The 144179-nt window shown below is 45.2% G+C and overlaps 1 protein-coding gene across 1 annotated transcript; it reads left to right on the top strand.

Moving 5' to 3' along the window:
* Positions 1-76742: 76742 nt before the first annotated feature.
* TAF1B (TATA-box binding protein associated factor, RNA polymerase I subunit B) lies at positions 76743-136792 on the top strand. Its single transcript, XM_079721313.1, has 15 exons — positions 76743-76804; positions 78165-78263; positions 81866-81953; positions 84108-84205; positions 85912-86007; positions 88818-88971; positions 94772-94928; positions 105011-105110; positions 117850-117997; positions 122621-122798; positions 123370-123416; positions 125941-126031; positions 129777-129847; positions 130402-130624; positions 135451-136792. Exons 1-15 carry the CDS (start codon positions 76787-76789, stop codon positions 135653-135655), a joined length of 1773 nt encoding a protein of 590 aa, XP_079577439.1. The 5' UTR covers positions 76743-76786; the 3' UTR covers positions 135656-136792.
* The last annotated feature ends 7387 nt before the right edge of the window (positions 136793-144179 follow it).

Below are 144179 nucleotides of genomic sequence, written 5' to 3'. Positions count from 1 at the left end.
TGTCCAGCTAGAGGGACCGGGAGCCAGGGCGGGAGGTCATGCCGGGCATCCCCTGCTCAAAGAAAGACGGTGTGGGCATGGAGACCAGAGCAGACTCCTGCAGGGAGAGAAGCAGCCTTCTGAGCCAGAAGAGATGCTTTAGCCAGGAGAACCTGTCAGAGATGCCATCCAGGCTGACGGGGTCACGGCAGCCGCAGCTCTGGGCCACGCTGCTCTGCCAGGAGGACTGCGGGAGCTCAGGGCGGGCGGGAGGGGCTCCTGCAGGAGTGCCGGGCGGGGAAGAAGGAAAGCTGAGTATGGATGGTCACACAGGAGCCTGAAAAGGCCCCAGAGAAAGGCCTTTGACCCACAATTTAGAAACAACAGCGAGGAAGCAGCTGTGAGTCAGAGTGGTAGCTGAGGCCAGCCCAAGGCCATGAGCACACAGAGTGGCACTGTCTCGGGAGAGAGGCATTCCCGCTCCCCTCCTGATCCCCTGCCCTTACCCCTGCACAGGACAAAGGCTTCACAGCCTCTTTTTGTGAAGCGCTGGTCTTAAACGAATCCGGGTGGAGAATAAGGCTGTGTAGGTAGCACAGCGTGGAGGGCCGCCTGCAGGGTCCCATCCGTGTGGTTTCATATTTAGGCTCTGCCCGCTCCTAGCACGGTGAATTTGGGCACAGTACTTAACCTTCCTGGCCTCTGGGAGACTGGCTGTTGTTTTCATTTGTTCTGAATTATCTATAATATCTAGCACGGTCTGTGAGCCTAATGGATTCATTTTTTTATTCATCTGTTCCTTCACTCATTCAAACAAACACTCTGATCACCTGTCAGATCAGACCAGCTCACTCCCAGGCCTACGGTCACCCATTAAACCCCAACAGCTGGACCTGCTTGGACTCCTCTCCCCACGCTCCCCGCCCTGTGCTCTATCATGTCACCACCTGCAGTTTCCGGAATGCACTAGGCTCCCTGGTGCTTCAGAGCGTCTGCAGGCGCAGCCCTGACTCCCAGCCAGCCCATCCCTGACCCAGGTAGAGCTAGCTTGGCCCTCTGGGCTCTCATAGCCCCTTACATTTGGGCCTCTAGTTTGGGGTTATCACCCGTGCCACCATCATGACCGGTCTGCCTCCCCCTGCAAACTGGGGGCTCCTGAAGGACAGCACTTTGGTTCTTCGCTTCTCTCTGTATATCCCCAGCATCTAGCACAGGACCTGGCACAGAATGGGAGCTGAGAAAATGTTGGAGGCTCGAAGGAAAAAAGAGACCGTGCTACATGATATATGTCATGGGTTGAACTGCGTCCCTCCCAAAAGATACATTAAAGCCTGATATGAGCTGAATTGTGCCCCAAAATTCATGCTGAAGCTCTAATCCTGGTACCCCAGAATGTGACTGTATGTGGAGACAGGGCCTTTAAAGAGGTGATTCAGTTAAAATGAGGCTGTTTCTGTGGGTCCTTATCCAATCCAGTGTCCTTATAAGAAGAGGAGATTAGGACACACAGAGGCACCAGGAATGCAAAGACAGAAGAAAGTCCACTTGAGGACACAGAGAGAAGACGGCTGTCTGCAAGCCAAAGAGAGAGGCCTCTGGAGAAACCGGACCTGCCGACACCCTGATCTTAGATTTCCAGCCTCAGGTACTGTGAGAAAATAAATGTCTGTTGTTTCAGTTGTGGTATTTTGTTATGGCAGCTCTGGAAAACGAATACAAGTCCTAACCCCTAGCTCCTCAGAATGTGACCTTATTTGGAGACAGGGTCATTACAGCTGTAATTAGTTAAGATGAGGTCAGTAGGATGGGCCCTATTCCAATATGACTGGTGTCCTTATGAGAAGGGGAAATGAGATGATAAATTTCTGTTGTTCTAAGCCATCCAGTTTGTGGTACTTTGTTACCGCAGTGTTAGAAAACTAATACAGGATGGGAGACAAAAAAAATATTACTTTATGACAAGTTCATCAAAGCGAGAGGTTTTCTGCCCACGGCAGCACAAGGCTATGGTGTCGACGCCAGACAACTGGAGATGAGCTTCCAGGGCCCTCTTCTCTTCCATTCCTGGTTCTTGTCCGCTACCGCCCCTCAAGCACAGACAGCTGAGTTACATTTCTCAGGGCTGCCCCTGAGCCCCATCCACCCCCAGAACTGCCCGCCATGGTATCAGTCCAGGATCACACCTGCTCCCTGAAATTCCATCTTCAGGAAATCTAGACCCAGGCCGCGCCCAGCCCTCAGCAGGTCCCCGTGCAGACCCCGGACACCACGTTTTCTAACCTTCCTCGTTTTTCCCAACTTGCCCACACACAGCTGGCTTTTATTTTTTACCTTTGCTGTTACCTGTGCCACTACACACCTGTCCACACCCCAGCTCCCAACAAGGAGAGAGTGAGGGAAGGAAGGCAGAGGAGGGGAACAGGACCCCACGCAGCCGCTCAGACCCCTCTGAACCCGGCCTGCCTGGCCCTGAATGCTGCGAGGAACCCGCCCTTGTTTAGGGCGAGTCTGGGCACAGAGCCCTCCCCACAGACAGTGGCAGCAGCGCTGAAGGGCAGGTGGAGGCCAGGGCAACCCTCCTGTGGAAATTTGGGAGCTGCCACCATTCACAGATACGAGATATCTCAGGCAGCCGTGCGAGTGAAACCCAGATGCGGAACCGGAACCGACAGTGGATCTGCTGTGTCTGCATCGCTCAAGCCCTTCCCACTCTGGCCCACCGCTTCCCTGCTCAGCTCCCCTGTGACTCCCGTTACTGGGCTTATTCACTGCCCCGCACAGGCCTTTCTCGTGCATTTGTCCGCTTCTCCCTGTACCTCATTTATCCCTGACCACTGAAATCCTACACAGCCTTCAAGGCCTGTCCCACATGCCTCTTTCTCTAGCAAGCTTTCCCTGATAACCTCAACCAGAAGAGGTTTCCGCTCCTGTCTTTGCCAAGTGCGGCATCCGGGCATGGGGAGTCAGGAGGTGTGTTCTCCCCAGGCTCCGGGGGCAGTGCGGTGCTAAGAGTATAAGTGGACAAATCCCAGGTCTGCTCCTTACTGGGTAGGCGACCTTGAGCAGGTTCCTCTTCTGTCTGGGCTTTAGTCCCCCATCACCGTCCCCTGTGAAATGGAGATTTTACTTTTTAAAATTAATTTTTATTGGAGTATGGTTGATTTACAATGTTGTATACATTTCTGCTGTACAGCAAAGTGCTTCAGTTATACGTACACAGATATCCACTCTTTTTTTAGATTCTTTTCCCATATAGGTCATTACAGAGTATTGAGCAGAGTCCCCTGTGCTATACAGTAGGTCCTTATTAGTTATCTCTTTTCTATAGAGTGGTGTGTATTTGTCAGTCCCAATCTCCCAATTTATCCCTTCCCCCGCTTCCCCCTTGGTATGGAGATTTCAACAGGGTCTCAGGTTTAATGACATAATACATGTTAAGTCCTCAGCAGTCAGGGAGGAAAGGGCGGCCCTTCCACCAGGCCATTCCCAGGGACTTGGCCTCATCAAAGACAGCCGTTCCTGTCTCTGTCCCCACTCCCTCGGGCCTTCACTCAGCTGTCGCTTCCTAACTCAGCCTTCCCTCACAGCTCTACTGAAGAGTTCACCCCCGCCCATATTCCCTGGCCAGCCCGCCCTATTTATTTTCTTGGTACAGTAGCGTTAAGTCAGTATCTGGTCCTGAATGAATGCGTGAAAGGGAGGCTGGGAGGCCTGGGGAGGGGTGTGCAGGAAGTGGGTCCACACCGGGCTGGCTGGAGGGGCTGCATCAGCGTCCCTGGGTTTGGCAGTGGGTTCGATAGCTCTTCCGGCCGTCCTCCTGAAGACATGAGGCTGCCTCTGAGGTCAGCCAGCTCCTCTGCGTTTCAAGCACTGGCTCCTTCTCATACTTTTTCTCTCGCTGGGACATAATTGAAAGAACTCTTCCTAAGCCAGGTTAATTTGTTCTCGGTCACAAGAAAATAAAGAAACCATAGCGACCCATTAGCAGCATCTCCTAAATCAGTCCAATGAGAAATAGATTTGGAGCATCCACCTGGGAGGGCAGCTGAAATCTCCAAGGCTATGAGCACAGATTCGTTTCAACGGGCTGTGAGAAGCAGAGCTGTGATTAAAGCGCCCACCTCAGCCGTGGCTGTCCTTCCAGTGCCCTCCCCCGCCCTCATCTCTCAGGGACCAGACAGAAAGACTGGACCTTTGACGTGGTCCCGCAGAGAGGCCGGCCTCCACGCCATTCTCTTGTTCCCTGTCGAGGTAGCCCCAGGAAGTAGGCGGTATTAGTCTCTCCTACCACAGGTGAGGAAAGGGAGGCCCAGTCCCAAGGGCTTGCTCATGGCCATGGAGCTGGTCCGTGACGGAGGGATGGAGCTGGGGCTCACGCTCAGGTTGGCCTGGTCCGCACGACTGTGCCTTGTCCATCGTGACCACATTTGAGGTTCTCCAGCCAGACACAGACGGAGACCTGAAGCACTTCCCTCGGTGGCCCGCCTTTGACGTCCCGTGTCCCTTCAGCAGCCTCTGTGACACCAGCTGGGCCACTGGGCGCCTATCCCTCTTGACCTCTAGATACTAGTTTGGTTAAATAATCCTCAATTTACCTCTCACGGACATTGTGTCACTGCGACCTGATCAGAATTATTATTATTATTATTATTATTTTTTGTGGTACGCAGGCTTCTCACTGTTGTGGCCTCTCCCGTTGTGGAGCACAGGCTCCGGACGCGCAGGCTCAGCGGCCATGGCTCATGGGCCCAGCCACTCCACGGCATGTGGGATCCTCCCGGACCGGGGCACGAACCCGCGTCCCCTGCATCGGCAGGCGGACTCCCAACCACTGCGCCACCAGGGAAGCCCCTGATCAGAATTCTTTGAGGTCAGGCCCACCGGCTGCAGAGGTGGGGTGTAGCTGCACGTGGCAGAACCTGGGGTTGGGTGACTTAGCCAGCAGGTTAGGGCAACGGGTGTTCCTGGCCGTGAGCAATTCCTAAGGTTAAACATGGGTAATTACGCAAAAGAGGTGTGCTTACTTATTTGCTTTAGGATTGCATTTCATGAATGACATTTGTTTAGTGCCCATGGTTTACAAACTGCTCCCACATACGTGGTAACCTCGTGTCAGGGACTGTGAGTATAAAGGGACTGTGTGGCTCCTATTCTAGGGGTTTCTTTACATCAACAGGGCTTTGAAACCAGGGAGCAAGGCTTCTGAAGTATTTACATTGGATTTGATTTTTAATAACTCTATTTACTTATCATAAATATGACTTGTAGTAATATGAGATCCAAGACACAAATATTACTAGAGTATTATTGGGTTGGCCAAAAAGTTCATTCGGGTTTTTCCAGCCTGATACTTCTACTTCCTTCTGTTATGTTAAGTTCACATCCTGGTTAAGAGCTTGTCAGGGTTCAACTATAGCATTCCTGTTAGAGGCAGAGGGGGCCAGGAGACTCACTCTCCCAATCTCCAGAACTTCAGTAAAGTTTCAAAGATAGATAGATAAATACATAAATAAACAAAAATTTCCCCCTTTCCTTAGAATTTTCTCAGTGTTCCTGCTAATCAGATACTGTTAGCTTTATTTTGCATTCATTCATTCACTGAATGTGTTTCAGGCCCTGTGCTAGGAGCACGGTTAAAAGACTGTCCTGTTCTGGGGCACTCCCAGTCCAATGGTGGTTCAGGGGCCCTGGCACATACATAACACGTAACAGACCTCTCCAATGTGATAGGGAAAGTGTAAGGACAATAGAAGGCAGAAGGAGGTCTGGAAGCACAGAGTAAGGACGACTAATCCATGCTGGGAGCATCAGGGAAGTCTTCCTGGAGGAGGTGACATCTGAGTTGGACAAGAGAAGTGGAGGAAAGAAATCCAGGCAGCAGAGAGAGGCTCAGGCACGAGAGCGTTGTGTACTCAGAGAAGGGGCTGTTTGGTGAGACGGCCCTTAAGTAGCACATAAGAATGGGAACAGCTGAGCTTTAACCCTCAGCCAGGAGTCTTGTATGTGAGCTGCGGGGAGATTTTAAGCAGGGAAAACATTCTCATATTACCCCTTACTTCTTCCAGGTATGAACCACAGGTTTTTTTTTTTTAACATCTTTATTGGAGTATAATTGCTTTACAATGGTGTGTTAGTTTCTGCTTTATAACAACACAGTTGTTATTAAACAACTACTGGGAATTCCCTGGCTGTCCAGTGGTTAGGACATGGTGCTTTCACTGCCATGGCCCAGGTTCGATCCCTGGTCCAGGAACTAAGATCCTGCAAGCTGCACAGCACAGCAAAAATAAACAAAAACAAAAACAAAAAACCTACTGATATAGTTTGATACTTAGCATTTCCTCCGAGCAAATATTAACATAATCTCTAAGAAAGCAGAGACTAAGATGTCTTTTTGCTCCACCCTATAATTCTCTAGACCTAGAAGAGGTCCTGATCATAGTGGATGGTTAGAAAATGGGGGGAAGGGAGGGAGGGAGAGAAAGGCAGTGACAAGATCTGTTGTGCACTGGAGAAAAATCATTCTGGCAGCAAATAGAGGAGAGACGGCAGAGAGGTGTGACTTGGGGTTGGGAGGGACTGATTAGAATGCTATTGTCATAATCCAGGTGAAAAGTGCAAACTGTCTACAGGAACGGCAGAGGTGGGAGGGAGGGGACGCAGAGAGGAGAAAAGCCCAGGAGGTAAGGTCTACATGACCTGGTGCCCGGGTGGGCGAGTAAAGAGAAGTAGAGAGTCACCTGGAGGGGTTTGGACGCCTGGGCCCGGCAATCAGTCTCAGTGAATTGGTCTGGGTGGTGTAGGAGACGCGGGTAATTCCTGAAAGGACCCAGGTGACCCTCCCGTGCAGACAGGATGGATAAGCAGTGACCGAGTGAGTGAGGGTTTTATGAGGGCTCCGAGGGTCCCGGCTTTGGAAGAGAGAACACAGGAGGGACAGCGAGTTTGGGAGAGTCGGGAGAGAGAAGCAGTTCAGAAGGTACTGAGTTGACTGAGTTTGAGGCATATGAATTAAGAAAGGAAGAAGTCAGGTGGTTCTTGTTTGTTGCTTAAAGAGTGAAGGTGAGAATAAACAATTGGACATTTTGGTTGGGAGTTGCTTCTTAATTCGGATGGTTTTGTGCAATGGGGGTCAGAGAGGGCTCTTTGCAAACTGAGGAAGTCTGTGTTCTGGCTGAGCACCAGGTGGTGAGAGACGTGAACATGAGCTTGCAGAAAATCACAGAGCGAGCCGTGTAACTGGGTTCCCACCCTTGTTTTTACCTTCTCTGCTTCCAAGTTTCTTCTCTGCACAGCTGAACAATGCACCAACTCTGTTTCATAGCAAATTTCTTATGGTCTCTGGCAGCGCTGATGCAGCCTTCATATTCCATTTGTTCCTTGGATAATGAACTTAGCCTCAGAGCCAAAGGAAAAAGCCCCAGTGCTTGTTAAATCTACTGGCATGGGCTGTCTGCTCCCCACAACCTCCATCAGACGTTGCACTAAAATCATCCAGCTCGGTAAGGCCATTTGTATCTAGGCAGATGGCCCTTGGTGACGAATAGAAATCCAACTTTATATTGATGAGGAAGGGCTTTGATAAGCAGCATTAATTCTGTCTGCACAGTGGAATGGAGCTCATCTCTACTTCCTTTTGGGGAGCCTGGTTTATGCTTCCCCCAGATAGCACTTCCCCGGGGCTCCCAGACATTGGATTCACCAGGTGTAATTAATCTCAGAGGCTCCCTGGTCCAGCTTTTGCACACGGCACACAATCTGCCTTATTTTTTTCCCAGCTTCCCAGCTCAGAGAGAACTGTGATGATGGGGCAACCTGAATTCTAATAACGCTTCAAGTAGTCATTTGGGCTTGATGCATTTGGCCTGATGCAGACAGAACCTTAACAGCTGGGAGGATTCTGTCTGGCTTTTCCTCCCCCCAGGAGTCTGGAAATTAAGGCTGTTATTTTCCATTTGGAGTCCTGGGAATTGGGTTGTCATTGCCAAAGACAAAGGAATGGGTTTCTAGAATTATCACTTAGAAGAAGAGTGCACCAGAGAGAAACTCTAGATGCTTCCAGAAAGGTGGGCAGTGGGTATCTCGGCAGGGTAATCTAAATGTGAAACGTCTGTGCCAACTACTTGGGAACATCTTACGGTGGGTGGAAGACTCCTGGACACATCTCTACCTCGCATTCAGTCCATCTGGAAAGGCAGAAGGACCACTTTGCCTTCAGGATTTTACTGCACCCTTTGGGAAAAGATCCCATAACCTTCCGGGGCTTCCAAGACACCCATTCAGTGAGGATGTGTGGTCTCAAGCTTCCAGAATAAATTCAGTTCGATTCAAACAAAATTGTTGAGGACCTGCTGGTGCCAGGAGGGAAGTGGGGGGTGAAGACGAGAAAGGATGCCCTTGGTCATGCAGCCACCGACTCGCCAACAGTCCTTGATCAAGCACTGGCTTCGTACCAGGCTTTCTGTTGCCATGAGGGTTGCAAAAATGAAGGAGGGGGTCCCTGCCTGCCGGGTGCACTTCTATTTGGGCAGATGGACGTGGGCTACCATTAGCACCATAGAGTGATGGACACTGTCCTGGGAGCTTTGATAGAGACACTAGAAAAAATGTAAAACAAACCCAGAAGACACTGGAATTGATTCTGAGTGTGGAAACCAGAGAAGGCTGGAGAGAGGCGGAATCAGGATTTCAACAAGGCATTTGACCAATTTCTCCACTTGGTCTGGTCACCAGAGCAAGAGCTAACATGCCCACAGCATTGACCATGTTCCTGGAGTGGTTTCAAGAGCTTTACGTATATTCACTTTGTCCCCACAACAAGCCTTTGAAGTAGGTACTATTATTATCCCCATTTTATGGATGAGGAAACTGAGGCACCGAGAGGTTAAATGACTTCTCCAAGATGACCGCTAATAAGTGGCAGAGTAGGATTTGGTCCCAGGCAGTCTGGCTCTAGACAACTCTGGTGCAGTTAGGTAGATCTCTTCTGGTTAAACAACCCTACCCCAAAAGGGTATTTCTTTATGTTTTGTTTGGTTTAGTCAAAATAATTCATGTTGTAAAAGCTCTGTGGTATTATAGAAAGTTTGGAGAAAAGAATAAAGGTCTCCCTTTGTGGCTGGCATGACGTTGGCATGAGGTGCAGGGTAACCCTTCTGAATGGTGGGGATGTTTACTGGTGTTACAACAGGCAGTCACAGCCTTGCACAACAGAATAATGCCATTTCGGCGTAGACCACCCATAAGAATCATTGGTCCAGCCCGAAGCAATTTTAAACATCTGTCTTAGGGAGATAATACCGTCAACAAAGAAAATGTGGACACGGGGCCCTCACCCCAAAGAGCAGCCCAGGGAGCTGCAGCAATAGGCAGCCTTTCCCTGAGTTAAAGCCTAAAGCCAGCAGATGCAGGGTGCAGAGAATAACAAGGGGAGACCTAGGCCCAGAAGAAATCACCCGAAGAAAGAACCTGGGCTAAAGGGCTGAGCTTGATGCCCAGATAAAGCATTTTCTACAGATGAAGAATGTTCTACAGTGTCCGTTTCCTGAACAGCTTGTGTGGTCCGTGTGCAGAGACGGCACATACAGTTGTGCAGGTGGTCCACTGCACAAGGGCGCCCACCTGAGGGACAAGTGGGGCTTGAATCCAGTCTGCCTTCCACTCACCACACTATGTGCCCATGGGGCTGTATCTGTCCAGAGGGGACACCCTTCCCTAACTCACACAAAAGGCCCCTGTGGGCTAGCTGGGGCCCAAGACTTATGGAGAATGAAACACCCCCAGGACAGGACCAACAAAATGTGGGACATCAGAATAGGGCTGCATGTAGAAGAGAAAACACCTGTTTCACCACACTGGCTACAGTTGCCTTCAATTCTTCTGAAGGGAAAAAGCAGGAATTGCTAACAAACTTCACTCTGTTGTACTCTTTTTTTAAATAATTAATTAATTAATTAATTAAAGCTGCATTGAGTCTTTGCTGCTGCACGCAGGCTTTCTCTAGTTGTCGTGAGCGGGGGCTACTCTTGCTTGCGGTGCTCGGGCTTCTTACTGCAGTGGCTTCTCTTGTTGTGGAGCACAGGCTCTAGGTGCACAGGCTTCAGTAGTTATGGCACGCGAGCCCAGTAATTGTGGCTCATGGGCTCTAGAGCGCAGTCTCAGTAGTTGTGGTGCACGGGCTCAGTTGCTCCGTGGCATGTGGGATCTTCCCGGACCAGGGCTCAAACCCATGTCCCCTGCATTGGCAGGCGGATTCTTAACCACTGCGCCACCAGGGAAGGCCCACTCTGTTATACTCTTGATGTGTGTACATATTCATACCCACATGCACAAACTCTTATGTTTCCTTCTGGAGTTTGGTTCGGTCATTCCCTACGAATCCCCCGAATGTGTTGTTACAGATAGTCCTCTGCACAGGGGCGTTCTTCTCGAGAGCTGGAGTCAAGGTTACGGTGTCCAGACTGGCTGAAACCAGCAGGCAGGCCTCTTTCAGAATTCTGCCTGCTGTGCTCCCAAATATACTCAATATAGTAAATATAGGACTTCCCTGGTGGCACAGTGGTTGAGAGTCCGCCTGCTGATGCAGGGGACACGGGTTCGTGCCCCGGTCCAGGAAGATCCCACATGCCGCGGAGCGGCTGGGCCCGTGAGCCATGGCTGCTGAGCCTGCACATCCGGAGCCTGTCCTCCACAACGGGAGAGGCCACAACAGTGAGAGGCCCGCGTACCACAAAAAAAGAAAAAAATATATATATATATATAGTCAATATAGTCAGCTGGGCCGGGCTGAGGAGTGGAAGTGGTGAGCGGCCACAGCAGAACCCAAGCACCGCAGCGCCAACTACCAGGCCACCTCCGGTTAGATCTGCCTCGGAAACGTCCATCCTTCCTGCTCCTTCTCTCCTTCCATCCCTCCCATCCACCATTTCCAGACTCCGTTTCCTCTCTCACCCACACCCCTCCTGAGACAGCCCCACGCGGCTCCCCCAGGCCCGGCCGCCACCTCCAGCTCAGGTCCCAGCAGCGCCCAGAGGAAGTCTTTCCAGTGAGACTTCGGTCACGTCCCTCCCCACTTAACACTTAACAGCGACCCACTCTCCACAGCAGAAAAGCACACATTCTCCAGCCCGGCCTTGTAGAGTAATACACACTCACCAAGCACCATCGACGGGCTTTGACACAGACTAACACAGATTAACTTCTGAACCCTCACCACCGCCTCCCTGAAGCAGGTACTATTATGATCCCCACGTTATAGGTGAGGAAACGGAGGCCTGCTGAGTTGGGAACTCACATGCCCACTCATACAACTAATTAGGGCCAGATCCAAGTTCAAACCTGGCTCGTGTGACCTCTCAGCCCACACTCAGGCACTCAGAAGGCGGTCCCAGACTGCCTGGGTAGCAGCAGCAGCATTACCTGGGACCTCGTTAGAAATGCAGAAACTCAGACCCCACCCCAGACGGGCTGGACCAGGAAGCACATTTAAACAAGTGTCCGGTGACTGCTTTGCCCTACTGCCCTGCACAGAGCCCGGGGCCTTCTTCCACCACCTGACCCAGTGCCCGCCAGCCCTTCCCGCCTGCCGGCTCCACCTCTGAGGCTCATCCCCACACGGCCCTGGAGCCCAGCCCTGCCTGTTGATCTCAGAACTCGATGCGTCATTACTCACCAGCGCAGGGCAGCCTGATGGCTTTGTCTTTTTCCTTTGCCTTCCCACACTCCCCTCTTTGATATCTGGCCCTGTCCACAGTGAGGGTAAGGTGGAGTCTCCCAGCAGGGCCGGTGGGTGCCCTTTGTCAGTGGCAGCCCCCTGCCCTGGTGCCCGTGAGGGGCTGCCTGTGCTGTGGCAGGTGGCACAGAGGGCCCATCCTGGCCCTGGAACCTGCGGGCAGAGCACGGGGGGCAGTGGGTGAGAGAAAGCGCAAAGTCTCTGGTCAGGGTGATGCGGCTGGGCCCCCATCCCACCAGCATCCTCTGCGCTTAGTTTCCTCCTTATCGTCCAGGGTTAATAACAGGCGACCCACAAGGGCTGTCGTGAAGATGAGAGGAAGACGTATTGGGACAGTTGCCATCTGATGGAATTCTGGATGGTCCAGATAGAAAGTCCACAAGAATTCATTAACAGACAGGGAAACTGAGGCCCAGAGGCACGGTGTCCTGTGCAAGGTCACGGGGCCAGCTGTCCACAGAACCAAGACTCCGTGCCCCTTCTCCCAATGTCCTGCCTGGTCCCCTCTCTACAGCTTCTGTGTTTTGCATAGGAAAATGGAATCAGGTGGTGCCTCAAGAGAAGATTATGTGGATTCCAAGGGCCAAAGTCCAGTGTAACTGTTGGCCCCAGGGGAGAGCCCAGCAAAGATGGTAAGTGGGTCGCCCCCATCAGCCACTGCTGGGTCCTGAACGTCCTAGGAGAACGGGCCAGAGGAGAGGGTGTCCTTCTCCAGCGGTTGGAGAAATGTAGTGAAAGGAGCTGTTGTCCAGAATCTCTGACACATTCCCTTGCCCTCCCTGGCCGAGACACAAACATAGACAGACAGACAGACACGCAAACCTGATGAGGTGCAGGCACACAGACAGAGACTACCCCCCCAGAGGACCCACGACACACAGTTAGGTGTTGCCGGCGGCCCCCGAGTCCCACAGCCGAGTCGGATGAGCTGTCAGTGTTTTCCACACCTGCGCCTATACGTGTGCACACGTTTGCCTGTGCACACCCCTGCCGGGTCGGACTGCACACCCACGCACACCGTCACTCTGGCCTGTGGGGGGAGGCAGGAACACGAGTGAGCTCCGAGTCTTGGCCTGAGCGGCGGTGTGGGTGTCTCCCGACCCAAATGGGTGGCCAGTGGCAGGGGACAGGCCACGGGTTAGCTGAGCACAGTGGTCCCACGCGGGGGTGGCGAGTGTCACCATGGTGATGAGAGCTGGACAAGCCAGGCTGGGAGGCCGGCTCCATGTGGGTGGCGGGACACCGTAGGCCCAAGCACAGATCCATCGACTACAGGAGGGAGGGAGGGCGGGTGTCTGAGGGTCCGGGCTGGGAGGCAGACTCCTGGGGTCCGGTGGGGGGCTGAGGTGATCCGGGATGGCAGGACCAGCTGCCCGCGTGGCAGGCCTGGGCACGAAACGATGAGCTTGTTAGCTGGCCTCCGGCTGGCTGCACAAAGCCAGACCACGGGGCCTCGGTCCCTGCCTCGGGGCCACGCACCCCTGGCCCTCTTCCCTCACCGGCAGGTGTGCCGAGTCCACAGCTGAGGCAAAGCCCACAGGCAGAGCAGAGCAGGGGCTTGGCGGTGAGAGGTAATCACTGGCTTTGGGAAAACAGCCGTGCGGGGGGGGACGTGGACAGACGGAAGTGGTCCGAGTCTGACAGGTCCCATATCCGTCCCCTGGGCCACCAGTTGTGAGCGTGGGCGAAGTCACTTCACCCCTCTGCTGGCCTGGTGGTCTCCAGGGCCAAGCGAGCTCTCAGTCCTCGGGCTGGACCCTCCACTGACCAGCCGCTGCCCCACATGCACACCGGGCTCTCTGCCCGTGCTTCCAGAAGGGGCCGTCTACCCCGTTTCCAGGTGGGGAAAGTGGGCTCCCTCCTGGCCGGAGAGTGGGCAGAGGCTGGCCTTGTCACCAGAGAGACCGGAGCTCGGATCCTGCCTCTGCCGCCCTGCCACGTGTCCTCAGGAAAGCCACGGGCCTCCCTGAGCTCCTACCACCAAGTGCCCGTGCCCCATTCCTCCTCCCCACCCCCAGAGGCTCAACCGGGACCGCAGGGCAGTGGGTCTGGTGCTCGGCAGGGTCTGAGGCCGGACACCCTGTAACTCTCAGGCCTCTCAGCTTCTGCCAGGTGAGCCCTGTGAGGCCCCCTGACCCCAGGGCCCTGGGGGAGGGGGAGGTGCAGGCGCCCATGTCTGAGGGGAGGAGGGGCTTGCAGGTGGCAGCGCAAAGCCAGGGCCGGGGTGGAAGCCCTCTGCTTCCCCGCCCTGGGCCGAGGTTTCCCGTCTGAGGGTGGTGGGGCTGCACTCCCTGATGCCGACAGCCTGGGGCCAGGGCTCCCCCTCCTCACCCAGAGAGGCTGTGGGGCGAAGCTGGCACGGCGGCAAGCAGCTTCAAATAGGGCAGCTGTGAGAAACCCAGTGGAAACCCACAGAAGGAGAAGGGCTGGCTCTGGGCTCCGAGCCCTGCGGAGGCAGGAGGGGTGCAGGATGTGGGAGGAGGGGCAGTGCCCACTGCACCCACTGGCATCTATTGGGATTTCTGTGGAAATGTTTGCTTGGGCAGAAAAAAACTCCGTTGCCATGGAAACCCAATGTCTTCTCCGCCAAGCTGAGTCTCTTGGTGGGAGAACAATCTCAGGGATGCCGGGGATGGTAAACTTAGGGGTCTTCCCAGCACCAGGCCGTAAGGCAACCCGCAACCCTCCCCCATGGGCAAGGGAGTCACATCCCTTCAGACACTCACTCGCTCATTCATTCAACAAACACCAACTGGTCTACATCAGGCACCGTGCTGGGGTTGTGGAAATTCATCCAACACGGTCCCTGAACTCAAGAAGGCCACAGTCTGGTGGGGAGACAGGTGTGTAAATGAGGACGATTCAGCGGGTAAGGGCTTTCACAGGGAAGTGGGAGAATGCTGTGGAAGCACAGAGGGAGGCTGGGAGGGCTTCCTGGAGGAGGTGACATTTTTGCTGGCCTGGGGCAGGGAGGGCACCCCAGGCAGAGGGAACAGCAAGTGCAAAGGCAGAGAGAACAGGCACGGCACCTGCAAGAAGAGTCATCTCAGGAGGTTCCCGAGGGCCTCACTCACACCCAAGGCAAGGTCGTGTGCTGCAGCAGTCAGTGCGGGAACCAGGCTGCCTGCCCTTGAACTCCAGCTGTGCCACTTCCAAGCTGGGTGATATCGGGCAAGGCACTTCACTACTCGGTGCCCAATTTCCTCATCTGTGACCTGGAGATGGTAATATTATCCACCTTAGAGGGTTGCTGTGGGATAAATAAGTTGGATGAGTAAACCACTGTGCAGGGCTGGCACGCAGTACTATTATTATTAATAATAGCTCCTCCCCTTCCCACCCACCTGAGCTGCTCAGGGAAGGTCTGACCGTGAAGGCCAAGGGTACGGGATGAAGAGAGGTGAAGGGAACAGACAGGCCTGCTCTGGCTCCTGGCAGGCTCCTCCAGCACCTGGGAAACCCAGCCTCCTGCCGGCCCCTGACCCATCCTACAGAAGAGAACATCGAGGTCCTTGGAGGGTAAATGACTTGCCAGGACACTCAGCAAATTCGTGACAGTGTGCTGGTGGGGTTAATGTGCGTGAAATGAAAGGCTGACCTGAATAAATAATTTATTTCTGGATTTCAATAATTTAAAAGCCTTCATTTCGTTGGTGTCTTATCAAAAATAGAAACTTTCTTCTTTTTCATTCTAGATTTTTTCTTTTAAAGTAGCACACGGGAGCAGGGGCCAGAGCAAGGGCCTTTGAAGGGTTCTGTGGGAGCCGCCCCCTGGACAGGCCACAAACCCTGAGCATCCCCACCTGTCCTCAGATCTGCTGCATGAGGGGACAGGACCTGCTGGGAGGGCTGGGCCAGAGCCCCAGGGCCCTGGGCGACATGGAGAGCGGGCGACGGCCAGATGCCCATCCCCCAGGTCCTCCCCTTCCTCGTGGGCACACGGGGGTCATGACACCTCCTCTCGGAGCTGTTGAGAGAATTCAGCGAGTCTGCGTCCTCGGTGGTCCAGTGTCCGTGTCCAGACCTGACACACAGTGGGCCCACAACCTACAGACATGTATGTCCCTCTGGGACAGGCCTTAGAGAAAAGGCAGGGAACCAGGTGGCCGAGAGGCACAGAGGGAGGGAGCACCGGGTGTGGGGAGGCCTACTCTCCTCCTGGGGGATCTCGGGGCTTCTCGAGTCTCCACCTGCGCCCTCAAGCTCGAGCATTCGGGGGCTCTCCCCACCCCACGACAGCCCCCACCTTGTTCCTCTGTTACCTGACAAAGCACAGCTCCCCCCAGGACCAGCGTCTTGCAGGGAAGCCAGCCAAGGCGCTGTCTCAGAATACAGCCCTCCACACAGGCCCAGGCAGCCTTGCAGAGGCTCTCAGCTACCGTCACTGTGCATTTTCCCTGCTCATCCGACGACCGTTCACGTCTGGTCCCCTCCCTGGAGCTTACCCAAAAGGGTACCCACAGCTCAAGGTCTCCTCCCAAACCAGAAGCCATCCCCATCTGGCCCTGGCTCCTTCCGCTCCCCTACAACCCAGAGCCCGTCCTTAGCATCTGCATCTCCGAAGGGCTTCATGCCCTGAGCCTTTGTCCGGCCCTGAACCATCACGCTGTTCAGAGCCTTAATCCCTCTGCTTGTTCAGCTGCTGGGACCTTGTCACAATAACCCCTAACACAGCAGCCCCGTGGGGAGCTCAGCAGTCTTCCAAGTGCTTTCTATCAAATTAACCCCCCGACCCCAAACAATCCTAGCAGGTGAATAGTATTTATTATTAAGTAACCTGCACGAGGCCACTAGGCTAGTAAGTGGCAAAACCAGGGCGGAAATCTAGGTCTGCGTCGCCACCTAGAACCCCGCACCCTTCCCGCCTCTCCCTGCCTCGTCTGTCCTGTTGGATCTGGACAGCCTGGGGAAGGGTTATTACCCAGGTTGGTAGGCAGGGAGGCCTAGCAAAGGGAAGTAATGAGCCCAGAGTTCTGGAACAAAGGCTTTGGCCTCCACGAGGGCTTGGTGTTTGTCCACCAGGGGCCAGAGTTGTGGTCCCCCTGCATCTACCCCGAGAATCCGCTGCTGATGCAGTCAGTCTGGCCCCAAGAAGCTGCTTTCCCCACCTGAGAACGCCCCCATGCCCAGCGCCGGCTAGGCTTAGCTTCTCTGGGTTAAAGAAATCTCTCCCGGAAATGAGGTCAGGTTGTAAGTTCGCCCGAGCTTTCCTCCCTGGGATGGGCAGTGTGGGAACAGCAGGACAGCCCCAATGACAGGGCAGTTCAGAAGCCTCCAGTGTGGAGGCCCAAACGCAGCTGTGGGGTTTAGATCAGAGGAGGGGAGTCACTGCTGGTGTACTTAGGGGGGCTTTTGCCTCTTCCCTGGGGGTGGGCAGAGGGTGGCGTGACAGGAGAACTCAAAAAGGGACACCCTGGCCAGGGACGCCAGCAGAATCAGAACATGACACCATTCTGACTGCAGTCTCCGGCCTCGTGGTTGCAGAGGGGTGAGCTGGGATTCCAGACCAGGACACACCACTCACTGACTCAGCGACTTTGGGCCGACGACTTTCTCTCTCTCAGACCTTAGTTCCTTCATCTGAGAAAATGGAGATAACTGACCCCGCCCTGCCTCTTTCATTGATGATCAAAGGAGGGGCCCAATATGAGAAGGTACCTCGCCTGCAGCGAGATGCACAGGAGAGTCAGCTTTGGGTGAGGTCACCGGCATCACAGGTGACAAAGGGCTGCAGTAACCATTTCGATTACAGATGGGGATGCTGAGGTCCAGGGCGGGGAAGGTGTTGTCCAGTAGGTAGGGAGAGTGTAAGCAGGGCTCCCAGGCCGGCCGGCTGTCTGCCCAGGCCTGGCTAAGCTGACCCTTTTCCTGGGCCCAGGGGGAGCCCACTTTGCACGACAGAGGTGCCCCTGAGCCCACAACCTGGGAGAAAGGCCCTTTCAGCGAGAGGTGTTTGGGGACATGTCTTGCTGTCAGTTGATGGACAAGGACAGGCCAGACTCAGCACCGATGTCCTAATGAGAGCCCCCAGCAGGGATGGAGGGTTGCTTCTAGCTCCCGAGATGTCTGGCAGGCTTTTGGCTGGATCTTGCAAGGCCTCCCTCCTCACCCCAGAGGCCAGTTTCACACTCCTATCCCCCAGGCCCTGGCCAAAGAAGTCTCCTCAGCTGGCTGTCCTTACCTACTCCCCTGCCTGGGGACGTCCCACCCACCCTCCATTGCCCGTGGCCCCCTGCTCCAGGGAGCCTCCCTCGATGGCCCGGTGAGAACTCATTGTGCCCTTCTCTCCCTCCTCACGAAGCGTGGAGCAGTCTGAAGGGTTAGACCCAGCTCTGGAAACCTGGCTTCATCTCCCAGGTCACGACTTACTAGTAATGAAACCGTGGGCAAGTCACTTGGCCTCTCTGGGCCTGTTTCCTTATCTATAAATGAAGGATAATAACACCTATTCCCAGGGTTGCCGCAGGATGGGGGTTAAATTCATACATTGAAGAAATGCTTTCAAGCGCCTATTACGTGCCAGGCTTGATTTTAGATGTGTGGATGCAGTGGTGAATAAGACAAAGTCTTCATGGAATTAAAATTCTAGTGGGGGAGAAAGACAGTGAACAGGTGCACCAAGGTATAAATAATAACAGAGCAGGATAGGGGCATAGAAAGTCATCCATGGGGGTGGGGTGCACTCTTTCAGACACGGTAGGCACTTAATAAATTGTGGATGGATGGATGGATGGATCAATGGATCAATGAATGGATAGGTGGACGGATGAATGGATGGATAGATGAACGGATGAATGGATGGATAGATGAATGGATGGATACATGCGTGCATGCATGCTGGATCACGTCTCTCCCACTTTTCATAACCAACAGTGACCATGGTTGTGGCCCATTTCATCTCCAACTCAGAGCATCTCCCCAAACCCCAAGGCTGGCCAAGGAGGGACCAGAAGGGGCATGTGGATTAAAGGTGGGCCTGGCTTCCCTCCCACACTGCCTCCTTCTCTTGATACCATCTCAAAGCAGCCTCCACTTGCAGGGAGACTGGTGCACACGGAGGGCCAGGGAGGCCTGGCTGGCAGAGAGGGCCACGCACGGCCCTGAAAAGAGCCACTAAAACTGACAGCAAGAGTCCCAGACGCAGTGGCAACAGCTTTCCCTGTTTCCCTGACTGGGCCTCATGACAACCTGGCACGGGGGCCTCATCTCCAGGATTTGATGCCGAGAGGCTGGCTGAGGGGGAGAAGAATAAAGACCAACTCATGGCACTGTGGGCCCTGAGGGCCAGCAGGCCTATCCAAGTCCCCTGATCCAGGCTTCTCGTTTCTGTGGCCCTGCCACTAGCACCCCTCACCTGTCCCCCATAATCCCTGTCACCCAAATCCACAGGCCACTCTGCTTGTCTCCCATGTCCTCAGGTCTACTGTCAACTCCAGTGATTATGGATGCCAATGGGTGACTCCAGCTTGTGGCTTAAGAAAAGGTGCGACCCCACCCCAGGTGCTTGTCTCTGGAGGGCTCTGCAGGGAGACCACAGTCCTGGGGGTGCTGCTCCAGCAGGTGGGCATGAGCAGAGTGGGTGACGGGCCCTGGGTCAGGAGCGCCTCTCAGTTCCCCCCGAAGGTGGGGCTGTGCTCCTGCCTCAGCACTCAGGTACCCGGGGCACACGGGGGTCACACACTCTGCATTATTCCAGCTGACTCCGGGATCTTCCCCACCTGCACGATTCCCATCTCAGCCACCTCAGAGGAAGGTGGAGCCCCCCCAGCGACACCTGTCTGAATAGAAAAGACAGAAACAAACAGCCTTTCCTCAATTCCTAGGAGAAGCCATGGGCCAGGGGTTGGCAGGAACTGCAAGGGCTGATTCAGCAGAGCATGTGAATCAGAGAATTTTAGAGTTGCCGGGCGAGAGGTTCTGTGAATCACCAGATCACACAACTGGAGAAACACGGGCATTTCATGTTGTGGGATCAAGGAATCATGAATTCTCAGAATCACTGAATCGGGGACTTCAGGAATCACTAGGATGAAGGATTTCAGGCTAAGAGAATGGCTGAGCCCGTCACGGCTCGGGGAAGAGGTGCCTCCTTCCCGGTCTATTCTGCAGAGATGTCCCCAAATCTCTAGTAGCCCCAACTGGCTTCCTGGCCACCAGCCTCACCTGCCTTCAGGCCCCTGCTGCCCCATCCCCGTGACCTTCCCACTCAGAGCCACGGGGATCACTCCCAACCCGCCGCTCAGAAACTGCTCAGGTTCATTCTTGTCAATAGGATAAGTCCCCAAGCCTGAGCCTGGCTGCTGAGGCCCTTTGTGACACCTGACACACCCCATCCTATCTCCCCCTGCTCCCCCGGAGGGGCCAACACACTTAGTGCGACATAAACAAAAACAGAGGACGCAGCCCTGAGCCATATCTACTGTTTATTTTGACCACATCCACGCTGACCCAGGATGACTGGTCTTCTCATGGGGCGGTCAGGGCTCCCGGAGAGAGGGCACCACGAGGGCCATACGGAAGCCACTGGTTTCTCCAGGCTCGGTGCAGACACCTGGGCAGGTTTCCTCCTGCTGCGATCCATGGCCAAGCAGTCCCAGCGCATGCCCAGATTCAAGGAGGGGATGCAGACTCCACTCCTCGATGGAAGAAATGTCAAAAGATGCCTGGCCATTGCTTCGGCACCACAGATGCAGGCTGCCCTGGGGACAGGACCTGACCTGCTGGCCGCTGGGGACTGAGCACTCTCGCCCTGAGACTCAGACGGGGGGATCTAGGCACCCAGGCAGCACGTCACTACACACTGTCGTGCTGGGAAATCCTCCAGTAATTCTGGTCCGTTTCCACTTGCTCCATCAGAGCCTGCGGACATCACTGTAGATCTTAGGCCCCCGAGAACTGATGCGAGAACTCTTGTCAAGGTCCCAGTTCCCAGAAAGGGCTCGAGGAATCAGCCATTATTATTGTTGAAGCATTGCATGTATGAACCACCTCAGAGAAGCACACGGGATCCCAGAGTTCCGGGCAGGATTCTCCATCCATCAGGGCTCTTGGCTGCAAAAACAGAAATCAATTCTGACTGCCTTCAGCAAACAAGGGCTTTTGTTTTGTTTTTGCTTTTGCTTTTTGTTTTGCTGTTGTTACTTTTTTAAGGATGTAGCAGGCTCACAGAATAGATAGGAAGCTAAAAGTCAGAGGCAGAAATCAAATGAGCCCCAGTGAGATCAGCCAAAGGCAGTGGTGACCACCTAGCCAGACCCTGCTGCTGTCACAGCCTGGGTCTCCGGCTCTGGGCCCCAGCATGGTTACCTCCACCACTGATGACAGAGTCACGGTCTGGACCACGACGCGAGCCCTGCGGCCAGGGGCAGAAGAGGGGGAACTCTGTCTCCCTGCTCGCACGGCGGGAGGCAGGCAGGAACTGGGGACCACTCTACATGAAAGGGGGACTCATGATGGAAAGCCAAAATAGGACCTCTGTCTAGTACTGGAACCTAACTCAACTTCGTGGAAATGGCTCCTCAGCTACTGGTTCTGGAAGAAAGACCAGAATTTTTCCAGGACAAGCAGGGGGAAGGTGTTCTGAGCAGGACAGCCCTTGGAAAGTGGTGAGAGTGAGACCCTCCAAAGAGTCCCAGTGAAGGGTTGGATGGGCTCTGCAGTGGGACTTTGGAGTAACCTCAGCCCGGCTCTCTGCACCCACCCGTCCCCGGTAGCACATCTCGTCTTAGCTCAGAGCAAGGCTGCCTGCAGGGGGGATGCTGCCTGAGTTGCATCCTGAAAGTCATGGAAAAGTCAACCACGCACATAAGATCACTCTGGTGGTGGGGGGGGAGGCAGTACAGCGAACAGGTGAGCGTTTTAGTAAAACGACGAACCCAGCTGGTAGCCTGGGTGACCAGGAGCAAGCGTCCGTCCTTGGTCCACAGTGGGGTCCACAGCTCTCCCCGGGGGTGCAGACCACGATGCCAGTTGGGAAATCTACTTTCCTGCCTATTTTAATAGGTGTCCCCCAGGAAGGGGTCTTTGTGGGTCGTCACATGTCCCCAACCGCAGAAGGCATCCCTGCTGCCGGCAGATCAAAATGGGGTCCTTGTTTCAGGGGGAAGAAACATTCATCATCAGAGACAGGGAGTCAAGCCAGGGGGGATGCCGTACAGACGGACCTTGTGGAACTAACTCGTCTCCTGTAGCCTCCCCAGATGTTTTCGTTCCTTGTCCACAGTTTCCTTTCTTCATCCAACCTAGTATATAAGCACTTAGGTTCTGCCACGTCTTTGGGCCTTCGTTTTCCTGTAGGGCCCCCATGTACAGGTAAAAATCTGCATGCTTTTCTCCTGTTAATCTGTCTCAGGTCAGTTGAATCCTCAGGCCCAGCTGGAGACCTAAGAGGGGAGAGGTCAAGCCTTCCCCCTCCCACCTGGGGGTGCAGCCAGACGCCAGGGGCGCATATGGAGACTGTGGAAGTCCAAGAGGAGCCTTGGGAGCAGAACGGACCTCGGATCCTGACTGAGGGGAGAAGGAACGGACACAAAGCTCCAGCCCCAGATGTCATGCAGGCCGAGTGGGGACAGATGGCCAGTTCACCAGCCCCACCCTGCCCACCTCACTCAGTCCATCCCCTGCCCAAACCCTAGAGATTCCAGGCCTCCAGCCCGTGGTGGACAGTTGGGAGACAAGGGGAGGGAGAGTTGGGAGCAAGAGAATGGGGTCCCCGGAAGATGACTCAGGATCTACCCCCCAGAACGTACCTCCATCTCTAATAAAGGCCACGAACAAGCCTGTGCCCACCCCCTGGGATGACAGCACCTACACAGCGTCGCTGTCAGCAAGCCAGACGTGCAGTAATGCCAAGCCCCTAAAAGGCAACCAGGACTCCAGCCAAGTTCAAGTCCTGCATTGCCAATAAATTACACAGACTTTGGGCAATTGGCTCTCCTGGAGAGGCTTTCCTTTTCTCCACTGGACAGTGAGGTCCGGTGGGTTTTCCTACTGATCTGTAACAACCCATTTTTAGGATGTCAGCCTAATATTGCTGTTAAAAATAACCTCTTCCAATGGCAAGGTTCTCCCCGTGAAGTCCTTATAGAGTATAAAAAGAAAATTAGCCAAGCGAGCACGGAAATCCTGTTTTTAGGACAAATTTCCTTTGGGTTATAAATAAGCAGATCATAGCGGAAAGGAGCCCCGAAGCCGGGTCTACGAGGCCCAACTGCTTTGCCCTTCACCTGGGCACACACATGTCTGGTGTAAAGGACGTGACAGGCCCGGGGGAGGCAATATGTCTGTTGACAGCTGTTGCCAAGGTAACGTCAGGCCAGGCTGCAAACGGGTAGAAAGAGCTGGCTCTTTTTGGAAAGCGCCAGGAAGCTGATTAAATTTTCTTAGAATTACAGGTGGGGGCCGAGAAGCCTATTCTTCTTGAGCAACTCACGGCTCAAAGCTGGACTGGAAACAAAGAGACGAGGCGCTCGTACCTGTGCTGCCGTGAATTTCCCAGGGTTACCCAGGGAAATCGCTTCTCTGTTTCCCCACCTGCAATGTGAAGGGTTAAATCCGTGGAAAAGCTCTGGGGTTTCAGGGCGCCCCTCAGGAGACACCCTGGGCAGGAGCCCACTCTCATCGGTTTTTTCCCCAGAATATAGAAATGGATTTATTTTTCACGCGTCTCCATCTCGGCGTGTCCAAGTTCAATTACAGGTTAAGTAATAGTGGACCTTTTGTTTCAATCAAAATGCAATACTTATCCCATCTAACTCTAGAGGGTCCAATGACGTGGAAATAATGTATTTGTAATGATTATATCAAAATCATCCATCTTTGAAGAACACTATCTTAGGAAACACAATTTTATTAAACTCCAATAAGAGCAGGTGCGGTATCAATTAAATAACAGCAACTAAACTAAAACCTATTGATCAAAATTGCTTTTAGGAGAGAAAACGGGTAAAGGTCTCTGGGCCCGCGGGGCTGCTGCTGCGAATGTGGCATCACCCCCGCAAGTGAGCCGGGTCCCTCAGTCCTGGAGGCTCAGCGGCCTCCTGCCCTGGGGACCTGCTGACCCACGGCCCCGGGCCTCTGCCTCCACGACTGGTGTCCGCGTCCCCCCGGCTTCTCACTAGCTGGGCTTCCCCTCCGTGGGAAGAGCTGGCGCCCACTCTTCTCCAGCTTCCTTCTCAGAAGAGATGAGACGTTTCTGCTGGAGGGAAGGAGCTTGTTCTTTTCTATGCCCTCTCCCGTCTCCTCCTGCAGGAGGTCACCCCAGTGACCGTGAGGCTGATGTTTCCACGTACGTTGGGAGCTTCTGCTCTACCTCCGCGCGGTAAATTCCCCCCTCCGCGACCTTTCTGTGAAGTTCCAGCACTTGCTCTTGGTGCGGTGCAGGCAGGATGTGAGGTCTCAGTGGCAGCTCCGGCACCTCACCGCCCAGCTGTGGGATTTCAGGCTGCAGATGTGCTCACTCACGCTGGAGGCTTCTCATCTGAACTGTAAGTGCTTTGTTCATCTGCTTTTCTTCACAGAACGTCTCCTATGTTCCTTGTTTTCCTCCTTCAAGCCTTTGGAAGGAGGGGAGCGTGGTGGGCCCTCTGTGTGGAGGACAAAGTCATGACATCTCCTGACTTAAAGCCTCCTTCTGCAGCTGGATGCCCTCCTGCCCACCAGCGACACAGGGTCCTCTCTCCTCCCTCCCTCCCTCCGTCCCCGAAGGGCCCTCCTTGTTCACGCTGCGCCTCCCGCCGCTGGGCAGAGGCAGAGGACCGCAAGGCCTCAGCCAAGGGGTTCACTCGTGACCCACTTTTCACTCAGAAGAAATGCATCCAGACGGGCAGTGTGCCAACGTCTCACGGACGGAGCCAACGTGTCCCATCCAGTCCAAGCGCGCCTGACAGGGCTCCTGGGGGCTGGCCCATGGCCAGGCTCCTTCCCCCATGGGCCTGTGTCTTGAGCTCACAGCCCCACGGTTGCCCAGTCATCTCAGAACTGTGCCTCTGTGGGCGGCTCTGCCAGGCAGCGGGTCCTTCCTGGCACTGAATGGGCCACCCTTAGTGCTTTAGACAGCATCCCGCTGTCCTGGTCCCTGTCTGGCAGGCTCAGGCCCAGCATCCCCTCGTCCATCACCCAGACCTGCCATAAGCCACTGTCCACAGAGGCTTGACCTGTGGCTGGAGGTCCCGGTGGGCACTGCAGGCTATGATTCCCCGAGTGGACGGGGTGTTCACGGGTCAGACCAGCCCTGGAGGGCGAGGATGAGGGGGCCAACTGCCTGATGGAGAGCAGGGGCGGTGGCGGGGACGACGGCCAGGGCCGCCTCTGTCCCTCGTGCCCTCCCTGCTCCTGCAGGGGCGGTGGAGGCCCAGCCCTTCACAGGCTGCAGTACGTGGACAGTTTTTATATCAGGCTTCTGCTGAGAATTTCATGTGAACGAATGTTGCCTCAGCTATAAAAATCAGTCACCACTGAACGGTACACTTACACATGGTTAAAATGGTAAATCACGGTTATATTTGACTACAATAAAAATAATTTTCTGATCAAGGGCTGGATCAGATCATCTCTGAGGCCCTTTTGGGCACCAGATTCTGTCCACTGTCATCTGAGATGTGACCGACGTGCTACAGTGAGAATACGGACTCCACGCAGCGGTGGTCGGTGCTGCTCAGGGAGACGCGCTCACCAGGGAGAAGCACAGAGAAGGTCTGAGGTTTTTGCATGAGGAACAAGAGCCCCGAGGCTCTTGGGAACCGGGCACAGCTGGGCAGGACCATGTGCCTCCACAGGCCTCAGAACTGGGAGAGCCCAGAGGAGGTGACCCGTGCATCCAGGGACCAGGAGGCCCACCTGGCATCTGGCTCACCCCTAGGAAAAGGTGGGGTCACGTGCCCTTGGCTTCAGGAGGAGGGCAAAGCTTATGCTGCCTCCCCAGCCCCGCCCGACACTTGAACCTTGGCTCTGATACGCAAGCCGAGGAAGTGAGAGTCTGTCCCAAGGGGGGAAATCCTGCCCTACCCTGACACCCCCTGGATGGCTCTGTTGTCTCCAGAGGGGACCAGTGGGAAATGGGGGTTTTCCCAGGCGCTTCCATGCTGGGTCTTGCTTCTTCCTCAAAAATAAGCCACCAGATCAGCACAGCTGCGGCCAGGCCCCTAATGACCTCCAGGCCAGGGCTGGCAGAGCCTCCCTGCCAACAGTAGCTGTTAGCCACCGCGTCAAGACAGGGTACTCCCAGTTCACCCCTGCAACAGCCCTGAGGGGCAACCATTTATCATCATTTTACAAAACAAGTGGCATAGGCACAGAGAGGGTTATCAAGCAGCCCAAGGTTACACAGCTGGGAACTGGCCGAGCCAGGACTCAAACTCCGAAAGTCTGGTCAAATCTGCTGCCCCAGATGTTGCCTTTTCCTCCCTCAGAGCCAGGAAAGCAGTGAGCGCTTGATAGTTTTACTTGGGCAAGTCACCTCTCAGCCTCATTCTCCTCACCTGAAAAGTCAGGTAAGAGGCCCAAGAGAGGGAGGGGGGAGCTGCCAATCCTTGTGAGTCTAGACCCCGAGCGGGTGCAGCGTCCCTTCTGCTGTACCCTGCTGGTCAGAGCAGTCACAGGCCAGTCCGGGCTCAAGATGAGAAGAAACAGATCCCGTCTTTCAAGGTAGGTATAACTGTCTCCATTTTACAGATTAATCGATTGAGGGTCAGAGAGGTCAAGCACCCAGGGTCACAGAACCTGTGACATGGAACCAAGATCCACACCCGGGACTGTAGCCTGGTCTGTCTGATCTAAAGTCTGGACTCTTCTGCTGGCCTCAGTGTGTGCTGCGGCAGAGCTGATGGGTCAGGGCTGACGGCCAACTTCACCACCTGACCCGGCGGTTCCCCGCCTGAGCTGCAGCCTCACCTGGGTGACTTTAAGATCACGGATTCCCTGGCCCTGCTCCCAGGGTTTGGCTTTAATTGGTCTGAGGTGGAGCCTGGACGCTGGGAACTTTTTAAGCGCCCAGGTGGTTTTCATGGAAGCCAAGGGCTGGGGACACTGTTTCAACCAAACAGGTTCCCTCCCTGCCTGTAGCCTGTGTGTGAGACCTTCCCCTGGACCCTCCTTCCCTGACCCTGAGCATCTCATGCCAGTCCTGCCCCTGGCCCTCCCTCCAACGCCCCCTCCAAGTCAGAGGGACTGTCACCAGGTCAGCAGGTTTCCCGGATAGAGGACAGATGTCCCGTCCCTATGCAGTTAGGGGCTGGAACGAGCGGCCCCCAGCAGAGCAAGTCTAGGCCCAGCTCTGCTGGCGGGTGGGGGATTTAAATCCCAGCTCAGTCACTTACTAGTTGAGGCATCTTTGATGTACAGAATGTGATCTCTATGTCACAGAGGGTTTTCAAGGCTCTGAAGAGGGAATAACTGTAAAAAGGCTTTGTAAAGAAGTGCAAGGCTTTTACACAGAAAACTACAAAATGCCATTTGAAGAAATTAAAGCCCTAAATAATGGAAAGATATCCCTTGTTTGTGGATTAGAAGATTTAACATCATTAAGGTTTAAAATTGTCAATATTGCTAATAACATGTAAATTGACCTATAGATTCAGTGCAACATTAGGCTTAAAAACACTCTCAAAGCCAGGGAATCAGAAGGCTGCTGGACATCCAATATAAGATGCACATTTTTTTGGTTGTTGGTGGTGGGAATGTAAGTTGGTGCAGCCATTATGGAAAACAGTATGGAGGTTCCTCAAGAAAACTAAAAATAGAGTTGCCATATGGTCCAGCAATCCCACTCCTGGGCATGTATCCGGAGAAAACTATAATTCAGAAAGATACGTGTGGGGCTTCCCTGGTGGCGCAATGGTTAAGGATCTGCCTGCCAATGCAGGGGACATGGGTTTGATCCCTGGTCCAGGAAGATCCCACATGCCGTGGAGCAACTAAGCCTGTGCACCACAACTACTGAGCCTGCGCTCTAGAGCCCAAGAGCCACAACTACTGAAGCCCGCACACCTACAGCCTGTGCTCCGCAACAAGAGAAGCCACCGCAATGAGAAGCCCTCGCACCGCAACAAAGAGTAGCCCCCGCTTGCCGCAACTAAAGAAAGCCCACGCGCAGCAACAAAGACCCAATGCAGCCAATAAATAAATAAGTAAAATCTATTAAAAAAAAAAAAAGATACATGCACCTAATGTTCATAGCAGCACTATTTGCAGTAGCCAAGACATGGAAGCCACCGAAATGTCCATCAACAGATGAATGGGTAAAGAAGATGTGGCACATATATACAATGGAATATTACTCAGCCATAAAAAAGAATGAAATAACGCCATCTGCAGCAATATGGATGGATTTAGAGATTATCATACTAAGTGAAGTATGTCAGAAAAAGACAAATACCATACGATATCACTTATATGTGAAATTTAAAATATGACACAAATGAATGTATTTACGAAACAGAAACAGACTTACATAGAAAACAAACTTACGGTTACCAGAGAGGAAAGGGAGTGGGGGAGGGATAAATTAGGAGTTTGGGATTAGCAAATACAAACTGCTATATATAAAATAGATAAACAACATGGTCCTACTGTATAGCACGGGGAACTATATTCAGTATCCTGTAATAAACCATAATGGAAAAGAATATGAAAAAATATATATATGTATCAGTTACATACATATAACTGAATCACTTTGCTGTACACCAGAAACTAACACAACATTGTAAATCAATTATTCTTCAATAAAAAAATTTTTTAATGCACATTTTGTTGACATTTTAACATCCCTGAAATTAGAGTGTATCTTATAGAGGGTATCACAGTTTCATTGTCACAGAGCCTCTCCAGCTGGGGCCCACCCCGCCGATGGGGTCAAGGAGACGCCCTCCCAGAGTCACCCTCCTCCAATTCCAGGAACTCCGAGGACTTGCTCCTGGGGTCTGTCCTCCTGGAGGCCACCCGAGGCAGCTGTTTGTGGGGGCAGCGGTGTGAGGATGGGCAGGCTGGGCCGATCGCACGCGTGTGCCTGCACGCATGTATCCTCGTGGTGCGGTGGGGGGGCAGAAGGGGGCGGGCAAAGCTGGCGCCCCCACACCATCACGGTTTGGTGTCTAACTCCAAGGAGGCCCAAAATTCTAAATTTGAACCTGGCCTTGCAGGCCCTCGTGAAGGCATATTTGTCAAGGTAAGAGGCTGGAACATACTTTATTTAATAGTTTATGAGCTTGATTTATAGCTTTAAAATATTTTGCTATAGAGGATGTGGGCCTCCGATTGCCCCGGGGCTTGACGGTGTTAGGATGAGGTCTGCGAGGTCCTCTCCTCTGAAAACGCCAGCCCTGGAATCGGTACGGGTTGTCCCCTTTCCTGGAATGCCCTCTGCCACTCGTCTGCCTGGCCAACTCCAATCTTCCCCTCAAGTCTCAGCTCGGATTCCTGACTCCCCCTGGGCAGACTTGGGCTCACAGGGGCCTGTGTGCCTCTGTCCCTCTCAGCACTTGCTGGCCAGCGCTGCCTGGGCTGTGTGGAGGCCAGGAGACTCTGAACTTGGCCAACATCCCTGGAATTTCTGGGCCCTGGCAGGGGTGCTGCCCAGAGAAGGCTCAGCGGGCACATGCATCACCCTGCAATTCGTTTGCCCCCTTAGCCCCGTTGCTTAAGACACTCTTGCTCCTCAAGGTGTAATGTGCATGTGAGTCACCTGGGCTCTAGCTAAAATGCAGATTCTGTAGGTAGACCTACAGAAAATTCTGTAGACCTACAGAAAATTCTGATTCTGTAGGTCAGGAGCGGGGCCTGAGAGTCTGCACTTCCAACCACTCCCACATGACGCCAATGCTGCTGCTTAGCATCAAACCACACTTTGAGTGGTGAGGCTTGAGAGCTTGCCCCCAGATAGACAAGTTCAATACATGTGTGGCTTGTAGCCAATGCTTTCATGCAAACTGGACGATGCAGCTCAGAAATAAGCCTGCAGCTGCCCACAGGGCCCGTGGGAGAATCCAGAGCAGCCCTCCCAGAGGAGAGCAGTTCCGGGCCTCGGGGAATCACACGAGGGCGCTTGGAATCAGGGCACAGTCTCTGCAGCACCCAGGCCTGTGCCCAGCTCTTGGTTCCAGGCTCAGCAGAGCCAGTGTCCTCGGGCGGGACACCTCTTTTGGGGTCTCTGCCCCATGGGCACTGTCTGGCATCAGAGCGAGAGAGGGGACACTTTTATTAGTTATTTTTAAAACTTCTGGCCGCACCGCGCAGCATGTGGGATCTTAGTTCCCTGACCAGGGATCGAACCCGCGCCCCCTGCATTGGAAGGTGGGGTCTTAACCACTGGACTGCCAGGGAAGTCCCGAGAGGGGACACTTTTAAAAGAAAGAAGGACTGGTGTAAACAGCACTTACCACGTGCCACATACCGTTCCATGTGCTTTTCCCGTGCCAGTGTCTTTAACCCCCATGGCCACCCTCGGAGGTGGGCACTTGCCTTATTACCATCTTACGGATGGGGAAACTGAAGTTCGGAGAGAGGGATTGCCCAAGGTCACATGGTGCCGTGAGGCCCCAGACAGTCTGGCTCCGAAGCCCAGGTACTTAACTAACTGGCCCCGAGGCCTCTCTAGTGTGAGGCTGGGCTCAGACAGGGAGAAGGACTGGGATCCTCTCCACCCCTCACGCCACAGCCCCAAGGCTCCTCTGCAGACACGGTCACAAACCTCTTCCAGGCGTCCCTTCTGGCTCTGGGGCTCTGGCCGCAGACAGACCAGTACTGGAGAGTACCCCTGGGGCCCTCCCACCCCTCCTGGGCAGCCTAGGGCCTCCGGAGTGGAGGCTGGCAAAATCTTCCCGGACCTGGTGGTGCCTCCTGCTGGGAAAGGCTCCTACTCCCAGATTTGAGGCTGTCCTGTTTAAAACCAGCCCTATTTTGTAACACCCCAAACTTCCCCAGTGTAAGTCCCTTCCTCGTTTTATTATCATGGCCTGTTTTCTCCTCTGTCTTCCACCTTAATCCATGCGCTCTCAGAACTGGGGCCATTTTCCTTTTTCTCTGACTACCAGCTCTGCACCTGGTGCACAGTAGGTGCTGAACGGATTTGCATCCTACAGTGGTGATGCACTTGCAGATCTTGCCACCAGAGGGCAGGCGCACACAGCAGCGGGAACACAGGCCTAGCCACCAGGAGAAGGCGGGGCTGTGTGGGTCCCTGAGCGCCCAGCGACTGGACCTCTGGACAGGAGAAGGCCAGGCGAGCCGGCTTGGGGCTTAGGACATCTCTGCCCTTCCCCTGCTAATTCCAGCCTCAGCTCCAGAGCCCCCCCTTTTCTCTTCCTTCCTTTCCTCTTTCCCCTCCTTCTTTCCTCTCCTCCCTCCCCTTCCAGGTTCCTGGGTCAACCTTGACTCTGAGTGACTCTGGGCCAGGCACTTTTTTCCCTCTAAGTCTTGGTTTCCTCATCCCAGCTTTTGCGCGTTTCTCCTACCTAGGGACTTGGGATCCTCGGTGTAAGGCTACACTTCCCTTAGCCTGGCCCTTCCCTGCTCTCGGGGCGGAGGTCCAGGCTGTGCTGAGGCAGAATCGGGTCCCCCTTGCTGTAAGTTGTGTCCTCATCACGCCTCCTGCTCCATCCCTGGTGGACGATATCTCAAGGTCTGAGTCTGTGGTGCTGCCTGGGGCTGGCTGAAGTGGCTGGACTGTCAGGACCACTGCTTTTCCAGCCGAGGAGCTGCCGCAGCCACATCTGTGCTAGGATGCTCGCCGGACATCAGCTGGGCCAGACGAGCAGGCGGGGATGGATGGATGGATGGATGGATGGATGGATGGATGGATGAGAGAAATTCAGAGCATTTGTAGCAAAGGGATTTTCATACCCACTGCCAGCAGAACCCTAAAGCCTTCTTAAGCCTCTTGGAGCCTGGCTCCAAATGAAGTCAGTTGAGAGCCTGTCCGCCTTTTAAAGCTCCCTGTCCTTTTGGGATTTCCCACTGGTGGTGGCCCTAGGGGACCAATGGCCCTGGTCTAGGCTGTCCTGAGGACGGGGCCGGGTAGGGGGTAAGGATTCTACTAACTGTGAGGGTTAGCTGCAGCACCAGTCAGCCAGCTTCAAAGGAAGTCACTGGCCAGAGGGTCAGCCAGGGGGGACCCCGAGATGCTCCAGTCCAAATCCCAGGGAACTGAGGGCTCTGTGACAACCCACAGCCAGACTTCCAAGCTCCGGCCCTTCCCTTACACCACGCTTCCTCCAAAGAAAGGGTTTCTGGGCGGGCCCGGAAACGAGATGTGTCATGACAGTGGGATCTCGGTCCCCAGCTGAGCTCACGCTTTCTTAAGTCTCTCCTGGCACTGGGGCCACTTGTCGGGACTTGCCTGTTGCTGACCCAGATTTCCAGGCCACTCTGTCAACACCTCCAGGGCAGGGCAAAGCGCAGCTTCTCAGAGGCCCAAACAGAATCCATGACCAATATCGCAGAAACTTGACCAGCCGTGGGAGGACACCCGCCTATCCACCCGTGGGCTTCCTGGTGCCCCTCCCCGCAAGGCTGTCCTCAGGGCAGGACGTGAAGAACCGTGTTAGGTAGGGGGTAAGGGGTAGGAGGCACGTAATGGATGTGCCTGGAAGGAGGGGCTCTGCGTGTGTCCGGGGCCGGTTTCTTCTTTCTGACTCTTGCACAGTCCCTGCTGCCCTGGGGATCGCTCAGAGCCTCCCAACCTCTGCTGCAAGCCCCGCCCCCAACCTTGGCCCACCCAGTTCTCTCAGGATGGCTGATGTTGTTGCCACACAGCCTAGAAAATTCTGCCCCTGGCTTGGCTCCAGTTACTGAGCCAAGATGAGGCATGAGTCACGGGGCTGTGTCAGAGGAGCTGCACGCCCTGGAGCTGCCGGAGGCTGGCGGGAACCGCAGACCTCAGACCTGCAGAGCCGCAGGCCTGGCTCCTCTTTGGGGCTGCCCGCCTTTCCCTCCCTGCTGCCCGCCCTCCCCAGCCGGGGGCCATGACATCATCCAGCTTCTCTGGGTCCTTCTCTCACCAGCCTGCAGTAGTTCAAAGAGCCCCACGTGATTTGGGCCCCAGACAGCACATGGCTGTCCCCACTTATTAGAGGTTTGTCAGGATGAGCCAGAATATGCAAATCCTATTCCTTTTAGATTTTTCTTAGGTTACAAACACTCAATTAAATGTCTTCTTTGTAAAGAATTCCTAGGCTCCCAAGCAGACCCAGGGGACCCCAGTTTGAGGAACTCTCGGAGAGCAGAAGTTTGAAGGTCAGGAACCAGCCCAGTGTCTGGTTTGTCCAGTTGTCCAAGTACCGCCTTTCTCGGAGCCTTATTTCCTAGCTGAAGGCTCCTGTAGCTTGGATATCCTTCTCTCCGTGATTCCTCAAAGACATCCCAGTCCCTGTGGCCGTTCAGACAACGGGCTTCAAGCTTGTGGCTGCACCCAGAGGTGGCAAGCTGGCCACCAGCCGAGGCCCCTCTGGGCAGAGGCGGGAACGCACCCAGGGCCGGGGGGCAGCGGTCTCTACCCCACCTCCGCTGCAAGGTCATCTCTCACTCCCCAACGCCATCTGCATGTTGGTAGCTCGCCGTTCAGAAGAGTTTGGCCCAGGCCTCCCATCAGTGACCGCATGGGGGTCCGGACCGCATGGGGGTCCGGGCCGCACGGGATGCTGACCTTGCCGGGAGGCCTAGCCTGGGCCGGCGGGTGGAAGGTCCGTGTACTCAGGAGGGACACCCATGGGTTCCTCTCGGGCCCTGCGGGGAAGTCCCAACAGATAATGATCCTGAGCAGGGCCCTGTGGGGCTCCTGGGCATGAAGTCTGTGTCCCCCATTTCTTTGATTACAGGAAACAGGCTTCATTCAGCCTCCATAACCTTCCCTGAGTTCCAAGGGGCAGATTCAAGCAGTTGTTAATTAGGGGAGGGAGGGAATGCAAGACAAGGGAGAAACAAAGCCAAGAGAAACAATAGTTCAGCCTTGGGGCAAAGTGCTGGTGCCCCATCAATGGATACACACAACGATATCTCTGAGCTGTTTTGCAGATGCTGAAACACCCTCCAGGTGGGAGAAGTTAATGATTAATGAAGGTATGATGCCCACAAGCATGTAGACCCCAGACCAGTTGGAACCAGAAGGTTGATGATGCCGACTCCCACTTACCTCCCCACCAACCAATCAGAAAATGTCCATGAGCTGATCACGCCCTCTTTGAACTATTGCTATAAAACTTCTCACTACCCTCTGGAAGGGTGGGGGGCACAGTCTTCTGAGGCACTACGCTGCAGTGTTCCCTCTTTGCCTGGCAAAGAGTGAAGTTACACTTTCTCTTTCCTCCTAAATTCTGTCTTCGTATTTCTATTCAGCACAAGTGTACAGAAGCCGAGATTTCGGCAAAAATAGCCTGGCGCGTTCCCCTGGCCAGCCCTCCTGGAACTATGGCCCCAGCTCCCTCCCCGATGCTGGGAGGCTGCTGCCTCAGTTTCGTAGGAGGAGGTGAGGACGAGGGGACGCAGGGGCTGTAGAAACTGCTCCACACACACTACCCATGCAGACATTCAGGCTGTAAGGTGTTTAGAGCTCACCTGGCCCAAATGCTCCCCATGAAAGAGGGCTGGCCCAGGGCTCCCCGGTGGAGTCAGGGGCACCTGGGCCTCCAGGCTCCCGGCCAGACCTCTGAGCTTCAGAGTCCACATCTGTGAACCTTCTCTGAGAATTAGGCTGTGACATCAATGCACACAGATCACAGCAGAGCTGTGAAAGCCACTTAAAAGAGGCAGGGCTGGAAGGCCTGCTCTCTGCCCCCTTCCCTCTTCCCTGCCGCCCCCCCTGTGCACGCTGGAGTGACTCCTCCACGTGGGACACGGTCTGGAGGGCCCACCTCGGAGGGCCCTGTCCTTGGCTCCCCACTGTCTCCTGCCGCCCCCCTGAGGGCTGAGGGGTCAGGCTCTTGGCTCAACTAGACCAGCCAGCTGCACCCTGCTGGGATTCAAATTCTGAAGAGAGAGACACAGCACCTGGGCACGGTGGGCCAGTCCTCTCAAGAGGCTAAGGGGCAGCTGCTTGGCCCAACTGTGTGGGCTCTAAATCAGTTCTTTTAATTCCTGCTCTGAAGCCTCTAGAACTGCCATGGCTGTTGGCCATGCCCAGACCTGGTTTTCCACCCTCCTTTGAATTCAGTCTTTGTTATGGTTTGAATTGTGTTTCCTTAAAATTCATATGTTGGCGTCCTAATCCCCAGGACCTCGGAAAACAACCTTAGTTAGAAATGGGGTCCTGGCAGATGTAGTTAGTTAAGATGAGGTCATATTGGAGCAGGGTGAGCTCCTAATCCAATACGGTTGGTGTTCTTATAAAAAGGGTAAATTTGGATACAGGCCTGCATATAGTGAGAACACCATGTGAGCAAGAAGGTGGCATCTACCAGCCAAGGAGAAAGGCCTGGAACATGTCCTTCCTCACACCTCTCACAGGGAACCAACCCTCCTGACACCTTGATCTCAGACTTCTGGCCTCCAGAACTTAAAATGCAAGAAGAAGGAATTCTCCTCAAGACTTCAACAAGCGACTTCCCTGGTGGTGCAGTGGTTAAGAATCCGCCTGCCAATGCAGGGGACACGGGTTTGAGCCCTGGTCTGGAAAGATCCCACATGCCACAGAGCAAGCCCGTGCGCCACAACTACTGAGCCTGTGCTCTAGAGCCCATGAGCCACAACTACTGAGCCCATGCGCCACAACTACTGAAGCCCGCGTGCCTAGAGCCCGTGCTCCACAACAAGAGAAGCCACTGCAATGAGAAGCCCACGCACCGCAACGAAGAGTAGCCCCCCTTCGCCACAACTAGAGAAAAGCCCGCGCTCAGCAACGAAGACCCGACACAGCCAAAAAAAAAAAAAAAAGTTGGTCTGTATGACATTCATTATTGATAAATCGACGTTTTATCCATCAGTCATGTGAGCTTGGTCAATGTGAGCCCTTCCCCCAGAGATGGATCCATTTTGCCGAGTTGGCAAATCCGGTTCTGAGCCTGCAAGGCTGACATCCAGAGGCCTGGTGGGTAAATAAATCCTTTAGGGTTCGGAGGCCCCGGGCCCTGCAGCAACCTTTCTGGGAGGGCGCAGCCTGCTGGGCACTGCCCCGCCCTGACCTGCCTGCGATGGCGTTGGCTGAATGCTCCTTCACCACAGGCTGCCTCTCCCCGCGTGGCGCCCTCAGAGATGAGGATTAAGGCCCTCTGACTCAGTCAGCCCTCCTCTGAGAGCCTCCCCCCAGTCCCTTGTCTCTGGGCTCTGCCAGGAATATCTTTTTTATCCACTTGCCACTGGGCGGCTTCCTCCAGAGTGACACTCTCGCCAGCCCTTGGAGAGTCTGTCTCGTTTTCTCTCCATTCTGTGACTCTGGGCCCACTGGCCTCTCCACCCTAACCCAGGGCCCTTGCCTAGCCTCCCCCCCAGGCCACGGTGCTGCGGCCCATCCTGACTGGGGGCCACGGACAGACAGCTTCTGGTCCAAAGTGGGGCCCATCCTCAGCCCGGACCACAGCGGGAGGCGCCACTTGCCCGGCCCTGGTGTCTGGACACTGCCTGCCATGCCCACCAGCCTCACCAGCCCATCTCTCCGGTCTTCTCTGATGCCCTGCCTTCCACTCCGGGGCCCTTGGAGCTCTGCTGCTTACCACCTACCTCCGGGCCTCCTCACCTACGGTGACTCCTGACCCTACAGCCTGAGGCCTGGCCTCTGAGGCCAGCCCTGCCCGGTCACCCTGCTGTAGTCAAAGCCCCAGCTTATGTGTGCCCTGCCCTGGCCAGCCTGCACAGCCACTTCGCAAGCGGGCCTGGCAGTCCCCTGGAGCCTCCACCCTCCACCCTGACTTCTTACTCAAGCCCTGTCTCTGCTTGAGTCAGAACCTTGGCTCCAAGCCCCAACGCCAGTCCTGCCTCTGACCCCGGGGCTGGCATCTGTCCCAGGCAAGCTGATGGGTGAATAGTTAGAGCCTGGTTCCCGGTGCAACCGCAGATTGGCACGTGTGTTTATCACCTGTGGTTCCCCAAGCCCCATAGAGTGAGGGGGGGCTCAAAGACAAAGGGGCAACAGCAGTGAGAGTTCACAGGCTGCCTGGAGGCACACGGAGCCAAGGTAACGGAGGTAGCAGCGCTGAAGTTACACATAAGGGCCTGCAGAGTGGGTCAGCGGCGGTCAGGGTCAAGTTTGCCTTGCAGAATCGCAGACCCTTGAAGCTCTTGAAGTCGACGGAACCACAGGAGGCCTGGCATTGGTAAGAGGGGAGTGATGGAAAGTCTTTACTCAGAGACCTGGATGCGCAGTGGGTATCGCTCTCCATGCAGCCAGGAGACCACCCTCTCCCATCCCCGGGGCCCGCAGACAGAGTGTCTGGAGGATCTGAGCCTGAGACGCCCAGCACTGGAGACGGGCTGGGAGGGAAAGAGGATGAAGGCGGAGTGGAAGCAAGTCGACGGACGCCCGCGGAGCAGTCCACGCGGCCCTTGGGCGTCCCTCACCTCCGCTCCCCGCGCTGGACACTGGCTCCACCCAGACACCCGGGTCCCTGGGACTCCTTCCGGGCACCGTCTTGGGCGTCAGCTGCCGGTGCTCCCTGTGGCTTCGCCCGCAGCTCTCCTGGGAGCACCGACCTCGGGCTCCTGAAGCCACTTGGCCAGCACTTGCTCAGTCCCCTGGCGTGGCCCTCGGCCAGTGACTGATTGGTGGCTGTTTTAACAGAGTTTTCTATCTAGAAGCTTCCCTTCGAGCCCTCCGAGCTGGACGTAGCACGGCCCTGTCACTGTGGCTTGGATCTCGAGGGGCTGGAGTGGCCGCCTGCTCCCTCCTGGCTCAGGAGCTGTGGCCGCCGAGGCCATTGTGCCTGACCCCGCGTCCTTATCTCTATACACACGTCACCTTCTCTTCTCAGAGGTTCGCGCTCTCTTTAAAACTTGGGCTGCTTCTGACGGCGGCTAGGAGCCCAGCAACAGGATGATGGGCGCCAGCCCTGCTCCGGCACCACAGCCCTTCCCCACCCGTCGGTGCTGCAGCTCTTCCTTCTATGGCTTCTCTTCTCCACGAGACCGTCTCTTTGCTCTCCCCCCGTGCGTGCAGCTCGGTGCCGCCTCCTGTAAAGCCCCAGTGGACGCCCTGCTCCATGACCTTCACCCCAGCCCGGCTCCCCCGCGAGAGGCTCCCAGAGCCCGGGGCCACCGTGCTTGCGCACGCAGCTGTTCTAGGAGGAGCTGCTGAGCGGATGGGTCCACAGACGTTTGAAGACACACTTGGGGTCTCAGTTTCCCTGCTCCTCTGGGAGCCTTGGACCCCAGTGCCCCCCAGGCTCTGGGCATTGGCCAGACTGGCCCGAGGTACACTCACCTTACCCAGAGGGCACGCCTCCTCACCGCCACCCTCCACCCCAGACTCCCGCTGCCTGGGCCTCTCCCTGTCCATCTGCCCCCGAGACTCTGTCGACCACTCTCCCTCCTCATTCACAAAGGCTGGCGCAGCCCCCGTCGGGGTTTTTTGGTGGAAGGACGGGCCTGCTGAGCGGCAAGCCTGAGGGAGAGGTAGGACCACATCGGGAGGCGGGAGGACCCACATCCGTCCCCGGCCGGGCACCCGACGGCTGCCCCCTGCCTCCACGCTCCCCTGGTGTGGACAAAACCTCTTCCCTTGGTTCAGCCTAGCGTCTGGTATAAGAGCAGATACAAATAATCATGTTTGCAAAGGATGTTCCTAATCATGTAGCGAAACTTCTAGAAAACGAGTGGGTGCAACTGAAAAGCTTTGGGGTCAGGACCAGATCCTCCCCACACCAATGGATGGTCTCGGTCAGATCAATAACTTCTCTGCCGCCATCACATCCTCAGCTGGGAAATGAGAATGCCTGTCTGCAGGGTTGTTTGAAGATCAAACACAGTCTCTATGTGCTAAGCGCTTGGGATCACCACTGTGCCGGGAGGGCCCTTGAAGGCGGCAGTGCGTAGTATTACTGCCTTATTCCTCTCGCCATAAGGAGCTGCTACCAGCCTGCAGGAGGCATCTTACTGGAATCTGTTCCCAGCAGATCAGCCTCGGCGCTGGTGTGCCAGGAGCATCTCAATTTCAGACACTTACAAATGTCCTCATCATCACCGCACGTTAAAGACTTGAACGTCAATCCTTTACTTGTGGGGGGACCTTGGGCATCTCTTGGAGCCCCTCTGGGCCTCAGTTTCCTCCCCTGGAACCTCAGACTCACAACAGAGATGAGGACTCAGAGAGATCCTGGACCAGGGATGCCGTTCCCACCCAGGACCAGCCTGGACGTCTACGCCAGGATTTGTTTGCACCAGTGCTGGTGGTGGCGTGGGTTGCTTCTCCAAGGATGCTGACAAGGTAACTCCACACAGAGGAAAGGTGCTCAAGTGGAGAAGTGTCAGGCACCCAGACAGGCAGCTGGGAGATGTGGGCACTGTGGCTGGTCCAGTTTCTCTCACTGACACGCAGCACTGGCTGGTTCCATGAGAAAAGTCTGCTCTGCGTGCCGAGATCCTCTCCCTGGCCAGGACCGAGGGGCCGGAACCGCCGAGACGCCACAGGGTACGGCAGGCAGTCCTGCTCCACCGCTTCCTGGCTGGGAGACACCGGGCAAGTCACTTAACCTCTCTGGGGAGGGAAACAAGCAATCCCTGTAGAGAGGATTACAACAGTGTCTGCGGTGAGGCAGCACGGCGCTCTGCGCCGTGATACTCAGAGGTAGGAGCTGGTGTTCCCTCAGCCAACGGGGTGGCACAACTAAGAACCGAAAGCCTCCCAAGCAGACCTCAGACTCACCCTGCATGGGTGTCGCCTTAATTACCTCCTTCCTCTAGCAGATCCTCCTGAGAACCCTTGGGATCTGTGGGTGAAAACAAGGAGATGCTCACACAGCCCCAGACCAGGGCCATGGCCTCTGGGAGCAAACGGGAAGGGGGGCCCAGGACCAGGCTGCCCAATGCCTGGGCAGGGCAGGGGTGTCAGGGGTCCCAGCCTGGCGTCCGGGGCTGGCTTGGGCAGGTGCTCACGTCTGCAACGGGTGTCCTGGCTTCACCCACCCCTGGAGGTGAGGAGGCGGATTCAGGGCGGGGCCATGGATGCCAGGTGAGACCGAGCCGATGGGCAGCTCTGGGGCTGCCACCTGCCCACTTGCACGCACGTGCACACGCACATGCACACTCGGCCCGCCTGGCACGTGGACGGGGCTGTTCTCCCAGCCCCCGAGGCTCCCCCTTGCTCCTTCCCGGGTACGAGGATGTCTCGTGTCGGGGGCCCCTGTGCTCCAGTGCACGAGCTCCTTGCGGGCAGAGGCGTGTGTCACCCAGTGATGCCCAGCAGAGGTCTGCTACGTGGAGGGAGGGTGGGCGACCGGGTGAACGGGCGGGGCTGGGTGAAGCCGGGTGGGCACGCACCTAACACGAGTACTTTCACTTAGAGCCGCTCACAGCAGCTGCTGGAAACAACTCTCTCCGTGCCAAGAGTCCACTAACTACCTTCAAAATAACCACCAAATAACCAGCAGAGCTGATGAAGAACACTGCCTCTCCTCACAGCAAACACTGAAGGGTGTTTCTAACACGAGTATTTGCGAATATAACGTTTGAATGCGGTGGGGGTGGATTTTCTTTTCTATCTTAATGAAAGATTTATGGTTTTATGTAGCAAACTATGTTTATGTTCCAGAATTCATGGAACTGAACTTCACAACAGGTACAAAAACCCCTCCCTGCACATGTGGGCGTGTGGGGAAGGGCACACGCCTCTTTCTCCGCACCCTCCCCCGCCACCGCCTCGTCACACGCTTACAGCAGAAGAGCCGATCAAGGAGCCAGAAGAACCGAATTCCATTATGGTGTGATTTTAGCAGATCATGAATCTCTGGGAGCCTCAGTTTCCTCTTTGGTTAAATATATCTGCCTCTCTGGGTTTTTAAGGGAATTAAATGAATTTCTGCTGGTTGATACTTTTCCAGCTGGGATATAAATTCCCTTGAGGAAATTTAGAAATGTCCTGAAGGCTCGTGAAGCCATAGGATATATATGTTCCTCCTCACCAAAGTGTCAGAACTTTGAAAAAATAATATTTCCCATGAAAAGAAACATGAATTTAAAATAGAGAATAATGTATGAAATGCAAGAATTTTTAAGATGAAACTTGAGACTCTAAAGAACTTTCAAACCTGGAACTCAGGGCTTCAGGCTCTGCCCCTGATCTCAGTTTCTTTTCGATTGTGGCTTGAGTTGTCCCCCTTTTCCCCAAAGATATATTCTTGTCCAAAACCCCTCGTACCTGCAAATGTAACCTTATTTGGAAGAGGGTCTTTGCAGGTGAGGCCATGGGGCTGGGCCCTAATCCAGTATGGCTGATGTCCTTCTAGGAAGAGGAGAGGCCACGTGAAGATGGAGACACAGAGGGAGAGGTGACGGAGGCAGAGACGGAGGTGACACAGGGCAAGCCAAGGAGCACCAAGCGTCGGCCACACCAGAAGCTGGAAAAGTCTCAGAGGAAGCACAGCCCTGGTACTCTCAATCTCGGACTTGCGGCCCCCAGAGCTGGGAGGGAATAAGTTTCTGTTGTTTCAAGGCCTCTATTACAGCAGCTCTAGGAAACGGACACACTCCCTGACTTAGAAAAGTGTGGGAAGCCCTGAGGCTGGCCAGAGGGAGCATGCAGACCTGTGAGCACACCAGGCCCTGCCCCATCAGCTGGGCAGCCACGGGCAAGTCACTGCACCACTCGGAGCCTCAGTCTCCATCTCAGGTGGGTCCAGCCCGTTCCTCCTGGCAGATGTCGCCTGTGTCATGATTAATGCCCGCTGCTACTGTCCTGCTACTACATGTGGGTAACTGTACCAGCACTCTCCACATCCTGGCCACCGTCTGAGGGGAGCTGGGCCTCCGGGTGGCAGGCCCGATTAGGCCCAGGAGGAGGGACGCAGCTCAGGCCATGCCCAGGGGCACCAGCCAGGGAGGCCACAGGGATCGCGCAGCCTGAGAGCTCGGAGAAGGTGCTGACCAGACTCACAGCTCCCTCCGCCCGCCTCGGACCCAAGGACTGAAGCCAGTGAGGGGCGAGAGACCAGACCCCAGGGAAGTCTCTTGTGCCCCCCGGCCCTGGGAGGCGGCCGTGAGATTCTACCCCAGCCGGAGGTGCCTTCCGGCTCTCAAAGCAACCGACCTCGCACGGGCGCACAGGCAGGTTTCCTGGAGGAAGTGGGCTCAGACCAATCCAGGAGGGGGCTGCGCTGCAGGACCTGCCCGCCCGTCTGCACTCTGTCATCACGGGATCCCTGGGGGCAGCACAGGGCCCAGCGCAGAGCGGGTGATGGTCAGTGTTTGTTGAGGTGAATCAAAGCAGGAGGAAGGAAGGAAAGGCGATTTCCTTCCTGGCTAACCGGGGCCTCCCCTTTGCTCTGTGGAAAGTTCTGGGAACGGCCCAACACATTTGGGGTTCAGGACAGGGGTATCTGAACTGCCTGCTAGAGCTCTGCCCTCATCTCCTCCTGGGACCAGGCGGCTGGCCGGAGAGGGCTGTATGGCTGGGCAGCATCCACAGGGAGGCCAGCCAAGTATGGCTCTCCAGCTGCCCCGAGAATGCGTCCGGAGCCCCAGCCCTGCAGCCTGCCCGGCCCCGGGAACGTCTGGGCACCGTGGCCAAGGCACCATGCAGAAGGTGGGGCTGCGTGGTGCCCGCTGGGTGCTCCTCCTCGGAGGCCCGGCCGGCTCAGCCTGCCCAGCTCCCCCCGAGGTCAACCCGCTCGGGGACTTGACGCCCGAGAGCCCTGCAGCCCAGCCAGTGTCCGCCCTCCACCCCACGGTCTCTCCTCTTCCCTGTGGACTCAGAAGTCCCTGCACAGGAAGGGAGTGCAGTCCCCTTTTCCAGAAAGCTCTGGAAACAGCCCCGGCTCGAGGCTCCTCTCTCCTGGAGCCAGCGCAGACCCACGCGCTCGTCCCGCCAGGCCTCAGCTCACGCAGCCCGTGGGCGCGTGGGGGCAGCTCCGGCTTCTCTAGCTCCCTTCCTGAGATGGAGTGGGCACCCTGCTGCTCTGACTGGGTGGGGCGGAGCTCTGGTCTCTTGGCTGGCATCTTGGCACTCAAGTCCTCCTGAGAGAAACTCAGGGAGTGCTTTCCCCCCAACTTCATTCACTGACCGTCTCTTAGAAGACTTGAGGGCAACCTTCTCGTTCATTTTACTCTGGTCTCACAGCCCCCATGTCAGGAGTCACATCTGACCCACGTGTCCATCTGAGCACGTACCAGGTGCCTGGCACTGTGGCAGACGATCTTACACCTGCCTGCCACGCACCATCTCCCAGCTGGTGGGTGTGCCAGCAAGTAACTGATGCCCAACAGGGGCTTGAGGGTAGCGATGAGGGCACCCAGGACCACTGAGGGGAGACGTCCCCCAGACAGGGCAGGGAGTGCGTTCCTGGAGAAGGTGCCTGGCCGCCACTCAAGTTCACAAGCTGCCATTTGTAGCACCTATTAAGTGCCAAGAGTCTATGTCCATATCTCCAACTCTCAGGAACGTCCGTGGTGTAAGTTATTACCCTCTTCACAAAGAGGAAATCTGAGGCCCCAGGAGATCAAGTGGTGTGCCTGTGACGGCAGGCTGCTCAACCCGGGCCTCTCTGCACGCCAAGCTCATCCACAGCTCCTACACCGCACGGCACCCTAACAAGGCAGCATCCTGCTGCAGCCCCACTTGGCAGCCTCAGAGTTGGTGAGACCTGGGGGGCGGGGATGGAGGAACATAGGGACCTGTAGGAATGAGACCAGTGGGACCTTCCCCTTCCAAGCGCTAAAAGCAACTTCCCTGTCAGGAGGCCCGGGGCACCCCGGTGACCCATCTTAGCAGGGTTGGCGTGTCAGGACAGGCAGGCTGGGAGCATGCCGTCTTCCCACCCATGGTCTTGGGCCCTCAAGCTCTGGGATCCACAGCAATTCTCCCGTCCAGGGTCAGCTTTCAGTGCCATAAACGCTTGAGGCCACAAGGTGGCGCCTGCACCCCTCCCTCAGGGCCAAGTGCTCAGACAGCTTGAATTCAGCAAGGCAGCTGGGGCACTTGCTGCGGGCTAGGGCCGGGGGACCAGAGACAGCTTCTGCCAGAGGGGCATCCTGGAGCCTTTCAGAATGCGGGGCCTCGGTGATGCCAGGGATGGGGAAAGGACCCCCAAGACGGAGGGAAGACCTGGAGGTTTGAAAGTGTGTTTGAGACAGTTCCCACCTTGGCTGCGCTTGAACCCAGATGTACGAGCAAGGTCCTGGTTTTACATCACAGTCCCCCAGTTGTCATGAATACTCTGTCCTTGTCACTTTGCACATTCCAATGTTTTTGTTCAGAGAAGACTCATAGGGTCTGTGGGCAAAGTTGGAGGGACAGGAACCTGGAGAGATGGGCCTTGAATGCCAGGGTAAGGGGTTTGTTTAGGACTCAGAAGGTGACAGGGAGCCTCTGCAAGGCTCTAGATCACTCTGGCTGCATGTGAAGGGAGTAGGCAGGGTCACTAGGGAATAAGCCACATCCTGCACTGGGGACCTGGGCAAGGAAGTGGAGCAGAGATGGACCGTTCCCAGAGTTGGTACCCCTTGTCCTGACACTTCTGCCCCGTGTCTGCGCCCTCAGCTCCACATCCTTCTCTAGATGCTCACACGAGGGCACGTCCTCCCACCTCAATGCCCTCTGCCACCCTTGGTCCCAGGCTCAGTCTTCCTATCAAAGCATGACCTTCCTATGTCCCATTCTTTCCAAGCTCTGCTAAGAGGGAGCTGATGAGCTCACGACCACCCTGTGCCTCTGGACCAGCAGGTATGTATACGCACATAATCCTTCTGTTTCAATGTCTCAGCCCAAAGGGGGGACCCGTAGTGAAATTTCAGGCAGAATGGCAGGCCCGTATTTGGAGATGACCAAATATGGAAGGTAGGAGCCTTCTGAAGTGCCTCAAATCATATGAGAGAAATAGGTCCCCGTCATGACCAGTAAAATCAGCTCCCTTGGACCCTAGGACTCCTCTGATTCCCAAGGCCGTCTCCTGCTTAATTCACAGTGACAATACGTCAACCAGCTGGTCCACCGTTAGCGTCTGGCTCTGCCCCAGGCCCCCCTTACTGTAGCTAGAAGGTGGTTACAGTTTGAACTCGGAGCAAGGGACAATTTGTGGCCCAGCAAGATGAAGTAAGAGGAAGTCTTGGGACTTCCCTGGTGGTCCAGTGGTTACGACTCCACTCTCCCAATGCAGGGGGCCCGGGGTTCAATCCCTGGTCTGGGAACTAGTCCCACATGCATGCCGCAACTAAAAGATTCCACACGCCACAACAAAGACCCCGCGGGCCGCAAATAAGACCCGGCGCAGCCAAATAAATAAGTTAAAAAAAATAAGAGAAAGTCTTATTTTAATTATTTGCCATAATAGTTTCAGAAAGAGGGGTAAATTAGCTCAGTCCAGTATGATTGGCATTTGGCAAAAATCTAGTAAAGCAAGTGTTTTGATTGCTTAGGATCTAACAGGGATGCTATTACTGTTTAGCCATTAACACTTCAAACATGATCCAGGGCTTCCCTGGTGGCTCAGGGGTTGAAAGTCCGCCTGCCGATGCAGGGGACATGGGTTCATGCCCCGGTCCGGGAAGATCCCACATGCCGCAGAGCGGCTGGGCCCGTGAGCCATGGCCGCTGAGCCTGTGCGTCCGGAGCCTGTGCTCCTCAACAGGAGAGGCCACAACAGTGAGAGGCCCGCATGCCGCAAAAAAAAAAAAGATCCAGATGCAGTTTTAAAAGTGGACAGACAAATCCACCAGAAACTAACACAACATTGTAAATCAACTATACTTCAATTAAAAAATGGATAAATCCAAGTTTAATAAATGGATAAATCCAAGGAAAGTTTTTAAAAAAAAGAAAGAAAAGAAACTTTTACATGGCAAAAAGCACTATAAGCAAAGTCAAAATGACATACTGAAGGAAAGTACTTGTAATATATATATCAAAGATAAAACACTAATATGATTAATATTTAAAGAACTCTTTAAAATGTGAGGGAAAAGACCAAAGTTCTAACAGAAAACTGGGCAAAAAACATGAATATACAATTCACAAAAAATGAAATAAACGGCCCTTAAACATAGTAAAAAAATGTTCAACTTCACTCATCATAAGAGAAATACAAATTGTAACTATACTGAAATACCATTTTCACCCATCAGGTTGGCAAAAATTCAAAAGCTTGACAACACATCACATGGAGAGGCTGTGGAGAAACTGGCGTTCTCAGGCATTGCTGGTGGAAATCAAAGGGGTAAAGCCCTATGGGGATGATTCGACAATACCGAATAAAAGTAGACATGGATTTAACCCTTGCCCCAGCAATCCCATTTCCAGGAATTTATCCTGAAGATTTATTTCCAACTTTATGAAAATACATATGTGCATGATTATTCATTGCAACATTATATATAATAGCAAAATAGTGGAAACTGCCTCAGTACCCATAATCAGAGATTGCATGAATTAAATGTGGTACACCCACAAAACGGAGCACTAGGCAGCTGTAAAAAAAGAATGAGAAAGAGTTCTAAAAGTTCTTATGGAATGATTCCCAGAACATACCATTAAGTAGAAAAATAGAGTGATACATTGTATGTTATCTTTTGTGTAAAAAGAGAAATAAGAAAATACATACAAATCTGCTTATTTTTGCAAAATCACAAGAAGGGTAAACTAGAAACGAATGAAACCACATTTAATTACCCACAGGGGTGGGTAGGAATGGAGTGAAAGGGAAAGGAAAGAGAATGATATTTCTCTGAATATACTTTTTCTGCATAGTTTTGACAAACTTTTGGAACTTTGTTAATGCGTCACATGTTGAGTAAATAAAATTCCCTCAGTATGAATGGGGAGGTCACCACCCCTAAAACTGAATAAAACCAAAACAAGAAAACTGAACTATATATCAAATCGATAACATAACCACATAAGAAAAGGGAGGGAAAAAAAGAACTAATCCAAGTAGCTTTGAATGCAGTACTTTGACTTTATACCCTTCGTATAAAAACAAAAAGAACTGCAAAGAATCTTTAACTTTACTTAATAATTTTGGGGTTGGTAGAGATATGAGTGTAACAATTCTGAGACAACTGTTGTGTATCATAAGACTGAGAAAATGAGATATTGTTAGGAGTCAGAGTTTTCATTGTGGGAGAAAGGAGGCATAAGTAAGGAACAGAGAAAGGTGAGTGTATTAGTTTCCTAAGGCTGCTGTAAAAAGTACCACAAACTGGGTGGCTTAAAACAACAGAACTATTTTGTTTCCCAGTTCTGGAGGCTGGAAGTCCCAGATCAAGGTGTCAGCAGGGTTGGTGCCCTCTGAGGCTGTGAGGGAGATGACTTCTCCCCTAGCTGTTGGTGGTTTGCTAGCAATTCTGGCATTCCTTGGCTTATAGAAGCATTGCCCTCATTTCTGTCTTTGTCTTCACGAGCTGTTCTCCCTGTATGTGTCTCAGTTCCCCCTTTTTAAAAGTGGATAAATCCACTTTTAAAGGACTTACTGCCATAAGTATGCCAGTCACACTGGATGAGGGCCCGCCCTAATGACTTCATCTTAACTTGATCATCTGCCAAGACCCTTTTCCCAAATAATGTCACATTCACAGGTACTGCGGGGCGGGGGGGTGTGGTTAGGACTTCAACATCTTTTGTGGACACACAGTTCAATCCATAACAGTAATGAAAAACCTTGTAGTGTTGGATTGGGATGAGAGATTTCAGAATGAACTCATGCTTTCAAAAATCAATTTCCAAGTTCAGCCCCTATGTCACCTCAGCAGCAACGAGCACACTGATGTCCAGATCTTGGTTTCTAAATGCTATTCTCCACCCAAAGGGACAGGACTCCTTGGATAAATGGGTGACTCTAGGGCTGGGAAGGGAAAAGCACAAGATGAGCCTGGAAGTTTTTGTTATGCCTGAAAGTAAGGAAGGGCGTGATATAGGAATGGTGGGGACATGTCAAAAAGACGTTGAGCAAGTCCACTTGAAGAGGATGCCCCTGGCCAAATCTGGGACCATTTGAGCAGCAAAAAGAATGATGACAATAATGGATTATAACATATTGAATCAAAAAGAATGCATGAGTCCACAGTGATCCTAAAAATGAAACCAACATACAAATAAACTGGGGGAGATGGGAAAGCTTTTCTTCATAGCGGAAAGATGACAAATGTGGAAGGGATGAGTTAGAAAACAAACCTTCTGCAACCATCACTGAGTAATTGATTCAAACAAGAATATTCAAACCATTGAGTAAAAGATCGTTGGGTAAACAGATATTTACAGTCTCAAAGTATCTCCCCAGAGATGATTTAGTAATTACAAAGAGAAAAGATAGATATCTTTATGGTAGAGAAATACAGTGGAGAAGGTAGTACAGTGGAGAAGGTAGAGCGCACTGCCTCTGCCTTTACCAGTGGTTAAGTAAACATCAACAGTGATGACACACTCTGCCATCAGGCACCTCCTGGTGTAACCCGCTGAGAAGAACACAGTGGCACTTACGCGCCGGTCCTGCCAAAACTGAGACACCCAAATCAAATCTTGAGGAAACAATCCAACAAATGCAAATTGAGGGAGGTTCTCAAAACAGTGGGTTTGTATTCTTGAAATGTATCAGTCATGAAAAAAGAAAGGCGGAGAAATTTCCAGATTAAAAGAATGGGATTTTGTTTTTTTACAGGAGCTTAGACATTTACCCTAAAATTTACATAGAAGTAAAAGAGATCCTTGACTAGGTAAGTCATCTTTAAAAAAGGAAAGCAAAGAGGGAGGATTTACCCTACCAGAAGTTAAGAGCTATTACAAAGCCATTGTAATAAAAATAGCCCTAAAAGAGGCCAACGGACCAATGCAATACAGCAGAGCACGTAGACAGGCTCATGCATATTCGCAAATTTAATATAACTTGGCATCACTAGTCAATAGGGGAAAGAGAGATCTTGTTTTAAAGGTAAATGGTATTGGGAAAACTGGCTCACTATAAGGAGAAAAATAAAACTGTTCCTTACCTAACACAACATAACCTAGTCCAAAGATCCACTGGCATTTTACAAAAGAGATATCTGAAAGGCAAGCAAGAATATGCTGTTAAACTCATCAATAATCACAGAAAAGGAAACCAGAATAACAGAAGGTTGGTTTCCCACAGCAAAGGGCTGAATGAGCCAAGAGTCAGGGAGGGGAGAGGCAGGAAGCAGGTAGAGGTCCCTCGAAGTGTGCAGTGGGAGTGGGAACTCGTCCAGCCGTTCCTCTGGATTGAGTTGGAAATTCTTACTCTGGTTCCTTAACCGGATTCTTAAATTAGGTTAATATAATTTAATCTAATCTAATACATAACTCAGCAATTCCACCCCTGGACACTCACAGGGACTTTCTTTGTGGCCTTGTTTGTGGAGGCATCTCTGGGGAACACCATGATTGATTGATTCCAGGTCTAAATAGGTCAGACCAGACGCTCAAGGAACCAGATGAGGACACTAAAGTCATGTTAAAAGAACTCAGTGTCCAACCTGAAGACGCTCCCACTGGCCAAAGATGGGATGCTTCGAGCACCAATAATGATAATAACCACAGTGGAAACCAATTGAACGTGTTTATATTCATGAGTTCATAATGATGCCAAAAAACAAGCAAACAAAAAAGGATTGACTGCTTTTAGACAATACTAGGAAACTGCTTCATTATTTTGAAAGCAGATAAATAAAGGGAAAGGATCAAGTAATTATCATGCTTTTCTGAAATGAACTGTACTTCAGAGTTAAACCAAATAGGTGATGAAGGAACATTTCTCTTTATATATATATTCCAACAAATACACAAAGAAAGAATGATAGAAATTAAAATATCACTGTTATGGACTGAATTTTGTCCTCCTGAAATTCATACATTGAAGCCCTAACTTCCAGTGTGACAGTATTTGGAGACGGGGCCTTTAAGGAGGTAATTAAGGTTAAATGAGGTCATAAGGGTGGGGCCCTAATTCAACAGACTGGTGTCCTTATATGAAGAGGAAGGGAAGCCAGAGATCTCTTTTTCGTCAGGCTCACAGAGGAAAGGCCATGTGAGGACACGGCAAAAAGACAGCCATGTGCAACCATGTAGAGAGGTCTCACCAGAAACCAACCCTGCTAGCACCTAGATCTTGGACTTCCAGACTCCAGGACTGTGAGGAAATAACTTTCTGTTGTATAAGGCCCCCAGTCTGTGGTGTTAATCTTTTACGGCAGCCCAGGCAGACTAATACAAGCACCAGTTTGCAACCCCTAATGACTTATGGATCTGGGCAATGATCTCCAATGGCTGACACCACCAAAGAGAGAGAACCAGACAAACACACCTCCTGATGGTACCACCTAGGAAGTTGTCCAGACAAAACAAACAAAAAAACCCACAAAACAACTGGAGTCTGTTAGATCTAACTAGTAATTTACAGGAAAGACCAGGGACAGAGGAACATGTAAACCAACACCAGAAGGATGTAATCAGCAAAACCCACAGTGCAGGAAATTTGACAAGATTTTTTCCTTGCAAAAAATTGCAAGGAAAATAAAATAGAGGACACCCCTCTAGATTAGAAGAGATTGAAGAATCATAGCAAACAATCACAATGTATGGACCTCACTGATCTCAATTCAAACAAACAAATTTTAACCCCCCCCAAAATTTTAAGACAAAAACTATGAATACTGACTAGGTTTTTAATAATATTACAGAGCTGGGCTTCCCTGGTGGCGCAGGGTTGAGAGCCCGCCTGCCGATGCAGGGGACATGGGTTCGTGCCCCGGTCTGGGAAGATCCCACATGCCGCGGAGCGGCTGGGCCCGTGAGCCATGGCCGCTGAGCCTGCGCGTCCGGAGCCTGTGCTCCGCAACGGGAGAGGCCACAACAGTGAGAGGCCTGCGTACCGAAAAAAAAAAAAAAAAATTACAGAGTTATTTTTAATTCTGTTCATGTGCGATAATAGTTTTATTTTTTCTAAAGAGCGTTTATCTTTTAAATATATAGACTAAAATATTTGCAGGTGAAATAGTATGTGCGGGATTTGATTTGAAATAATCCAAAGAGTTAAGAAATGGGAGGAGGTACAGATAAATAAGGCTGGCCACGCACTGGCAATAGCTGAAGCTGGGTGATGGATATACAAGGTGCTACATTATTCTCTCGACTGTTAAAAGCTGGAAATTTTCTGGAATAAAAAATTGTTTTCTTAGTACTGAGTATTTTTAAAAGTGATAAACAAAATGAGATTTTTCTCTTAGGTAAATTAAACATATAATACACAAAACAAAATACATTTTACAAGAGTACTAACAAAGCAATACACATCTAACACGTAGAGGAGTTGTTGTCTGGAGGGGAGGGAGGAGCGGGAGTAGGGTCTGGGGATAAAGGCAATTGGTTCATCATTTAAATAAACCTGGAGGGCTTTTCCGGTGGTGCAGTGGTTAGGAGTCTGCCTGCCAGTGCAGGGGACATGGGTTCGAGCCCTGGCCTGGGAAGATCCCACATGCCGCGGAGCAACTAAGCCCATGCGCCACAACTACCAAGTCCATGTGCCAAAACTACTGAGCCCTGCGAGCCACAACTACTGAGCCCACGTGCCACATCTACTGAGCCTGTGCTCTAGAGCCCGTGAGCCACAACGGCTGAGCCTGCGAGCCACAACTACTGAGCCCACGTGCCACAACTATTGAAGTCTGCGTGCCTAGAGCCTGTGCTCTAGGGCCTCTGTGCCACAACTACTGAGCCCAAGTGCTGCAACTACTGAAGCCCGCGTGCCTAGAGCCCATGCTCTGCAACAAGAGAAGCCACCACAATGAGAAGCCCGAGCACCGCGACGAAGAGTAGCCCCCCTTCGCCGCAACTAGAGAAAGCCTGTGTGCAGCAACAAAGACCCAACGCAGCCAAAAATAAATAAAATTTTTAAAAAATTATAAATAAATAAATAAAGCTAGAGAGGGACTGAGGAGTATGTTTAGTGCCATCCTCTGCACCTGAGGTCCAAGGACAGAGAAAAATTGGAAGATGGAAAAGCACAAGGATACACAAAAAATGATTGTAGCCCTACTACCAGAAAGAAGCATTGCTCACATTTCCGTGTTTCCTTCTAGTGTTTTTTCTATACCTATAGAAAACTACCCTCTCCTTTCCACTCATTCTCAGGCTTTGGAGACACATAGAAATGGGTTAAAATTCTGGATTAACCATTTTATGAATGGTGTTATCTTGGACAAGTCGTTTTCTCTTGTCCAACTTTCGTTTTCTCATTCTGAAAAGTCAGAACCATCACAAGCACCTAAGGTTAGGTGATGATGGGACGAGAAAGCATCTAGAGGTTCCCTGGGGTGTGCCCACTGGTATTTTGCACAGCTCTGTGCAGAGGCAGTGAAAAATATTTGTCAAACTGAACGGGATGAAATTACGAGACAGCCGGTGTGTGTGTTTTCATGTGTGTGTTTTCACGTGTGTGTTTTCATCTCAAAGCCTTGTGTTGAGGCACATCATGTTTTTTCCTGTGATTCACTCTCAGTTCCATGTGCAGGGAAAAGAAACTCCCCCTTTGGGGTCCCTCTTTGGGGTCACCCAGTTTACATGGTGAGAGACCCCAGAAATGTCTTCTCATCATTTGCAGTGTCTCCCAGGGAAGAGTGCAAAGATGTTGAAGTTGACAGAAATATTGCAAGAAGTATTGCAAGAGGCTTCCTGGCTGCTAGCAGTGAGGATGTCCAGTCTCTGGGGCCCAAAGGTTCCCAGGTGGTTTCTGGCCTTCAGAGTCTGGCTTACGTGAGCCACCCTGGAAGCCACCACACGTGGTAACATGTCCTTTTTCTGAAACATCACTGGGTGGCTGGGCACAGAGCTGGGGGTCTCCCAGGGGCTCCTGTGCAGCAGCATTGTGCTCACTAAAGGTCCAAGGGGTCCCGGGAATGTTTTCAGTTCTAGTGTTCAGCATTTGTTGTTAGGAGAAATCGTGCGCTCTACTGGCATTTGTGAATCTGGGACTTTTAGAAGTTTCTAGAATGCAGGCCTCGTGGGTCTCAAGGGCCTACTTGACTCCTAGCCCGTCTGGATCCTTGTTCTTCCTTAATCCTTCCAACAATACTTCAGAAGCAGAGCAGGGATTTGGGGTTGTGTTGTTCACACGGGTTTTGGTCTTAGGGGGACACACCAGCACACACAGGAGCACAGGGCCCTCAGCAGGCATCTAGTGCCTCTCCTCTGCCTTCAGAGACCAGGAAGCCCCGTCCAGAGAGGTCAAGGGACCTGTCCAGGGTCACGCAGAGGAGAGTCAGTTCATGCCACGTGGTTCCGGCTTTGGGGTCAGGAGAGAAAAGGTGAGATCGTGAGAGCAAACCTAAGAGGAGCGGCTCCTCCAGAAGCCCAGACGAAAATCTCAGACGAAGGCACAGAATCAGAAACCTGGCTCCTGGACAGACCTTCCTGCTCCTCCAGGCACTGGGGGGTGGGGGCAGGGTAGAGGGGTTGAGAGCTCAGACTCAACTTAGATGGACCCAGGTTCCAGCCCTTAGATGCACTTACTGGCTGCATGAATTTAGGGAAGTTATTCCACTGCTCCGTTTTGGTTTTCTCCTTAGTGAAACCTATCCCCCTGCAGAGTTGTTGTAAAGATTGAATGACTAAAGGCAAAAAGTGCCTGCCCAATGTGACTGCATGATCACTATGGCCCACAGTACTGCGGGGAGAGGCGGGGTGCAGGCCCTGACTCCCCACAGGTGACTCTGTCTTTGGGGAAATCTCCCAACCTGTAGCCTCAGAGTAAGGAGACTCCTTGCACAACGAGGCAATGTGTGTGGAGGCGCTTTGCGGAGTGCCAAGCACAGGCCAGGGTCCCATACAACGACTGCTGTTACAAAAAATCTAGTCCAGCACCATCAATTCAAGGAGGAGGTCAGAACACACCACCCCAAAATATGCCACTCTGGCATATTGCCCATTTGGAGTTAAAGGCACTTAAAAAAAAACAGCAGATACAAGAACACCCTGACTTTCCTTTTTTTTAAAAAGCAAGAGATGAAACTCCCATGTGTAAGATGTCCTCCCTATACCAGAGAGACAGGAGCATGCTTATCATCAAGAATGGTCAGGTGAGACCACAGAATTCTGTGCCTTGTTAAAATAGCTCTTATCTGCCTTTAGCCTACCCACTTATTTTAGTCTCTTTTCCGCCATTGCTTCTCTCTGTTTTACCTCGTATAAAAGCACAGAGATTTTGCCACTTCTTTGGGTCTTCATGTCCTTTTGAGGGCTCGTATGTCACACAAAACTTCTGTTAAATAAATCTGTATGCTTTTCTCCTGTTGATCTGTCTTATGTCAATTTAGTTCTCAGGCTGAAAAACCCTAGGAAGGTAGAAGGAAGACCTTGCTCCCCTACAAAAGCAAAGCCTCAGAAGGTCCTGGGTCTACTTTCCATGGAGCCTCCATCTGGCTGGTATTTATCTGCCTCCCCCGTCTGTCTGATTTTAGTCTTCTGAGAAGTCAATTCAAGCCCTAAGTCAGCCCATCCTTCTCACTGAGCTTCCATCAGAGTTTCAGCCCGCCTGGGTCACGTGTGCCTGGGGACAAGGCAGAGGCCCTGGCTAGGATGTGACAGCACCAGGTCACACAGGCAGGGTCCCCATAGCAGGGCACAAGCTGGAGCACTGGGAAGCTAAGCTGATAGGGGTGCTAACATCTGAGAACTCCAGAGCTGGAAGCAGGCTGGTCCAGATGCTCACGTTGTTGATAGAGAAACTGAGGCCCAGAGCAAAGAAAGAACTTACTCAGGGACACATGGCCCTGGTGGCAACACTGGGACTAGAATTCTGGTTTGCAGTTCTATACTCTTTCTCCCACACCTTGCCCTTGGAATGAATATTCTAGTAAGTGCAGGCTTTGATCTGGACATGTTCATTCTGAGCTCACAAATACAAATGCTTAATCCTCTGTAACATTCTTGGTTATGGTCTTGTTTTTTTTTTCTTTCTTTTTTTTTTTTTTTGCAACATTGCGGCATGCAGGATCTTAGTTCCCTGACCAGGGATGGAACCCATGTCCCGTGCAGTGTGTGGAAGCACGGTGTCTTAACCACTGGACCGCCAGGGAAGTCCCTTGGTTAGGGGCTTGAATGCAGTTCAAGGAGTTAACTCCTGGGGGTAGGTGTCATAAACCCAGAGCCATCTTCAGTGTAAGTATTGCTCTGGCCTGTAATTTCTTATTTTTAGTAACACTGAATAGCACCCCCAGGCTGTGCTGGAGCCCACTGATTACTGGATGGCTTATTAAGGCCACAGGTCCTGGGAACAGCAAAGGGAAATCAAAACGAAAATCACAGCCTCTCCGGAGCACAGGCCTTTATTAAATCCCAGTCTACTGGTAACATTTCAGGATACAAAGAGATTTTTGCTCTCTTTTGGAACTGTGGGAAGATTTAAATCAACAGCCTTTTGTTGAGTGTCGCCTATGGTGGATAGTTTGGGATGACTGAACTTCAGCCTCGTGGGAGAATCAGACAGCATACATTTGAAAAGCACTTTACAGTTTACAGAGCCTATTCATGTTGTCTCAGTTAATCCTTACTACAGCCCTGGGAGGCAGCAGACACTCAGAGAGGTAAGGCAATTTGCCAAGTATAGGCCAGCAAGAGGAGAGGCCAGGACTAACCCCAGGTCTTCTGCCTACAGATTCAGGTCTCTTCATACTATATCATGCAACACACAGATACAGTGAAATTGTTAGGAGACACAGGCCGGAGAATCTAAAAAATTTATTATTATTATTTTGTGAAAAGCTCTTGGAGGGATTAGCATTTGATATAGGTCTTTGAATGGCTATGATTATTTTCCTTTTTTCCTATTTTAATAGGTCATTGTAGATGATTTGGAAAGTGTAATAAAATGCAACAAACAAAAGACTGATAATCCTGATACAGAGGTGCTGCCTCTATAAATCATTTATATTGCTCCTTCCAGTTTTTTCTTTGTGTTTTTTAAACTAGTAGAAATCATACTCTCTATATAGCTTTGAATTGTCTTTTTTTCCCCTTTAATGTACATTTTATCACATTCACTTTGAATGGGTTAAACGCCAGTGGGTCTGTGATTAGGGAATTCTGGACTAAGAACATAGCTGGAGAGACTTTCCTGGTGGCACAGTGGTTAAGACTCCACGCTCCCAATGCTGGGGGCTTGGGTTTGATCCCTGGTCAGGGAACTGGATCCCACATGCATGCCACAACTAAGGAGCTGGCGAGCCGCAACTAAGGAGCCTGCCGGCCGCACCTAAGACCCAGCATAGCCAAATAAAAAAAGAAAAAAAAAGAAAGAACATAGCTGGAGAAAAGGTGTGGGGACAGGGAAATGAAGGGCGTGTTCAGGAAACGGTGAGTAATTCTTCGAGACTAAACTTGTAACTCTATGATGAGCTGAGATTTACCGAGGAATCTAGAAAGACCTTTAATATCAGATGGTGGAGAGCCTTGAATGACACGCTAAGGAATTTGTAGTTTATTCTATTCTCATTAAACAACAATACACTTTACACTGTACATATTTAGAAAAATACATATGAGAACATTCAGAAATAAGTCACAATCTGTGCAGATGTAATTGCTATTAATATTTTGAAACATGTATAACCTTCCAATTTTTTTCTGTACACATATTTCTTTTTTCCCCAAACAGGGACATAAAACACAGATTCTTTTCTAATCTGATTATAATTCCATTAACATCTTTCTTGGTCATTAAAAATTCTTTTGCAATAATGGTTTTTAAACATTGTATGCACTGGAACTCTGTTTTTAAACAAAATCCTACCAGGAACCTCAAAGGCCAAAAGGGATATAAGTAGAACTACTGTGATCAGAACATGAGTTATTATGAGCCCTGATGCCCGCCTGACCCTGTAAGACACCCTGACTCCGTTCTGAAAAACACTGTTGCATAATGTCATTTTTATGGCTGCAAGGTAAGAGCATAGCATCACTTAATCAGCTTGCTCAGTTGTTTCCAATTTTTCCCTTTGTAAATTGATACTACATTCTTTGAGCACATCCCATAATTATTTCCCAATGAAGGTTTCTGAACATGGGGTGTGACATAATCAGAGCTATTAGTATGAATGCCAAATACAGTAAAATCTTACTTAACTGGAATTCAGCTAACCACAATCCTTAATTAACCAATTTTCTTTTGCTCAACTTTAGGAACATAAAGGAAACTCTCTACCTCCCTCCCTTTTCTTCTCTCTCTCTCAAACACATACACAAGCACACATGCACAGAACTATGAAATAGGGATACAGTTAAGAAATATATGCAATCACTGTACTCTGAGAAACATTACTGAGAGAAATTAAAGATGAGTGCAAATGGTGAGATATACCATACTCATGGACTGGAAGATTCAGTATTGTTAAAATGCCAATTCTCCCCCAGATTAATCTATAGAGTCAACACAATGACATTCAAAATATTAGCAGGGTTATTTTGAAAAATTTAGTAAGCAAATTTTAAAATTTATGTGGAAATGCAAAGCATGTAGAATAGCCAAAATAACATGGAAAAAGAGCAAAGTTGGAGGCTTTACCCAATCCGGTTTCAAGACCTACTATAAAGCTGACAGAAATCAAGATAGAATGGTATTCAAGTAAAGGTTGACATATAGACCAATGGAACAAAATAGAAAGTCCAGAAATAGATCCACACATATATGTGGTCAATTGGTTTTCTAGCAAAGATGCCAAGACAATTAAATGGAAGAAAGGATAATCTTTTCAACGAAAGGTGCTAAAAAAATTGGTGGCTATATGTACAAAAATGAGCTAAAACTATACACCTTTAAAAAAATAGGAGAAAACCTTAGTGATCTTGGGTTAGGCAAAGATTTTAAAAATAGGACACATAAAATTTTAAAAATCAATAACTTGGACTTCATCAAAATTGAAAATGTCTGCTCTTTGAAAGCACAATTAGGAAAAAGAAAAGGCGGGACTTCCTTGGTGGTGCAGTGGTTATGAATCCACCTGCCAATGCAGGGGACACGGGTTCGAGCCCTGGTCCAGGAAGATCCCACATGCCGCAGAGAAACTAAGCCCATGCGCCACAACTACTGAGCCCGTGTGCCACAGCTACTGAAGCCCACGCACCCTAGAGCCGATGCTCCACAACAAGAGAAGCCACCACAATGAGAAGCTCGTGCACCGCAAGGAAGAGTAGCCCCCACTTGCTGCAACTAGAGAAAGCCCACGCGCAGCAACGAAGACCCAACACAGCAAAAATAAATAAATAAAATAAATTTTAAAAAAAAAGAAAGAAAGAAAAGAAAAGGCAAGGCACAGACTGGGAGACTATATCTTCAAACATACACAAGATAAAGGACTTATGTCCACAATATGTAATGAATTCTCAATATTAAGACAAGACAATTAAAATTAGGCAAAAGATCTGAACATTTTATCAGAAACACTGATGTCAAATAAGCGCATGAAAAGATGTTCAACATCATTAGTTGTTAGGGAAATGCAAACTTAAACCAAATGGAGATACCACGACATATCCACTGTAGTGGATAGAATTTAAAAGACTGACAGTGCCAAGTTTGGCTAGAAGGTGGAGCAATGGGTTAGCATTTATTTACAAAGTTAAACATTCACTTACCATATGACTCAGGAATTCCACTCTTGTGTATTTTTCAAGTGAAGTGAAAATATTTAATATATGCCTACACAAAGATCTGTACGTGAATATTTATAAGAGCCTTGTTCAGAGTAGCCGAAAACTGGAAACAGTCCAGATGTCCATTGATTGGTAAATGGATAAAGAAAAATCTATACCTAAATGGAATACTACTCAGCAATTAATGGGTATAAACTACTTATACATGCAACAACATGATGAATCACAAAAGCATTACTAAGTGAAAAAAGTCAGATACAAAAGACTACATACTATATGCATTTATATGAAGTTCTAGAAAAGGAGAATCTGAAGTGGTGATAGCAGATCAGCCATTGCTAGGGGTTCGGGGATTGGGGATGGGGATTGACTGCAATGTTCTAAATCATATTTTTTTTTTTTTTTTTTTTTTTGCGGTACGTGGGCCTCTCACTGTTGTGGCCTCTCCCGTTGCGGAGCACAGGCTCCGGACGCGCAGGCTCAGCGGCCATGGCTCACGGGCCCAGCCGCTCCGTGGCATGTGGGATCTTCCCGGACCAGGGCACGAACTCGTGTCCCCTGCATCGGCAGGCGGACTCTCAACCACTGCGCCACCAGGGAAGCCCTAAATCATATTTTTGACAGCAGTTGCACTACTAAAGACATATGTCAAAATTCATCATGTAGACTTAAAACTGGTGAATTCTATTATAAATAAATTATACTTCTACTGGCATTTGGATTCATCTTAGTTCACTTTTTTGTCATTATTCTAGCCACTTAGTGGTTCACATTTAATGGTTCAGATGTGCAACGTCTGCTAAGCGTCAAGAATAGAGTTTGTGTTTCTTGTTATTTTCCTTGGTTTTTTTTTGAGCAAAAAAAGAAGTGGGAACACCTTTCCTTCACCATTTTAAACTTGGAAGTCTTACAGATGATATTAAAAACCATGGACTGGAGCTATCCTTATTTCTTGATGATTAATTTACATTTGGAGACACTACCACTGAGTCCCTACAATGATAAGTAAGGACTCAGATCTCCCTCACCCTCCCATTTCCACTTCCCCATCCCCACAACGTAGTTAGTCAGGACATATTTAATTATGATTGTGCAAATGTCATTCACTAGAGCGTCACTCGAACTCTCTGCCCACCCCGTAACACCTTAGTTATTCAGTCCTTCACTTTTACTGGAGTTACTCATTTTCCCATGTGCCTGAGTTTCTACACATTTAATTTTTCCTAATATCCCAATAAAGCCTGCTTCAGTTCTATTAATAATTTTTTCTGTAATCTCAAATATATCATATTCATCTTATTCCTAGAGACCTTCTTCTCAGAGCCTTCCTTCCAAGTTCTCCAATTTCAACTGTATGCCGTACCAATGGCAACCAGAAATTTCCATTCACCATCGTTGTGGGGATTCATGTTGCCTCTTGCGCTTTGGATCCCTTGCTTCCTGGATTCCATGTATTCCTTTCTTGGTTTACTCCCTCATTTTATTGGATCACTACCTCCAGTAGTTCACTAAAGGTACAAGGGAAGTAAACGATTTTCGTTCTTGCATGTCTGAAAATATCTTATTCTATCTTCACTTGATGAACAGTTTGGCTGAATATAGAAGTGTAGGATATAAATTAGAATATTGAAGGCATTGGCCCATTGTCCACTAGATCCCAAAGTGTTGAGAGGTCCGTTGATTCTGATCCTTTTCTTTTTCTCTCTAGAAGTTTATAATATCTTCTCTGTATCCCTGATAGTCAAAAACTTCACCGTGGTGTACCTGACCATGGGTCTTTTTCATTCTCTGTGCTAGACTCATCCCTTGAGCTAGCTCTTTTGAGTTGGAAACTCATGCTTTAGTTCTGAGAAGTTTCCTTCACAATTTTGTTCCCTTGGCTCTCTATCTGGCATTTCTAGTAGGTGGCTTTTAACTTCTCAGACTTATCCTCTTGCTTTATTTATTTATTTATTTAGATTTTAAAATTTGTATTTATTTTTGTCTGCGTTGGGTCTTCGTTGTTGCACGTGGGTTTTCTCTAGTTGCGGCGAGCGGGGGCTACTCTTTGTTGCGGTGCACAGGCTTCTCATTGCAGTGGCTTCTCTTGTTGCGGAGCAGGGGCTCCAGGCACGCAGGCGCTCTAGGCGCGCAGGCTTCAGTAGTTGTGGTACACAGGCTCAGTAGTTGTGGCTCACGGGCTTAGTTGCTCTGCGGCATGTGGGATCTTCCCGGACCAGGGATTGAACCCCTGTTCCCTGCATTGGCAGACGGATTCTTAACCACTGCGCCACCAGGGAAGCCCTACTTTTTATATTGAATTTTTATTTTGAGTCATATATGTAACTTTCTAGAGGTTTTCCTTATTTAGTGGATTATTATTATTTTTTTTTTCCCAAAGCTTTCTGGTTCTTCTTTCATAGATCATCCCCACTCTTTTCAGGGAGACTGTCAGTTTGAGGTTGTCTCTGATCCTCCCAATTCTTTTTCCCATTTTTTTGGTTTGTTTTGTTTCTGTCTTCAGGCTAGAAGCTTTCCCCTGTGTCTGGAGGTACTTAGCCATCGGCTCTCACTTGGGAGCCTAGAAATCTCTTTGCACATAAGCCAGACTTGGGTCCTAGGGCTTCAGTCTAATAGGACAGAACTTCAAACCAGCTCATTGTGAAGAATCCCAAATGGTAGAGTCTCTGGGATTTACTCCAGAGAAGATTCTTATCTCCTGCCTTGGGGGGGCATATAAAACTTGCTACTGGCATTCTAGGAAGGGGGAGGGGCAGTATTCAGATTTTCACTCAATTCCCCCATTTCTGGTCTTTGAGTCCTCCTACCCCACATGCCCACTTTCAAAGCCTGTTCAATTACCATTGCCTCTCCTCCCATTTCCTTGGTCCTTGTGGACTTAATACTTTTTTTAAAAAATTTATTGAAATATAGTTGATTTACAATGTTGTGTTAGTTTCAGGTGTACAGCAAAGTGATTTGGTTAAACACACATATATATAAATATATATTCTCTTTTTACATTCTCTTCCATTATAGGTTATTGCAAAATATTGAGTATAGTTCCCTGTGCTATACAGTAGTGGACTTAACCCTTTTATTTTACTGTTATTTTAGTGGGGATGGGGAGAAAAAAAAATAATGCATTATTCAATCTGGCCTGCGCTTTGTTTCAGTGAAAAGGAGACTAAATGAGATTCAGAGAGGATTTGCCTTCTCTGTGGTACCCCACGACTCCCCAAGTCACTGCTTCTGTCTGGGTCTCAATTTCCTGACCTATAAAATGGAAGACTAGTACTAGATGAATTTTATTTTTTTTAATTAGTTTTTGTTGGAGTATAGTTGATTTACAATGTTGTGTTCGTTTCAGGTGTACAGCAAAGTGAATCAGCTATACATATACATATATCCACTCTTTTTTAGATTCTTTTCCCGTATACATCCTTACAGAGTATTGAGTAGAGTTCCCTGTGCCATACAGTAGGTCCTCGCTAGTTATCTATTTTATGTATAGTAGTGTGTATATGTCAATCCCCATCTCCCAGTTTATCCTCCTCCTTTCCCGCTTGGTGACCGTAAGTTCGTTTTCTACATCTGTGCCTCGATTTCTGTTTTGTAAATAAGTTCATTGGTACTATTTTTTTAGATTCCACAAATAAGTGATATCATATGATATTTGTCTTTACTAGATGAATTTTAACACTCTTTCTAGTCTGAAATTGTGTCTTTCAAGAAACTAGAACCTGATCTCCATGGTGACTTTATTGATTTGTCCTATCTTTTGGTGCTCCCAAGATGTCCCACCAATCTCCTTTCAAGATCTTTTCTTCCCTTCTCTGGAATCAACAGCCACAGGCAGGGCTAGCTTCATGGGTGTGCAGCCTGTACAGTCACATGGGACCCCATACTCAGAAGGGCCCCAGCCTCGGTTTACTGCTCTGAGGTCACTGCCTTGAAGTTCTTATTAATTTTCAATCCATGGGCATAACATTTCCATTTTGTGCTGGGCCCCATGAGTTAGGTAGCCAGTACTGGCCATGGAAGGGTCGCAAGCCAGGACTCATCTTTCAAGGACTTTAAGGCTCGTGGCCAGAGCTACAAACGCCTGTGTTCTGTTAACTCTGCTTCCTGGAAGGGGGAGGGAGGAGCAAGACATGTTTGCCCCAAGATTAGAAACGGAGAAACCAGCCCCCAACAGGTTCTGCAACTTGCCTGTGATCTTATCACCCGAGAGTTTGGGAAACTCCTGAGTTATTTAGGCCACACTCTGAGTACCTCACATGAAACTTACAAGGTTGTTTTGCTTCTGTTTAATTGGGGCTGTGCCTTCTGGCTGTTGATGTCCTTTGACAAGAGGCAATTTTGCATCCAGAGGACTTTATTCATTCATCCACTCACTCATTCACTATGAAAACCTTTATGAAGCACCTACTCTGTTAGCAGAAAGAGTGGGCTTTGAAGCAGGGAGAAATGAGTTACAGTGTCCCCCTCTGGCTCTTGTTGGCCACGTGACCCAGTGTGACCTCCTGAGCCTCAATTTCCCTCCCAATTTGATGAGGAGAGAATGATTACCTCCCAGCTCAATGATGAGATAACCTGAGTAATGGGCCTTTTATAGCTCCAAACACTCTGTACCCAGCCAGTATTCATTTCTTTACCTTTCTCCCTAGCACTACGCAAAACACAGGGGGTTTCAGCTTCAGTTATGGATAGGCCAGGCCGCCGCTAGCAGGCCTTGGAGCACTCGGAGGGTCCATTCTTCGGGGACACGCTTGATTCTCTCTTCCTCCAGCAGAAATGTTGATGCGCGCCCAGGGAGAAAGGAGGCTCATGCATGTGATAGGCGTCAAGAACCGTGTTTGTGCTCTGGACTATCCCAGTGCTTTGTTATTAGCATTTAATAGGTTCCCAGAAAGCTTTGAAGATAATAATACGTCTCCCCTCCCTCTCAGCTGGTGACCTTGACGTGATATATTTATGTCTGTAATGAAATTTGGAGGCTCTCACAAGGAGCCAAGACTTGCTCTTATCTTTAAAAAAAACTTAAAGGTCTAGTTATGAAAACTAAACCCACAGAGAGGAGTGCCCAGGAATGTGTCCCAAGAAATGCTTCCTCTACAAGCTGTGCCTGTTTTGTGAGATGAATGGGGGAATGATATAGTGAATGAAGCCTCATGACAATTTATGGCATTTGTATCTCACGTCCCAGCTTACAGATCTTCGACGGAGCCTTTGCACATCCACTATCCCGTTTCTACCTCACAATCTCAGAAGGCGTCTTGGTAAAGTTATCATCTCCACATTGCAGATGAGAAACCTGAGACTCAGAGAAGTGATTTGTCCAGGTCGCACAGCTGGCAGGTAAGTTTCAGGGCCAAGATTCAAATCTACTCTCCTGATTGCAGAGTCTCTGCTCTGTCGCCTCCTAGAAATAGTATTTAGCTACTTCCACACTCAGCAGAACCTCTTAACTAAAATCCAGCTGAGTTGTCCTGGGCTCCAAGCCCTGGGATGTTGGCAACACCAGGGGAGGGGGGAAGGTCCTGAGGAGGCAGTGGAACCAGCTCCGATGCTCAGATGTGGCCACACCCGGCAGACGGGGGGCCCCTAGCCTGGCTGAGAGGTGGCCACATTCCAGGAATTTCCATGGCCTGGTCAGGTGAGAACAATGCAGCCCCTCAGGGTGGCCTCATCTGGGGTCAGATCTGTCCCTCTCATCCACTCAAGGACTTTGATCCCCACCCCAGTCAATGTTTCATTTCCAGTCACTGCAACAGTTCACATTCTTACCCTCTCTGTACCTCCCTGCTCTTCCTTACAGGCCTTTACTGATGGTCTACCCTCTTCCTCCGGCTCTGCCTTGAGCCCACTCCAATTCAACTGTCATCCTTAACACATTACTAAAACCGTCTTGTCAGTGCCGTGCATCTTGCTAAGCTCTGTGCTAAGCTCAACTCTATGCTTAACTATTTTTGTGTTTTTCTTTTATGCTTAACTCTTAATAGCATTTGATGATTCTTCTTTTTGACACTTTCCTCACGTGGTTCTGGTCACCGTACTCCACCCGTTTTCCTCATTCCCCTTAGCTGCTCCTTCTCTACTCCCTTTACTAGACTGTTCTGCCCTTCAGACTTCTAGACGTCACCGAGCCCGCGTCTCAGCCTGGGGCTCTCGCCTCTCCTTCACTCGCTGCCCTCACTCCCCAGGTGTTCTCATTTAGTCCTAGGGCTTTAAATCTCATTTTGACACTAGGACGCCCAAATCCACGTCTCCAGCCAGACCATCTCTGAATTCCAGATTCATTTATCTGTAATGTCTCCTCTTGTATTCCTAACAGACATATCAAACCTGAGGTGTCCCAAATCTTGATTTTCACCCCAAACCTGCTCATAACCATGTCTGCTCCACCATTCACCTCACTACGTTATCCTAGAGCCCCAGGATTTTTCTCACAACTACACCCAATCCACTGTTGGCTCCACCTCCAAAGTATATCTATATCCCATTGCCCACGATGGTGCTCTTATCCAAGTACACCCATGTCTGGGTTGGATTCCTGTAACAGCCTCCTATGGACAGAGAATGTCGCCTGCCATATCAGTAAACAAAGGATGTTGTGGTCATCAAGCCATCAGCAACCACAGGCACCCCACCCCACCCCACCCGGAGGGTGTCCAGGATGGAGAGAGCAGGATACTGGCCCCAGATGGCTAAGGTGCATATCAAAGAAATGATTTCAATGAGCATCCTGCATCTGCCCATATGTAGAAAAGTGCTAAATGCATTAACTTGAGAGTCTGGTTTTTCTTTAATTAACAGTAATCTTTTGATGTTCCGACTACCTGGGGTTTTGTTTGTTTGTTTGTTGCAAAAATTCCTATATATCCTGGCTCCTCCCTTACCTCTTTGGAGAAATCCCTCAGAGTTACATGAGAGGCTGTCTCCGGGCTTAAGTCCTCAGCAACTTTTAGGTTTTTCAGTCGACACTCCCAATTAGCCATCTTCATTCCACCCTTGTGATCTGTGGCTGTTCCCCATACAGAGACCTGAATAACAACTAGAAGAATAAATTAGAGCATGTCATTCCTCTGTTCAAAATCCTTCAATGACTTCTCAACACATTTAGAATTAAATTGAAATACCTTCCGTGGCCTCAGAAGAAATATTCAACATACTCATATTTAACAACTGGTAGGGAAATATATATTATGTATAAGTTTCTACGTAAATCACAATTTAAAAATACATTCCCTTCTATTTTCTAAATAAACCAAACTATATCTGTTTATATAATAAAACAGCTTACAGATGATGTAAGTTGAAACACAGAGCATTCATCAAATCAGTGTAATAATTTCTAAGTCATTTCTGGTTTTCGTGTGATCTTTGGTTTCATACATTCTCACTAATTAAATAATGTCCCTACTGGGGCTAGGATTTGACAGAGTGAAACACATCAAACTCCTCCAATAGCTTCCCCATTAAATCAGTAGCCACTAGGTCACTTGTGGTCTTGAAATACAGAATTTCTCTTAATAAAACAATATTGTTTGCGGTACTGAGTTGTCCCTCAGCTTCTGTTGAACGAAGAGTAATTATATTCAAACATTTTCTGAGCCTTACAATATCATCTAAGGTTCTCAACGTCGTCAACATCTTATTACTGGCTAAGCCACAGGGACCCACTGTGGAGTGCCGTATTTTGCCATATTTCACGAGGTTGACCTTCCGGAGAGGGCCATGTGGCCAAGGCTATGTTCTCCACTAGGCTACTTGGTTTTGACTCCTGGCTCTGCCACTTACAGAAATTTTAAATCTCTTTGTTTTAGTTTTCTTGCCTGTAAAATGGGGCTGCTGCTGATGATAATATTCGAAGGAGTTAACAGGTTTAGACTGGTGTTTGGCCCAGAAAACGTTACATATGCATTGGCTCTCACTCACTAAGGAAACCAGCGCTGTCAGTGCCCTCGACCGGAAGACCCGTGGAGGGTTTTAACAAATGCACGCCCTTAGACGGAAGTGAATTTCAGTAAGAATGGTGAGAAGTGGGGGCTGCACCCTGGTGTCCTCAGGCCCTTCCTTCCTCCACTCCTGGGGTGGGAGTGTCTGCCCTCCCAGTGGAGCCCCAACACCTGGCCTATGTCTATGTGGGGCCCCATTTTTCTGCTCCCCCAGGCTCTCCCTGCTCTCTCTCTGAGTCAGAATCTTGTGAAGCCTGTTATCCCCACACACAGGTCCGGGTTAAGCGGGCAGGACAAGGCAGCCGTGGCTGATCCACCGGGAGTCCCTTCCCGCCTCCCTGGTAGGAGCCAGTGATGGTGGCCAGGAGGCAGGACCCACCAGGGACGCCTGGTGTAACACGCAGAAGGGGCTGTAAGGGTGTACTGGCCTCGTATTAGCCCCGTGGGTCCAGGAGACCTTCAGCAATCGGGCCTCGTCCAGCATCTGACCCCGAGGCCAATGACTCTACTGTTCACCTGTTACCCTCCAGACACACAGGCTTCCTTTTGGTCCTCAAACACACCAAGCCCGGTCCCGTCTCGGGACTTGTCGCTCTCCCTGGGACACAGTCCCCCACAGTCCTGCATGGTTCCCACTGCAGTCCCACCTTGGCTCACCTGGCCCGTCTTCAGAGAGGTTTCCCTGATGACCCCGTAAAAATTCTGTGCACTTACCCCACCCAGTCATGGTATATACCTACCCAGCTGCGTTTTCTAAAGCATCTATCTACAACCTAAAGTTATATTTTATAGTTATCAGTTTTCTATTCTGTTGTAATAAATATGGCTGAAATAACAGACAACAAATAACGTTGGAAGACGTAGAAAATGCTGAAAATTTAGAAGAAACAAGTATGAGAACGTATTACACAGGTTTGCCATTTGAAGGTTTGCTATATAGTTGGATAAAATACAGATGTTTCTAATAAGTCCCTGTTCAAGGTAGTCACTAGATTGTTTCAAAAATGAAATAGGGAAAGAATGACTTTCGAGGAGCTGCTAATGGGAAGATGCACCAGGGAGCATATATTCTCAACAGTAAATAATTTCTTTTACAAAAGCAATATTTCGGGTAAAATTGTGTCCATATAACCAATGAAAGAGTGGCTGCTTTGACTAGAATAATAAAAGGACTCTGAGATATGGTTGCTTACGATGCCGTGGGTGAAATCCATCCATGGCCTCATGCACTAGCAGGAAGTGGCAGCAAAGGTTGAAGGCAGAAGTGTGCACATCGCTGCAGGAGGCCACGGATCTGGCTAATTCTATAAACACAAGACCTTGCAGGTGCCACAGGATTGTGACCGTAACCTGTAATGGGCTGAATATCCATGAAAGTCCTTTTCCACCTCGAAGGTTGTTGGTTGTCTCATGGCAAAATACTAAAAAGACCTGTCAGACTTGCAGATGAGTTGTCTTTTTTTTCTTTTTACACAAAATGCAAGTATCAGATTTGGACATGTGATAACAAGTGGCTGTCAGTGGCATACTGCCGGGCAGATATTTTTGGAATTGTGAATACACCTAATTTGTCCCTTTGGAGTAAATGGGATGTTTTAACCAAGCGAGCAGCTGAATGGCTGGATGTGTTGAGTGGCCTTATCTCTATATTTACGATCACAACTCCCCCATTTCCAAGAGCTATTACACCTCCGATCCCTCCTTAGACCTCGTACAAGCCCCCACCCCACTCAGCTGATGACTTGCTTCCCATCTCACCGAACAGTCAGAAAAGCCTTTCCAGCCATTCCCACCAGTGCCTGAGCCTGCTCACACGCTCTCAGTTCACAGATGAATTGCCTACAAGGCCAACCCTTCTGCTTGGGCCGCATATCCCGCACCCCTCTCGCAGCTCAGGGAAAGCCCCCTGAAATCGTGCCCTGTCTCTTCTGCATCAGCATTTTCCCCTCTCTGACAGTTCATTTCCATAAGCTTATTTTATTTTTTATTTTTTTGCGGTACGCGGTCCCCTCACTGCCGTGGCCTCTCCCGTTGCGGAGCACAGGCTCCGGACGCGCAGGCTCAGCAACCATGGCTCACGGGCCCAGCCGCTCCGCGGCATGTGGGATCTTCCCGGACCGGGGCATGAACCCGTGTCCCCTGCATCGGCAGGCAGACTCTCAACCACTGCGCCACCAGGGAAGCCCTCCATCAGCTTATAAACGTCTTAAGCAAGCAAAGGAACAAAAGCAGACCAAAGTCTCTCTGGACTTTACATCGCCTACCAGCTGCGGCTCCCCTGCCTCTGTCTGCAACAGAATTCCTCACAAGTGAGGTCTACACTCTTGGAACACACGCTATTTGGCTTTCTTGTCAAGGTCGTTGATGGCACCACTGTCCAAATCTGCCGGTCAGCCCCCGGTCCCTGTCCTACTGTAGTTCTCCGGAGCACTGGACAGAGTTGAGGGCTTGTCCTTTTGGACACGCTCTCTTCACTTGGCATCCAGGACACCGCATGCTCCTGGCCACCCTTCTACGCCCCAGGCATTTGGCTCAGGGTCCTTTTCCGGGTCCTCGTTCTGGCCCCTCCTCGTGCATTTGCTGGACCGCCCAGTCTTAGTCCTCACACCTTTTTCTCTGTCTACTCTCAGACCCTTCCTTGATGACCTTAGCCAGGCTCTTCACTCCCCACATTATACCTCCGGTTTCTACGTTTCCCCTGAGCGTCAAACATCTATTCGACAGCACGTTCAGCACCTCCACTTGGACATCAAATAGGCATCACTAACTTAAACATCTTCTAAACTGAACTCTTGATTTTTTTCCCCAAACCCTACCATAAGCCCGCACCTAAGTCTTCCCTGTCTCAGTAAAACGGCAACTGCATTCTTATGTAGGTTCAGACCCCAGGCTTTGCTGTCATCCTTAACTCTTCTCTTTTCCTCACACCCCTTCCCGTAAGGGAAGACTTTTTGCTTACGCCTTTGAAATCTATGGAGAAGGTGACCACTTCTCATCAGCATCACCGCCCTCACCCTACCAGCAGCCCGCACCTGGGTCATTTCCGTAGCCTCCAAGGTGATCTCCCTGCCCCTCCACCAGCCCCTTCCAATCTACTCTCCAGACCCCCAGGGCAACCCTTCTAAACGATGAGTCAGCAGCCGTCACTCTCCTGCTCTCCATCTCACCGAGAATAAACTCTAACGTCCTTACTATTATCCACAAGACCTTACTCACGACCTGGCCCGGCCACCTCTCTGACCTCCTGCCCTCTGCCACCTAAGGACCACCTTACTGTCTCAAGGTCTTTGCACCGGGAGTGCTAACCCCCAACAAATCTAAATGGCTAGGTCCCCCAGTTCCTTTATTTTTTTTTAATATTTATTTATTTTATTTATTTGGCTGGGCCAAGTCTGCGGTGTGGCACGCGTGATCTTCGTTGCGGCATGCAGGATCTAATTTCCTAACCAGGGATCGAACCGGGGCCCCCTGCATTGGGAGCAGAGTCTTAACTACCGCACCACTGGGAAGTCCCAGTCCCCCAGTTCTTTTATGTCTCCTCTCAAATTTCACCTTTGAGAGGCCTTACTAGGCCATTTTGTCTAAAATAGCAACTCCCACCCACCCCCAATCTTCGCATTCTGCTTTCTTTTTCCTCATGGCAGTGTTTTGCTATCTGACATATTTTATAATTATTTATTTATTTATTATGCGTCTCCCTCAGCTAGAATGTAAGCTTCATGACATAGAGATGTTTTTGTTTATTGCTTTATCTCCTCCTTGTATCTAAAAGGTGTCTGATGACTTCTCTGGTGGTACAGTGGTTAAGAATCTGCCTGCCAATGCAGGGGACACGGTTCAATCTCTGGTCTGGGAAGATCCCACATGCCGTGGAGTAACTAAGCGCGTACACCACAACTAGTGAGCTTGAACTCTAGAGCCAGTGAGCCACAACTACTGAGCCTGAAAGCCACAACTACTGAAGCCCACGCGCCTAGAGCCCGTGCTCCGCACCAAAGACAAGCCACCACAATGGGAAGCCCATGCACTGCAATGAAGACTAGTCCTCGCTCGCCACAACTAGAGAAAGCCCACGCAGAGCAATGAAGACCCAACGCAGCAATAAATAAATAAATAAATAAATAAATAAATGTGTCTGGCACAAGCTAGGCACTCAGTTGTTTAATGCATTAAAAAGTAACTGCTTTTTTCGAAGTAACATGCTATGGAGAGAGCATTTTGAGACTAGATGTTTGCAAATGTGTCCATTGTTATGAAAACACTTGGTTCTATGCATCTTTGTGAGGTATCTTTTTCTGTTATGACTGCCATTAAAAAGAAGTATTAAACTGAACTTAGAACAAAAACTACAAATCACTGTATTACAGTATTAAGCCAAGATTTAAAGACTAGTGAACTCTAATTACATAACTCTTACTAGTATTTTCACTGAAAGGGAAGTTATTTATTACGTTAATAAGTAAATTAAATTTTTATTTATTTTATCAATAAACATATAAACATTTATTTTATATATTTATGAGTGTTCTATAATATACATCACTAGAACAGTCCTGCATGTATATAATATATACAAAAATACATATCTGTATAATGGGTATGCGTGCTCAAAATTTTTCTCTGGTATTTTGCTGTCTAAGGGGTATGTGTTAGGACAGGATTAGATCTGGGCACATGTTTTAGGTTTTTTTGGTTTTTAAAAAATATTTATTTATTTATTTATTTATCTTTGGCTGTGTTGGGTCTTCGTTGCTGCGTGTGGGCTTTTCTCTAGTTGTGGTGAGTGAGGGCTATTCTTCGTTGCGGTGTATGGGCTTCTCATTGTGGTAGCTTCTCTTGTTGCGGAGCATGGGCTCTAGGCGCATGGGTCTCAGTAGCTGTGGCATGCAGGATCAGTAGTTGTGGCTCGTGGGCTCTAGAGCGCAGGCTCAGTAGTTGTGGTGTACGGGCTTAGTTGCTCCGCGGCATGTGGGATCAGGGCTCGAACCCATGTCCCCTGCATTGGCAGGTGGATTCTTAACCACTGAGCCACCAGGGAAGTCCTAGGTTTTTGTTACATCACATTCTACTTCAAGAACCAATGTGAGAAATGGCAAAAAATTTAAGGCCATTTTAAATTCACCATAGGCTTCTTCTGCATGTCATTGTGTTTCACTCATGTTGTTTTATGTAGCAGTTGTTCATTCTTCTTCATTGCTGTACTGGATTCCACTGGATGACTAAATCACATTTGCTTGTCCATTCTCCTGTTGATGGACATTTGGTTGTTTGTAATTTTTGGCTATTATAAAGAAATGTTTATGAAAATAATTGTACATATCTTTTGGTGAACATATGCACTAATTTACCTTGGGTATATATCTAGGAGTGGAATTGCTGGGTCATAATTAGCACAGATTTAGTATGACTTCCAAGACTTTTCCAAAATATTCAATTTATACTCCCATCAGTAAAGTAGAAGAGACCCAATTCATCCATATTCTTGGCGAACCTTGACACTTTCAAATTTTTAAAAATATTTAGTTGTTCTGGTAGATGTGTGGTGGCATCTCACTGCTGTTTGTTTGTTTGTTTGTTTTGCAGTACGTGGGTCTCTCACTGTTGTGGCCTCTCCCGTTGAGGAGCACAGGCTCCGGACGCACAGGCTCAGCAGCCATGGCTCACGGGCCTAGCTGCTCCGTGGCATGTGGGATCTTCCTGGACCGGGGCATGAACCCATGTCCCCTGTCATTGTTGTTTTAATTTTCGTTTTTCTGATGACTCATGATGTTAAGCACCTTTCCATGTATTTATTGTTCTTTTAGCTGTCCTCTTTTGTGAAATAGTTGTTCAAGTCTAGCCTATTTTTAATTGTTTTTTAATTGATTTGTAAGAATTCTTTGTTATGGAGATAAGTCTTTTGTTGAATATATGAATTATGAATACCTTCTCTCAGTCTTTTGTTTGCCTTAACAATGTCTTTTGATGAACTAAAATTTTAAATTTTAATGAAGTCCAATATAACAATCTTTCCTTTCATGGATAGTGCTGTTTTGTGATCTTTTAAGGAAATCTATCCTATCCTAAGCCGTAAAGATATTTACCTACTTTTTTTTTTTTCTTAGAAGCTTTATGGTTTTACCTATCACATGTAGGTCTGTGATTCATTTCAAATTAATTTCTGTGTGAGATAGGGGGTCAATAATTTTCATATGAATTCAATTCAAATGATCCAGAATCATTTATTGTAGAACAATCCTTTCCCCACTGAATTTTAGCAGCACCTTTGTTGAAAATCAGGTTATCTTATATGTATTTATGGGTCAGTTTCTGGACTTTGTATTCAGTTCCATTGATCTTCTGTCTATCCTTGCACCACACTATCTGGATTACTATTTAGATTGTTGTTGTTATTGTTTTTCAGTGTTAAACCAACCTTGCATTCCTAGAATAAACCCAATGTCATTTTGATTTACTGTTCTATTTATATATTTATATTTGCTGAATACAGCAAAGGACTTGCATTCAATTTGCTGATATTTCATTTGTTCTGAGGAGAGAATGGACTTTAATTTTTACTTTTCTTGAAATATCCTTGTCAGATTTGGGCGTCAAGTTTAAGGTAGCCTCACAAAATTTATTGGTAACTGCTCTCTCTTTTTTCATTATTTGGAATAGTCTGTGTAAGATGGGTGTTATTTCTTTCTCAAAATTTTGGTAGAATTTACCAGCTGTGCCATTTGAGATTGAGGTTTTCTTTGTGAGAAATTTTTTTTTTTTTTACTTATAGAGTCAATTTCTTAAATAGATATAAGATTGTTCAAATCTTGTATTTCTTCTTGCATAGCTCTTGGTTATGTGTTTTTCTAGGAATCTGTCCTTTCATCAACATTTTCAAATTTATTGTCTTAGAGCTGTATCCTCTTATGATCTTTTTAATGTTTATGGTATCTGTAGTGATGTCACTTTTATTGTTCTAATATTGGTTAATTTTGCTTTTCTTCTTGATTGGTCTTTCCAGGGTTTACTGAATTTATGATTCTTTTTAAAGAGTTAATATTAGTTTGTGGACCCCCCCACACTGAATGTTTGCTTTTTCTTTTATTAATCTCTCCTCTTTTTAATTTCCTTCCTTCTATTATTATTATTATTATCTGGTTTAACCTTCTTTTTCTAACTTCTTGAGATGTATGTCTCTATCACTGATTTTCAGCCTTTCTTTTTTCTAATCCATGAATTTCAGGCTATAACTTTCCCTCCAGATTTAAGTGCATTTCATAATTTTGCTATGATACATTTCCATTTTTATTCAGTTCAAAATGTTCTGTCAGTCCATTGTGACTGCTCAGTTGATTGGGCTGTTTAGAAGTCTACTGCTTAATTTCCAAACAACTGGGAATTTTCTAGTTACTTAGCATATAGTTGATAACATTGGTAGCTGACTTCTCAACAGAAACAATGAAAGTTAGAAGAAATGGAACCATGTCTTCAGAGAGCTGAAAGAACAATTGCTAATCCAGTAATCTATACCCAGAGAAAATACCCTATATATTCAGTATCCTCTCTCCCTACAGGCAGAATTGAGTAATAGTGTGTGTTGGATTCTGTGTCTGTCACTTAAGAGGTATGGTACCCTGGGGACGTTAACTGTGTGGGCATAAGAGTGGTGTGGGGGTCCTTGCTATGGTTAGGTCCTCCTTTTGTTAGGATTGAAGGGCTACATACATCTCTTGCTGATATCACATTCTTTCTTTAGATATATTAATACCTTCAATCAGGCTTTGGTGTTATATCAATCTTGGCCCAGGGACTCTTCAATCCCTGTAAGGGTTTATTATCTCCATTCTAATTTTATTTCCCTGTTTCCTCTTCTTGGCATTGCCTCAATATTGCTCCACCATATCACCTGTTATGCAGCTGAATTATTTTCAAGAAATATGCCCACATTCACTCTCACCTGCAGTGCAAGACAGAGTCCATCTCACTGAGCCCTTCTGCCACTGATTATTTCCATTAAGCAAAAATCATCTGTGCCAATCTGACAGGTCAGCAATGGCATGTGAACCAGTTTTAAGAAATGCATATTAAAGCTTCTCTGCTGAAATAGTCATCTAAGTCTTACAGTCTAAGAAGACATTTTCTTTCAAGGAGTCTGACTTTGCTCAAAACACTCAATTTTCTGTTAAGGAATGGCTGGGAAAATCTGTGACTCATTTCTGTGCAACCACATGTCCAAAGTCTCAAATCAAGACACGTCATCTATTTAAACTATTTTGCATATATGTAAAAATCTTACAAAGTCATCCATCCATTTAACAAATATTTATTGATCACATCCTATAAGCTAAGTACTGTTCTAGGCCCTGGGTATACAGCAATAAACAAAAAGACGAAACTTCCTGATGCCATGGTGCTCATATTTCAGTTCAACATACTAACTCCAATTTAGTTGGGCATTCAGCAGTGCCCCCTTCCCATTGTAAAATTTCAACATTTGAAATCAGGGTTTGTCTAGAAAATTAGAGGCTTATAATCAAGCTGTTCATATGACAATACTTAATGCTTTGAAGATGGGTAAGGTTTTTTGGAAAGAGTTTGAAGCTTCAGAGCCAAGCCTGGTAAATGACCTGGGTGACACAGCTGGAGAGGAGCATTTATCTAATGCCATGATTAAAATAATAAGACTGAATGCTCCACTGGACTGGGTGCCTCTTGAAGGCAAGGACCCTGTCCTGTTTATCTCTCATTTCCCAATTGCTGGCACAGTGCCTGCCATATAGTGGGTGTTGAATGACTTTGCAAAAGCAATGAATTGACAGGTGAATAAGGAGTGAGTGAATACAGAGCTACTCCTTTGGTGGTCTCCTCCACTCTCATGACTTTAAATACCATCTAGACAGAGATAAATCCCAAATATATATCTCCAGTCCAGAACCTGCCTCAGAATGCTAGACTGCTATATCCAATTGCCTTCTCATCCTACCTAGAGGTCTTATAAGCACCTCTAGCTTGACAGGTCCACAGTCAAATTCCTGATTCCTCCTCTACCCCCCTCCCAAACTGGTCCACCCATAGTCTACTCTGTCAAATACAGCTTCACCCTTCCAGGTGCTCAGGACAAAAATCTTGAAGTCATCCTTGACTCCCTTCATCCTCCATAGCTGCTTTGATGGGCTTCTTATCCATCAAGATACCCTTATGGTTCTACCTTCAAAATACACATTTCCAGAATCTGTCTACTCCTCACTGTCTCCACTGCTTTTACCTGGTTCAAGCTACCAGGATTATTGTAACAGACTCCTGACTTGCCTCTCAACTTCTACGTTTGCCCCTTAGCAGTCTACTCTCCCCACAACAGCCAGAGTAATCTGTTAAACATGTAAGATTGTGTAACTCCCACAACGGCGTCTCTAATTGCTCCAAGTCTAAGTCCTTAGAGCTGTATTTTGCCCTTGCCTCATTTTCTACTCTCCCTTTAGCTCGCTGTTCCAGCCACTCGCTGACCTCCTTGCTGATCCTTAAATGGTCTGGCATGAGGTTCAGGACTAGGGCCTTGGTACTCACTGTTCCCTCTGCAGGGAATGAGGTTCCCAACATGGTTCTTGCTCCCTTGCCTCAAAGGTCACCATCTCAGGGAGACCTTTCTTGACCACTCCATTTAAAACTGAAACCACAATATGGCTCCCATTCTCCTTTCCTGTTTTATTTTTCTCCTTGGCACTCATGCCCGTTTAACATACCCTATGTTCTCCTTATGTATTTTTGTCTCTCCCCACCAGATTATAATCTCCATAAAGGCAGGAATTTTTGTTTACTTTGTTCACTGCTTAATCCCCAAGACCTAAAACAGCGCCTGTTTAATGAAATGAAAGTGCCCAGTGAAGGGACAACAATAAAGCTAAATTTAATGAGCATTTACCATGTGAGGCTCCATCGCGAGGGACCCACAGGTAACAGCTAATTTTTACAGAGGAGGAAATTGAGGCACAAAGAAGCAGAAAAGCCATGATTACAAACCCAGTTCTAACTCAACCACGTGTTCTTTTCTCCAGAACCCGGTGCCTCTCTTGTGCCAGAACCAGGTGGAGAGCCCCGAGCGCTCTGAGTCCACGCCACCGCTCCCCCCTCGCAGCCCGAAAGCAGGAGAGCTGCCGGGAAGGAACGGCTGTCGGAACAGAGACTGAATCCTCTCAGCAGTAGGCACCGCCCACTTTTTTACTGATTGGTTTTAGTTACCTTGACTAGGAAAGGGATGCTGTCTGGGGACGCAGGATTAGTGTCGCTTCATCCCGGAGCTAGCGGAAGCTTTCCCGCCGCCGCAAGAGACAAATCCAAAGTCAAGGGTCTCGGTTTCCGCCCGGAGGGCTCTTCCCGCCGCTCCCGGAAGCTGCTCTCGCTGCCGGGGTAACGGGCCGCGGCGGCGGCGGCGGCGGCGGCAGCGGCGCCGTTATGGACCTGGAGGAGGCGGTGAGGGGTCCGAGTGCCGCGCAGCCGGGCGGCGGGGCGGGAAGGGAGGGAGGCTGAGGAGTAGGGGTGGAGGACGCCGGTTGGCTGTGGGGGCGGCCACTGGCCGAAGGGGGACGGGGCGGAAGGCTGCGGCGTAGGGACAGGGATGGGGCTGGCGGGGCTGGCGGGCCGCGTGTGCCCGCGCTTTGGGGGAAGAGGCTGGAGTTTCTGGCTGGGTGAGGTTGTGGGTGAAGGGACGGTGAGGTGTTGGTCGATGTGGGTGTGTTTCGGGAGGAGGCTGAAGTTGTGGGGTTTGTGGGGTGGCCACCTACGTAGCTCATCTCCGCTAATCGGGACCACCCAGAAGTTCCCTTTGATGCTGGAGGTTGGGCGAGGGAGGCGGTGCTTGGAACCAGAATGCCCCCAAGTAACCCCTGCCGGTGTCTCTGCGAATCTTAGCCATGGCCTGTGCAGGAATTCCAAATTCGGGTTTGGGGACACTCCAGGATTACGATAGTTATCCACATGGGGTCACTGAAAACTTGACCAACTTGTTGAAATGGAGTTGGCATGCATTTTGACCCACTTCATAAAACGCCACTCTTTGATGGTGTTAGAGGAGCAGTCGGTAATTAGATCAACAATAATAAGATTTCACGCACCAGAGAGTTGCAAATGGATAATTTGGTGCCAGTCTATGTATGTACAGAAGCATTATGGTGATAGAAGGCCTTATTCTTTGTAGACGCTCAATAAATGTCTACTGAATGAGGGTTAACGTCTGTAGATGCTAGGTTAATGAAATTAGCAATTAGAACTCACCATTAGCGTGTATAGTTATGAGTAGGGGTCTTGTCTGTTTTGCTCACCCTCAAATCCCCAGCACCTAGTTAAGTGCCTAGTACATACATAGTTGGTACTCCTTGTATTGCTGAGTGAACAAATTGAAACTTGAATCTGGCTCCTTTGTGGTGGGTATGTGTTCTTAGTGTCCTGGAGGAAGTTCCAAATGGTATGCTACTTCTATTTTTTAAGTCTTCTCTATACTTGAATCTTATCATCTTTTTCCTCACAGCATGTTCAAGGAGTTTTATTTACTCATCTTTTTTTTTCCCACTTTACCCCTACCACCTTGTCTTCTTTGTCTTTTTTTTTTTTCACCCTCACACACTGCATATTTTAGAAACATTTCTTTAATAGTTTAATTCAGTTTCAAATGGCTCAGACTGAACTGTTCTTCTTGTTTATAGATAATCCCTCTGGTATATTTTCTATTCTCAGTGATTCTTTATTTACAGAGTAAAATTGTAGGGAACCCTCTAAGTAGAACTGCAGCGTTTAGGTACACTGTATTGAATGTGGTTTTCCTTTTCTCCTACAGAAAGAGTTCAAAGACCGCTGTTCTCAGTGTGCTGCCGTCTCTTGGGGTCTCACTGATGAAGGCAAATATTATTGCACTTCTTGCCACAATGTTACAGAAGTAAGTAACAGACCTCATTTATGAATTTGCTTGTGCTTTAAAAGTTGCAGTTTCAGCCTAATATGTGGCATAGGTCCCCCCAAAACTGATCTGTTTTTATTACTCAGGCAATGTCCAAATATGAAGAGTGTAAGCGGTCCTCAAATGCTTACACAAGTGTTGAAGACTTTGTAAGGTAGATTTAGGATGAGCTTTTGAAATTATGTTGGGCCACATATATAAATGTTTTCCTGATTCAGACTGTGTAGTATGTATATAAGGGGAAATAATTAAAATTGCACTTACAAGATGATGCATTTATTTTTATTAGTTACCACTTATTTAAGAGTTTTTAATGTATTGTGGTAGCTTAGAGGTTTGGAAGACGGAATGTTAGAAAGACTGTTGGGAGTATGAGAAATGTGCTTCATCGTCATTATATCTTTGTACAGTGCCTTACATATTACAGAGTGTTTTCTCATCCATTAATTCATCCCCTCCTCATAACAACCTGGGAGATGTGTATACTATTACACCTATCTGTAGATGGGGCAAGCAAGGCTCATCAGTTGAGTGAGTTTGCCATAGTCACATGGATAGAGTGCTGAGCCAGGACTTGAACCTCAGGCTTTCGACGCCAGTGGTCATTTTATTCCACCACACCTGTCTCTTAAGGGAGAGGTTGGCCTGCTGTCCTGTGGAACCTTGGTAAATGAGGCTCCCTTCACACTGGGAGTGCTAGGTCCTCTCCTGGTTACCACACCTTCAGGACAGTATAACCCAAATAATCAAGTGTGTGGATAGCCTGCTATGGGACAGGCTAAACATGCCAGGACTCTGCTCTCTGGAAAAGGATTTGCTCAAAGTCTACAGAGCCAGGAAGGAACAGATATACTACCTTTGCCGTATAGGCCTATATAAGAAAGGTAAATTTGGGACAAATATAAGTAACTGTGTGAACTTCTTCTGGCCAAGATGGAGTAACAGGAGCCCACCTTAAACAACTAAAAGCCTGGACAAAATGTATGAAGTAAAAACTAGTTTTCTTGAGAAAAGTGGTTAATTTAGCTTGCAACTCAATCACCCAAGAGCTTTTCCTTGAGACAGTCTTTGTTCTTCAGTCTGCTTCCCATTTGGTCACACAGGGTACTAAGAAGATATGTACTCACTCGATGAAATTGTTGATCTGATGGATATGTTCATTACCTTGTTTGTGGTGATGGTCTCGAGGATATACATACATACACACACATCAACTTGTACACTTTAAATATGTGCAGTTTGCTTTGATGTATATTGAGGCATTAATAGTTTTTGCTTTTGTACCAGCAGTACAAATGTAAACATGGTGAAGGAAGATGTGTCTAAATGGACTGTTTATCGTTAGCAGATGAAGTCAGCATATACTATTTTTGGAGAAATTAAACTACATTAACTAATTGCTTTCTTTTATTTCTGTCTTTGATAATGTTTCTGTTTGTTTCTGTCTGATAAAATCTGCTGCAGTCGTTTTTTAACTTGAAAGCCCCTAATACCACTGTTTCCACATTTGAAAGATATCAGCCTGTATGGATAACTTGTCAAGAATGTAGCATTCTTGAGGGTGGGCACCATCTTTAAACAGACGCAGAACCTGTCTCAGTGCCTCCCATGTGATAGGCAGAGCTCTGTGTTGCACAACTTCCGTGGTTTCTCTTGGCTTTATTGTCTTCATATAGAGTGTGACACGATCAATCCTTCCTGGAGAGCGGGGGTGTGGCGTGGCGGTGTGGAAATCCAGTGGGTGGGGAACGGCCAACGAGATGGTGGTTTGCACATGCAAAGAGTGGAAGCTGTGGCACAACTTGCCCTGTTTTTCTGCTCCTTTCATTGCCCTTCAACTTACTCTGTATATAATTCTCATGTTTTAGATACTCCACCATCTGGAAGAAGGCCTTCTGAATTGATAAAGGAATTAGAATGTTATCTTGATTGATTTTATACAGGAAAAAAATTTTCAGGTCTTAAATCTAGCCAATTTATATTATAGACATTCTCGGAAGTATTTTGTGGGTATTTAATAAAGGTGTATGCTAGAATTGTGTGAGTTTAATAGATTTTTATGATCATAAGAGCAGATTCATTGTAGAAAATTTAGAAATTATGAAGATGAAAGCTAAAATTATCAGTGATCTCAACATACAACATTTCTTTCGACAGCTTCCATTTAGTCTTCTTTTTTTTTTCTTTTTTTGTGTATGAGAAGGGGAAGGGAATGTGGTTGGGTACCACTGAATCTTCTGTCTTAATAAATATTGTCCTGTGTTATTCTAAACATTTGTGGACGTGTTAATTGACTGTATAAATATTCCACAATATAACTATTCAGTAATTTAATTAGTTACAGTTTCAGTTTGTATATGTAGCTTTTTCTAGCTTTTAGTTATTTCACATTTTGTCTAATCCAGATTTTAAGCCCTTTTTTTTTTTTTCTTGCCTACTCTTTATAGGTTTTACCTGTTTTTGCTGGGTAACTGCTTTGGTGTGTATTCTGACATGTCTTATTTTCTCAGTGTGGCCAACCCAGTCCACCAGAACTGCTTTGAATGTGGTTTCTTTAACAAGAGAGGATGTATTCCAAAAATCCTGTTAGAGACATTTCTTTTGTTCTTAATGAAAGTTGAAGATAAATTTCATTCCAAATCTCTAAATTTGGACAAATCTATAAATGTTCCCTGTTGGTTAAAAATCTTCACCTTTTCCCCATCATTTAGACCTAATTCTTTTATATTTTCGTTGTGAGAGAACCAGAATCTTAGGTACTAGCCCTTGAGAGAACTTGGAATTGAAGACGTTGGGATGAACTGTACTCAGCATTTAGTCATTCTAAAATCCTATAGGTTTGATTAAGAATAAAAGTAGCTCTTTTATAATTTCATAAATAAAGCTGTTTTAGAGTATTATTCAAACACATAGAAAAGTAGGATGAAACTAATCTATGTAGCTTAGGCATTGCTGACTACAGTGAATACAGAAGTTATTTTAATTTCAAAGTATGTTTTGGATAGAGAAAAAAGTGAATAAATTTGACTTTACAATTGGTTTCAAACAATTAAAAATTGATTTCAAATAAAAGTTTATTCATTTGACATACATTTATTTAGTGTTTACTGTGTTCCTGGCACAGTTTTAGGTACTGAGAAATTTTGAATCAGAAAGCAATATAGGGCTTCCCTGGTGGCGCAGTGGTTGAGAGTCCACCTGCCGATGCAGGGGACACGGGTTTGTGCCCCGGTCCAGGAAGATCCCGCATGCCACGGAGCGGCTGGGCCCATGAGCCATGGCCGCTGAGCCTGCGCATCTGGAGCCTGTGCTCCGCAACAGGAGAGGCCACAACAGTGAGAGGCCACAACAGTGAGAGGCCCGCGTACTGCAAAAAAAAAAAAAAAGAAAGAAAGAAAGCAATATAAAGGCTAACCAGAATGTTACACTTTATCTAATTTTCCCAAAATATTACCATCATGGGTCCTGGCACTGACAATCTGGTTCATTATACATCCCAGAGCATGCTTGGCAGTATATTTAAGGAGATGTAAAACTATCTTTTTATGGTCTTTTTAATGGTCTGCTTCTATTTCCTGCAGAGATCTAGGGAAGTTATAAACACTGGGGCTATTCCTAATACTAAAATACAAGCCATCAACCGGGGACTTAAAAGAAAACGAAAACTTGGTAAGCTCTTTCTTCATATGTGCTTAGCATTTTTCAATCATGTTTTCACTTTCATGATTTGGGGATGAGGAATGGAATTTTAAATGGATTCTAAAGAAGTTGCCAGAATTTTAAGCAGGTAATCCAAAGTAGAATTAGAGTGGATAATTATTGATGGTAAAATTGGAAGCAGATGTCTTAAAACATGTCCATTTTTTATTCTGCTTTTTGTTAATGACTTGATTTTCCAGTGGAGCAACTATTATGCAAAAAATAATAATAGCAAAGGTAGCATATTTCTTTTTGTGTGTTGGTATATGTTTTTCTGTTTTATATCTGTTATCTATTATATGATTTTCTGTGCTTTTAAAGAAAAATGCTTATTTTCTGAAATGAATCAGCTGTGGAGTTGTCAGGTTAGGCAAGTTAAACATGATATTCAGCTTTCAGAAATCCATTTCTCACACTGAATTTTGAACACAACCTTTTAAAATAAGGAAAATTATTTTCCCTTAAAATAAGCTCAGCATGGGTGTGCTTTGAAAGGTAATCTATTTCATTCATCCAGTGAGTACATAATAATTAACCATTATTGAGAAGAATCTGAGGTTAAGTTTAGCTGATGCTTTTTATTTCTGTGACTAATTGCCTAGGGCCAGATTCTCAGGTTTGAAACTAGGCTAATGGTAATGGTGGACTCTTCTATCTGAGGTAGCTTTAAGGATACACACATGAAATATATATATAAATGTTAATCAAATATCTATATGAAATACATTGCTGTTCTTAGATGAATAATAGAGAGACTGCCTGAATGCCAACTCATGTTCCTGTTTAACCTTTAGTAGTGACTATTTTTATTAGGCTAAACCTGATTAATTTTAATTAAATTTTATTAGAGTAAAACCTGATTAATTTGGACTTGACCTATCTAATAGTTAAAATTGTATATTTTAAACTTAAATTGCTGGAGGAACGTCAGGTGCTTCAAATTAAATGTTGAGTCTTATATTCAACCTCTTTGTCTTTAGTTGTTTCTTCATCTGTAAAGTGAGAATGTAATACCATTTATTATATAGAATAGGAACCCAGACTGAGAATATAGAATACGACTTTATCGGTTTGTCAGAGCAGTGTTCAGGAAGGAGAGGGCACACATGGATAGAGCTTGGAGAGTTTAAACTCCCTCACCTTTGGGAAGCGTCAAAATTACAGGCTTCCTGTTTTACTCCTATACAAGCTAAGACCCTTTCCAGAAAGTGCGTTAGTCAGCAGGGGTGGGGAGGCCTTGTGACATTTGAGGTAAGGGAGGGGCATGGGAGTCCTGTGACACTCTGAGGGGAGAGAACCTCTTGGAGTCATGGTAACAGACTTCAGAATCTGTGCGCTCATAACATTTTTCAAAGAGTTACAGTATTTGTCCAGTAGGGAGGGATAAAACATAAGGGTCTTAACAGATTTTAACATTCTCTTCAACTGGTAGTTTTATTTAAGCATGTAGCTTTGTCCATTGTAGTGGCAGTTCTCGTCACAATCTCTTAAGGTTGTTTTGAGGTTGGAAGAAAATAACCTACTTAAAACACCTGGTAACTAGGCTGAGCTCAATAAATCTTAGTTTCCTTGCTTTCAGTTTCACCCCAGAACCTAGAACCATCCTGAGAAAAGGAGAATGCCGTTGAGCAGTTTGTTTTCTTTGTATATTCTTATTGCCCTTTCCTGCGATCTTGGAGCTTCACATCTTCACTTTTGTTCATTCATTCTCCAAATACTCATTGTTCCCTTCCATGTGAGTTGGAAAAGAGGAGTCATAGAAGCAGTGGCTGAGTGTTGAGTATCCTTTCATTTAGGATTCTTCAGTGCAGCATACATTTATAAAACTTGTTTCATTTTTTAATGTGACTGTTCATTTTTCTGTCTCTGACATTAACATTTCAGAAAAATTATAGATAATTTAAAATATTTAAAATCTGATAAATTATAAAAATGATGTTTAGCTTTAGCATTTATGTACAGATTTGCCAGATGGGAAGCAAGAGAGTATAAGAAGGGAAACTCTACTCAGGGGTACGAAAAAATTCCAGTTGAAGTGTATAAAACGCAGTTGTAACTATGTTGCAGCATTACATTTACTAAGTTAGGAATGCAAATATCTGAAACCTGTCATTTGTCATTTAGAGAAAGGCTGGGATTGGTATGTGTGTGAAGGTTTTCAGCACATACTTTATCAACAAGCAAAAGCCTTACAGACCCTTGGAGTAGGCCCAGAGTTAAAGGTAAGTCCATTTGTGCCTAGATGTTAGCTTTACATTTTGTTGTTTGAAGAACAGTAGATTTAGAGTGATACTAAGGAGGGCTATCAGTAATCACATTAGGCCTACGAGAAAGAATCATTTTTCTGATGATTTTGCTTTAATCCTTTTACTAGACCAGCAATTCCTAAAGTGTGTTCTACAGGATAGAAATAAGTAATACATCCAAAAGAAAATAAGGTTTTAGTCTTCAGGTATTTAGGGAACACTGGGTTAAAGTAAAACAAATAACTTTGCCCACTTATTGGTGCCTTTTATGTGTTAATGTGCTTTTTAATTTCCTAGGAGATGTAGTATGCAGTATTCACAATTTGAGAGCAAAATCCTTTGGCATGTATATGTGTGGGAAGCATCCATTGGGACTTGAGTTCCAGAGAATGCGCTTTGTGGAGCGATACATTAAACCCGTGGTTTTTAAACTTGAGTGTGTGTGTATCGGAATCACCTAAAAGGCTTGTTAAAACACAGATTGCTTGACCTCATTCCAGAGTTTCTGATTAAGTAGGTCTGGAGTAGGGCCCAAGAATTTGCAGTTCTAACAGGTTTCCAGATGACAGTGATGCTGCTGGATTCAGCTTAGCTGGAGAGAGGGTTTCATGCATATGTGGAATGGGTAAACACGACAGTATATAGCAGTATGCTCATAAATGAAAATAAGAGCAAAAAGAAAAGGGAGAAAGATCAATGTCTCCTGAAGTCACCGAGAAGAGATTCGTAAGGTAACCTTTGCTGTTCAAACCAGTGTCTGCGGCAGGCTGGCAGAATGACCCGTAGGCCAGTGCATGGCCTAAGTGGACTCTGAGCCTTACCCATGACAGTCATTGCGTTAGGTAAGATGACTGGTAGTCTGGGCTTTGTGAATCTCGTTTCTCTTTGCATAGTCATCCTGTGTATAAGTGTTTTTCAATAAGTGGTTTCTATTAGTTACACCAAATAGCTTCAGTAGGGTTTATACCTGTGTAGCCTTCTACCTGCTTCATCGGGATTAATCCTGAAAACAGTTTCTCTGAAATTAACCAATGAGTGTAACTGTTTAGACCTGACCAGTTAAATGGCACAGCCAGAACACAGGCTCTGGAATCAGGACCGACTCCAAATCCCATTCATGGCTTTTCTACTTATTGGCTAGGTCATTTTGGCAAAGTTACTCAGTTTCTTCAGTGGTAAAATAAGAGATAATAGCTATCTTGCAGGATTGTGTTAAAGCTTATGGATGCCTTGTACCTAGCAGGTAGGTGATGAATGAATGGAAAAATGGTTTTGTTTCTTTTGTTTTACTTTCACTTGGACGAGGGTGGGGGCAGTAAGAGGGAGGGGTGTCAGTAGGTCGCTGGACCCAGTAGCAGCTTTGCCCCTAACTGGAAGTGTAGTCACATGTAAGTTACTTTCTTTCTCTGAATCTTAATCTGCTTAACTTGTCAAAGGAAGGGATTCAACTAGGTGACTTTAAGGAACTAAAATCTAAGATTAAGAAGAATTTATTCCATGCTTCCCGCATACCTGACATTGAAATGATCTTTCTTCTTAAGGAAATTTAGGTAAGAAAGGTAAGAATACATTCAGCTGGAAGCCGTATGTAAAGTACAGGAGAGTAGAGATTCTGTGGTGTAGATGGGCCAGTATAGTTTTCATCATAACCTGAAGTACCACTCATTTCTCTCCTACCTTAGAATGAAGTTTTACATAATTTTTGGAAGCGCTACCTTCAGAAGAGCAAGCAGGCATATTGTAAAAACCCAGTTTATACCAGTAGAAGGAAAACTACGGTAAGTCACAAATCTGAAAAGTGGGACCAGAAAACATGTCTAGCGAAAGGTGGAGATGAAGACGAGGTTCAACCTTACCTGGGTTTCTGATGCTTGTCAGAGGGTTTTCAGTGAAGAGGTTTCCTTTATAGTCCAGAAGGACAGGGTCACTGATCTAGACACTGACCCCAAATAAGATATTGACGTCTTATTTGACCAGTTGAAAACAAATTTGTGGTTAAGTTTCTAAATAGAAGCTTAAGGAGTTTCTACCATTGTGCTATTAAAAGCTTTTTTGCATATATTATTCTTTCTGCTTGGAACACCTACTTCCTTTACTTGGTGTTTCAAGATTCAGCTCAGTTATCATCTGGGTGTTTCACCACCCACCCCCATCCATCAAAGCAATTAGATTTTTAGCAGTTTGCTATTAGTGCTTTGTAAGTGTGCCATGGATCATTTTATTTGGGGTAGGGGAGGATTCCACTGCTGAGAAACGTGGGTTTGGTAAGCTTTGATGTGTTTTATGTGTGATACTTACTCTCCAGAGCTGGGAAGAGATCCTGAATCTATTTGACAGACTTTTGTTAACAGCTTAGAAACTTGGCCCAGTGTTTCCTTGTTTGGTTGGGGTCTCGTAGGTTCCACATGGAGAATTTAGTGACCCAACAGTGAAAGAAATAGGCCCTAAGAACAAGAAGTTTAGAAATAGCAGGTGGAGGCTCCCCTGGTGGCGCAGTGGTTAAGAATCCGCCTGCCAATGCGGGGGTCATGGGTTTAACAAGCCCTGGTCCGGGAAGATCCCACATGCCGTGGAGCAACTAAGCCTGTGTGCCACAGCTGCTGAGCCTGTGCTCTAGAGCCCGCGAGCCACAACTACTGAGCCTGCGTGCCGCAACTGCTGAAGCCTCCCCGCCTAGGGCCCGTGCTCCGCAACGAGAGAGGTCACCACAACGAGAGGCCCACGCACCGCAACAAGGAGTGGCCCCCACTCGCCGCAACTTGAGAAAGCCTGTGCACAGCAACAAAGGCCCAACGCAGCCAAAAATAAAATAAATAAATAAATAAAAAAGCAAAGAAGTAGCAGGTGGAGCAGGAATAATGATAGTTCAGTTTTGGGCATAAGTTTGAGACACCTTTTGGACATCCAAGAGGAAACGTCACATCCTCAGATATACAAATCTTCAGCTCAGAGGAGAGGTCTGGGCTGGAGATGTAAATTTAGAAGCTGGCAGCTTACACTATAATCAAAACTAAAATGCCATTGTTTGTAAGATGCACCATTATTTTAAGTACTTCCAAGAAAAGATAATGCTGCAAATTAAATCATGACATGCCACTGATTGTAAGACACATCCTGATTTCAGGGATGTTAAAATGTGGAGACATGGGAGTGCATTTTAGAACTGAAAGCAATATATGTAGTAAATGGTTTTTAAAACCACAAGCCCAGATGACATCCCTGAGGAGTGAAGACAGAGAAGAGGACCAAGAACTGAGCTCTGGGCCACTCTAGGGTTAAGGTGTCTGGGATAAAAGAGGGAGGAATCAGCACAGAAGTCTGAGGAGCCACTGGTGAGGTGGGAGGAAAGCCTAGGGAGTGAAGGGGGCATTCTAGAAACCAAGGGACAGAGTGTTTCAAGAGGAGGGGCGTGATCCACTGGGAGAAATGCTGCCTCCAGCTCAGGAAGGGAGAGGGCTGCCAGTCGAAGAGCGGAGCAGTGGGATCAAAACTCCGCCTGGAATGGGGGACGGAGAGGAGAGGAATTGGAGCCAGCAAGTCTGGACAGCTCTCTCTGGGCACTTTGCTGCGAAGAAGTACAGAGAGATCGCCTTGTAGCTGGAGTCAAGGGGAATTTTCTTCTTCAAGTGGAATTCATGATGGTGCACTGATAGGAATGATACAGGAGAAAGAAGAAATTCTTGATGGAGAAGGAATAGAAGTGAGTGCTAATCTTTGAGTGGAAAGGGGGTGGGATCGAGTGCACAAAGGGAGACACTGGCTTTAGAGGGGAGCGTGGACAGCACACCAGAAGAATCCGACGGAGGGCAGAGCGCGTGGTGGAGCTGCCGGCAGACGGTTGCCTGCGGGAGCCTGTGGACGTTTCCTCAGGATTGCTTCGGTTTTCTCAGAGTCTCCGCTTATCATCCAGCTTTATGGTTGCCTGGCCCCTCGTGGGCTCGCCTGTCAGAGGGGATGTGCTTGACAGAACACACAAGCATTATCCTGTCCCTGTTTTTTTTTTTGTCTCATTCTCATGATTTTCTTTAATATGAGCTTTATCTCCTCATAATAAGATCAAGTTTCTTGGCCTGCGTGGTTGAGAGCATGGCTTTCTGACTGTGATCAGTTCCCCAAGGTAATGTCAGTGAGGCCTTTAGGTAGCCAGCCAGCTGACCTTTCTTAGGGACACTCTGACCACCACTCCAACAATACATGTGTGAAAAATTAAGCAAGGGTAAGAGATAGTATGTCCTTGTCAAGCCTTAGTGTGCCTGGAGTCATTATTGACGCTTGATGTTTTTATTGGTGTTGATACTAGAGCTGCAAGAGAGGTGTTAGTTACAGAGAGAAGGAGGCCTGACGTGTCTGCCTGTTTCCTTGCTCACGCTTGTTTGAAGCCCTTCTCCAAGAAGCATTGCCGGGAGCTGCTGGGGAGCACATGTGGAAGTCAGGGTCTTCCGGTCGCAGGGACTGGGCAGACGGCTGCAGGTCTCTAGAGCGGTTCCTTTTCTGGTGTTTGTGATGTTCAGGAATTGTTTATGTTTGTGGAAATTAATTATGTTGTAAATTCCTGTAAAATCATAATTTATACTATTTTACGAAATAGGTATTAGAAGATAATCCAAGTCATTCAGACTGGGGTAGTGAGCCTGAGCTGCTGAGTGACTTGAGCTGCGCTTCTTTTGTTGAAAGTGGAGCAGAATCTCAGCCTGACGTCCGCACTCAAAAGCCTTTCCCCATCATCAAAGCGTCACAATCAGGTAAGATGAGAATCAAACTACCTAGAATTTTAAAACTGGCAATGCATCTTAAAAATGGTCTAATCTCTTCATATTCCAAGGAGGGAAACTTGGCCTTGCAAGGAAGAATGACTTGTTGAATCATATGGCAAGGAGAAAGGTAAACTAAATGAAATCTTAGTGCAATTTTTAAAAAGGTACATCGTCTCTACATGAGTTTTTTGGTGTGATTTTTAAAGGGAGCTAAACAGTAAGTAGATCCACAAAAGATGCTAGCTCCATAAAGACAGGCGTGGGCTCAGAATTTTCGGAGAAAAGTTGCAGCAGAGAAATGGCAGAACTTAGCCATAAGGTAAGATAGAAAAGAGTCAAAGATAAGTCGCCCAATTTCTCAGCACAGCAGGCTGAATAAAACGTACCATATTATGTGTGTGTATACCTGTGTCTTACCTTCTGATTTAATTCCATAATTTAAAGTAGACAAGGAATATATTTAAGGTTACAGATATAGACCTCCTGAAAGCATTTATTCATGATTTTAGTTTCCACACTCCTTTAAAAAAAAAAAAAAGTGGTGGAAAACAGAGCTCAAAGAACAGACCAAGAATTTATTATAGATTGCTAGAATCTTGATGTGTGCTGACAGAGTTCTTTGAGAGATAGCTTCGAAAACCTCTGGTGTTAGGGATTGTTGAAATCTGCATTAAGCGTGGTTATATAAAATTTCCAACAGAACACTTCAGAAGCATGAAGTGCTTATTTGCAAGCCCCTTGCCCTCCAAAGATTAAAAATTCCTATTATCAGCATATCCTCATTTCTTTTGTTTTGTTTTGTTTTGTTTTGTTTTCTTCAGCATATCTACATTTCTTGTTGGACTGCACAATGACACAGATATCAGTAAGTTACATTTTGTGTCCAAAGAAGTTAGAATCATAGGATAATTGGGCAGCATGGAATCTCTGGAGTTTCCTTCTCCATGCTTTCAGGCAAGCCTGGCTCACAAAGTCCCAGAGGACTATGACTCTAAACCATCCAAGCCTTTTATTTATTTTAAAAAATATATTTATTTATTTGGTTGGTTTGTTTGTTTATTTTGGCTGTGCTGGGTCTTAGTTGCAGCATGCAGAATCTTCGTTGCGGCATGCAGACTCTCAGTTGTGGCATGCATGTAGGATCTAGTTCCCTGACCGGGGATCAAACCCAGGCCCCCTGCATTGGGCGTGCAGAGTCTTACCCACTGGACCACCAGGGAAGTACCCCCATCCAAGCCTTTTAAATAAAGCATCGTGATTATTTACCTATGTTAGGGGTTTTTGTTTGCATGTTTGTTTTTTAGTAAATGATGATCCTTAGAGCCTTATTTTCATTTTTACATTAAGTGTAACTATTCAAACAACTCTTATTACAAAACTATAAAATGGAGGTATTCATGGGAATTCCCTGGCGGTCTAGTGGTTAGGACTTTCACTGCCGGGGCCCGGGTTCAATTCCTGGTCGGGGGACTAAGATCCCACAAGCTGTGCGGTGCGGCCAAAAAAATGCAGATATTCATAAAGAAAATAAAATCACCAGTTATTGTATCACCCCAGAATAACCACTGCCACTGTATTCTACTATACTCCAAAAGGTTTTTTTTTTTAATTGGAGTATAATTGCTTTACAATGTTGTATTAGTTTCTGTTGTACAACAAAGTGAATCAGCTATAAGTATACATACATCCCCATATCTCCTCCCTCTTGCGTCTCCCTCCCACCGTCCCTATCCCACCCCTCTAGTTGGTCACAAAGCACCGAGCTGATCTCCCTGTGCTGTGTGGCAGCTTCCCACTAGCCATCCATTTTACATGTGGTAGTGTATATATGTCCATGCCACTCTCTTACTTCGTCCCAGCTCAGGTTTTTTATTCATGTATATATAGAGAGACGGAAAGAGTTTTATTATTTTGTTTTGCAAAAATGTGAGCTATGTCATCATTCTTTAAATTTTTTTAATCAGAATTCTACATGCATGTTAATTCAAATAAATTTTTGACTTGTTATAATAAAGTACAAAAATAACAAATAAAAATAAATTGCAGTCCATTGTCTCCCCGAGATGTCCTGGTTCCAACAGGCTTTCGTTTCCAACTCTTTTGCAACCTGCGTATCCCTGTCGCCTGCTTCTAGTGCTACATCTTGATTTCCGGTTTTGGACATTAGCGATTAAGCTCCCACTAGGGAAGATGAAGCCTTAGCTCTTTCACTCGTCCTTCACTGCCCCCCTGCCCATGTAGTTACCAACACACAATTATGAATTTCTCATTCTCTGTCTTTCCAATATAATTTTTTACTGGATCAATTTTTGGTGCTTAAATTGTAAGTGTATAAATGCTATTCAGAACTGAACCACATAGCTTACTATGATTACGTTTTCTGTATATCTTTTGGTTTTTCCAGAGTTGATAGTTGTCTTGTTATTTGTTTAGTTTTCTATTTATTTATTACTAATCTGTAATTTATTACTAATGTATCTCCACACTTCCCCTCAGTTCTGAAAATCTCTCAATTCCTTAGATATTCTGTCAATTTCATCTTCTGTAATAGACTTTCTGGAGCTTCTGAGCTGCTCTGATCTAGAATGATGTATTTCTAGACCTGTGTCCCAGCTGTCTTTGGGATCTCTTTACCACCGTTCCAAGGATTCTGTCACCTCTCTTCTGTTAAATTTCTTATTTCCCTGATCTCACTTCATCTTCCCTCTTGGTTCACTCCCTCATTTTTGTGGAGCATCTTTTCTTATTTTGCTGAGGATATTAATATTATTTCCCACTGATTTGAAACTTTGTTTTGGCCTTGCCTGTTTATATTAGAGGATTTCTTCAAGTGTTTAGCAAGCCTAAGAAGGCTAGTCCTGTTTAAGAATGGAGATTGAGAAGTTGATTGAAACTTTGTACCTGTGATTAATCTTGTCAGCTCTGCTGTTTATTTTCTTAGTGAACCTTCAGCATTGTCATCTTTAATTTTTTTCCCCCTTAGCTGATCAGATTTTCCACTTGGAGGTTGTAACCCTGACTGTTCTGGGAACTGGGTGGGAAAAAGGCCTCGGGGGGAGGAGGGAGTTGTCTCAGTACTCAATATGTAAACGTTCTCTTAATCCTCCTGTTTTCAGTAAGATACCCCTGCTTCAACTGTGTATGTGACTGACGCCCTATCCCAGAGAGCCCTTTGTTTTACTGTCTCTAGAGGAGAAACTTCCAATGTTCTGGCAAGATTGGGGAGCAGCCATTTGGCCGCATGGAGTCTGGGGGGAAGTCTGGGTGCCTAACTTCTTCTTAATAGGACTTTCAAGCTATCCTCCCAGTATTAGTCCTACTTCACTCAGTTTCCGGGGGTACCTGATTTAATGGATTCCTGAACTTTCTTTAGAGGTCCCCAGGGGAAAATTAGATTGATTTCTGGCTTCCCCCACTGCTGGCTGTGAATCCAGCTTTCTCAGCACTGCTAAGGCAATAATCATCCATCCATTTGCTTTCCAACTTTTAAAATTTTATTGCTGTTGTCTCATTTTCCATGTTATTTGTTCTTGTATTTATATCTTTTGAAAATTTCTTTATAATTGAAGTGCGACAGAACAGAGCCTAATGTATGTTTTCAATCTGCCATCTTAACTGGAAGTCCCTACATGTTGTTATATATATAATATATATAGAAGGTTTTAACATAATATTTTATGGAAATCTGTGTCCTTGTATATTCCTTTAAAACAGTAGTCTTCAGACTTTAGCATCCACCAGAATCACCTGGAGGGCTTGTTAAACCACAGACTGGTAGGTTCGATCATTTGCGGCTCTAGTAAGTTCTCAGGTGATGCTAATATACCTGCTCCAGGGTCTGTACCTTGAGAACCACTGATCTAAAGCATTGTGTAAATTGTTATGGACTTCCCCCTTGCATGGAGTTACTTAATTACATTTCTATTCCAGTCACTTGGTTGTTTGAAATTTTTGTCTTATTATAAACAGGGTTGCCACAACATGCCTTGACCCTGAATCTTTGCGTGTTTTTAAAATCATTTCACTAGGATGAAATCTGAGAAGTAGAACTGCTAGACCGTTTGTCACCGAATATTTATTGGGTTCCTTTTCTGTGCTAGAGACTGTTCTCAGCTCTGTGGACGCAGTGGTGAGCAAGACTGTCCTCAGGCTGCTTGAGTGTACCGGGAGGTGCTGACAGTAAATGCAACCACGAGAAAGGAAAGTTCAGTTCCTGATAAATGCGATGAAGAAAGGATTTACAGGATTTGGAAAAGGGGATTTTGAGGGATAATTTGGAGAGGTTTTGCCCAAGAAAGCCTGGAGTTTCTCAGGGTCATTCCTCATCCTGCTTTTTTAATCTACCCTCACTCCTTACTTTAAACACCAGTTATATCCTGACAACCCTAAAATTCCTATCTCTCGCCCATCCTCTCAACTATAGGATTTTTTATATTCAGCGACCTACTCAACACTTCTGTTTGTATGCTTCATAAAATCTTACACTTGTGCAATTCTGATATCTTGATTTCTCTTGTCAAACCTGATCTTTTGCCATCTTCCTCGTCTCAGTAACTGGCATCTCCATTCTTCTTGTTGCTCAGTCCAAAACCCTTAGAATCCTACTTGTCATCTCTTTTTTTTCTCATACTTCACATCCAGTCCCTCAGTAAATCCTCTTGACTCTGCTTTCAAAATATGTCCAGAATCCAGCCGCTTCTCACCATCTGTAGGGTCGCCACTCCAGTACAAGTGCCCGTCGTTGTCGACCTGGAATCGTGGTCTCCCATGTGCCCTCCCCAGCTCCACTCTTCATAGCAGCCAGAGGAACCTTTTAAAACCATAAATGAGATCATGTAGCTCTTCTATTTAAAACTCTCCAGAAACTTCTTATGTACTTAGAAGAAAATCTAAAGTACAAATCATGACCAGCAAAGCCCTTTAGCAATATGGTTCTTACTCTCTCCTGTCATGTCTTAACACTTTCCCCTCACCTGTGGTGCTTTCGCCACACTGGCTTCCTTGATGTTCCTTCCGGTTGACTCTGCTAATGTACTTGGTGTTCCTATCCAGATCCTTAAGACTCATTCTCTGATTTCATTCAGGTCTCTGCTCAGATGTCACTTTCCCAAAGAGGCTTCTCTGACCACCTGTGTAAAATAGCACGTCTCTTCCCTTCCCATCATTTTGTATGCCGCTCCAGTGCTAGTCGTCTGTGTTGTGCTTAACCACTGTCTGCAAATTTTTGTGTGGGGGGGCGTTTATTTACTGTCTCTCACTACTAGTATGTAGGTTTTAGGAGAGATGAGAGACTGTACACTGTCATTTCCCCAGAGCTAGAGGAGTGGCACAAAGAATGCGGTGGATAAGTATTTGTGGAATGAGTGAGTTGAGGATGGAATAATGCCCCGTGGGGGAGGATGCCTGGAGGATGGGAGTGGGAGGGGGCGCTGCCTTAGCCAGTGTTTGGAGAGCCTCTCAGAGAAGGCGACATGTGAGTTGAGGTGTGACTCAAAGGAATTACACACTTTTGGCTTTGTAATTGTTTGTCCTTTTATTTATTTGAAAATTGTTCCTGTTAACTATACAAAACTTCAAACAAGACAAATCCCTCCTTGGAATCTCAGCTCATCCGACTCCCACAAAGAACCAAATTTTCTTCTGAATCGTTATTGCTCTTTATTGCCAAATTGTTCTTTGTAAAGATTATATCAGTAATCTAAAGAAATTCTTTGGATTTTGCTGTTTTTCTTCTTTGTTGTCCAAAATAGTTGCTTGTACTTTTAAAAATCTCCCTTTGTCCTTTTAGAAACGGCATCTGTCTGTTCTGGATCTCTTGACGGAGTTGAGTATTCACTGCGAAAGGAGAAGGGAATTGTGAAGATGACTGTGCCGCGGACGCTAGCTTTCTGCTACCTGTCACTGCTTTGGCAGAGGGAGACAATCACTCTTGCGGACCTTCTGAGGTGAGCTGGGCCTCTCGTATAACGGTGCTTCTGCTGACTACCTGTGTGCACTAGGAGACAACCTTGGTTATTTTGGATTTTACAAGGAGGCTTAAATTAAGGAAGGGAAAGATTGGGCAGTCTGAATTCTAACTCTGAAATTTAATTCTCCTTGGGCTAATAATTCATCTCCTTGGTTTCCTTATTTATGTAGTGGAAATAATACTATTAATCTTACAATGGGGTATGAGAAAATGAATTATCTAATGTGAGTAAAGTGCTTTGAAGATAAAAAGTGACATTTAATTACCTGAGTAGTATTATTAAGTGTTTTTCATTTTTGAGAGAGAAGATGAACAGATGACCTTTACATTGGCAAATGTTATTAGTAGTTACACAAAAGCATACATTGGTATTGTTAAGAGCTAAAATATAGGTTGTGTTTATAAGCCAAAATTAAAAACAAAGCTATTAAAAGAACCTGTTATGTAGATAGTCAGCATTTACATTTTTCAAGGTAATCTGCCGCGTTTTATAGTTAATGAATAAATTATGGCGTTCTGTGTAAGAATTTCTCATTAAATAGAAGATGTGCCAAAATCATTAATGTGTTAATTTTCCCTTGCTTAATATGTGTTCTAAATAATAACATTTGAGGGTTTTTTTAGTGTGTAGAGTGATTTTAAGAGCACAGATTTAGAACCAGAGTCCTGGGTTCAAATCCCGGCTCTGCCACTTATGTGTTATAGGACCCTGAGTAATTTATTTAATTTCTCTCTGCCTCTGTTTCCTCATTGGTAAAATGAGGCTAATAAGAATATCTACCTCAGAGGGTTTAAGACTACTTTCAATAATTAGTACTACATGAAAAGCACATAATGCCTGGCACATAATAAGAACTCACTGCTGGTTATTCTTGTTTGTGTTTCCTTCATCATCATCCTCATTATAGGTGCTAGGCCCTTTGATTGAATAAAATGCCTCTGGTAAATGAGGATAGTGCCTTTGAATTTGGCCACATCAACCAAATAACAAGGCTTTTCTCAGATGTGATTAACAGTACATGCAAGTTGAAAACTTCCCTAATACGGAAAAGGAAATAGTCAAGTCCAGGAAGCGTGGAGAGTCCCATACAGGATAAATCCAAGGAGAAACACGCCAAGACACATTACTCAAACTGTCAAAAATTAAATACAGAGAAAAATACTAAAAGCAGCAAGGGAAAGCAACAAATTACATACAGGGGAATCCCCATATGGTTAAGAGCTGATCTTTCAGCAGAAACTCTGCAAGCCAGAAGGGAGTGGCAGGACATATTTAAAGTGATGAAAGGGAAAAACCTGTAACCAAGATTACTCTACCCAGCAAGGATCTCATTCAGATTCGACAGAGAAATTAAAACCTTTACAGACAAACAAAAGTTAAGAGAATTCAGCACCACCAAACCAGCTTTACAACAAATGGTAATGGAACGTCTCTAGGCAGGAAACACAAGGGAAAGACTTACAATAACAAACCCAAAACAATTAAGAAAATGGTAATAGGAACATACATATCGATAACTACCTTAAATGTAAATATGCTCCAACCAAAAGACATAGACTGGCTGAATGGATACAAAAACAAGACCCGTATATATGCTGTCTGCAAGAGACCCACTTCAGACCTAGGGACACATACAGACTGAAAGTGAGGGGATGGAAAAAGATATTCCATGCAAATGGAAATCAAAAGAAAGCTGGAGTAGCAATTCTCATATCAGACAAAATAGACTTTAAAATAAAGACTATTACAAGACACAAAGAAGGACACTACATAATGATAAAGGGATCAATCCAAGAAGAAGTATAACAATTGTAAATACTTACGCACCCAACATAGGAGCACCTCAATGCATAAGGCAAATGCTAACAGCCATAAAAGGGGAAATTCACAGTTACACAGTCATAGTAGGGGACTTTAACCAATGGACAGATCATCCACAATGAAAATAAATAAGGAAACACAAGCTTTAAATGATACATGAAACAAGATGGACTTACTTGATATTTACAGGACATTCCGTCCAAAAACAACAGAATACACTTTCTTCTCAAATGCTCATGGAACATTCTCCAGGATAGATCATGTCTTGGGTCACACATCAAGCCTTGGTAAATTTAAGAAAACTGAAGTTGTATCAAGTATCTTTTCGACCACAGCGCTATGAGACTAGATATCAATTACATGAAAAAAACTGTAAAAAATACAAACACATGGAGGCCAAACAATACACTACTAAATAACCAAGAGATCAGTGATGAAATCAAAGAGGAAATCAAAAAATACCTAGAAACAAATGACAATGAAAATGCAATGACCCAAAACCTATGAGATGCAGCAAAAGCAGTTCTAAGAGGGAAGTTTATAGCAGTACAATCGTACCTCAAGAAACAAGAAAAATCTCAAACAACCTAACCTTACACCTAAAGCAATTAGAGAAAGAAGAACAAACAAAACCCAAAGTTAGCAGAAGGAAAGAAACCATAAAGCTCAGATCAGAAATAACTGAAAAAGAAATGAAGGAAATGATAGCAAAGGTCAATAAAACTAAAAGCTGGTTCTTTGAGAAGATAAACAAAATTGATAAACCATTAGCCAGACTCAAGAAAAAGGGAGAAGACTCAAATCAACAGAATTAGAAATGAAAAAGGAGAAGTAACAACTGACACTGCAGAAATACAAAGGACCGTGAGAGATTACTAAAGGCAACTGTATGCCAATGAAATGGACAACCTGGAAGAAATGGACACATTCTTAGAAAAGCACAACCTTCTGAGACTGAACCAGGAAGAAATAGAAAATATAAACAGACCAATCACAAACAATGAAATTGAAACCAGAATTCAACACCCATTTATGATAAAAACACTCCAGAAAGTAGGCATAGAGGGAAGTTATCTCAACATAATAAAGGCCATATATGACAAACCCACAGCCAACAGTGTTCTCAGTGGTGAAAAACTGAAACCATTTCCACTAAGATCAGGAACAAGACAAGGTTGACCACTCTCACCACTATTATTCAACATAGTTTTGGAAGTTTTAGCCACAGCAGTCAGAGAAGAAAAAGAAATAAAAGGAATCCAAATCGGAAAAGAAGAAGTAAAACTCACTGTTTGCAGATGACATGATACTATACATAGAGAATCCTAAAGATGCTACCAGAAAACTACTGGAGCTAATCAATGAATTTGGTAAAGTAGCAGGATACAAAATTAATGCACAGAAATCTCTTGCATTCCTATACATTAATGATGAAAAGTCTGAAAGAGAAATTAAGGAAACACTCCCATTTAGCATTGCAACAAAAAGAATAAAATACCTAGGAATAAACCTACCTAAGGAGACAAAAGACCTGTATGCAGAAAACTATAAGGCACTGATGAAAGAAATTAAAGATGATACAAACAGATGGAGAGATATACCATGTTCTTGGATTGGAAGAATCAACATTGTAGAAATGATTATACTACCCAAAGCAATCTACAGATTCAGTGCAATCCCTATCAAGCTACCAATGGCATTTTTCCCAGAACTAGAACAAAAAAATTCACAATTTCCATGGAAACACAAAAGACCCCAAATAGCCAAAGCAGTCTTGAGAAAGAAAAATGGAGCTGAAGGAATCAGGCTCCCAGACTTCAAACTAGACTACAAAGCTACAGTAATCAAGACAGTATGGTACTGGCACAAAAACAGAAATATAGATTAATGGAACAGGCTAGAAAGCCCAGAGATAAACCCACACACATATGGTCACCTTATCTTTGATAAAGGAGGCAAGAATATACAATGGAGGGCTTCCCTGGTGGCGTAGTGGTTGAGAGTCCGCCTGCCGATGGAGGGGACATGGGTTCGTGCCCCGGTCCGGGAAGATCCCACATGCCGCGGAGCAGCTGGGCCCGTGAGTCATGGCCGCGGGGCCTGTGCATCCGGAGCCTGTGCTCTGCAACGGGAGAGGACACAACAGTGAGAAGCCTGCATACCGCAAAAAAAAAAAAAAAAAAAAAAGAATATACAGTGGAGAAAAGACAGCCTCTTCAATAAGTGGTGCTGGGAAAACTGGACAGCTACATGTAAAAGAATGAAATTAGAACACTCCCTAACACCATACACAAAAATAAACTCAAAATGGATTAAAGACCTAAATATAAGACCAGACACTATAAAACCCTTAGAGGAAAACATAGGCAGAACACTCTTTGACATACATCACAGCAAGATCCTTTTTGACCCACCCTCTAGAGAAATGGAAATAAAACCAAAAATAAACAAATGGGACCTAATGAAACTTAAAAGATTTTGCACAGCAAAGGAAACCATAAACAAGATGAAAAGACAACCCTCAGAATGAGAGAAAATATTTGCAAATGAAGCAACTGACAAAGGATTAATCTCCAAAATATACAAGCAGCTTATGCAGCTCAATATCAAAAAAACAAACAACCCAATCCAAAAATGGGCAGAAGACCTAAATAGACATTTCTCCAAAGAAGATATACAGATAGCCAACAAACACATGAAAGGATGTTCAACATCACTAATCATTAGAGAAATACAAATCAAAACTACAATGAGATATCACCTCACACCAGTCAGAATGGCCATCATCAAAAAATCTACAAACAGTAAATGCTGGATAGGGTATGGAGAAATGGGAACCCTCCTGCGCTGTTGGTGGGAAAGTAAATTGATACAGCCACTATGGATAACAGTATGGAGGTTCCTTAAAAAACTAAAAACAGAGCTACCATATGACGCAGCAGTCCCACTACTGGTCTTACACCCTGAGAAAACCATAATTCAAAAAGAGTCATGTGAGGGCCTCCCTGGTGGCGCAGTGGTTGAGAGTCCGCCTGCCGATGCAGGGGATACGGGTTCGTGCCCCGGTCTGGGAGGATCCCATATGCCGCGGAGCGGCTGGGCCCGTGAGCCATGGCTGCTGAGCCTGCGCATCCGGAGCCTGTGCTCCGCAACGGGAGAGGCCACAACAGTGAGAGGCCCGCGTACCACAAAAAAAAAAAAAAAAAAAAAAAAAAAAAAAAAAAAAAAAAAAAGAGTCATGTGGGGCTTCCCTGGTGGTGCAGTGGTTGAGAATCTGCCTGCCAATGCAGGGGACACGGGTTCGGGCCCTGGTCTGGGAAGATCCCACATGCCATGGAGCAACTAGGCCCATGAGCCACAACTACTGAGCCTGCGTGTCTGGAGCCTGTGCTCCCAACAAGAGAGGCCGCGATAGTGAGAGGCCCGCGCACCACGATGAAGCGTGGACCCCACTTGCTGCAACTAGAGAAAGCCCTTGCACAGAAACGAAGACCCAACACAGCCAAAAAATAAATTAAATAAATAAATAAGTAAATAAATAAAATTAAGAAAAAAGAAGTAGAAATGAAGAATAATGAACAGATGACTAGATCTTTAAAAAAACAAACAAACAAACAAAAAGAGTCATGTACCACAATGTTCATTGCTGTGCTGTTTACAATACCCAGGACATGGAAGCAACCTTAGTGTCCATCGACAGATGAATGGATAAGGAAGATGTGGCACATATATACAATGGACTATTATTCAGTCATAAAAACAAACGAAATTGAGTTATTTGTAGTGAGGTGGATGGACCTAGAGTCTGTCATACAGAGTGAAGTAAGTCAGAAAGAGAAAAACAAATACTGTATGCTAACACATATATATGGAATATAAAAAAATAAAGGTTCTGAAGAACCTCGGGGCTGGAGAGAAATAAAGACGCAAACCTAGAGAATGGACTTGAAGACCCGGGGAGGGGGAAGGGTAAGCTGGGACGAAGTGAGAGAGTGGCATGGACATATATACACTACCAAATGTAAAATAGATAGCTAGTGGGAAGCAGCCGCATAGCACAGGGAGATCAGCTCGCGCTTTGTGACCGCCTGGAGGGGTGAGATAGGGAGGGTGGGAGGGAGATGCAAGAGGGAGGGGGTATGGGGTTATAAGTGTTAGTATAGCTGATTCACTTTGTTACACAGCCAACTGGTCATTCTCTATCACATCATCCTATTTCAAAATTGTAAAACTTTACCTGTCTGAGGTGTTTACTCACATGTAAAATTGGGAAGATGGTATAAAGCAATTGTAAAGCAATTATACTCCAATAAAGATGTTTAAAAGAAAACACAAAAAGCAGTACATGCAGAGAGTCCATGATTCAGTGAATTTTACTGTTAAGCTAAAAACCTTGGGGCTTCCCTGGTGCACAGTGGTTAAGAATCTGCCTGCCAGTGCAAGGGACACGGGTTCGAGCCCTGGCCCAGGAAGATCCCACATGCCACGGAGCAACTAAGCCCACATGCCACAACTACTGAGCCTGAGCTCTAAAGCCCGCAAGCCACAACTACTGAGCCCACGTGCCACAGCTCCTGAAGCCTGCGTGCCTAGAGCCCGTGCTCTGCAACAAGAGAAGCCGCGACAATGAGAAACCTGCACACTGCAACGAAGAGTAGCCGCCACTCACCACAACTAGAGAAAGCCCATGCACAGCAGTGAAGACCCAACACAGCCAAAAATAAAATAAATAAATAAATAAATAGAAACCTCATCTTGTTCTGTATGCCCTCATTGGGTGATCTCATCCTTTCCCAAGGCTTTAATTACCATCTATATGATGATGATTCCCAAATCTGGATTTCCAGCCCAGACTTGTCTACTGAGGGCCAGACCCATATATTCATATATTCACCTGCCTTCTGGACACTCCTTCATCATCTTTCTCCTCAGTCCAGCTCCTCCTCTAGTGTTTCTTTTCTTCGTAAATACCTGCACCACGTTGCATCCCATAAGCCACCTGAGGCTCATCCTTGACTCTTTCCTCTGTCTACGTATAGTTAATCATTATGTCCTCTCAATTATACTTCCAAAATAACTCTCCAACGATTTTTCCCCAATTCCCTCTATCTTCACCTGGGTTACTTAGCAGCCTTCCAAGTGAGTCTTGTGCCACCCCTGTCCATTTCCCCCTGAAAACCAGAGGGATCGTAATAGAAACAGCAGTCTAATCATGTCACTGGAGCTGGATAACAGGGTTAGCCATCCTGCGCAGGGCCGTCTGTAAGGGGGTAACGCAACTCTCCTAGAAATCTCACAAGATGGAGAAGGTAATATTTGCCCGAAAATTCCTCTCAGGGAGAATATTGTGTGTGGTTGGAAGGATGGGGTAAGACCCTGCACCTTTGTCTGTCTCTCTCTCTCTCCCCCCTCTCCTTCGGCCTCTCTCCCCACCCCTCTGTCTCCCTCTTTCCTTTCCTCCCTCTTTCCTCCCTTCCCCCTCCGAGGGGAATTCCCTTCGAGGAGATTAGATCTAGTTAGCTGGAGGGCTTTTATTTTGCTCTGTGGGACATACGAATTTGGGACCCAGTTTAACTGCTCGGAGCAATAGGAGAAGAGACTTCACCACTGATCCCCTTTCTCTGCTTTTCTTAGAAAAGAGCTCTAAGTCACAGGTTCTTCTCAAAGTGTAGTCCCCCGAACAATAGCGTCAGCATCACCCGGTGATTTGTTAGAAATGTAAATTCTTGGACCCATTCTAACCTTCTGAATCAGAAACTCTGGGGACAGGGCCTGGTAGTCTCTGTTTTAATAAGCCCTCCAGGGGATTCTAATGGATGCTAAAGTTTGAGAACTACTATTGAAAAACTACTTAAAGAACATTGATTTGAAGGGAATACATTATTAGCCTGGCCCCAATACCCATACATTTTATACTGATCCTGCATGTCACTTCCCTGTTTAAATCCTTTAGCAGCATCCGTAGTCCTTAGGATAAATTCATAACCCTTAGATAGCCTTTAAAGAACCCTACCTACCTAACAATAACAACAATAATAAATAAAAATAGCCAACATGTATTTGTTCCACAAATATTCATTGAATACCTACTATACACAGGTGTTCCAGAGTCTAGACGCCTGAAATACAGTTGTGAACCATATACAGATCAAGTCCCTGCTCTCGTGAAGTTTTAGAGGAGGAGACAGATGAGCAAATACACAAATAAATTAAAAAACGATCAGACAGTGAAGTGCTGTTCACAAGATTGAAATAGGATGATGTGATAGAGAATGACCAGTTGGCTCCTTTAGATGGGTTAGTAGGGAAGGCCTCCCTGAGAAGGCGGAGTTTAAGCTGCACTCTGACTGAAAATAGAACCAGCAGCTGAATATCTGAAGTACTCGCATTCCAGGTAGAGGGAGGCTGCTAGTGCCAGGCTCCAAAGCAGTTTCAGGCTCTGTGTGATCAAGGAGCCGAGGAGGCTGAAGTGATGGGAGTAAGAACGTGGAGGAGAGGCAGGAAGATGAGGACAGGGAGATAATGAACAGCGGCCGGATGGCGGTCTTTTTTTTTTTTTTTTTGCGGTACGCGGGCCTCTCACTGTTGTGGCCTCTCCCATTGCGGAGCACAGGCTCCGGACGCGCAGGCTCGGCGGCCATGGCTCACAGGCCCAGCCGCTCCGCGGCATGTGGGATCTTCTCGGACCGGGGCACGAACCCGCGTCCCCTGCATCGGCAGGCGGACTCTCAACCACTGCTCCACCAGGGAAGCCCCAGATGTAGGTCTTTGTAAGCCAAGTTAGGAGTTTGGATTTTTTTTTTTGGAGGTATAGTCCATATACAGTACAACTCACCCTTTTAAAGTGTACAAGTCAGTGGTTTTCAGTATATTCACAAGGTTGTGCAACCATCACCTCTATTTCCAGGATATATTCATCACTCCAAAAGGAAACCCCATTCCCACTGGGAGTCTGGCTTTAAGTGTGATAGTAAAGCCCCTGGAAGATTTTAGCAGGAGACACATAATCTGATTAATGTTTTCAAGATCACTCAGGTACCTGTGAGGAAAGTGGATTCTAGGCAGGCACAGGTGGAAGCAGGGAGACCAGGTGATCTTTTCTATACTTAAAGCAAGAGGGTAGTGGCTTGGGTGAGGGTGGTGGTAATAGAAATGGAACGAGGTGAAGGGGTTCAGGATATGTTTTACAGGCAGACACAACTTTCCTCTAATGCAGTGCTTCTTAAATTACCTGTAATGAAGAGCCAATTTGTTAAATTTCCAGTCTGTCACAGATTGAAACTTTTGAAAAGTATAATAGTATAAGTAGAGACTGTTTCCAGGGGATGTGCCTGGAGTAGTGGTTTGTTGGTTAGGAGGGGTATATGGGATGCTGTTAGTCTGTGCCCATCCCTCTTTCTCTATTCTTCTCTACTTTATTTTTCTTCTTACTGTTTTTTCCTATCTGGCATACTATAAATTTCACTTATTTGTTTTGTCATCTTTCTCTTTTCACTAGAATGTAAACTCCATGGGAACAAGAATATTTTACTGATTTGTTCACTGCTGTATCCCCCAGCCTAGAATAGTGTTGGGTATATAGTACTCAATAAATTTCTGTTGAATGAATGAATGAATTGTAAATAAGTATGTATGAGTGTTTATTTATATATATGTGCTAATTTCTTCAAACTCAATAATTTACTCAAAATATTTGATCAGCTACTATGTACCAGACATTGAGATGGAGTGGTGAACAAATGTTCCTTTGTTTAATGGTTCTTCCAGTGACAGGCACCTACCGTGCACTGTCATAGGTACTGGAGACCAAATGGTGGGCAAGGAGGTATTCAAACAAGGAAAACAGGGATCAAGGAAGATCTCGCTGAAGATCTCGCTGAAGAAGTGATTTAAGAGATGAGTAGGAGCTAATCATGTGAGAGGAGCTAGGGACAGGAGGAAGGAATGCCATGTCTGCAAGCCTGGTGGTAAATTGACAAATAAGATAAACACACCTTTTAGAAATATTTTGTCTATTGGGGCAGAAACGTACGAGATTATTAATCCACTAAATGTTTTCTCCACACAAGGGTACAGAGAATAATAGATATTTTCAGATTAATTATCCTTACATATATGTAGGATATACGGTATACTCAACTGATTCTTACCTTGTCTTTGAAATACATTTTTACCTCTTTTGTTTACTTTGCCAAATCAGTACATATCTTTTATTGAAACTCTTTTTAAAAATATAGATTCGTTGAAGAGGAACATATTCCTTATATAAATGCTTTTCAGCATTTTCCAGAAGAGATGAAATTATATGGGCGTGACAAAGGAATCTTTGCTATAGAGGTATGTTATTTTCTTTTTTACTTTGTAGTCACTTATAAAACACAAGAGTAATTTGGTGATTTATATTCCTCTCCTGACTTATTTGGTGTTGGAGTTTTAAAAATGTCATCTAGTTTTTTGTTCTATTGAAATATGGACATTAGTCATAATTTAATGAAGAGTAGAATTATTATTTTTTGTTTTCCTTATGTGGCTACATCTAATCCTTTAGGTTACGCAATCCTCAAAATACAGCTATAATGTTAGGTGTGTGCATTGCAAATAGGTGTATTGTTGAGACTAAAAGTTTTATATAGAGACCTTTAGGTAATTTCAAATTTAAAAAACAGTATTTTTTGTTGTTATTTGCACACTATGTTGCTTTGGAGAGAAGAGATGAAAGTTATTATGTTGTTTCAAGAGGCATATATTTTATTTATTTATTTATTTATTTTTAAATTTTTGGCTGCGTCAGGTCTTAGTTGTGGCACGTAGGATCTTCATTGAGGCATGCGGGATCTTTCATTGCGGCGCGCAGGCTTCTCTCTAATTGTGGCGTGTGGGTTTTCTCTCTCTAGTTGTGGCGCAGGCTCCAGGGTGTGTGGGCTCTGTAGTTTGCGGCACGTGGGCTCTCTAGTTGAGGTGCATGAGCTCAGTAGTCACAGCACATGGGTTTAGTTGCCCCGCAGCATGTGGGATCTTAGTTCACTGAACAGGGATCAGACCTGCATCCCCTGCATTGGAAGGTGGATTCTTTACCACTGGTCCACCAGGGAAGTCCCTCAAGAGGCACTATCTTAAGTCCTTTGCTTGTGTTAGTCTTCTTTTAGATCTCTTTTCAGATGTCTCCAATGGCAGCGCTTCTGTCCTTTTAATTATGAGTCTTTATCACTATTTATAGTACTCAAAGGTTATTTTCCCTGTGCTCTTCATCAAAAGGTTTTCAGTGTACTAAATATATATTAAATATTATCCTCCATTTACCCACTTAAGGAATTATTTTCATAGGCTTTCCTAACCTTCACCACCTTCACATTGTTTTCAGTTTAATTCAGGAGACATTTATGATCCTTACTAAACCCCTGCATGAGTATGGTTCACCATCTTCCCAATTTTACATGTGAGTAAACACCTCAGACAGGTAGAATGATTTGCCAAGGTCATGCAGATGGTAGTCTCAGACTTGGAACTACAGTGCTTTAGGCCTTTTACTCATTGTATGGTCTTTTGTTCTGTTTTTCTACCATCTTACTATTATTTGTCCCATCTAGTCTTAATTTCTTGTTTCTTCTTTTCCTGCCTTTTTTGAATTAAGATTTTTTTATGATTCCATTTTATCTCTACTATTGATTTATTAACCATACCTCTATTTTTTTAAGAGGTTGTTCTAGAGTTTATAAAATTCATCTTTAACGTACCACAGTCTGCCTCAATAATATACCAGTACATGTATAGTGTAAGACCCTTACAAGAATATATATATTTCCACTTCCCTCCTCCTGTCCCTTAGTGTTAAACATTTTATCTTTACCTGTTAGATATTCCACAATGCGTCGGAATTATTTTTGCTTTAAAAAGTTGTTTATCTTTTTAAGAAATTAAAATGAGAAGAACTACTTCATATTTACCCACATTTTGCCATTTCTGGCACTCTTCCTGTCTAAAAATGTCCTATAACATTTCTTATAGTACAGATATGTTGGCAGTGAATTCTTCTGGCACTTTTTGGTCTAAAAATGTCTTTGTTTTGCCTTCATTTTTGCAAAAACATTTTCACTAGTATAGAATTCTGGGTTTGTACTTTTCCTTCAGCACTTTAAAAATGTTTCTTTCTACAGGACTGTCTGATTTCTCTTCTCTTCTCTTCCTTTCTCTTCCCTTCCCTTCCTTTCTCTTCCTTCCTTCTCTCCTTCCTTCCTTCCAACTACATGTTAGACCACAGCTCACTAAGGCTTCTGTTCTTTTTCTTTTCCTCAGTGTGTTTTGTTTTGGATAGTTTCTTCGATGATATCTTCAGATTCACTGATCTTTACTTCTTGAATGTCTAATTTGCTGTTAAACCCATCTAGTAATTTTTTCATTTCAGATTCTGTATTTTTCATTTCTAGAAGTTCCATTTTAGTCTTATCTTTTTCGCTTCCTTCATTATGTTTATGTTTTCTTTTACATCCTCCAGTTTATTGACAATATTTACAGTAGTTGCTTTAAGGTTATCGTCTACTAATTCTGTTATCTCTGTTATTTCTGGGTCTGTTTCTGTTGATTGATTTATCTCCTGATTATGTGCCATATTTTCCTGCTCTGCATTCCTGGTAATTTTGATTAGATGCAGACAGTGTGAATTTTGTGTTGCTGAATACTGGATTTTTGTTCTGGTGTATGATTAGGTAACTTAGATATCAGTTTGATCATTTAGAAGCTTGTTTTTTTAATGGCTGTTCCAGAGCCTATACTGTGAGACTAAGGAAGCCCCGCTACTAAGGCATGTCCCTTTGGAAGACTCTACCCAGAGCCCCCAGTATTATGAAGTCTCTCCACTCCAGCTGGTGCCTTATGCAAACTCTGAGAATTGTTTGGATTCATTGGAAAAATCCAATGATTTTTTTTTCTCCCCTGGCCTCAGGTTTTTTCTCACACATGCACAGATTGGTACTCAGCCAAAGACTTGAGAGGACCCCTTTGCAGACCTCCAGAGTTCTCTCTCTGCAGTTTTATCCTCATTGGTACTCTGCCTGCAAATTATAGCCACCTCAGCCTCCAGGAACTCTAATCTCTCTCTGCTTAACTCAGCAAGACCACTGGGCCCTGTTTCACTCCCTGCTCCCTGCAGTACAGCTTGGAGACTGCCTCCAGGCAGTAATCTGGGGCCATTTGTTTCTCTTCTCTCAGCGATTATATAGTCCTGTGCTTCCTGTTATCCGATGCCTAAAACTGTTGTTTCATATATTTTTTCCAGTTCTGTGTTTATCATGGGAAGTCAATTCCCGTAGTAGTTTCCCATAGTAGTTAATCCTTTAAGGGCAGAAACAGAATTGTTCTAAATACTCATTTTTAGACATTTAGAAATAGAGTCAATATTCAGATGCTTTTTAGCTGAGTGTTATGAAATACTTGCCTAGTAATAATCTCTTGTTGACTATTTTTAAATTAATCTTGAGTTGAGGGGACAGGGGTATGTAAAATAGGGGAGTGATTTCTTGTAGAGATTTTGATAGAAAGTATAAGCATAAAAATATATGAGATTATGTCTTGGTAACAGTAACTATTGCACTTTACCTTTTTCACTTGTATCTTAGAGAGCTTTTTTTTCAATTAACTTTTTATTTTGGAATAATTTTAGATTTACAGAAAAGCTGCAAAAATAAAAATATATCCTTTACCCAGATTCAACTCTTGTTAATATTTTATTTTATCCTTTGTGCTGTTCTTCCCTATCTATGTATCTATCTATGTATCTATCTATGTATCTATCTATGTAATTCTATTTCTGAATCATTGAGGGTAAGTTACATTTATCATGGCCCATCATCCCTAAATATTTTAGTGTATATTTTCTAAGAGTAGGGATATTCTCTTATATAACTGCAATTTACTTATTAACTTTTTATTTTTCTAGGAGCTGCACAGTATAGATATGCCACAATTTACCTGACTAGTTTTCTATTGATGGAGTTTTGTGTTTGGGGATTCAAGGCTAAAGAAGGCAGCTAGGTAATGAAAAAACAAAACAACAAAACTGAAAACAATCTGAATGTCTATCAAGGAAAACGGATAAAATGTGACATAGTCAGACATGGTATATTAAACAACTATGAAAATGAATCAACTACAGCCACAAGCAACAGGAATGACTCTAAGAAACATTCTGTTGAGTGTAAAAGGCAAGACTTAGGAAGCTACATACAGTATGATATCATTTTTGTTAAGCTCACAAAAGAAGTTAAGCTAAATATATTTATATAAATATATTTATGTGCATGAAAACACTTAAAAAAAATAAGTTTATGGTAAGCAAAATTCAGGATACTAGTTACCTCTGGAGGGGGAGGCACAGAGGGAGGACTAGAGAAGGAGCACACTGGCAGGTGTGACAGTCGGGTTTGTTTGTATATTTCTTGCATCCCTAACTACTCTTTGAGAGTAGGAATCATGTGTAATGCTTCTATTTTATCATACATAAGACCTAATATATAATAATCATGTATACATGGTAAGAGCTCTGTGTTTATTGGTTAAATGATTTGAAATAGCTGAAAAACAGAATTAGTTTAAATACTTTATTTAGAGAAGACTTCAAATAGATTTGTTGGGGATTTTTTTCCACCTAAGTAGTAAACATCCAGGCTGCTTCTTTTGTATTTATTATATAATATACCCAGAGGCTATTAAATAGTGGCATTTGATTGAAAAAATTAAAAAGCATTCCACTGATATTTTAGTGGTAAATGTGTAAGGTATATAACTTCTGCTTATAAGCAAGGACATTTAAAAAACTGAGTTATGGGTGTGTCAGTATCACTCATGAAAACCAGTGTGTGAGATAAATAATCTTACCAGTTATTTGTACTGTTCACCAATATACTGAAACCAATAGTAAATTACTCTAGTCAGAAAATGTATGTTTGAGGCTACATTGATGATACTTGTTTTAGGAGAATCATGCCTCATGTTTTCTAAGTGAAACCAGTGATTTCATGTGAATTATCTGTGATTTAGTTTGATCTCTTGCCAATACCCACCCCTAGTACCCAGCATGCTCAGCCCAGTTCTCCCCCTACCTCTGCTTCCCAAGAGGAGGAATGAGAACCAAGTTTTATACTGATCTAAGGAAAACTGAATAATGACAAAGGTTAGCCTGCTACAAAAATAATCATGTAACCCTGCCAAAATCAAATCAAAATTATTTGGGGATTGTCTACTCTTTTGGATAACAGCTTTTAATCTGCTTTAGTACAGATATGTGAAACTTGAACATAAGTATTCCACAGTCAGCAGAATATTTGGAGGACAGGCACATCTTAAGAAGGAGGACTCAGGTTTTTCCCAGCTCTGATCCTGGGGCCAAAACAAATAACTGCCTCCTGTTCAGTTGGTCATCAGTTCATAAATTCGTATTTATTCATAAGGTTTATCTTGGTCTGTGCAAGTCGACAGCATGTTTCTGAAATGACCTCATCCCCAGGACCAAGACTGTATTTCACATAAAATAATGTATTCACCACAAACTTCCAGAAGATTAGACTTTGAATATAAAAAAGTATTTTTTGCTACTGCTGATAGATTTACAGCCATTAAGATAATTCTAGCACACTAAAAATGCGAATTGAACTGTTTTGTGAATCATAATGCATGTGGAATTCATTTTATCCTTCCTCCGTGAATAATATATTACAGTGCTTTGTCATTTCTTCTGACATTTTTATTCCTTGTTAATTTTCCTTTGCAATAGGAAGTCTTGTTTTAAGTTTGGGTTAACAGGTGCATGTAGCATTAGCTTTTTCTCAGCTGAATCTTTGCTTCAAAACAACACTAAGAATAAGGGTGAGGCACTGTACTTTTTTTTTTCTAATAGCAAAGCAGGAAGTTCACCTCTGACAGGGTATTGTAATCAGGTTTATCACAAGAGCCTGCTGTTGTGTAACAGAAACTCTAGCTTGTCCTTACCTGTCTTAAGGCATTGCTTCATGAAGGAAAATAAACTCACTGGAATATTTGTGAAATTCAATAAAATGCTTTCCCAAGCACTCCATTTTTAATGCACGCTAGAACAATTTATTATAGCCTTGTGGTCTTTTAAAAAACATATTAGCCTTGTGATTTCTTAGTATTATAATTAAATAAATCTGTAGCACTCTAGAAGCCCTATGTGTCATATTTACTATACCTTGTAGACACATCCTCAGCCATGTCTAGTAGTAGTCCATATTCCCTTCCTCCCCTCCCCCACTTTTTCAAGAAAAATGGAGAAGGTTTGGGATGTCTTCAAATGACTGTTTACTTAATTGACAGGCAGCTTTTCTTCATTGTATGCGTTGCCTTTGCTTACAAAAGCGCATTCACTATTCCATAGTATGTTGAAACTTTTAAGTGGAAACAGCTTTTCATTAACAAAGGCAGCATTTTCTTTCCTCCTTCCATGTCTTAGCTTTCTCTACTAAGTCTTGGCTTCTTCAGCAGCTGTACCTCCACCAGAAATGAAAAAGGGTGCAATTGTTCTAGGAGATAGTGATGAAGATAATGCCAGTGGGGTTTTGTGTGTGTGGGCTGCTGGGGACTGTTTTTCTTCTGTGTTTGGTTTGGTTTTGGTTTTGTTATTCCAGAAAGTTGAGCACACCTTAAGAACAAATCAAAGGGAAGGGGGAAAAAAGCTTTAAAGACCCTTAAACCTTGATCCTGTGTGAACTGTTTCTTTCCATTAAATTGTTCTGTTAATTAAGTGGGCCCCTCTGTCCCACTAACAACAAATCTGACAAAACTCACTTTAAAACATAGGGTAATGGAATACAGAGTACGGAGTATTGATGTGGTTTGTTTCTTCTGACAAGCGGGCCATAAGAGTTTGAGTCTTCCTGCCATCACCCTGACTTAAGAGCAAAGTTCAGGAGAGGAGACAGGTGTGCAAATTAAGTTTTAGTATTTCCAACCATCTCCTTTTTCTGAGTTGTGATTCCCAACTCCTGGTAGGTAGCTGTTTCATTTTCCGTATTTATTTAATTTATTTTTTATTTTTTAAAATAAATTTATTTATTTATTTAATTCATTTATTTAGCTGCGTTGGGTCTTGGTTGCTGCATGCGGGCTTTCTCTAGTTGCGGAGAGCGGGGGCTACTCTTCGTTGCAGTGTGCGGGCTCAGTAGTTGTGGCTCCTGGGCTCTAGAGCACAGGCTCAGTAGTTGTGGCACATGGGTTTAGTTGCTCCGTGGCATGTGGGACCTTCCCGGACCAGGGCTCGAACCCATGTCCCCTGCATTGACAGGAGGATTCTGAGCCACTGCACCACGAGGGAGGTCCGTGTTTTAATTTAAAGATAACCTCCTCCTCCTTTTTCTGGCTCCGCTTCTTCTGCTGCTTTATTTTTGAGTCAAGTTTCTGAAGTGTGGTGCTGATTTGAAGCATCAGTTACTTTTAGCAAAAATCTTTCAGTTCATCTGGTAGAATACACTAAAAATCTATTCTTTTTCAGGGATACCATCTCCATATGGAGTACCAAATAGTCAAATTGCTGCTTGAACCAAGGTTGGGCCTAGACACACTTATCTCTATTACAGATAGAATTTATTCTGCCGATGGCTTAACACACAGTAGGGATACTTCTATCTTTTCAGCCTTGAATTTCTTTATTTTTATGTATTTTAAAACCCACAGACCAATTTCTTAACAGTTAATATGTAACATACATGTTATTCTACCATGGTCCTTGACAGTGATTCTAAATCCTCTCAAGAATTAGTCATTTCATCATCCCTCACTAGACTCAGCAAGAAGTAATAAAGAGGAAACTGGAAATTCATTCCAAAGTACATCTCCAGTATTTTGAATGTTGATCAACAGCATCCTCTCTGAATGAGTAAAAAGAAAAGATGTAATGCTGGTTCAGCCAGACCCACTGCATGGCACTTTGCCATGATGATTCAGTTTGCCTTGGAGCAATCTTACACCCTTTGTGAAACTAGGGCCTGTTGGTTGAAGGAAGAAAAAGACTCCTCCAGAGCTGTCAGTCACTCTTTCAGCCTCTCCAAATGACTGTCTTGTTGGAGCAATTTTGATAACACTCTGAGTCTTCAAACTCTAGATTTTTTCACCATCTTACTCTGTAGGCCGTGTGTAGCTCTTGGGATTGTTTGTGCAATCTTTGTTAGAGTAATAATCTAACAGGTTTGAAATCGACCTGAGGGAAATTAAGGCGAGTGTAATGATAACAGGTGTTCTCAGTTTCCCTCACTCCCACTCCCTCCCAGAATTACTACTGCCAGGCAGCATGAATAGAAAGCAGCTGATGTGTTCTTTTGTTCCTGGCTTCCCACAACGTCTTAACCATCACTGGAATTCGTGGATGTGCTTCTCTTATCAAGCTTGTGAAGTAAAACCATCTGAGGGTCCCTTCCAGGCTACAAGAAAAATGAGGTTGAGAGCCACTTCATTTTATTTTATTTTATTTTATTTTTCGCACAAGGATATTGTGGAGAGCTTGTTTAAACTACAGACTCTTAGTCCTAGTGTTAGGGATGGATTTATTAAGTCTGGTGTGGGATCTAGGAATATTTTATGCAAGCATCTTGCAAGTGGTACTGATAGTAATGGTGCTTTGAGCAGTACAGACTAGTTTTCTTATCTCTGCCTCTGTCATTCTTTTGTTATTACATCTTATTCTACAAAAAATTTGAGGTAAAAAGTAGACTAATTAGGGCTTCCTTGGTGGCGCAGTGGTTGAGAGTCCACCTGCCGATGCAGGGGACACGGGTTTGTACCCTGGTCCGGGAAGATCCCACATGCCGCGGACCGGCTAGGCCCGTGAACCGTGGCTGCTGAGCCTGCGCGCCCGGAGCCTGTGCTCTGCAACGGGAGAGGCCACAACAGTGAGAGGCCCGCGTACCGCAAAAAAAAAAAAAGACTAATTAACAGATTACCAAAGACCAGTATAAAACAAAGTGCTATTATACCTTAACTAAATATGCAAAGTTTTAAACAGGATTCTGGTAGTCCTCTTATTCTACTTAATAAATCAGAGATTCCCCATGCCAAATGAAAATACAAAGACCCAGCAGCTTCTATGAGACCCTTTCCTTGGGTGTGTTCTGTACATGCATGCATTTTCTAAAAGTCAAAGTAAGACTATTCTAACGCAGTCATTAAATGTTCACTGTAATTATTATATATCCATGTTTTGCAATCTTGTCAAAATTAGAGCCTGATTCACCTCTCCAGGCTAAGGACAATGGGACAGAAAGAAAAATGTGACACTGTGGTCATATTCTCTAAAACAATGCTGTGTAACAGTACTCCCAGCCTTCTGCCCAAGGTTGGATACTTTGCTGAGCTAGTGGTTCAAGAGTGGCCTGCCTTGGTTGGAATAGGAGCAGATGTCTAGGGAGGTTAGTCCATAGCCAGCCCTATAGGGACAATTGGGCCACCACTTCAAGTGGTGTCGGAGGCGGAAGGGAGTGGATGTTATTGTGGATGTTTTATACATATATTAAGTATTTTTAGCTTACCAGATTCCTTTTCATTAATGACCTTGCAATTACTTGTCATGAATTTATCATCCATTAAATTGGTTTTTTGAGATGGTTATTTTTCAAAGGGGAACATTCACTGCTCTAGTGTTTGTTTTGTTTGCAGATAAAAGTACTTAATTTCATCTCCTACCTTCATTATTTGAAAGGATTAGGGTTGCCATAAATCTTGTCAGTAATGTTAATTGTTTTAACTTGAAAAGATGCTTCAGATTTTGTGCAAAATGCAGCAGATGTCTAAATAAGTTAATTTTATAAAGAAAAAAGCTTTTGCCAAAAGTCACTGAGAATATATGTTTTCCTTTTTTCTCTTTTAATTTCACAGATTAGAATACAATTAATAGTATTTTAGTGTACAAGTAGAATTACTGTATCTCAACATTTAAAAAAAAGACTTGAAAGGCCACATTGCTATTTTGGATTGACAGAAATTTACTTTGTATTCTTCAGCTACAGATTAATCATATGTTAATAATATAGCTAATTGAAAGCCTTTTTTTTCCTCATAAAACTTGAGTTTAGACATTGAAATAGTGGTATCAAAATAAATACAATACAAAGAAGGTTGTAACCTCAGGCAAAGTAAAATCAGGCATAGTTAACGCTTTGATTGTTTTCTATAAGCATACTCTTTTTTTTTTTTTTTTTTTTTTTTTTTTTTTTTTTTTTGCGGTACGCGGGCCTCTCACTATTGTGGCCTCTCCCGTTGCGGAGCACAGGCTCCGGACGCGCAGGCTCAACGGCCATGGCTCACGGGCCCAGCCGCTCCGCGGCATGTGGGATCTTCCCAGACCGGAGCACGAACCCGTGTCCCCTGCATCGGCAGGCGGACTCTCAACCACTGCGCCACCAGGGAAGCCCAAGCATACTCTTTTTTAAAAATATTTATTTATTTATTGGCTGCATCGGGTCTTAGTTGCGGCATGCGGGATCTTTTGTTGCAGTGCACAGGCTCATTAGTTGCGGTGTGCGGGCTCTCTAGTTGTGGCACGTGGACGTAGTTGCTCCGCGGCGGGCTGGATCTTAGTTCCCAGACCAGGGATCGAACCAGCTTCCCCTGCATTGCAAGATGGATTCTTAACCACTGAACCACCAGGGAAGTCCCTATAAGCATACTCTTGTACCATTATAAAGCATTTCCTTGTGCTTTATAATTGCATATGAGCTGAATGTACCAAAGAAACATTTAACAGAGAAATACTCATTCCTTCAGTTGGCTTCCAAACACCTTCACACATTTAGAAAATGGGCAAGACATGACATAATGGTATTATTGGCACAAATTGTTGGGAAACAGATTTTTGCTTAGAATAAGGAAGAACTTTTTAATGATTAAACCTGTTAAAAATGGAATAGACTACCTTCAGGGAAGGTATTGAGTTCCCATCACTGGAGATTTATAAGAAGGGCTAGACATATACCTGCTGGGGATTTTGTAAAGTTAGACCATATACTTTCAAAGGTCTTTCCAACTCTGAATTTGCCAGTTAGATTATTTCTCCTACAAGGCGATGTATGAAGTGATTCTGTTACACAAAATAGTTTATTGAACTGATATTATCTTTCTCTCTTACCACTTTTTTTTTTTAACTAGGCATACCTACAGAAAAGTGAACATATCACACATGTACCCAACCTGATGAATTTTCATAACCTGAACCAGCCCCGAGATCAGGAATCAACCTTAGCACCCTAGGAGCTCCACCCTTATGCTCACTTGCAGTCATTACCTCCACGACTCCAAGAGTAATCAGTCACTCTCCTGACTTCTAACCGTATGGACTAGAAGTTCGGTGCTGAGTTGCTAAGTTTTGTACTTTACATACATGGAGTCATTCTCTTTTGCATCTGGCTTCTTTTAACATTATGTTTTGAAGATTCATTCATACTGTTGCATGTAGAGCATTCATTTGTTTGCTGTATAATGTTCCACTGTGAGACTGTATCAAAATTTACTAGATAGTTATTCTTGTACTTACTCTATTGCTGATGGCATTTGGGTAGTTTCTAGCTTGGGACTTTCACAAATAGTGTTATGAATATTCTAGTGCATGTCTTTTCATGGACTGCATGCACATTTCTGTTGGGTATATGTAGCTAGAGCTGCTTTGCTGTAGAATATGTCCACACTCAACTTTAACAGATACTGCCAAACAGGTTTCAGAATGTTTGTATTTAGGCCTAGTTTTAATGGGGTCCTGCCGTATCAGAAATGTTAGTTTTTCTGAAATCCCATAAGCCTTAAAAAAAAAATCTTGCTTGTAGTACTCGATAACTTTCTATCTTATTCTATAGTTATTTTTGTACCCTGATCCCTTTTCTAGAGTATAAACTCCTTGAAGAGATCACTTTATTCATCTTTATATTTCCCAAAGTATCTTGCATAGAATAGACTCTAAATTTAATATTTTTATGTGAGTGGATGAGTAAATGAGGAAAAATTATATGTAGTATTAATAAGAAGAATGTTTGGAAATTGCAGAAATATAAGTAGCATACCCAATAAACTACAAGGGTGATCTTAAAGTGAAGAGAATTAATTTATTAATATTAGCTCATAGATTTTCCTGAATTCTATAAGACACTTTTATAGGCTCTTAATGTGGGAAAATAGAAGATTGAATTGCACATTTTTATCTATTAGACTTAAACCCTGGTGTCATCTCTCGCATAGAAGCATGTGAATATTATGTAACACTGAGCTAAATCTGTTAGCTGTGAATTTGAAGATTGGTGAGAGGGTGCTGGTGAAGGAGGGTGAGAGGGAAGTCGTGCTTTGGAGTGATTATGACGACATTGTAACTCCAGTTGGGTTGCAGCTGTATACCAGATTCTTCCATGATTGGCAAGAAGTAATGATTTCACTATACCATGGGTAAGGCCAGTAAGAGTTTTATGAGCCAGATAGATTTTAATTTACCACTATTACTGTTTAAAACTGCTTGGTGAGGAAATTTGGGATTTATGGGCATTTCCCCTTAGTGCTTTTCTCTACATTCCAAATTTTATTCAATGAATACATATTACTTTTATTTTTTTGTTGTTTTTTACTTAAAAAACTTTTTTTTAAATTTATTTTATTTTTTGGCTGCATTGGGTCATTGTTGCTGCTCATGGGCTTTCTCTAGTTGTGGTGAGTGAGGGCTACTCTTCATTGCGGTACATGGGCTTCTTATTACGGTGGCTTCTCTTGTTGCAGAGCATGGGCTCCAGGCACACGGACTCAGTAGCTGTGGCACTCGGGCTCAGTAGTTGTGGCTTACGGGCTCTAGAGCTCAGGCTCAGTCGTTGTGGCTCGCAGGCTCTAGAGCGCAGGCTCAGTCGTTGTGGCGCACAGGCTTAGTTGCTCCGCGGCATGTGGGATCTTCCCAGACCAGGGCTCGAACCCATGTCCCCTTCATTGGCAGGCAGCTTCTTAACTACTGTGCCACCAGGGAAGTCCCCATATTACTTTTAAAATCAGAAAGTAGTTTTTAAAATAATTTGTGTTTCAAAAATTGCTACCTTGACTATCTTTTTCATTCCAGTCTTGGCCTAACTATGAAGATATCTATAAAAAAATAATTGAAGTTGCCATATTTTTAGATTTGCCACGTTTTCCAGACATAACTGAAGACTGCTATCTTCATCCAAACATCTTGTGTATGAAATACTTGATGGAAGTCAATCTCCCTGGTAAGTGAGTGATGTATATAATGAGCAAGCTTTGACTTACTAAATTATTATGAACAATATATTGCATCTTCTCAAATCAGAGACTATTAGAGTCACTTGACGGGGTCCATAGTAACATGAAGCTTAATTTTAAAATCCTTTCTTAAAATATTTTGGACCATTTAAAATGGGTAAAAGGACACTTCAGAAATAATGAGTTCTATTTTGGTGTGAGGGATAAGTTTGAGAGAATATGTTCGGTTTTTACAGTAAGTTTGCTGAGTACAAGTAAAGTAACACATGTTTCAGTATGAGTTATTAATTACCTAGGCACCCACTCCCCCCAGAAAAGCAGCACTTCTTCATTTGCATGAAGCATGATTATTACATAAAGAATTCTAATTTTAAAAATCCCAGAAGTTAATCTATGGTAACATTTTTGTTGTTTGCTAATATATTGCTATTTCCAGTCCCTAAAAGAAATTGAGTTCCAAGTCTGGTAGGATGAAACACAGAATGTGAAGACAGCCTTACTAGCTGTTGTTCACATTATACCAAGACACAGGTAACCCGAATGGAATCTGCCGATGGAATCCATTCCTGAATTTCTTGCTAAACTAGAAATGTGAGAAATTCAGGATTTCTATTCTTAACAGAAAATACAAACATGGTGTGACTATATTATTGCTTAAGCAATATAAAAAATGTGATTGAATGTATTTTTAATAGGGGAGGAAAATACATATGTTATATGAAAAAAGCAATATGTAAAACTGTATGTATGGTATAATTTTAACTATAAACATAAACATAAATTGGCATAACATATATATGCAAATGTAAATATTAAGTCTGTACTTTTAAAATTTTTTTTGAAAAGGAAAAAAGTAATTTAAACTTTTCAAATACGTCTTTTTTTTTTTTTTTTTTTTTTTGCAGTACGCGGGCCTCTCACTGCTGTGGCCTCTCCCGTTGCGGAGCACAGGCTCCGGACGCGTAGGCTCAGTGGCCATGGCTCATGGGCCCAGCCGCTCCGTGGCATGTGCGATCTTCCCGGACCGGGGCACGAACCCGTGCCCCCTGCATCGGCAGGCGGACTCTCAACCACTGCGCCACCAGGGAAGCCCCAAATACATCATTTATTAAGCTAAGGAATGTACGTCTCTGGTTAAGATTTCAGAAGTCACCAGCTATTTGATTAAGATTCCAGAATTTGGGGACTTCCCTGGTGGTGCAGTGGTTAAGAATCCACTTGCCAATGCAGGGGACACAGGTTCTATCCCTGGTCCGGGAAGATCCCACATGCCGCGGAGCAACTGGGCCCTTGCTCCACAACTACTGAGCCTGTGCTCTAGAGCCCGTGCGCCACAACTACTGAGCCTGCATGCCACAACTACTGAGCCCGCGTGCCTAGAGCCCGTGCTCCACAACAGAGAAGCCACCGCAATGAGGAGCCTGCGCACTGCAACAAAGAGTAACCCCCGCTCACCGCAACTAGAGAAATGCCGTGCGCAGCAAGGAAGACCCAACGTAGCAGCCAAAAATAAATAAGTTAATTAATTTTTTTAAAAAAGATTCCAGAATTTGTAAAGTCTGATTTCTGCGCTTTGGCATGTTACATAGATCAGATTATTGTTTTGGATTTTGGTTTTTTCATTTACTTTTTTGATGGTTCTTTCAAAATATGGAAAGCTCCTGTGTTCTCTCATATACTCCAAAATCCTGAGCTTATAATGGGAATGCTAAGATATGGAAGGAATACAAGGAATTACCAACACGTAACTGACACGGGCTGGGTTATGGAAAGTGTCTAGCTCACGTAGTTGCTGTTGGACAGAGATGAGGGTGGCAGTATTTTCTGACCAGTGTGTGTGATTTAATACTATTTCTTACCTAACTCTTCCTGAGAGTAACAAGTAGAATTAAAACCATTATAATAGGCAGAGAGACACTACTAGCATCTGATATGTTTAAGTGCCTTTTTGGAGACTGTATTAAAAAGAACCAGGATAGAGAAATTTTACTTCTCACAAACTGTTCAATAGAAATAATCTGAAATATAGAAAAAAAATTATACACAAATGTTATTGACCTGCTTATTTATACTGAAAAATTAGAAATAAATATCCAACAGAAAGGTAATGTTTAAGTAAACAATGTTATGTATATTCAGTGGAACATTATGCAGCTTTTAAAATCATGTTTGTGAAGAGTATATAAAACATGGCAAATGTTTGTTATAATAAAAAATGAAATGGGCCAAATTATAAAATTATATATAAGCATAGCTACATAAAATTAAAATATTCATTAAAATATTAGAAATAAATATACCAAAATATTGAAGTGCTCTTTCTAAGCTATGGCAATGCCTTTTTTCCTTTCTTCTACCTTTATGTATCTTGTAAATGTCCTGTACTGAGTTTGTATTACTTAATTGTGGGGGGGGAAACAACACACAAAATAGATCAACAGACTAACATGTAATAGTCCCTGCACCTTAGGATTTTGTTTTTTTCATTAATTAGTTAATTTATTTTGGCTGCATTGGGTCTTTGTTGCTGCTCGCGGGCTTTCTCTAGTTGCGGCGAGTAGGAGCTATTCTTCATTGCTGTGCGTGGGCTTCTCATTGCAGTGGCTTCTCTTGTTGCGGAGCACGGGCTCTAGGCACACGGGCTTCAGTAGTTGTGGCTCGTGGGCTCAGTAGTTGTGGCTCACGGACTCTAGAGCGCAGGCTCAGTAGTTGTGGCGCACAGGCTTAGTTGCTCCACGGCATGTGGGATCTTCCCAGACCAGGGCTCGAACCCATGCCCCCTGCATTGGCAGGCGGATTCTTAACCACTGCACCACCAGGGAAGTCCTTACACCTTAGGATTTATATTGTAAAATGTGTCATTGATTGACAAAGCACCCGTAAGATTATAAGAAGACCTCTAGAATATTGCCATTCAAAATCTAAAGTTTGCTGTCTACAGTACTATCAGTTCTATGGTGCTGTTGATCAAAAAGAAGAAACCTGTGTATTTGACCCTTTCCCGGAAAGCTAAAAGTGGTTTTAAGCACACTGGGGCAACAAATGCCCCTCCTCAGTGCCTTTACGTGTGACAGTGTCGTCTCTGAACTCGGTAGAAAGGTTTTAGCAAGCATGTCACACACACTCTTACTGAGTAAGCACTGCCTCTTTGATGGCTTTGAGTGAACTCCAAACACATTTCTTAGTATTGTCCCTCATACTGGGACTGAGGAGCCTGCCAGAGAGAACTTCTGGCAGCTTTCACAATCAGTATATAATTTGTGGGGAACTTTATTACAGAGTTTCCAAAGTGCCTCCATCTATGTTACCTCATTTGTGAGGGTGGGAAGCGGGGGCAGGTGGGTATTCTCATTTACAGATGAAACATGGGCAAGCTGAGCGACGCCTGGCTGGTAGATGGCTGAGTGCGTACTGCAACCCAGCCGTCCCATTCCAGAGCTGGTGTTCTTTCCACATAATGCTCAGTTCAGCGTCCTGTACTGCTTAGTTTTTCTCTGCTGTCCTGGCGTCCTTCCTCATAATGTCTTCCACTTGCTTTTTTATTACTCTGTACTTTTGGCATAAGAGAAACAGTTTCAAGATAATTAATTTTAAATAAATAGGGGAGACATTTTTCAAGAAATGCCATTCTTTATAGTAATAATTCTATATATAATAATATATACTATATATAATACTATATACTATATATGGTAATATATATGCTGTGTGTAATATTATATATACTATTATAAAATTAAAGTATTGTATACTACATTAAGAGAATAGAATCAATAGGATATAATGACTGAATGCGTGTAGAAGATTCAGTACAATACAATTTATTATGCTTTTATAAATAATAGCCATTCTACTTGAATTTAATTAAAATAGAATATGGTACATCCTAGGTACTTAAATTAGTGAGTAAAGAAATTTGCTTAGTAATTTAGAGCTTTCAAAGTATGTTCACTTGTGCTATCTTATTGAATGTTTATCCTCACCATAACCCATTTTACAAATTAAGAAACTGAGGTTAGGTGACTCTAATTTGGAGTCACAAAGCTAATGATTAGAAAACCTAAATACATAGGCCGTAGATTTTCTGGCTCCAAGTCCCACATTATTCAGCCTTGAATAATAGATGCAGTCTGTGCTGAGCATATAGTTTCTTTGGGAAAGCAGTGCAGCTAGTGAGATGCACATCAGGCTTCCAGTGTGCTAGCCAGGCTTCCTGCTGGTGAATGAGTGTGCGTTTTTAGAGAAGCTCTTGGTCTTACAGGAGAGTCAGTTTCAGGTAAATGCAAATTGCTGTAGAAACACAGGCAAGAAACATGGATGAAACAATAGAAAAACGATGTGTGGCTGTGCATTAGGTGGCAAGATGTATCCTATAAATAACAGATGTTTGGGGAAGTGAAAATAGGAGAAGATACTCCTTGCTAGCATTCAACCGTTCATTTTTCTATACAAATATCATTTCTTGGTTTATTTTATTTACAAAATGTATGTCTCAGAGTTCTAGCATAGTATCTTATTTTAAGATAAGCTTATCTCATAGATATACACATTAGTATAGTCTAGTTAGCCAGAGAATTTAATTCACATTTTACTGTTTTATTCTTCAACAGATGAAATGCATGATTTAACCTGCCACGTGGTAAAAGTGACTGGAATGGGAGAAGTGGATTTTCTAACATTTGATCCTATAGCTAAAAAAGCAAAAACTGTTAAATATGATGTACAAGCTGTAGCTGTCATTGTAGTGGTATTGAAACTGCTCTTTTTACTGGATGACAATTTAGAATGGTAAGTGTATGTCGATTTTATGAGGAAACAATTGTATTGTTTTTACCTAATTCTTCAGGGTAAAGGAATCCATATGCTACATCTCAGTAGAAAATAGAGACTCTCAGGTGTTAATAGAACATTGACTAGTAGCAACAGTTACTTCTTATGTAACATTTTGACTCAGCTAGTTGTGAGAGATCTCATTTTCCCATAGTAGGTTGTTTGGATCACGTTTTCTTCCTATTCTTAGGTGCACACACGTGTTTCTCACGGCTCTACTGATGCCTGAGTTTTAAATCATCATACACACATCCTAAAGAGTCAGTTAGCACTTCATCTGTATACCTTTAGGCTTCTGGCACTACGTGTCTTCAAAGATTATTTTGGAAAGTAAAAGAGTCTTAAAATGCCAACAAAGAGTGGCAGTATTTATAGTGTCTCCTTCCCTGTTTCAGTGATAGCTTCTCCATTAAAAGTTGGCATCAGTTTCAAGTACTGTTCTATACGTTTCCTTCAGAAGAATTCAAAATTTAACTGTCTTCCAATAAATGATTTCTAAATAAATTGATTTGTTTATTTGTATCTCCAGGTCTTTGTCTAATATTGCTGAGAAATATAATGAAAAGAATGAAGAAGGTACTTACTTTTTTTATGAATCAAATTCAAAGTGATTGTAAATGGTGGATTAAAAGATACAATAAATACAGGGAAGAAACTTTGAGAAATATACACATACACATATACATATACATATATACAAATTGTACCTTGTACCAGAATGTTTTATATGTATAATTATTTAATTATATCTCAAGGCTACTAAAAAACCTCAGTGACTTCCTACTGTGTGTAAAGGCCAGCCTGCTTTTTAGTTCCCAGCTCCTACTCACTAGCCATACTAGACCGTGAACTTCCTGGCAGCGCTGTGAGTGTACCGTCTATTCCAGTGCCTCAACCTTTGCTCACATTGGTCCTTCTACCTGAAGTGTTCCTTCCTTCTCACCCCCTAACTCCTTCTATCCCTGGCAAGTCCATCTTCATGCTTCAAGATGCAACATAAATGCCCTCTTCAGCCTCTCTTCACACCCACTCCCCAGCCCACCTCTTCCCAAACCAGAACCGATGACCCTGCCACAGCCACTCCTGTCCAGACTTCTCTTAGTTGTTTAAAACACTGAATCGTAACTAGCGGACTAAGCATGTCTATCCCTGTTAGGCCGCCAGTATTTGTAAAGTGCCTGGAGTATCTGCCGCATAGTGACTGCTGTGTAAATGACAGACAGGCAGACAAGTAGGTAGATTGCGAGCTTCTAGAGGGAAGGGCCATATCTTTTTTACTTTTTTTTTAATGTATCTTTAATATCTAGCAGAGTGACTGGACTAATATCCACTTAATAAAGTGTGGTAAATGCATGAATTCTTACATTCAATTCCAGTTTCTTAATGTTCTCACTAGGATTTATGTTCATTGTTTTATTTTTAATTTCAGCTTTTTTGAGGTATAATTGACATATAAACTTGTAAGATATTTAAAGTGTACATTGTAGCAATATGATGTGTTTGCATTGTGAAAGGATTCCCATGAAGTCAATTAACACATCCATCACCTCTCATATTTACCTTTTTGTATGTGTGAGAATATTTACGTTCTCTCTTAGTGCATTTCAGGTATACAATACAGTATTACCAACTATAGTCACCATGTTTTACATTAGAGCTTATTCATCTTATAGCTGAAAGTTTGTCTCCTTGTACCAATCTCGCCCTCTTTCCCGCACCCCTCAGCCCCTGGCAGCCACTGTTTTACTCTATTTCTATGAGTTTGACTTGTTTTTTAAGATTCCACATATATGTTCATTGGTTTCAGGAGCTTAGATTTAATGGTGGCAGTTAGTTTGTGTGTTCTTTCCAGAATATGTGCAGCATGCTTCTTTCTGCACATTGCTTCATGTTGGCTCCTACATAGAGTAAAAGGTTGGACAAGATGTTTTCTGACGTTAAAGGGCCTTCATAGACTGTGTAGACATTTAGAGTAAAGGATGCTTTGACATATTATCTTCCTGTGACCCTCAAAATAAACCTACAGTGTCAGCAGGGCAGGGATTGTGGTCCCCATTCTCTCTGCTCCCTAACTGTCCACTGTCCCCTGCCTTCCCACATCACTGATGAGGAGTTTAAGAAGTTATGACTCACTTAAGGTCAAAGAACCTTGTGTTCTATTCATTGTTATAGTTTTCCTTCTTCCTTGTAGCTCTTCTGGTAGTTGCCTGTCCTCTGTGGCTCTGTTGCTCTGTGGCCTACAAGGCCATAAGTAATGATTATATTGGCCAGTTGAAAGATTTTTAACTAGACATTGAAGGTAGACTATCTTCATTAGAGAATATATAAAAAATTCAGCCTTTCACTCAGCCATCCTCCTCCTGTCAGCCTTCCTTTCTTCAAACTTCCTCACTCTCTAAGCCTCTTTCCTGCTTTACCTTTAATTTCATTTTTTTCCTCCCTACTCTTCCCATCTCCCCACATGGATTGAATAAAAGAGTGAGGAGTGTAGTTTTAGGCTCGACTATGTATTCAATTCTGTTGTCTATCTCACCTTGACATCTTGAACACACACTCACTCCACCTGTCCAATGCAATCTACTTTCTTACTTATCTCTAGAGTCTTTGGATTTGGATTAGGCTTAGGAAGAACAGAAATAGGAGCTGATGAAACTAGAAGCCTGGTGCCATTGCACACATACAGCCACCGTTTGTTCCTTAATTCATGTATTCCTAGACATATTGGAGCACCGCCCTGTGCCAGGCACTGTGCTGGGATTTGGGTCAGGAGGAAGAGGCCTGATTGTGTAGTCTTCTACATAAACAAAATATGTCTTCTATTCTCAGGGGGATAATAGTCAAATCTAGGAGAAGCAGACATTTTTGGTTTTGGTATAATTTAGTTAGGGCCACAGTACAGGTAGGGACTCAGAGAAGGGAGTGAGGGCAGGTCGCTCAGCAGTTGTGTTAGAGCTTGGATACAGCAGCACCTCCCTCCGTAATCTCCAAGGGCTGGTATATAAATGCTGAGTCACATCAGTGAGTGGAGACTCAGAGGAACAGTGTGTGTTATAATAATGTGACATATTTGGTTAATAATCATGGATTTCGTTTCTTTCAGATAAGCCATGGTTTGATTTCAGAAAATGGTACCAAGTTATGAAGAAAGCTATTGATGAAAAAAAACAAAAATGGGAGGAAGCCAGGGCAAAGTATGTTATCTCTTCTAGTTTTAGATTTACCTACTTTATTTTCAAGTCTGTTACTTTACATTTGAAAGCTGAAGTTTCATCAGTTTAGACTCACCAGCACTGTGACATTTTTTCTAGAACTATTGACCCATCTATCCAAATTAACTTTTTTCTTCTTTCTATTACTATTAACTAAACTAATAATGTCCTTTTTTATTAATGTCCTCCGTCTGATCCAGGATCCAATCCAGGTACCATATTGTACTTAGTCATCAACTTTTTATGGTTCGCATGACTCCCTTCTGCATTTCTGATATTCCTCCCTCTTTCCTTTCTCAGAGTGGATCATTTCCCACCTGTGCTTCCCAATATTACAAAGATTACAAATGTCAACCTGTGACATATGTAATTGGAATGTTCCCCCCAAAAAAAGTTCCCTATAAAAATCAAAACAAAGGAAAGCAGAAAGACAGTAGTATACTTAATTCAGTCAGTCTCACTGTTTGACTTTGAGCTCTCATTCTGATGTGGGTCCATTGTGGTAGAGTGGAAAGAGCCTAGCGTTAGAGACAGACAGTGCGGGGCTTGAATCCTGATTGTGTTACAGCCAGCTGTTTGACTGTGGGCAAATGACTTACATTCTTAGCCTCAGTGCACTAAAACATAGCTCATAAATTTTCAGAGACACTATCTTATGTAATATAGGGTACATTGCTATAGATCTCTGATTTGAACGGTTTTATATCTATTCTTAGAACTTGGAGTCTCTGTGAGACTTTGAAGAAAAAGTTAACATCTCTCTACTTTATGTAAATTTACAATAGTACTCATTTGATCAAGTAATTTTATATCCCTTGAGAAAAGTCAGTGTTCCTCAAATTAGTTAAAATGATAATTCATTCAGCTCCAGTTTCCTCATCAATAAAATAGGGCTAGTAATGCCTGCCTTATACTCTTAACTAAGAACTAAATTTCAGTTTCTGCAGGTAGAATTAGATTATTTTTCCTCTAAATTTAGGAGAGCTTTTAAACAGAGAGACGGGCTTACGGGGATGAATAAAGTGCCGTGGGAGAGAGGATCCTTGCAAAAGGGGGAGAAGGTGCGCAGTTTCTTCCTGTTCAGGTTGGATAATGAGGGAGAAGCGGCAGGAGGTGAACTTCTAATGAAAGCCGCCGGCACCCGGGGAACTGGGTGGGCCCTTCCTCGTCCTTGTTGGAGAAGTCATCGGATCTCAGCAGGTATAAGAGTAGCAGCAAGAACAGAAGGTTATCCTGTGTTTTTAGGTTGTCCTGGAGCATCAGCCATTGGACCTTCATTTTTGGGGGCCAGCTGGGGTTGTCTTGACCGATACTGCGAGGCTAGGTATTCAGGGGCCATGCCACTTGGGCGTCTCAGTAGCGAATAGGCATTCGTGAACTCAAACTGGGCAACAGCTTACACTTCAGACATAGCTATTAGAGCCCAAACTCATGTTGCAGTGCTACAATCACCTGCACATCTAAGACTTCCTGACTTTTAGCTACTTTAAGGGAGAATTTAGTGACCAAAGAAAGTACGTCTAGTTTCAAAATGGCATTTTCCAGACAGACACCAGGCCCCAGGGAGGAGCTTGTCCAGGGGATCCATTATCAAGATCCTTCATAGAGTATGTGCTTTGGGCTGAGCGAGGTAACTTATGTAAGTCACTGCTGACGGACATGTGGGCACAGAGCCCCAGTGCGCGCTGATTACCTGGTTTACCCAACCCCACCTCCACTGTTGACGTAAGTTTCTAATATTCCTCTCTATTCTTCTGGACATCATCTTTCATATTGTCAGAAGTTATTAAGCATGGGTTCCTATGCAAGGGATTATGAAAAACACTAATAAACAGTAGTTGAAAGCCTAAAAACCCCTTTAGAGACTGCTTTGATGACTTCCAGTTTCCATGGAGATGTTGAGAAGAACATGGAGGAAAATTTCAAAGCACTTTTGCCAAAAATCTTTGCAGCCTTTTAGGTTAGGCAAAAATTTTCTTAGATATGATACCAAAAGCATGATTCATAAAAGAAAACAAAAGATGAATTAGACTTCATCAGAAAAAAGGATTTCTGTTCTTCAAAAGACCCTGTTAAGAGAAGCTACAGGATGGGAGAAAATATGTGTAAATCACATATCTGATAAAAGATTTGCATCTAGAATATATGAAGAATTCTCATACAGTAAGAAAACAATGCAGGTTTTTAAATGGGCAAAAGATTAAGTTCACACAAAAATCTATATATGAATATATGTAGATATATATACTTCATTCACTGTGGCCAAAAACTGGCAACGACCCAGATGCCCTTCAGCTGGTAAACAGATAAACAAACAGTAGCATATCTGTAAAATGGAATACTATTCAGCAATAAAAAGGAACAAACTTCTGATACATCCAGAAATATGAATGAATCCTAAATACAGTATGCTAATGAAAGACTCAAAAGGTTAGATATGGTCTAATTTCATTTATATGACATTCTGGAAAAGGCTAAACTATAGGGACAGAAAAACAGATCAGTGGTTGTCTGAGATCAACTTCAGTTGTGGGTATGGAGGGGGTTGACTCTCAAGAGGCATGAGAGATCTTTGGAGTGTGGAACTGTTCTGTAGATTAATCGTGGTGGTTACACAACTGTATGTGTTTATCCAAACTAGTGGAACTGTACACTGAACAGGGTCCGTTTTACTACATGTAAATTATACCTTAATTTCTAACAGTGGGGAAACAAATCACGTGGGGAGACTGGACAAACAAAGCATATAGGGCTTTGTGGCATCCTGGAGAAAATGTTAGGACTTTGTAGTGGACCTCTGTTTTTTGTAGCTTTTGTAGTTTTGGGAAGAGGTAAACAAAGTAAAGTAAATTTTTAAAGAAGGACTATCTAAACAGTATTATCATTTTAGATCGCCCACTTATCCCATCTTCTGGGCATATGACCCCAAGGAAGTAAGAGTGCCTCCTTGACTATAGCATAATTGCTACCTGTATGGGCGTTTATTATAAATACATAAGAAAATCTATCTAGATTAGGTATTCACAAGGAATTTTTAACAGTGGGTTTATCTAGGGCGTGGGATTAGACTGTTTAGGGAACTTCTTTATTATTAAGAGATTTTTTATCTTGAGTATGTTGTCACTTATTATTTGATAAAATAAATAACAAAAAGATATTTGAAAGAATCACAAATGAGAAGCTCTCTGAATATTTTAAATGTGGTATGGTTCATTAAAATTTAGTTCACCCATAATTTTCAGGAAGACCATCACCTATTAACCATGATTACACCTCTACCTCAGAAGGTGGGCACTTACAGTTAACTTTGTACAGGTTATCAGAATCAGAAGTACCACTAACTTCATCCTCAGCAGAGGGGCATTTGACCAAAGACAGGGAGGAACAGTTATTTCTTAGGTGGCTCCACTTTATGAGAACAGACAGCAGGGAATTCTATGGTAAGGGAAGCTGTTTCTGCATTTTGATGTAATTAATCGTCTCTTTGGGATCTTATGGCATCTGGGGAGGAGCCTATCTTTCTGTGGCCTTGCTGCCTCCTTCAGTGCTACTTGCCTACTCCTAGATCATAAGCTCTATATAGACATGTGTCAGTAGGTCATTCTAAGTCAGAGCTGTTACACGGGGTATCACGAATTTCAGACACTGCTTTAGAGAGTCTTCTTTGAAATGTGTTGAGGTCCATTTATTCTCCATCCTGCTCCAAATGTTTTTCTACCTTGTACAGGTATCTATGGAAAAGTGAAAAGCCACTCTACCACTCAGCGATTGACAGATCAGTGGTATATAAAAGAAGGGGTGAGCTGCATTTCCTCTTGTTAACGCCCAGTAACAACACAGTTGTAGAAAAGCTAAGTATCTTAACTTGAAAAGTAAATGCATATGTACTTTCTTCACTTCTTTAGGAAGTGTTCCAATGCACATCCAAAGAGACATCATCCTCTGCAAGAAATGTCCATAGGAATCTTATCTATTTATTTCAGGAACATTGCATTATTCAAAACAGAACTTAAGCTTCCACCAAAATCTAAAATGCCATATATCTATGACTTTCAGAACTCTTTATCTGGAGAACTGCCTTTAGGTTTTTTTGTTCACTCTTTTTTTCTTTTTAATTGTGGTAAAATATACATAACCTAAAATTCACCTTTTTAAAGCCTTTTTAAGTAGTTCCTTGACATCCCTCATCCACTGTCAGTTTTCCCTAGTGTTATGCTCTTATATCACCATGGTACATTTGTCAAAACTAAGAAACTAACATTGGTACATTACTATCAAGTAAACTACAGACTTTATTCGTGATTTAACATTCGTTTTTATTTTATTCCTTTTCTTTCTTCCTTCATTTCCAGAAATGGTCGTGAGTCTACAAAAACAATTTAGCACACTGGTTGATTCAACACCAACTGTTGAAAAAAAAAGCCCTTCAAGTTTTCAGTTCAGCTGGACCGAAGAGGGCAGTGATAGAACTTGTTTCCATGGGCATAGCCTCCAGGGAGTCCTGAAGCAGAAAGGCCAGTCACTGATGACCAAGAATTCCCTCTATTGGCTGAGTACTCAGAAATTCTGTAAAAGGTATGTGATGCTCTTAGAAATGACAGGATAAAAAAACATGATGAAACTTCTAGTTTGGCCTGAAGTAGTATTCTTTTCTAACTAAAAAAAGGCCATGTATAATTTAAAGGAGTTGGTTGTAGTAAGAGCCAGATAGGTTATTTGTTGGAATTAGAATCAGGACACTCAGAATTACACACTGAGTATTGTTTAAGGGATGGGGGTGTTGACTAACCTCACGGTGATAATCATTTCACAACACACACATGTGTCAAACCATCATGTCGGACTCCTTAAACTCACATACGTTGTATGTCAGTAATATCTCAATAAAGCTGGAAGAAGTTTTAGATTATAAAGACTTTTCTGATTGTAACCTTATATTTTTATATTAATCTCATTCCCACATTGACATAGGAATTGTCTGTAAGGCACATTCCCATAGTTAAGAGGACGTGCTCGTGAATCCAGCTGTTCACATCCCAGCCCTGCCGCTCGCTCATGTGGGCAGGTTATTTACCATCTACAGCTCTGTTGCCCTGATGGTAAAAGCAGGGTATGGTACTGACCCTCCTCCCCTGCTCAAAACCTCTAGCAGCTCCCATCTCATTCCGAGTGAAGTCAGGAGACCCCGTGGGGCCTGCCAGCCCCGCTCTTCTCTGCCCTCCCCACTCCTCCGCTTGCCATGCTCGCCACCCAGGTTCACACCGGCCTCTTGGCCGTTCCTGGAGCTTGCCAGCCACACTCCCCGCGCAGGCCTTGGCACGTGTTATACCTTCAGCCTGGAATGCTCTTCCGCCGTGTGTCTACAGGGGCTCACTTCTTTCAGGTTTTTGTTCAAATTTCACTTCCTCGGAGAGGCCTTTCTTAGCCATCCTGTCTAAAGTATCACAGCTCCGCCCTCACACCCACACACACCTCATCACTCTCTAACCCCCCTGCCTATCTTTTTTTCTTATAGCTTTTGTCACTATTGAATGTATTATATTATTATATATATATAACATATTATTATATATTTATTACATTATTATATATTTATTTATATTATTATACACACACTAGAATGTCAGGTCCTTGAGTGCAGGGACTCTGTCTTATTTAATGAAAAATCTCAGAGACTAGGACAGTGCGTAGCACATAGTAGGTGCTCACCAAGTATTTGTTGAATGAATGAATGGAAAATAGAAGCTGCCTCATAGGGTTTTCATGAGAATTAAATGAGATGTATGGTGTCTGTCACATAGTAAATACTCGATAAATGATAACTATGATCATTTTTTTAAACAAAACTAGTTTTCTGTTGAAGAGTTTAACTTCCTGAGTTGAGTATCAATCAAGATAAATAAAATGTAGAAAATACAGTAGAAGATAATAAAAGGAAGTTATCTGTATTAAAATTTACTGCTCAAAAAAACTTTAGCCGAGTCTAGAATGGTTAAGGAGTATAACTGTCTTAATAGCAACCACGAAAGGCCAGAATCCCAACCTCCAGTCAGCTCCGCATCTGGAGTGATACAGGCCTTTGAGCAGTCAGTTCAATGGCTTTTTAAGATTTAAGATTTCGGGCTTCCCTGGTGGCGCACTGGTTGAGAGTCCGCCTGCCGATGCAGAGGACACGGGTTCATGCCCTGGTCCAGGAAGATCCCGCATGCCGCGGAGCGGCTGGGCCCGTGAGCCATGGCCGCTGAGCCTGCGCGTCCGGAGCCTGTGCTCCGCGACGGGAGAGGCCACAACAGTGAGAGGCCCGCGTACCGCAAAAAAAAAAAAAAAAAAAAAAAAAGATTTAAGGTTTCGTCGAGAGGTGGAGAAAAGGCTGTAGTCCTGTCCCGCTACAGGGGCCCACACACAGGACCGGGAAGTTAGGACGTGGCGTGCTGGTGCTGTTCTGTCTGCAGAGTCAGCCTGGGGAAGTTAGAGGGGAGCCTGTACCCTACACTTTTCACATCTCATGATCAGTGGACTTTTGGATGTTCCTCATGGGTTTAATACTGTAATTAAAGATAGTTAGTTACAAATAGACCTTGGTATAGTCAGAGATGAAACAACCAAGATATTTTTCTCTGCAGGAATTACAAGGCTAGAACACCAAACCATGTAGACAAATAATTTTATGATCCCATGATTTTATGCACCAAAATTATCCGTCAAATCACCTTGCCTATTTAGACCATAGCCTAGAACCACAGAGTAAGCAAAAAAGGGTTCAGCTAACCTATAAAAAGGTCACTAAGTCCATGACTAAAGCTTATACACTTTTCTCAGAAAGCTCACTCGGAGCCTGCTTACTCTGCCTGGAGGTGTGTTCTGTCAGGCTGAGTTGTCTGATTTCCAAATTCCTCATCATCAAAAGAAACAGAGTAGGCAGGAGACTGAGAGGTGTCTGCTGATAAGCGTCTTGACAGCAAATATAAATGATATTCATTTGACAGACAATAGAGGAACCAGCATCAGAAGCAGAAGCAGACAAAAGAACTCAAATTACAGTGGTCTGAAGTTCATTCATGACACACAATAGCTCCACAGAACTAAATAAACCAGACCATGTCTCAGCTTTAACACAGAGCGTGTGCCCAAATTGTGTGCATCCTCTCTAGATTTGTTTTTCTTACCTGTCTTTTCTAATATTTCCACAATAAAAGTGGACAGGTTGTCACAATATGATTGTAAAGGCTTTAACAAACATGCTGAATATACCTTGCTTAATAATAACCAAATAATGTATAACTCAGTTTTAAAAGATTTCCATCCAAAATGGTCACAATGAAATGTTTTGATGCTTAAGAGAGCAGATCTTCAGCTACATGGAGAATTTTGTTACACAGAAGGACTCATTTTTGCGGGTTCAGAAGAGACAAACATTGTACTATAAAATAATTTTGAGAACACTCAGGCCTCGAGAACTAAGCAGAGAGAGGCCGCAAGAGCACTTCAGATACTCGAAGGTGTTTATCCTTCTTCTCTGAGGCGGAGCCAACAATCTTTATGAATTTAAATGATTATATATTATATTTGGTTTTATCACTTAAAACTTTAGGAAAATTTAAACTTTCTGAGTTTATGATAAGGAATGTAATCCTTAAAAGATATTGTTATTGATTCAACTTAGAAATAAAAAGTCTTACTGCAGCAGATACTTCGTATGCCTTTTTTTAGCTTTCTGTTGTAAAAATAGAGTTTTCCTTATGGTCCCTAGACAAGAGAACAATATTTTTACCCTTTTTGTTGGTAATATTTTGTCTGAAAGAATCTCTCTTAATATAGCTAAAATTAAAAATTAGAAAAGAAGAAAAGCAAGAGGGCACCATAAATGACTTATATTTGATTTCCATTAAACCAGTCAATGCACAAACAGTTGAGGCTTTTAAATTTCCTACTGGTGAACATAGTCGGGTATTAGCTTTTTTGTGTATTATTAAAATAGGCTTAAGATTTTAAGTGAAAATTTAAAAATCAATTTTAAAGGAATGTAGGGAAAGTGAACATTTTTGAGCCCTTACTATGTGCCAACCATTGGTTAAGTGCTTCATATATATTCTCATGCAATCCTCTTTTCCATTCTATGAGGTGGTACTGTTATTTTTTCCTATTTTACAGATGAAAGAACCAAGAGTAGTTACCCATAGTCACAACTGATGGGTGGCAAACTTCGTGGTGCAAATAGAAACATTCCTTCAGGAATTTAGGGCCATATATGTTATATAAATCATAGTATCTATACATTTATATCCTCTGTGTACTGTTCACTTGTTTTTGACAACTTTTTCTCCTGGAAAATTTCAGTTGCACTCAGAAGTAGAGAGCACGGCATCCTGAACGCCCCTGTACCCGTAGCCACCCCACATCAGCAGTTGTCTACATGGCTAGACTTGCTTCCCCCATGCCCCAACTCCTTCACCCCTCTGCTCCCAGATTATTTGGAAGAAAATTCCATACATTGTAATTTTCTTAAATAAAACCATGATGCCATTAATCAGACATAAAAAACTAATAGTAATTCCTTAATCTCATCAAACATGCAGCCAACGTCTAGATTTTCCCGATTGTCACGTAATTTTTTTAAATAACTCAGAATCCAAATAAAGTCCATACATTGCAGGTGGTAGAGATATCCCTTAAGTGCTTTAATTCATAAATTCCCCCTTTATCTCTTCTTTTTTCCCCCTTGCAGTTTACTTACTGAGTAATCCAGGTCATGTGTCCTGTACAGTTTCCCATAGTCTAGATTTTACTGATTACAGCCCATGATACCACTTAAGGTGTTCTCCTGTCCCCCTGCTTATACCTTGATAGAGTTAGAGATTGATAGAGTTAGTTAGCAGTTTTAATTAGTGTTTTAGAGATTTGATGGTAGTGAGAGATTTGATCAGATTCAGGTTCTACTACTTTAAAATAAGCAAAATTGCTTTGTAAACTCTTCTTTCTATAATTCATACAGAATTGCAACATACATTATTAAGCCTCATGACTTCTTTTGGATGGGAGTCGGGGATTACTTTTTTTCTTCTGTTTGTTTTAAAATATGTCCAGAATCTCTCCCTGTCTGCTTTTGTTTGCCTTGACCATGATAAGAAGAGGGGGGCCCACCTGGAGTGGAAGAAGTCATGAGACCTGGCTCTGTACCACCTGTGTCCCATTTCATGGTGGCCAGGGACAGTGCTGAAATCTTTTTTCTTTATAAAATTTAGGATTCCTTCCAAATTGTTCTGTTTTCTTCCAGCTCAGAGTACTATTTTAAGCCTAACCATACATCTTTTTTAAGTTATTTGGGGGATGTTCAAGGGATGGATGCATACGTTTCTAAAAGACCTTTAAATGTAGTGTCTTCCTTTTTCTTCCCCTTCTAGCTATTGTAAGCATGTGACAACCTATGAAGAATCAAATTTTTCTCTGAGTTATCAGTTTATACTAAATCTCTTCTCCTTCTTGCTAAGAATAAAGACCTCCCTTCTCCATGAAGAAGTGAGCTTAATAGAAAAGAGACTTTTTAAAGCAAAATACAGTACAACAAAAAAGAAATCTTCAAGATCCAGGAAAGCAAGAAAATGTTGAGAAAAATGAAATGGAAACTTTCTGGGGAAAATATTTTAATAGTGACAGTAATGTCAAATTGTAATATAACATTACAGAGACTGGTGAAAAATAGAATTTTGTTGCAAGCATGTACATACATAGAAATATATATATCAAACCACTTATTAAAATGTATATTAGGGGGCTTCCCTGGTGGCGCAGCGGTTGAGAGTCCGCCTGCCGATGCAGGGGACGCGGGTTCGTGCCCCGGTTCCGGGAAAATCCCACATGCCGCGGAGCGGCTGGGCCCGTGAGCCATGGACGCTGAGCCTGCGCGTCCGGAGCCTGTGCTCCACAACGGGAGAGACCACAACAGTGAGAGGTCCGCTTACCGCAAAAAAAAAAAATAAATGAATGAATGAATTTTAAAAATGTATATTAGAAAACAGATGAAATTTGTTTGAATTTATTTTTTAAATTATGAATGTTCTCATTGTTAAAATAATAATGTGTAAATGGTATCCAGGAATTTGTATTCATTGTATTTTAAAGCTAAATTTTCTTTTTAAACTAGATCACTTCCTTAACTCTTTATATCCCAGAATAAATCCCAGATGGATCAAAGATCTAAACATTATAATCTTTTATATATACATATATAAAGTATTAGAAGAAAACAAGTGTGAATGCTGTGATGATATTGGATTGGGGAAGGACTTTCTTAGATGTCTCAAAACCAGAAACCAAAAGGAAAAGATTGATAATGTGACTACAAAGTCAAAGGCAAATGACAAACTGGGAAAATATATTTGTAGTATATGATGGACAAAGGAGTAATTCCTTTAATGTATCAATGCCACTTGCAAAGCAGTAGGAAAAAGATAAGCCAAACAAGGGATATGAAAAGATAGCTTTCTGAAAAAAAAAAAAAAAAAAAAGACCAAGCTAAAAAACATGATAGGATACTCAACCTCACTCATATTAATACAAATTATGGAGATATTATTTCCCACATATTAGATTGGCAAAGATTATAAAGGTTTATAATACCTGGTGAGGATATTGGAAAATGAGGCATTCTGATTCATAGTTCATTTATTCATGCAATAAACACTTACTGAGCAACTTCTGTATGTTCCAGGTACATGCTAGACCCTGGAGGTACAGGACTGAACAAGGCCTTTAAAGATCATCTATTCTAATTGGGCAGGGACAAATAGTCCACAAATAAATAATATTTGGGGTAATGAAGTGTAATGAAGAAAAAGTAAAGGGTAAGTGATCAGGTGGGCCATTTGGTAAAAAGTAATTGACGGAGGACCCTCTGGGGAGGTGACATTTGAGCCGAGACCAACCTGTATGAAGTACAATCAAGGGAGTAAGCCATGTAGCCATCCAGAGGAAGATCATTCCAGGCAGAGGAAACACGCCAAGGCTCTGAGGCAGGAGTACGCTTGATGGATTCAGGGAATAGCAAATCGTTTGGGTCAGCTGGAGTTTTGGGGTTGAAGGGGAGAGAGGTAACAGATGGCTTGGAAGAGGTTGCCTTCAAGGCCATGATAAGGGCTTTGGCTTTTGTCCCAAGTGTGTCACAGGAAGCCATTGGACATTTTTGAGCAAAAGAAAGATGTGATCCAACCTATGTCAAAAGGATCAGCTTCAGTTCTTCAATGTAGGAATCATCAGCATATAAGTAATATTTTAAAACGGTGAGAGTAGATGGGGTCTCCTAGGCAGTTAGTATAGAGAGAAAAGCTTTTCATAGATGCTCTTCAGGAAGTTGAACAAGTTCCCATCTACCTTAGTTTGCTGAGAGGTTTTGGTCAGGAATTGATGTTGATTTTTTTTTCAAATGCTTTTCCTGCATCTATGAGATGCAGGTTTTTCTTTTTTAGCCAGTTAATATGGTAGTTTACACTAAATTACAAATGTTAAACCAACCTTAGATTCCTAGGATAAACCCCACTTAGTCATGATCTATTATCCTTTGAAAGTACTGTTGAATTTAATTTGCTGAAATTTTGTTAAGAAATTTCGCATCCATGTTCATAAGGAATGTTGTTCTGTAGCTTTCTTTTCTTGTGATTTCTTTATCCAGTTTTGGTATCAGAGTAATGCTGTAATCACAGAATGAGTTATGAAGCATCCCCTTCTCTTCTTGTTTGTTTTCCAGAAGCATTTGTGTTGGGTTCTTCCTTTCATATAGGAGGTGCTCAATGCATGCTATTACTGTTGCAGTAATCCCCCTCTTCCCTTTCAGGCAGTAGGTGGATAAGCTTTTCCTGTGGTTGAGTAGTTTTTAGATGTGAGCGCACTCACTCAGGGAAGTAACACTTCTTTATTAGGCTTAAATGTAACTCATAAGGTTGAAATGCATGCAAAACCTTATTTTTTTTTTCAGTTTGTGGGTGCTGAAAACTTTTTATAGCTTTGAGCAATCTGTCTCAATATTTTTAAGTGTATGGAACTTGTTAGCAGATAGTGAAGTGAAGCTTATCTGGGTCTGGATTGGGAAAGTTTTCTTTGTGGGAAGGTTTTCAACTATAAATTCAGTTTGTTTAATATCTATAGGGTTATTCAGGTTATCTCTTTTTGAGAAAGCTTTGCTCTTCAAAGGACACTGTTATGAAAATGAAAATTTAAACCACTGGCTGGGGGAAAATATTTGCAAAAAAATAGTTTACCAAAAACAAGCCCTGACAAAAGGCTTGTATCTGTATAAATCTTACAATTCAATAATAAGAAAGCAAACAACCCAATTAAAAATGGGCAGAAGATTTGAGCCGACACTTCACCAGAGAAAATACACAGAGAACAAATAAGCCCTTGAAAGATGCTCAACATCATTAGTTATTAGGAAAAAGTAAGTTAAAACCAGAAGGAGATACCACTACACACACAGTGGAATGGCTTAAATTTTAGAAGACTGCCCATAGTAAGTGTTGGCAAGGATTTGGAGCAACTGGTGCTCCCAACTGCTGATGGGAATGTAAAATGGTACAACCATTTTAGAAAACAGGTTGGTAGTTTCTGAAAAGTGAAAAATATATCTACTATATGATCCAGCCATTCCACTACTAGGTGTCTACCCAGGAAAAATAAAAGCATTTTCCACACAAAGACTTGTACACAGATATTCTTAGCAACTTTGAGATCACCAAAAAAAGTAAACAACCCAAATGGCCATCAACAGGTGAATGGATGTGGTGTATATCCATACAAGGGAATACTACTTAGCTATAAAGAGAGACGAGCTATTGAAACAAGTGACAACACTCTGCTCAGGGGTGGGACTGGGGCGAGTATATAAGAAGCATGTCTTTCTATAACTTAAAACATTACTCTCCAAAGATCTGAACTGGAAAATTATTTGAATATGAATTTTATGGAATCAACACCATGATTTGAAGTGCTATGGTACTTCAGTTGAGTAAAGAGTTGAATTTGCTAACAAGCGCTCCAGGTGATTCTGATACACCTGGAGGGCTAAGCTCATGACCATGCAAAGATAGCATGCATGTGCTGAAATTGAGTTAAATTTCGTATTTTTAGTTGTCTTAGATCATCAAAACATCTCGGAAAGCACAGCTGTGAAACACACTCATTAAGCACCTATCTACTTATTGAACATTTTACACGGTTTCTCATTTGATGTATTTAGATAAATCTATCCATCTACAACTACAGCAATTAAAGGTTTCATCACAGTAGATTAAAGCAAAAACTTTAAACGTGTTAAAATTTTTCTTTAAAAATTTAAATCCGGTGAAAATACAATGAGCGTCTTTTCCCACGAGAATACAGAACAGTATCCCAAATGGTTCATTAGTCTACAGGAATAGCTCATACGTGTTGAACGTAGTTCTGTTGGTTTGGGGTTTTTTGTTTTTTAATCCTTCAAAAAATGCAGGTCTCTTTAGGCAGTGTGAGATTCTGTGTTAGACTTAAAAGGAATGGGAGTGTCTCCTACCTGCCAGCTTTGGCTTCTCTTGCCTGGGATCAATCAACATTGTTATGGGAACATAATGATTGTTCCCAGGGCAGGAGCCTTATCTCACCTGAAGGGTAGCATTTCCCTCTGGCCGGGAAGCAGCAGACCTGTCACTGCCACTCAGAAGTGGCACTTCTATAGCCCAAAGGAAGGAGCCCGAACACTGACCTGCAGAGTGTCTATGGTCCTTTGTTATCTCTTTGGGACTTTTCCCCCCTCCACTGGCACAAAGCCACCTAGGGGGAAAAAAAAGAAGTACTAATTCCACCCTACGTTGACACAGAAAGCTATACTGCTTAGAAGGAAAGAAGAAGCATTACTTCCGAGTCTCAAGGAAAACCTTGAATAGAATTTCCAAAGTATGGTGGCTATAAAATTCTGTTGAGTTATTAAATATTGCAGATAAAAGTGTGTATTTTTATCTTGAGTATTTAGCCGGTGACTTTTTAACATTTAAAATGCCTTTGCATTCTTGAAAGCCGAGTAAATTCACACAGTATTGTCTCACAAAGTGTTTTCAAGAAGCCCTTAGGGCTTCCCTGGTTGCGCAGTGGTTGAGAGTCCGCCTGCCGATGCAGGGCACACGGGTTCGTGCCCCGGTCCGGGAAGATCCCACATGCCGCGGAGCGGCTGGGCCCGTGAGCCATGGCCGCTGAGCCTGCGCGTCCAGAGCCTGTGCTCCACAACGGGAGAGGCCGCAACAGTGAGAGGCCTGCGTACCGCAAAAAAAAAAAAAAAGAAGCCCTTAGTGTATGTTCCCTTGTGAAGTATTTAAGCATAAAGTGATTTCAGTGCCAGACTTACCTGATAATACACTATGACTTGAGAAGAACTTACAAAAGAGTCCTTTATTGACTATAAATTAAGAACCTGCTATTTTAGCTGACTTGGCCTTTTGCCCTCTGCAACAATGATTTCCTTCTGGAACAATTATTGAATATCAAATATCCATAAAACATGTAAGGTACATGTTTTATGGATATTTGAGTTGAACAGGGTGACTCACAGATATTCCCAAAGGAATTTTTAAGTTAGAATACCACTTAAATGTAATTATCTTTTGTCACCACTGTTGTCCACGTTAATTCAGATTAAGTGATTAAGTTAAACATTACCTAAAATGAAAAAGATGGTCTCTGGATTTTAAAACTCCCAAAGTTAAAGTAGGAAAAATGTGTGCTTTACCATGTTAGAGGATAAGAAAATGTTATAAAACATGTTTACTGACTTTCACCTTTCTCTTCTTAGAAATTCACACCAGAAATAAAAGTCTCCCTGGCAAGGTCTCTGCTTCGGGTCCCTGGCACCCTAAGCAGTCAGCCTGCTGGGGCCCTCAGGCAGGGGCCAGCCCCTCGCCACGCCCATCTAGCCACAACGTCTTTCTCAAAGTGCAGCCCAGGGATCTGCGTCTGATCAAGACGGGGCTCCCCTGCCTGCCCCCTCCTCACCACTGCCTGAGGATCAGAGTGGGTGGGTTGGACTCAGAGTCTGCATTTTATCCCCTGGCACCCCACCGCCCATCCCCAGGCGCAGAGGGTAGGGACTACCCCCCCGCCACCTGCCTCCACCTCCCCGACCCCAGCCTACTTCAGTCGCCCCTCTGTCTGAAAAGACATCAAGGGGAGCTCCGTTCTTTCAGTTCCTCTGCACCCACAGCGCCTCCTGTTTTTGGCATTTAGTATAGCCTGATGCGGCGTGTGTCCTGTTGTCCTAACTAGGCAGGAAGTTGGAGACTGGGGGCCATTTCTCATGGCTCCATATAGAACCCTACATCCAGTGTTTGTTTAATAAATGTCTTTGATGAAAGTAATGATGATAAAAAAAGGAAAATTACAAAAAGCTTCCTACTTTCTTATCAGTTACCACAGTGCAATGATCACTACTTAATGAATGAACTTAGTTGTCTGCCTTGCAAATGTTGGTTTGGAATCAAACTGAAGTACTTTTCAGACAGAAGCGGGAAAGAAATGGGCATGACTTTTGCCCACAGCCTGCCTGTGGCCTCATCCACTCTCTATACAGTACGCAGAATATGCCAGGCACTGTCCTAAGCACTTGACCCAAATCACCTCTTTTAATTCTTTCATCATCTCGGATGATGTGGTACTGTATTATTTTACAAATAAGGACATTGAGACATTCTGATCCCAGGTAGCCTAGCTCCAGAATCCGTGGGCTTTACCAACTTACAGAGCTATCTCTGGAAGACCTCAACCCCTGGTGATGTCAGCTTGGAATCTAAGGAACCACAATGCTACTCCAAACAAGGAAGCATTAGCATATGTGAGAAGAGTGTCTCCTCACCAACCCCCTCCTCCCAGCCTCCTCCCCAAGCCTGTTTGTCCTTTGTGCTCCGGTCTCAATCACAGCTCCATTGGCTAACCACCCAAGCTATATGTCGCCAGCCCTCGCTACCTGTCACCGCCAACGTCTCATCCGTCACTCAGCCCTGGTAGGTCCACCACCGAGTTTCTCTCTGGCTAGTGTCCAGTCTTCCGTCGACACAGTTACCGCCCACCTCGGGCCCTCATCTCCTTCCTTCTGGTAGGTTGCAAAACCTCTTACCTTTCCAAACATTTCTCATTCCTGTGCCAGTTATTTTCCAAAAATAGATCTAATAGCACTTTGAGGCTCAAAACCCTTTGCTGGCTCCCTGCTGCCTGCAACCCGATGGGGTGGCCTGGGGTCCATTACAGTGTGGCTCCCACACAACTTTCCCTGTCTCACGTCTTGCCCCTTCCCCCTCCATCTCGGGCAAGGGGCTCCTGAACCCTCACGCTCGGCACCGTTCTCGTGCTGTATTCTGTGTCAGGCGTGTCCGCCCTTGTCTCAGGAGAACCTTTATTCCTCCTGGACGACCCTGCTCAAATGCCATCTCCTCCACTTTCCCCGCCTCGGCTCCCAGGCAGAATCCATCCTTCCCAATGCATAGAGCACACGTCTCATTAGGGCATTTACAACATTCGTGCTAACATGGCTTGGTCTCCAGATGGAGCAATTTGACTGCCAGACAGTGAGTGGAGTATGTACCTATACACCTGGGGCTGGGTGGGAGATTTTGAGGTTAAGACACTTGAGACCTTATATGAAAAATAGAGTTCACAAAGATAAAATGATATAGGTAACATGCCATAGAAGAAGCATATTTAGGAGATTTTACACATCTAATTGGTGATAATGAGGTTTATACAATTAATTTCCACTTACCACCATAGCTCATCAGAAACTTTGCAGGATTTCTCTTCTACACATTTTCAGTGAGATGCCTGTACATCGGTTTTGCTTTACTAAGGATCATATGTATACTAAAAAGCATTTTTTGTGCTTTGCCTGGTCCTCCATCTACTTGTTAGAACCTCTGATTTCTTTTCTCAGAGCTGGTGTCCTCATCTGCTGATCCCCACAGTGACCCCAGAGTAGAGTCCCATGGAGTTTTGTGACACTTTGAGGAACTTTTATTAAAAGGATTGAAGGATACCTAAGTAAGTAATGCTCAATTGTCTCCCAATCCCCAAGTAATACAACCATAGTGATGCCCACGATCATTTCAGACCAAACACACACCAGTCCCTTTCCCCTCATGGAAAGCAATTCTGATTTCTACTTCTCCTACTTTCTTGATGCTTGTCGCAAAGTTCTCCTGATTTTTCCCTTCTCCTTTTCTCAATCTCTGAATCTTCCTTTCTCTAATTACCACCAACAGATGTAAATCAAAATTCCAGATACTGGAATGGATAGTCTCATGGTGTAGAAAAGATACACAAAAGTGAGTGTATCTACACATAAAAACCGAGTTCATGAAATGTCAACTTTGGGCAAGTGACTATCCCTTTCCCTGTTTCCTACCTATGAGATTAATATCTCTTGTATTAAAATTTGATGAGATGCTACAGCTTTACATGGATATTATTTTATAGTTGAAGACGTTTTACCACTAGACACCTTTTCTTCGAAGAGTAAAATATGCAAATGCGAGCCAGCAAGCAGAGCCAGGGCCTCCCAGCCCCGCTGCCTGTGGCGTTTTCTTGAACTGGCAGGAAGCATCATGGCTCCACCTCACTCCGCGTTAGTCACAGGCAAGAGAGGTTTCCTGTTGCAACTGTTGAGCCTTCACTGGAATGACTGATCTACAGTGAAGCCATAAGAAAGAATGTGAGATATCTGGGTTCTAGTTGTCAGAAGGAGGGTGACACCCAACCTGACATGGCTCCTTCTACCTCCATTCAGAGACAGGGAGAGAGTCCGGATGGAGGGCCAGGTATTGGACGAGACTCACCTGAGACCACAGTCATCCTGGCCCAACAGGTGGCCAAGGGGGGAGGGGCAGAGTCTCCAAGAGCAAAAGCACATTTGCAGCAAAGCCACTGAAGACATTGGAAAAGAGAGTATGTGGAGACCACAACGTGGAGAGTCGGTGCTTGGGAATCAACCTAGAGAACAATCGAACGCCATCTCCCAAGCCAGAAGTTGTCACAAGGAGCCCCAGCCATGGCCCTGCCACCTTTTAAGTGTCCAGGCTGTTTTATGACGGGGCCACAGGCGAAACCCCAGAATATCGGGCAGAAATACTCA

This window comes from Hyperoodon ampullatus (assembly GCF_949752795.1).
Source record: "Hyperoodon ampullatus genome assembly, chromosome: 15".
In the NCBI taxonomy this organism is placed as follows: Eukaryota; Metazoa; Chordata; class Mammalia; order Artiodactyla; family Ziphiidae; genus Hyperoodon; species Hyperoodon ampullatus.
This window is presented reverse-complemented; position numbering and strand designations above follow the sequence as displayed.

Bases quoted from the DNA above. Each gene is read 5' to 3' on its own strand.
- TAF1B (XM_079721313.1), top strand. The intron at 78,264-81,865 runs GTAAGTAACAGA...TATTTCCTGCAG, and splicing joins CTTGCCACAATGTTACAGAA to AGATCTAGGGAAGTTATAAA. The intron at 117,998-122,620 runs GTAAGTGAGTGA...ATTCTTCAACAG, and splicing joins GATGGAAGTCAATCTCCCTG to ATGAAATGCATGATTTAACC.